The sequence below is a fragment of the Vanellus vanellus genome (genome assembly GCF_965231255.1).
Source record: "Vanellus vanellus genome assembly, chromosome: 1".
Classification (NCBI taxonomy): domain Eukaryota; kingdom Metazoa; phylum Chordata; class Aves; order Charadriiformes; family Charadriidae; genus Vanellus; species Vanellus vanellus.
Window position 1 is genome coordinate 85,436,226 of NC_138905.1, and position 144,179 is coordinate 85,580,404.

At 43.2% G+C, this 144,179-nt stretch overlaps 3 protein-coding genes across 3 annotated transcripts; 2 read left to right on the forward strand and 1 right to left on the reverse strand.

The window, feature by feature from the left end:
* The first annotated feature begins 33,635 nt into the window (after nucleotides 1-33,635).
* YBX3 (Y-box binding protein 3) lies at nucleotides 33,636-58,647 on the forward strand. The gene is made up of 9 exons (XM_082481181.1): nucleotides 33,636-34,008; nucleotides 37,741-37,804; nucleotides 39,525-39,558; nucleotides 44,573-44,662; nucleotides 45,334-45,456; nucleotides 53,211-53,302; nucleotides 56,762-56,933; nucleotides 57,577-57,677; nucleotides 58,103-58,647. Exons 1-8 carry the CDS (start codon nucleotides 33,741-33,743, stop codon nucleotides 57,640-57,642), a joined length of 909 nt encoding a protein of 302 aa, XP_082337307.1. The 5' UTR covers nucleotides 33,636-33,740; the 3' UTR covers nucleotides 57,643-57,677; nucleotides 58,103-58,647.
* A 7,846-nt stretch (nucleotides 58,648-66,493) lies between these two features.
* SYCE3 (synaptonemal complex central element protein 3) lies at nucleotides 66,494-67,847 on the reverse strand (the record flags this gene model as incomplete). Its single annotated transcript, XM_082497943.1, has 2 exons — nucleotides 66,494-66,663; nucleotides 67,739-67,847. 2 exons carry the CDS (start codon nucleotides 67,845-67,847, stop codon nucleotides 66,494-66,496), a joined length of 279 nt encoding a protein of 92 aa, XP_082354069.1.
* Nucleotides 67,848-81,730: 13,883 nt separating this feature from the next.
* STYK1 (serine/threonine/tyrosine kinase 1) lies at nucleotides 81,731-89,380 on the forward strand. The gene is made up of 9 exons (XM_082492334.1): nucleotides 81,731-81,833; nucleotides 82,740-82,886; nucleotides 83,832-84,080; nucleotides 84,489-84,670; nucleotides 86,047-86,130; nucleotides 86,381-86,589; nucleotides 86,837-86,877; nucleotides 87,161-87,257; nucleotides 87,950-89,380. The coding sequence occupies exons 1-9, from the start codon at nucleotides 81,767-81,769 to the stop codon at nucleotides 88,152-88,154; spliced, it is 1,281 nt and encodes a 426-aa protein (XP_082348460.1). The 5' UTR covers nucleotides 81,731-81,766; the 3' UTR covers nucleotides 88,155-89,380.
* The last annotated feature ends 54,799 nt before the right edge of the window (nucleotides 89,381-144,179 follow it).

The following is a 144,179-nucleotide window of genomic DNA, read 5'->3' on the forward strand; positions in this document are numbered from 1 at the left end:
GCCATTTGGGTAGGCAGCAGGCTGCTGTGTGCCCAGCAGCCTCACCGGTGTGGGTGCCAGCGGCGAAGCAAGGGCATGCTGGGCGTCCAGCGCGATGGGTTTTGTTTGGGTAGAGCATATTTCCTCAGACATTCACATATTGGGGGGGGGGTGGAGTGGGGGTGTCTCACAGCCTTAGACCATGTTTTTGCTGTGGACCCTTCCCTGGCATCCTCATCCTCGCAGGTTTGCTTGCAGGTTGTGGCCTGCTGTGCTCCATCCCCATCAACCCCCACCCCCCCACCCAGGTTGAGATAAATGTTGCAAAAGCTGAGTCCTGTGTTCTTTGTAAGATGAAATCTGCACAGGATTTTTTTTTTTTTTTTTTTCCTAGCGCACATACTGGGTGCTTGAAAGCAGCTCTGAGCAAGGTCAGGTTGGACGGGGGTCTGAGCAACCTGGTCTAGTTGAAGGTGTCGCTGCTCATTGCAGGGGGGTTGGACTAGGTGGTATTTAAAGATCCTTTTCAACCCAAACCATTCTATGGTTCTATGACAACGCAAGTGCAGTGCGGAGACCCAAGATGCTGTTGGGAAGCAATGATGGAAGATTCAGGTGATCTCATCACTGTGTATGCCTGTGACTTCTAAGAGATCGAAACAGCTTTTAGGGACCCGCAGCTGAAGGTCTTTAAAGATGGTGGAGAGTGCCGAGAGTTACTCAGATACGTGCTGTTTGCTGTGGAGACTAAAACTTCCAGAAAGTATCTCATGTCCTCTGAGTGTACAGGAGATATTTAATTATTTCTCATAATTATTGTCCCCAGATATCACAGCTTCTTACCTGGAGGGCACAACCACAGAAGCTACTGGTGAGTTTTATTTTCCCCGTAATCTCTAACAAGCTACAGAAGGAATGGACACCCAAACCAGGAGCCCCTAAGGAGCCATGCAGAGGGGTAGTTTATGTATGGCATTGCATGCTGGCTCACATGACACTGCTTAAACCCCCCCTCACATGACACTGCTTAACCCCCCTGCTTAAGCAGTGTAAACTTCCTACTATGGAAATCAACCCCCAAAATAGGGGAAACTGATAACTAGAATGCTTTCTGGAATATGTCAGCCCCTAGGGTGTATTTTAAATGAGTTTGAATGGATATTATTGACAGAACAGATTCTTAACAGAAGGAAAACGTTCTTCAAAAAAATGGGATGCAGCTCCCTCTCTGAGCCCTGCTTGCTTGTAATCCAGGCTATTCATATGCCCTCCATTACTGTCATACAGTTTTTAATATTTTTATCAACACTCATTTTGCACATGGATACTGGCACACGCAAAGGCTGTATATCCTGCCAAAAATCAGATGGGAATTCAGTAACAAAACAGGCACTGGAACACTGCTCCCAGATTCTACACCAATGGCCATCTGCTCTGTAAAGCCAATAGGAGTTGAAACAAATACTAATTACTGAAATCAGCAGATAAAACTTTCACTGCAGAGAAAGAACCGGCTTGCTAAGGAAAATGAGAATAATGCTGTGTAGTCACATGTAAATTCATAAAATACAGTTTTACGTTTTTAGTATATGGAACTTTTCTTATGGAAATATTCCAAGTACATTACAGTCTGTATGTTAAATGTGGCAAGTGAAAAGTGGTCTCCTGTTTTAATTATCCCAGTCTGAGCTCCAAACAGGGTATCTGAAGCCAACAACGATTTATCTTTTAAATGTAGGTCTTGACATTTTCACAGTACTATGTGAACATTCATGAATGACTTCTAACAGGATGTGGCTGGGTAGGATGGGCACCGATGCACAGAAATCTTGGTTCTGCAGCAACACTTGTTCATTATGCCTAGACCCATCCAAGGAGTTTCTTGTCTTCTTTTCCTTTCTAGATCTTGGTTGGGCTTCACTACCTTTTGTTTGACATTGAAATTGGCTCCAGGTCTCAACTGCATCTCAAGAGTGTTGTAGGCAGCTGTCTGGATTTCTTCTTACATGGTGGAAGTAACATCCTAGATGTGTGCTGAGTCTTGTTTTACTTTGGATTAAGTGTTAAATTAAATCAGATTAGTATCCAGTGTAGTTAAAAGTCTTTAAAAATGCCCAAGAAAAGCAACACAATATTCCAGAAATTGGATATGTAAGAGATTTGATTATGCATGGTTTGATCCTGCTATGGTCCTTGCAGGATTGAGTCATACAATGTATACTGTCATTTAGTATATAGATCAAGAGATTAATGTAAATCACACCCCTTCCCAGAGGAATACTGTCACTAGAAACTCACTCTTTAGAAATGTGTTCATAGGCAAAATTTCCCTTCGTTTAATCTCATTTAGTACTTGCCACACATGACGAGTATGAAACCTCTGATAGATGTAATTAAGATAAATTTAGGAATAATTTTTTTTTAATGTTTCCATTTGGTTTTGAGTCTTACTCTGTTTCACCAGGTTTCACCCAGTCTTTTACTGAGGAAGGAATAACAAAGACATTTGGTGAGTTTCCGCTTAAATTACAACATTATTTAATTTCCTAGAAACGTGGGATCCCATGGAAGTGTGCTAATGCCGCTAAAATATACCAGTGTTAGTGATACTAAAGGAAAAAAAAGACTTCTGAATAACAGACTTTTTTTTTCCGGTTTTCCATCATGTATTATAGGTTTCTAATGAAAGCTACTTTTGTTTATCCCACATTTCAGCTCTTCTGTAGAAATAAGTACAGAGAAAAAGGAGTAGATCTGTATCTGAGCAGTCCTAATTCTTCTCTAAAAAATGCAGTAGTTCTATTCCTAACCTGTTGCATATTCATTAATAGCAATATGCATTTCTCTGGTAATACTGCTTCTAATGTTTTTTCTAAGAAAATTTTCCATTACCCTCTGGTGGTTTGGTAATTATATTACTTTTTCCTTTGGTTTAATCTAGCTGTACTCTGCATCTTCCATACTGTCAGAAAATTTGTTCTTATAAAGATGACATTGCTATGGTTCAGCTGTCCACCTGGACATTGCTAATTTTTTGGAAATGAGCAATTTTTATCAAAGATTTTCTCTAAATCTACACAGGAAAAGAAAGAGGAGCTTCCTATAGCTGTGTCTCTATTAGCTTCGTTGTTAATGGTGACATTAGAGAAATTGTTAGGGAAAAATGAAGTATAAGGAAATATAAAAAAATAATTGCAAGCATTTAAAAATAATCTTTAGAACAATACAGAGAAGTCTTTTTGTGAAGTCTGGGTCTCTTTTCTTTCATACTTTGCTCTTTGACTAACATTGGTGAGTGCACAAGACTAGAAAGAATGTGACTGATTTGGCTGCTTTTATTAGCTTTCCTAAATATCACCTTTGACAACGAAGACTCAGCCAGACAGGCAACAGGTGATTTAGTGTCATCCTTCTTTTCTTCAAAACCCTTCTTAACCTTGATATCTGTTTTCTCTACCTGATAAATAGTAAGAAATAAAAAAACAATTGACTGAGTTTTTTCAAGAAGTGTAAGCCTATTTTTCTGTTTGCTGATGGTCTAAGCAAAATTACGCTAAAGCTTTAACTGACTTTATTAGTGCAGTTTTAAAGTGTAGTATTAATGATGCATATATTCTTCACTCTTTTAAGTCCTGTAGTCCTAAAATAAGATATAATTTCTATTTTAATTTAGTTTCCACATAGCTCTGCCAGGCCTTTGCATGCCTGCTCTGAAGCCTTCCTGCTAGCCCAGCCCAGGGCTCCCCCCCTAGCTTTATTTATACATTTCAGTATGTCCCAGGGCAATCTTGGGTTTGTTTTTTTTTGTTTTGTTTTTTTTTTAAATACTTCACGTTTCTGTGCTGACACACTTCAGTTCCACCCTGCAGTAGTTGTTCCCTTCTGGCTTTTGGTGTGATTGCAGGTTAGTCTGAGAAGTCTGAAATGCCTCCTTAGCAGATAGTTTTAAAGCATTTGTTAAGTAAAAAAGTATCCAATGTAAAAGAACAGCAGTAATCAACAGTTATTCCTAGCAATATGTATTTGTAATGTTTTCTTTTTGTCTAGCTGAACTCAACTTTGACCCAAATGGAGATAAGCTCACTGAATATCCTGCAACTCAAATATTTCTTTCATGTTATATTTTGTCTTTTGGTGTGCTGCACGAGACCCTTCAGATTTCAGAAAGGGGCTACCTATTAGCCGTGGTCTGTGAGTGATTCTTTAGAGATCTTGATTGATTATTGGAGCATCAGCTGCAACCCCAGCTTTCCTTTTTGTTTCCCCCCACATTTGGATCAGTTCTGTGGCCTGAGCTCACAGCGTAGCGTCTCAGATAATTCAGTCATCACAACTGAAAGCTGAACGTTTTCTGGTATAGAACAAGGAGCCAAAGCTTATTTGAGAGGTAACAACTTGCACAAACTAGCATTGCTGCTGCAATACCAGCAATGCAGCAGAGCATCTCTTAGATGGAGCATCTCTTAGATGTCATATTTTACCAGTAGCCCAGGTGTTTTGACCTTGCTCCATGGGCACGTAGCCACAGTAACTGTCCACATGTACCTAAGGGTTTGTAGGTATTGGAGAGCAGCTAGTCGAGCATGGCTGGCCTAAATTGTGTCTGTTGTATTCATTGCTGCAGGTGAAGTGACCACCAGTGGAAGCAGAGGCAGGAGGAGTGAATACAGTAAGTTAGTCTTGTACTTTCTGCTATTTTTAAAGTACCTACCACTTGTTACTGTGATTGAAAGGCTGTAGCTCCCACTGGGAAGTTGCAGGGGCCACAGAGAGACTAAGACCCAGCCTGTTAAAGGTGTGTGGATTTTGCTTTGGGACTCCAAGCCATGTTTTCATACCAGAAAACTGTGGGAAGGACAGCTTCAGCCCAAGTCACCGATTAATGCTCTTCAGATTGTTTTCTGTCTTCACCACCAGAGTCCTCTGTGCTTAATTTTGAAGACCTCATTCTTGTTAAATAGCCTTCCTTTAATAATACTGCCACTCTTGATTTACACTCCCTTTGTCATGCCAGCTATGTCTTCCCTCCACACCTCCCTACTGCGGCATCCTCTGCCACTGGTTATCTTCTTTCTTTTCAACATTTGATTAAAAAAAAACACCCCAAGAAGACATGATATTCCACACGAAATAGGTCAGACTTATTATTAAGCAAGTTGCCACACCAACAAAAATAGCTCTGAATTCAGTTTTTCCATGACCTTGATGCTTCAATGGTTGCTCTTCTGCTTTGTAGAATTCATGTTTATCTGCGTTTTCATGCAGTCTGCACTAATCTTGCTCATCTGGCCCTTGACTATGGCTCTCCTGCTCTTTCTCTTGCATTTGTCCTTGGGTAACACAAACCCTAAATTCTTTTGTGTCCTGGATCTCCAAGTCTAGGGGTAATCCAAAACATTCACAGTTGTTCAGTGTGCTCACAGCTTCTTTATCGTGCTGTGGGAAGTGAATGCCTTCTGGTGAGATGTATGCCTGGAGGAGACTGGCTGGAGCAGAGCTTCACTGTCTCATCATGCAACACTTGTGCACTGGACCAAATGTGTTGAGAAATCTGAGGGTTTTATCTCCCATCAGCAATATTACTTTTCAGTCTGCTCGGTAGCAAGTAAAATATTTAATACTCTTTCCTTGGTAGTATGGATTTCAAGAGGGGTTGAGGTGATGGGCAGAAGAGGTGAGTGGATCAGGATCCTGTTGTCTTCCTCTTTCTCTCTATATCTGGCTTGAGTGGTTCTTCCACAGAATGAAACTTGAACCTTGGTGCATTTCTCATGGGCTGAGGTTTCTTCTAAAGCCTTTAGAAAACTTTGCCTTTTACAATATGCCAATATTATTTTTAATATATTTTTTAAATAGTTGAATATGACTCCATCACAGAGGAAGACTACATGACTGGTATGTCCAGAGATCTCCATTTCTTCTACCCTGCAAAATGTCTCCAGCCAACAGCCTCACAGTTACTCTCTCTCACACACACCTTGGATTTCTGCAGTGTGTGATGGCCTGTAGAGAGAAGAAAAATTTTATGGTTGTTGACTGGATATTGGCTTCTTAGCCTATTCTTTTGTGAAGTATAACGAGAGGCAGAAGGACCGAGGGTTTTTATTGTTTCTGGCATTTTTCATCATCCTAAATGTATTACAAATTTTATATCTGATCTCCTAGTTTAGTCAGAAAATTTCCTGGAGGCCTCAGAGAGGAGGTAGGTATTTTTAATATGCTATATTATGCTGGAAATAGGAGAAATAGCTATGGTTTTATCCATTTCTTTTCTCCAGCTGTAAATATACTATGGAAGTTGAATACATGTAAGCAGAACCCCAAACCTGTGTTTAACAGTATCCAAGTAGCCTTCTCATTTGTCACATTTTTCATCTTTTGTCTGTTGTATTGCCAGTAGTTTACTAATTTTTATTCTTGTTGTAAATTCTTCAAGCCTGCAGCAGGTACAAGTTATGTATATGAAACATAAACAAAGGGGAAAAGTATCTGTGGGCACTTAAGAAGGCAAAAATAGCACCATCCATTTTATGTATGTGATAAACAGCAAGCTTTACATGAAAAACTTACCAGTTACTGATATGGCTGTGAGGGGGTGCAGGAAATTCAGCTAGGTTGCTACTTCTGCTTTCTCAGCTTAGCACAGCCAGCCCGCCCTACAGTACCCTGCAGTGGCAATTTACAAAGAGTTTTGCTGAAAAGGATGTGAAACATAAATTTCCATAGAGTACTGATATTTTCTTTTTCTGTAGGTGAGCCCAGCATCATCTCCACTAAGCATCATGTGCAGAAGAGAATATGTAAGAAGTTTCCTCTTTTTTTTTTATTTAGCTTATAAATGTCTTTTGCGTCTTTTGTGACAAGTGTCATTTGTGTCTTCATTACACTATGTGAAAAATGTATTTTTCAGGCACACTCTAAAGAACCATAAGCATGAAAATGATGAAGAGGGGGGCTTGTGATTGTGGGGACTTTTTTAAATGCAGAGAAATTTCTTTACACTGAGGGAGCATCAAACAGTAGATTTTGCCTCAATAACTTAATAAAGATATTCATGAGGCCTGTAACTCTTTTCTAAGGAAAACATGGCAAGGATAGGTATTTTTACTGTGATATTATACAATAGTGCCTAATAAAATAGGCCCATGGCTCATAATGAGCATACCCAGGTATTCTGGTAATATAAATAATAAGCAGTTGTCTTAATATTGCATGTGGAGGCCTCCTGGCTGTGCTAGGATTCTGACCTAAATTCAGGACAAGGGAAACCGTAGCAAGTGACACACCCAATGCACAGCAATCTCAGCATTCCTGATTTTACCAGTATAGGACATTGTAGCTGCATCTTCCTTCTTTCCTACAAAAAGAGTGTATTTTGAGAGGTTGTGCATGCCAATGCCAGGTGGTCCATGCTGTGTGCCAGTTACCAATGCTACCTGGCTTCTGGATAACCTTCTTTTGGGTATTTCAAGTATGGGAAGGAAAAAGACCAAACAGATTGTAGAGCACTTTGTTATAAAGATAAAATATAAAAGGCTTTACTGATATAAAAGGCTTTACTGGTTTGGGTTCTTTGCTTGTCTATTTGTTTTTTTTTAATATCTTTTTCTTATGTCAGCAGTTGAGCACAGCATCAGTTTGAATGAAGGACTTATAATTGGGGGCCCACGTGAGTTTTCCTTTCTGTTCCATTTTTTTATTCCTGCTCCTTTACAGTAGAAATCTTGTTCTTGTTATACAGATGTTACCTAATCTGTATGCTTCAGGGTCTTGATCAACTTGCAGATCCCAGATCTTCATGATCTAGACACAGTGCTCTGTTGCCTGATTGAAAAAAAAAAAAGGCAGCCTGGGCTCTTCCAGAGCATCCTATTTTTGTCCTTCCCCTTTAGTGTTCTTTTGTGACTGCCCTGATCTGTACCAACCCCTTTAGGCATCACTGTGTCCTGCTTGGCAGATGAAGACATGGGGCTGTATTGTTATCTTCAGTGGGCATGCATAGGAGGGTAACGTCCAGCATTGTGACCCTTCTGATGTCTTGTTACAGAGGGATCCATCTATGGCGAGGAAAACGCCGGAGGAAAAGATCAGCCTTGTAAGTGAACACTTTGTAGGCATCCAAACTAAGGTATCTATGCATTTTATCTGCACTTTTTTTTAAAGAACATTTGTTATGAGATAGTAAGGCAAAGGGAATTAGCAGATACCCATAGTGTCTCCCAACAGATGGATCAGTCTCTTAGTGTTACAACACGCTGGGACAGTTGAGAGCTACCTCAGGACTGCGTGATTTGATGCCTAACTCTTTTCTTCTCTTCCCATATAGAAAGAGATGCACAGAGTGAAGAAACCTGGTCATCAGCTGGCAATTTCAGCTTCATTACAAGAACATTTGATTCCTAAAGTACAGAATTTGTTTTGTAGGGTAGAAATCCTTCTGTAAAATTTGCTTTGAATCCTCTATGTTATTGTTAGAATCTGGATTGCAATAAATCAGCATCAATGTTTGCCCTGCCATACTATAGTGGCTTAATTTTATTCTTTAGTAAGAGGACCAAGAGATAGAGAACCCTGACTGCTTGGATGGGCTTAGAGGTCAAGTTACCTGAAATCAGAAAAAGATGCTCTGTTCCCATCCTTGCTAGGTGTGATAACAATATGTTGTGGGCTGGAAAGATTTCTGCTGATTCTTGAAAAGCAACAAAATGGACCATACAAAGCTCCAAATTTGAAATAAAACGAAGTAGCAAAACGAAAACAAAAAACACTTTTGAAAGCTCTGTGTAAAGTCTTCAGAAAACCGCTTCTTTTTTTTACTCTATCTCATCATTCTTTTCTTGGCCAGCTTGGCAAGTCAAAGATGAATGAGGATGGAAAGCTACAGCTCTGGTTCATGCCGCACAATTGGTTTCTTGTATACCACTAAAACGGTGATAAAGTCAGCTCCCCAGACACAGATTAAATGTGTTGGGACCCTGAAGATCATTGCCTGACATGTCTTCTTCAGTGCCCCATCAGACTTGGTTTTCTAGTATGGTGTGCGTTTCTTTGCCACCAATTCCTAGCTGCCATCCCAAGCCGAAAGCTATGTGAGGAGGAACTGACATACCAAAAGAGATTATGCACAAGAGAAAGCCTTTGGGGCTATAGGCTGCAAAAGTAGGTGTTTCGAGCTGCAGGAGAATTTCATCCTCTAAGAATAGCAACAGAAGAGGAATGGGTAGGCAGACAGAGTATGGAAGAAGATAGTAAAATCTTTTAAAATGCCAAGATGCTGCTGTACTGCATGGTGGTCTGGTGGCTGTGAGTAAAGGCTGTCACAGGTCTGTTGGCTTTGTTTTCGGATGTGCAAATGCCAAAAATGCCTTCTGAATCTGTGATGTAAGCATTTCTAAAACTCTGGTTTTCACATGCTCCAAGCCTCACCATTCCTCTGTAAAATGGTGGGCAAACTACTTCACAAATTCACTGTCATCGACTTGGATAGGATTAAACTAAAAGTTAGGAAAAAGGTCTCTTTTGGACAGAGCTCTTTTCTGGTCTGAGCTGGTGATATTCCTCATTTAGGGCTGCATTGTCAGTCCACTGGTCAATATCTGTCAGTGGTAATGTACTTTTGCTATACATCAGGCTGTATGCAAGGGCAAATAGTACGTTTGCCTACACTGTTGGCATGCTCTCTCACCTGGTGGCCAAAACCAGATATAAAGGAAAGAAAATAAGGATGGGGCAATTATACACTGATACTACCTCTGGTTTTACGTCCCAGCTTTCAGCAACCAGTTAATTAGTGATTTTCCATATCAAGATTTGCATATTAGTATCTACTAATCCCCCAAGGAGTTTCAGGAATTTATCTGATTCTCCTGTGTGGATTTAAGTTTTGGGGTTGTACAACATCCTGTAACTGTGTTCGACAATTTTATTTAATAACATGTGAAGAGTTCCTGCTCTTGTTTATTTTGGCCCTGCCACCTGATGAATTGATACAGGCTACAATTACTAACCAGAAATGTCCTATACTGTCCCTACAATACAAGTGTTTTTACACCTCTGTGTTTTTTCCAGCTGGCCACAGCTACTTCAGAGTTGATCAGTGTATGATTGTTTTTCTTGATGTAGTGTATGATTGTTTTTCTTGATATGCATCTCTGCATTTTTCAGTAAAGAATGAATGAATATCTGCTGTGTTATTGCCTAGTCACTTAGCATTTCTCAACTCTTCACAGTCTGCTTTTGTTTTTATGGTCCTAAAGAATTCAGTATCAGTAGATTTTGCACTGTCCCCTGTACCCATTTTTAAAGATCGTTCATAAGTATGTAAAACACAACAGGCCATAGCAAAGTTCCTTTTGGGACATAAATGGTCACCTTTGTCTTTTGTGAAAGTGAACAATTTATTTCTCTTCTTTATTTCTTATTCTTAACTAGACAGTAATACAGAAAAGGACCTCTTAGCATTTTTCTTATCTTTGGGGCATTCTGAGAGAGTTTCTTGTAAACATTTTAAAACATAAAAAAATATTATGTAAATCAGATCAGTCTTGCCTATAAACAGAGTTCCAGCACATTAATAAGCTGTGATTTCCCTTGTTAGTCCATGTTAGCTCTTCTCCCTACATCATATTAAAATCTCATCAACTAATGCTTGAATTTGAGACAGGTCTCCTACTGCCTCCCTCATTAAGGAAAGTTCTGCTGTAGGAGCCTCCTTAAACTTCTCCACAATACAGGCCAAGAGTTTCTTTGGTTGTTTTTTTTTTTTTTGCCACATTTTTTACTTCTTTTGTACATTTCCTTTAAAAAATCGTATTCAATTGGCCCTGCAGTACCTAAGGCAGGATTCCTGACTCTTAAGCTTGAAAAAAAATCATCAGGTAATTTCTGTGCCATGGGGAAGGTTTTCCTGAATTTTTCTCCCTCCAGATTTTAATTGTGCTTTTGTAACCTATTTACCGAAGTACATGTTCTTTCCTGCTTTGTTTGCTTGGACAGGTTTTAAACTTTTCACAGGGTTGCTTATTACTATTATTATTATTGCTTATTGTTCATTTCTACTTTACTGGGGTGCTTGGCCTTCCAGACTTTGGGAAGGAAAAAATTAGCATGTATTCTTTTTGAAATATTTTCCTTGAGCCTTTCCCTGATTGCTTTTTAAAAATGTCCATGCTGCTTTTGAAGTATTTAATAACTTCAGTTGATGGCAATAATTTCCTTTTACCTGCTCTGTGCAGTTCTTCCTGATAGTTAACTGCATTTTACTGAAGTTACATCAAAGACTGCTCACATTGTGTATGTTTTTGTCTCTGACAAGACCTTGCATCGCTTCTCCCAAGGCTGATGGCATTATTGACATTTGTTATTATAATTGCAAATCTCACTTTCTGACAGATACTTTCTCTGTACTTGAAATCTGCTGGTACCATCTTTGTTAATAAATTAGAAACACAAACAGATTTTTAAACAATCATTCACTGTACTAATCTATTTCTCAGTGTCCTGAGGCTGAACTGCAAATTCTAAAGATTTTTCAGTCAATTTTCAAACAACTATTGTTGTGTTAAGGCAGCTGCTGCCGCCCTCCACTGGCTGAAAGCTCTGTGTACTTAGGCTCCTTACTGTAGTTGCAAAGAAACTGAAGGCATCAGTTGCGGTGCAAGAACAGAAGTGGAAGTGTTTTTCAGAGTCTGTCCTTAGCTATTCTTCTGGTCTCTTTTTCAGCTGAATGTTTGAAACCATATCCTGGAAAGCAGTGCTTTTAGGTATGGCAAACCCTTTTCCTTATGGGTGACGTGTCTTGAGAAGTATAGTTAATGTAAATAAAGATGTATTTGAGCTGTAAGACCACTAAAGGCTACAGGGCAGTAATGTTTTGTTGTTTTTTTTTTTTTAAAAAGAAATTTAGCAGGTTTTCAGCTCTTGGTTTTCAATTCCTATGTGGCTACGGTATGGTAGTGCTAAGTTGTTCCCTTCGCTGTGCAGCAGTAAGCCTCACTTTGCTCACGATTAAATAGCTATCTAAATTACAGAAGAAAACCACTATATGCTACATCTTTGCCTGTCAAAAAGAGAGCAATGAAAAATAGGTCAAACTCCCTTCAGTCCCTGGGAAGAAGTGGCTGAGTAGCAAATGGTTATATAATCATTTGGGGCAAAAGAGAGTTTCTAGTGACTATAAAGGTGGCACCTTGTTGCCAGCATTGTATGAGTTCATTTACAACATCACGTAAACACAACAACTTGGAAAATGTTCTTTAAATGTGGGGGATTTTAATAGTTTGGGGTTTTTTTTCTATCTACAGCTTTATTTTAAATAACCATCTTATTAATCCCCTGTGAAGCTCAGGAGGACGAACTGGTCTCCAGAGCGTTCTCATATAGCTCCTTCTGAACTATGTACCTATGCGTTAAGAGTAAGGTTTCACACATTGCGCAGCAGGCATTTGCACAGCACTTGTGGTCTCCTTCCCGGTCTCCATCATCTCCAGAGGACATGGTTGAACATTTAAGAAAGGAAGGAGGAGGACTGTGGAAGAAGCAGAGATGGCAAGGTGGGTGCTCGACCTCCCTGGTGTTGAAGACAGACTCCTGAGATGAGAAGCCTTTCAGATGCCACATGTGGTTTTGTTGCCTGGAGGACTTCGTTTGGGAGACTCGTAAGGAAGGCCACGTGGGTGTCCTCTGTGGAGCCAGAAAGAAGAGCAAAACACAGGCTTTGCTGTTGCAGCCAGGAGACCTGTTGTTTAAGTGATCACAAGGTGAAGAACATCATGAAATGCTGGTAATTCATGTTTCTGCTTCCAAAAGATGATCATTTCAGAGCTTTCAGATGATCATTTCAGAGCTTTCAGAATAATGGTAAACAAAGGGAAACAGATGCTTGCTGGTTGGTTTTGCATCCATTCTTTTATGCTGTTGTTATCTCAGGAAAGCAAGCAGACGTGATGCAGAAAACAAGTTTGATTATTTGGAATTTTAAGTAGACTATTTCTAGCTGGCCTTAACAGTGAAATATCTGGGTGGCTTCTCAGTGATAAGAGGTATGGCTGCATTCACTGAGTCTCTTCATTTCCAGGGAAAAAAATATGTTAAAACTGAAAATAATATGGGGAATCATTCCCAAGGAGATGATTTCTAATATGACCTTGTAAGATCAACTCTTCTCATTTAAATTCATGGCTCTTAATTTGGACTAGCAGGTGGAACTGACACTTGGCAATCTTCTGTCTGAGAAGCAGCATTTTACAAGGCAGGTCTGATCCTTCTTAAGCCAGTGACACTTTTGTGTATGTCAGGACTGTAGCATGTGAAGTGAAAAGGATGGGAAGCAGTATGTTTGACCAATCCTGACTCTAGGTTCTATGTTTCTCATGAGTCCTAAGAGGCAGGAGTCAGTGAAGACAAAAGAAAGAAGATGAACAATAACAGATTAGGGAAAAAATGGAAGTAAAAAAGACCAATTACGCTTGGCACAGTGGTGTAGTCAGCGATGACCTCTAAACACAACATGAATCATAAGAAAAAGTGATGATACACCTGGGAGTAGGGTTTTACTGAGCCCATAATTAAATTTATTAGTTTTCTCTCAAGCCCTACAGGAATCTAGTACCAATCTCATTGGATTGTCTCTGAAGTATTCCCAGGCAAAGAATTTATGAACTGAGGCTGAAGGATATATGTAAGAGAAAATTCTGAGACTCACAGGACTCATCTAAGTCCAGAGGCTTGGATGGACTAGATTGTAGTGTTTGAGCAGCTGAGAAGGTTTGATCTAGGACATGGAAGGTTTGGTAGCTAGGAAAGTGGATCAGTAGAACAACAAGTGAGAGCAGTAATTCCTTTTCTTCTGGGTCCATCACTTAGCGCATTCCAGACTCCCAAGTTCTTCATTTCACCTCTTACTGTCACCTGCCTGTTGCAGAAGGGTCTAGCTGCATTTGCTTGTTTCTTCCTTTACCCGAGAGGAAAAAAAAAATTGCGTCATCCAATATCCTAGCATATAAGTGCCACCAAACCAGAAAGTTAGTAGAAGTATGGGTCAGGACAGAGAGATTCTAGCTGCTAGAGAGTGTGTGAAATGGGCTTTAGTGAAAGGCAAAGATAGGAAGTGGAGGACGCAGAGGATATCTCTTGGGATCACTTCAGGGTCCACTGGATATGTTGTATCACACAGAAGATGACCAGGGAGAGAACTACTCAATTATTTCATGTCTATACCTGGAGGCTGTAGTTGCAGGAAGAGAATAGTTCTGGTGACAACATAAAACAAGCTATATAACAGTGACAGCAGGTACTAGCAGGAAACAGTGATAGAAAGAAATCAGTCAAAAGGATTTATCAGTGGAAGCGATTCTGTAGCAGTTTCTTTGGTGATAGAAAGGATGCTGTCATCCAAAGAAACCAAATAGAACTAACAAGGAAAATAATATCTCAGGGAACATGATTCCGTTGAACTAACTCTGACCAAGCAGTTCTGACACTCAGGAACATCAGGCTGGGCAGTTTACAGTGTATAAACTGTGGTAGGATGCCTACCACCATTGGTGGCCTTTTTAAGTGTGAGTGAATCAGGCCCAGGAGGGAGGAACTCTGCACTGACAGATCTGGTAGAGAGAAGACAGTTTGAGTATGATTTTACTGAATGTGAGATAATAATTTTGCCAAATCACTTTCAGGCTCTGTGAGGTATTTTCTATTTATTCTCAGCCCAACTGCCGTTCCTAACACTAAGGTGCAGCCAGGGCAGACTTTCAGTACCTGAACCTGAATTTACTGCTGGGATCTGTTGTTTCTGAGCTCTGGTTAAAGGCCTTATTTGTTGTGCTACAGAAGTCCACCTCTTCCAGATAACAACAGTATCATTCACATTGACTGTAATTTTAAGAACGTTTGAGCACGTTCTAATTATTTAAGGAGCTGGTGGATAATACCACTGTGCTGTGATGACAGGGCACGTGCATGTATGTCATTGGGTCTTGTTGAAAAGAAAGGTTGTTATGCTCCTTTCATGCTTTGAAGCACTGTTGCAGTACAGGCAGGAGAACAGTGGGTTTGGACATTAAGCATGAAGATGGGTGCGTGTTTTGCCTGGTGGTTCATAGGCGTGTGTCAGAAGCTGAGTACTGGGATGAGTCAGCACAGAAGTGTCATTAGATATAAATAGCTTTAGGACATACCAGGGTGTGGTAGTTACCAAACAGATCATTGCACGGCACTCACATGGAGGAAAGTTCTTCTGCCATTCCTACTCTCCCCTTCCCCTCCCCTGTTTCCAGCCGTTTCATTTTCCCACTAGCTCCTACCTGCCAGGGTCACTGAGAGCTTACCTGCTTCAGCTCAGCTACAAAGGTCTGGGTCATGGCAAAGGGCCAGACAGCCCACAGCAGCTAGTGGGGTTCCTATAGATACCTCAAGTACAGAGCAATAAAAGCCCAGGCTCACAGCCCAGCTCTCACTCTTCTAGGTGGCCATCTGAACTTGACCACTCCGTGGTGGCCAGAGAGACAGTGCAATGGTCTGATGGCTGGCTGCGATGTACTGCCTGGCTGAAGCCAGACAGAGGCTAGAAGCAGCAATAGGACCTGTCACAAAGCCTTCTGGGGATTGAATTACTGCCAAACTATTCATTTCTGAAATAAGCTGATTGATTCCTGAAGACCTTCTGACGGAATGGAAAAGCTATTCAGTACAGAGTTTACTGGTGGGATGTTTAGCGACCACCTAGAGCCACCTTATATCACCCTTCTAGCCTCCAGCTGCCCCCACCCCAGAAGGGAGAAGGTCTCCTGTAGATCCTGTGTAATGTCTCCCAATCCCTTGGAGTTGTGTCAGAAATAGTAGGTCATTCCCAAATGAAAGTACGTGCCTCTGTTCAAGCAACTGAACCCATCCACACTGCTTTTTTCAGAGGTCAACAATACAGTTCTTCATGGGATCCCTATGTCTTATTTTCAAAGAGGACATTTAGAAACCACTTTTTCTAGATAACTTTTTCTAACTGAAAGCCTAAATCTTGATGAAAATGTCATGACTTAATAAATTCATATGAGAGTTGCACTCTTGGGGGAGCAACAACCTTTCTAGAGGTCACTGGGATTTGTACTCTCTGAAGGCTGAAGGACAGCCAAGGAGCATCTGGCTAAAGCTGGTCATCAAAGGCTCACAACATCCTATTTCACCAGCTCTCACCCTGCCTGCTGGAGCTCACTGGAGAAACAGCCTCCCTACCCATGAATCTTGTACTGGAAAGGCTGGATGTTGGGGAGATGGTCCTGTACCCCTGTGCAGAGATTTCCCTCACCCATAGGAATGCGATGCCATGCTGCTTACCAGCCACTCTGAAATCATCCTTTACAGCAGACAAGCACTAAAGTAAAAATACGGAAATGAAGCATTTACTACATTCAGATGCTAACAACGCATTTACTGTGTGCACAGGAGCAGCAATAACCAAGGCCTTTTCCCCTGCTGCAGCATGCTAAGACCAGGTTTGTTGCTGCAGTTCTTGAGAGGGGGGCTTGGGAGCTGCTTCCCAGAGGATTGTGCCAGCGGGAGGAGATGCCATCCTCCCCAGAGAACAGCAGGATGAGGAAGTACAGCCCTGCTGGGCTCTGTCCCCCACCTTTCCTTTCCAGCTGTGCTTCTTGCCCTCCACATTCCACTTCCCAAGTCAGGAACAGTCTGGCTCTTGCACTAAGGTTGTCGGACCACAAAACCAACTTTGCCTGTAGATCTCAGAAGACTTGAATGTCTCTGTGTGTACAGAAATTGAAGCAGCATGTTTACTCAGCTTACGTATAAATTATATCGAAACCAGAAGGTTTCGAAATCCGTTTCCTGCAGCTGTCCAGCCACTTATACAACCTTAAGGCTAGGATTTGCTATTCCATCAAAATCCTTGTCCCAGCACTGTCAAGTTATCCCCAGGCAGATCCAATTCAAATGCAAACCTTGTAGCCCAACCCCAGAGGGGTTTCCTGTGATTCATACCTTAATCTGGTATTCACTTGTAGCACTCCTCCAGAGGTCTGCTAATGCCCAAAGTTAACTTCAGAAAGCACCTGGCAGGGTAAAGCCACCTCCCCACCAGAAAGCGAACAGAACCTGGTAACAGCATTAAACAGTAGACAAGTCACTACTGGCATTAAATACCTGTCAGGGTATCTCAGGGCATTAGTGCTTTATACACTGCAACTTATGTTTGACATAAGCACGATGCAAAGCGGTACTGATACTTTATACATATCACATGTGCAGTTGATACGAGCTCTTTACAGAATCTGTAACAGGAGCCACGTAACTCTGTTTCAATAACGATGTGTCAGTGAATGCCTTCGGCTCTGGCTTAAAGAGATGCCATGACAAAGAGTTTCCTTGCCATTCAATGAGCTTTTCAGTTGTCCCAGTTACAGGATTTTATTAGATTTCTCAGCTCTACACGAAAATCTGAGCAACTTTATCAGACTTTGAAGTTAGACCTCCTCCAAGCAGGGAGCAGGACTAGATGACCTTCTTTCCACATAAATTTTTCTGTGATTCTAAAATGGTGATGGTTGCGAAAAGGAGAGGAAAAGGAACAATACTACATTTCAAGGATAAATTCAAACAAATTGGAACTTACCAAAGGGTCTTGTTGAAGTGTCTTCAGAGAACACATGTCCCTCCAGGGTATCAGGCAGAAGCCATTAAATTAAGTTCATCCTCGCACAACGTGTGTGAGGTTGCTTTAATTTAAACCCTCCTAGGGCCATGACATGAGGGTTCTCTCACTCTCAGCAGGGACAGGCCCAGAATATAAAATCCATGAGTCTTTGTGGTTGCTGGTGACTCAGCTAAGGATGCTATTTCCTCTGGGTGTTACATATATCTTGTGTTAAGCGGCTTTCCCCTGAGAAAACTTTTCAGTGGAATTAATATTTCTATTTTCATTGAAAAAGTTTCTTTGAAAAGTTTTACCTGCTGAAAAAGTTTTAGATTTTGAAGAGCTTTGAAATAATTTTTCACTTGTCAGAAGCCATTTTCTGTGAAAAATGTCAACCTGCTTCCAATGTGAACTGGGCATTTTATTATTTATATTTAGACTTTTTCAGGTATTTTAACTGCACTAGTTATATTAATTCTATATTTTATATATTATATAATAATAATAGTGTTTATGCTCATTGCTGTCTATAGAATGATGGTGTATGTCATAGCTGGAGCAGAGTGCAGCCTATGGAATACTACAGGTGATAATCAGAGGGCATTTAATGGGCGGGAAGAGGAGGAGAACAAAGTGGTTTGGGTATAGAGCTTAACACATTTCCTAAGGATATAAAGCGATGATGATGCATGCAAAGCCAGGGTCCCAGGACTCTCTGCAGACTTGTGCTCCCATGTTTCATCCCTCTCAGCGTGACAGATGAGAGTCGTGTCCCGTAGTGCCCAGGTGGGAAGCACTCAGTTATTGCAGGGCGGCATCACAACGAACACAGACCGCAACGCCGAGCGTGTCATTCAGCTCACATGATGCCGGGCTACACAGTATTCTGCTGCACAAGGTTTTGCTTTGTACGAAAGTGCATGGCCTGGGCTTTGACCACTACACCCGCTCAAGGTCCCGGGGTGGTTTTTCTTTGCCGTATCCAATTTGCTAATCCGAACCCTGACCAGACATTACTGTGGACAAACGGGGTCTGGGTTACTTCAGCTGGCAACCTGCATGCCAGCTGGCCGTAGTCGTCCCTTCCTTCACGAGGTGGTGTTCAGTTGCGGGATCATACCCACCAGCTACGGGGCCTTCAGTGAGGGGGAGCTGACTTTCGGCAGCTTGTGCGCGATCCTAACGATGAATCGGGCGCTGTGCTTGCAGCTCTTCTTTAGGGAAGCTTACTTGTGGGGTTAAATCGTGAAAATAGAAATTTACCGTACAGATATGTTGGTGTTTCCTGCACGTCCAAAGAATGTAAGGAGAAAGGCATGAGGCATAAGAAAAAAAATGGCTCTCCAAGAAACAATGCCTTTCTAATCTAACTGCAAACAGAGCGTGGCACCAGGTTGCCGAGAAGTCTCTGCATCGAAATGCGAACTCGCCTGCTGTTTCTCTGTTACAGGTTTAATCTTCCTTATTCCCCATCTTTTACTGCCACCTACCGGCTCTGACTGAATGGACTCATCGTTGGACCTTTAATAAATATCTCTGGTTTACTCTATTTATTTAAGAGCTACAAGTTTTGATAAAACCATCTTTTCTGCTGGCCTTGGAAGCTTTGTCTTCCCTTGCGTTTTAAATCTTTTTTATTCCCTGTTATCTTTTCAGCATATTGAGTTACTGGTGGCAAAAAAAAAAAAAAAAAAGAAGCCTTTTGGCTCAGAAGGGAAAAGGAGGTGCAGGCAGCGTAGCAGAATTTCTGCGTGTGATGACTCTGCTCACGGGATTCCTGCATGAGTACAGAAATTCCTGGGAAGAAGTAAGGAAAAGGACCAGCTATGTGGAGCAGGGGAATGGGATTTGCTTGAATAGGAACTGGCTCACTTTTTGTTACCTCAGACAATGCTGATTATGTCATGTTTTCAGAGAAAGGTAAATTCCATCACCACCTCGCATCTTCTTGCAGTGGTGGGGTGGAATGAAGAGAATGTCCCTCATGTTCATGAGGATGGCTGGCATTCACCCCTAAAATTTTATAATCACAAACCATCAGAGCCTGGGGCAGGAGAGCTGAATTGCTTCTGTCAGCAGAGTCCCTTGTGCGACATGCAGCGCTTTAGCACTTCCTATTGCGTGGAACAGCAGCACACCGACCAGGCAACCACAGAGAGGGCTTTAGGAATGTATTAACTGAGAAACACAGCGCATGTGTGATGGCAAGCTCAGGCTGTATTGGGGGAGAAGTCTTGGCTAAGAAAGGAAAAGACAATCCAGAAGAGCCAAGTATTGCATTTCACTGATTTGAAAACAAAGAATTTTGATTTTTTATTTGAAGCAAGGCTTTTGTTTGAAAAAAGAAAACACCAACCCACAACCCTCCCAAAATTTAATCTAAAACAGAACTTTATAAGAGGGGCCAAAAAGCATCTGTTGAATGATTGCTGGAGGTAACTTAGATATTAAACTTATATTCACATTTTAAAGAAAGGTACAGCATAGACGAAACTTTCAGAGCAGAATGTAGCTGGTGTGCAAGGGATATGTTTCACAGAGGTTCCCGAGGCAACCTTAGATGTTGGTGACTTCAGGGTAGTCTGGTGTGCTAACTCCAAGAAAAATGGCGCAGGGGAGGGAGTGAAGTGGAAACACCACAGCCAAACTCTGCGATAAAATGGGAAATTGAAGGTCTTGTGGAACCCTTGAAGGTCTTACGGAACCGATAAGCTGCCTAATTGCTACCCTGAGCCAACAATCTGTCATTTTTTGACAAAATGCTATCCTCTGGGTGAACTTTGCTCATTATAATACCGAAACACACTGCCACCTCAAAAGCCACCCTCCTCAAAGATGTGATCACTCCCCACAGAGCCTGTGCTCTGAATTTTTCATAGTCTATACCTTTAAAAGTGAAGTGAGAGAATTTTACGCCAATCATAACAAAAGCATGTATGACTAGAGTCCCTCAAGCTCCACCTGAAAGGTAAAAAATAGTATAAAAAGAGCTTAAGTGAGGAGGGATGTCAGGAAGGATACCAACACAGTCAGGGAAATACCATCGCTGACCATCCCTGACTTCTGGGATCAGTCGATGGCTGAGCCACTCTTCCCCCCATAAGGACACTTGCGGGTAAGATTCGAATCCTTGGCTATACCAAGTGCTTCCCCAGGAAACTTAGAAATCTCTACAGAGTTACTTTATAACTTAATGCATTTGTAGCCAGGCCGTATTACTAACATACTTAGTATTCGCATGTGCTTTGCAGACAGTAACTTTATCACCAGAAATCCAAAAGAACTCGTGCATCTGTGGCTTCAATAAACTACACTTTTCATTAATCTAGCCATGAGAGTTCATAGTGAATGCGACCCAAATCCTTAAGTGTGGCCGTGCTAGTTCATGGAACGCCGCTAGATCAAATTGTGTATGGTGTTATTAGTGTATCCGTAATCATGATAGTTCAACTCACATATTGAACGCGACTGGACTTCTAACGCTGAATTGGGCATCACTCAGAATCTAAGCCCAGCCACCCCCAGCCCCGCTGATATACAGGCTGGAACGCAAGGCAGTTTATTTTCTGCCAAATTACTTTGCCCTTTAACGCAACAGCATCTTTAGAGTCAATCTCAGAGCATTACAGTTTTGTGGGCTAACCTGCAGCCAGGACTAGCAAAACGGCTCCAAGAAACACCGTGAAGCTCTCTCAAGTGAACAAAAGCAACTGCCTCCTTGGACAACAACATCCTGCCGTGTGCCACTCTTTTATGTGTGCCGTCAGGCAATAACATCATTTGGGTATCAGCTGGTTTGATCGCTTCAGGAAACTGGCCCTGCTCTACCGCTGCAGGTAATGTGGTAACTCTTTAGTGTCTTGTAAATGATCAGATAGGCATTAAGTCAAGTAGAAATCATTCAGAAAAAGGTCAATGCTTTGATTTTTGCTGTTGATACAGGGAAGCAAGATTGGATGGATTTTTATTATGGTTGGGCTTTGATGGATTTCTTCTTTTATCCTCTTACATGCAACCACTAGGCAAGCCCACTTGAACACACGGTAGCTCTTGGTGTCAGAACAAAACAGGAGAGCAGGCTCCAAATCCAGCCTCTTCCATGTTGGTGTGACACAACCTCCCAGAAAAGCACTCTTGATATCTTGGGCTGTCAGTCCTCTGGGAGCTGTTGTGAGTCCAACAGCATTTAGCTCATATTGCAGCTCAGAGAGGAGGTATTCCCGGAGCAAACACATTTCACAGAGTCCTATAAATGCCTACTGAAAAGGCACTGTGTTAGATCCCACCTTATACACTTTTCTTCTTACTTGGCAGAGCACGATGCCTCTCTACAATGAGTTCTTTGGAGCTCTGTTTTGCCTCAATGCAACTTAGCTTTAAATTGAATGGGGTTTTTGCCACGCCCCCAGAGTCTGACACTTGCTTTTGTGAACAAAGTATTGAACCACTTAGCTATCAGTGTGTCTCCTTCTGCCAGGCACAGAGTTGCCACCTGCCTGCAGATACCTGCCCCATGAGCCAGGAAAATTTTTCTTTATTCCACTGCTTTCTTTCCTGATTATAAACCTTTTGCATGGGCTCAGACAATTCCCCTCTTCACTTGCCACTCTTAACTTTTAAAAAAATCTTTAATGACTTGCTGTAAAACCTTGAATTGACTATGTTTAATGTATCTCCCAACCCATTTTCCCTGAAGGCATGTGCAGTCATACGGTACACTACAGCTCCGGGAGCAGGCTCAGAGAGAAAGGAGAAAGCTTGTTTCAGAAGAGCAGGCCACAGACTTATGAATGGAATCACAGTGTCCAAGTCTGCTTTGACACATACTTCCTCCACGAAAAGCTCTGAGGACAAAAAAGAAAAAAAAATAAAAATGGGTGGCATACTCAGGAGCAGAGAAGGAATTTATTAACTCTGCAGTTTTCTATCACCACGAGAGGCAAAAGGAGAATTCAGTGCCATAGCGGATGTCACGGCATTTTTCATCTTGGTATAGCACTTACATATAACGCACTTTTCTACAAAGTGCTTGGGTAGAGGATACTCCTGGGTATACACACTCCTCTGAATCTGTTATTTGCTTGATGTCAGAGGTCATTTTACATTTCTTTTACATTTTTCCACTCATACCCCCCAATCCTTACCACCATTGTACTTTCCACAGTCATACAAAGACTGTCACTGTACAAAGGCAATCAATGCCCATAACTTCAGAAATAATCATGAAATACAAGACAAAGACTGTTTCCAAGACAGGTGCTGGAGGACACAAAAAGATTGTTCTCGTGTCCAAGTGTAGTGTCTTCTGCACCTCTCCATTACTTTCTCACCTTGACCCTTCTCACTGAGCTGAGCTGCTGCCTGGGGTTTGACCTGCAGCTCCCCACCTTCCCGCGACCAAGGCTCCCCATAGATCTCTGGTGGTTACTCTCAGTTCACTCCCGTCTTCCGTGACCAAGCAGGGAGGGTCACGAGCAGTTCTGCCAATCTGAGGGGTTTTTTTTGTAGTGCAGGCAAACGCACGCTCACCGGTGACGTAGAAAGGATGTGCTGGGTGTCTGTGTGTGGTCTCTGTGTTATATGGGCAGTCGGATTTGTGAATGTGTGGTTTGTGGTACGTGTATGCGGCTGAGGAATGGTTTTCTGAGTGGAAATTTAGCTACCGTGTTCTATACTCGTTTGTGACTACAACACAAATTACAACTTGCAAAGTCCGTCGCAAATGTAGACAGCTTGTTCCTTTGCCTTCTCCCAGAGCCAAGAGCTGGCTGTCGTCCAGTCTTTTTAAAATGGTAAATAAACAAAGATCCGGAAGCAAGCCGATGTGACTGTCACTACACAATTCTGTGCTCTAGTGAGCTAATTCCTTATCTTGATAAGGTCCTTCCAGATATACTTTATACTCCATTAGAATAACACCGGCTATTGTGCATTGGCCTTATGTCACCTTAACCCCTAAGACACCGCAAGAAGCCTTGGCTGGAGCAGCGATACAAGGGAGCATCCAGAGAACAGGAATGGAGAAGGTTGACCCCACTTCTGCAGGATAACGCGTGTCAGGACACTGAGCCAGGGCAGTGCGTCGGCAGAGGCTCCCCAGCCATCAAGTGAGACCAAGAACGGCTCTAGCGAGCACATGATAAACCCTTCCCTCAGTTTCTTCATTAAAAGTCGTATTTGCATAGTAGTACAGTAATATATTTAAGTCTCATCAGCTATACAGTTTTTGACATACTCGGGATCTGATCAAAATTTTGTAGATGTCAGTCCATCAACAGTTTTTTTCCTGAAGAAAAGAAACCACGTGTCAGGTCCTTCATCTCTCAGCAAAGGAACTCTCATTCCTCAGCAGCAGCAGCAGCTTTTTCTCAAGGTCATGTCTTTCAACCCTGGCCTGGAATCGGGTTCTTCATATCTCACAGATAGCCAGATAATCAAAATTATGTTGCTTATAAGTTTCTCTGTATTTTACAACACACAAATCCTCATGGAAACCATCAACAGTCCTTTCAAGTCCTTCCATCTGGAATGACCCAAAATTGCTTATAAACAATAGTTCTTGGGTACTTCAACCAAGTTTGAAACACATCCTCTGTGTGGTAGAACACAGAGTGAATTTGATCCAACACTTCCCAGGTTAGTGCCAAGCTACAGGTTATTTTGGGATGGATTGTTTTTCATTTGCTGTGCTGAAGCAGGTGTACTGTATGTAGACTACCTATGTACTCATTTAACATATTCAAATGGATTCTTTGACAATTTATGAAGCATCTTGTTAATTTTATTTTGCCTAAAATCATTAACGAATGTGATCTCAATTCACAGCATTCTCTCGTAAATTGTCCACTGGAAACAATTTTTCCCAGGTCCAACATCGTATTTCTCAGAGTGGGCTGGCAGTTGTTTGCAGGACAACATGAAGATCAAGGGACAATGACTTCTGGAGACTTTGTTTCTTTCCTACCACAGTAACTTTGTTACATTTTCCAAGATCACCTTCCACAGCTTTAATGGGAAAGATGTTCTTCACTTCCCTCTTATGTCATTAAAGTATTCTGGACGCAGGTTGGTGGAGTAGCATTTTGCATTTGACTGCTGTACCCTGCAGATATTTGATCTATAAACCATTTTGATTCCTTCTAGATTAAAGGATTTACGAGACTATCAATACTTTCTATTAAAGTCAGCGTAAGCTGTTTGTTCTTAACAAAAGCCTTCCAAACCAAACCAAACCAACAAACAAACAACTTTCTGGATTTTGTAAAACTGCCTTCAATCCAATATTAAAGATGTTATTTAAGAAGCAGCTGTTGACAATATAAAATGCAATGTAAAAGTAATTAAGATCAATCAATCCTCTCCATTTTAGAATGATCCATACACTTAGGGCTTAATTCCAAGCGCATTTTTCCACTGACTCGGTGGATCAAGTGCTACATTTTTTAGTTTATGATTTTCTGACTTTTTAAACGTGTTTTTGTAAATAAATGTTATAACTTTATTTTGTCAGTAGGGAAGGTAAGTAGACAGTTTAAATGATCTGCCTGTGGTAGACCATTGTATTATCAATTTTATGACAATGGCAACACAGGCACAGGCTGCAGTGAAGATAAGGTCCCAATTCCACTAGCGTGTGTATAAGAGGACACTAAAGAACCATTTATAATTTGAAGAACTTGTGGTTTAAATTAAAAAGCCCAGTAAGTCTCTTACTTGTCCAGCTAGACCTGGAAAGACCAGGGTTTTCCGTTTTAAAGGAAATTCTGCAGCTTTCAATGTCTCTCCTTTCCAAAATTGGAAGAAAAAGGAGTATTTCCAGATGTATTTTATAATATATGGCCCCAGAAAAATACTGTTTACTGTAAAGAAAAAAAAAATCAACATTATTTCTGTATTACATAAAATAATTTCAGTACATGAAATTATTTGGAAATGTTCTGTTGAAATGTTAGTTTCTGCAGTTGCTGAAACAGAATCTTTCCACTTTATTGAAAGGTGTTATCTCATTTTTTTCCAAGAAATACAGTTAGAGAAATTGATTCGTATCTGCAAAATTTTTCCACTTCAGTGAACACCACATTTTCTAATTACAAAACCTGTTAGTTCAATCTGCTCTTTGAACTAGTCTATCGGATCAGTGTGTCCTGTTACAGACAGGTGAATGCAGCTACCTTGCACATCATCCACCCTGTAAAATCTTCAGAACTCCTGTTTTTCCATCAGATTTCTCAGTAGAGTCTGAGAGCTACTTTATAAGCAGAAAATATTATTAATATCCACAATTCATCAAATAGACTCTATTTATCTGATCTCGAACTATTATAGCATGCTGTTGCCAGTTCCCTTCAAATTTGCTGGAATTGACTTAAAATAATGAATTTTTTTAGAACAATAATTAATTTAGCTCTTCTGATCTGTCTTTTGGTATCTAAGCCTTAAACACTACATTTCAAGATCTTTTCCACAGCCAGCATGGAGTAAGCAGGTTCTGCACAAAGAAAGGAAAGCACAGATTTTCAGGTTATCACAGGACTCCAGAGGCTAGGATTATAAAAGACAGCCCGGCGAATAAATGTGATACTTGTTATGAAATTCACAAAGTATTTCATTTTTAGGAGCTGCGCAACCTCATGCAGATACCTGGCAGATTCAGAAGATGGAACTGGGTGCCTGGGCTGCCCACACAGAGCGTGGGAGGAATTAGTCACCAAAGGAGAGAAATTCACAGGACGTGATGAGCGACAACCTACGCTTACTGGTGGGAATCAGCGAAAAAAGATGGGGTTCAAACCCCATCCCTCCGAGGAGGCCGGGCTGCTGACCCAGCACTGCAGCAAGACATCTCCTCTCACTCGGGATCTGCAGGAGCAACCTCCCCTGAAGCGAGGGGCGTAGAACAGCTCCCATGCTCCTATGCCACGTGTCCCAGCCTCACGCGGGTGTCTTAAGTCCCTCCCAACTTGTAAAAACAGTACGTTCCCTGGAAAAGAAACACAAGTATGTTCAAGGTAGCTACCCAGAATCAGCAGATACTGAAAACAGTAGCATTGAGCTCTTTTTGCCTCTGTTCCCCATCCCCAGAATGAAGATGATAATCCCAGATGTTTGCACGTGATGCTAGATAAAATACGTTCATTGATGCTTGTGATCCATGAGTACATAATGGTGAAAGCCCCACAGGATCCCGAAGAAAGAAGGGGATGAATAATTCTGCATCTAGTCTGGGGGTTATATAATATGCATTAAATAATAGCTTGAGCTGCGCATTGAGTGAGAAGGATGAAAGAGACTATTGAAAAACAGCTCATTTGCGGAAAAAAAGGCAGGATCCTGTGGGAAGAGGAATATGTGATCATCTAATTAAGAAATGTATAATTATCCCTAGACTTAAGGGGGCTGAACTTCAAGCTTCCAAGTAACCTCATTCCTAGTATTTCTTAACTTTTTTCCTTGCTTAACTTTGCAGCTTTACTGACTTTTATCGAGTGGGTTTCAGTTCCCTTCCAAAAGTAAAATAGTAATAAGCCCTGGGCTGGGGAATAGCATTTTTGTCACACAGAACCATTCTGACTAACCCAAGCGAGAAGCAGGTCTGGGTCTCCAGGCCATCGGCTCAGACACCTTCCACACGGGGAGCTGGAGCAGCAGCAGGCAAAGCATATGGAGTACGAATCAGAGGGGTATGAAACACCCATCACCGCTCCTTTCTGCCCTCTCTCAGCCGCCATTTTCTTTTGGCTTCTGCTCCCAGTATTTCACCCCCTTCTGACAAGTGTTTGCACCCTGGGCGTTTCAGTCCCTGCTCTTGCATTTGGTGAAGCCCACGCTCCCCAGCCATCCTCTGCTTCCTGCCTTTGTTTAGAACTTGGGCAGCAGGGAGGCACAGGGAAAAGCCCTGACAGGATAGTCTTCTCTCTCCAAACGCCAGTGACTGGTGACCCAGAAGAACTGCAGTTGCAAGGGCGACCTGCTCAACTGCCCCTGGATGGACTGTCCCGTGGTGCTCGCGCAGGAATGACAGACATGGGATTCAAACAGGAGGCAAGAGCTGGAGCACGCTCAGCTAACCTCCAGACGGCACCTGCAGATCATTTCTCTACTGACCACGTGCTGAAGATATTTTTTCAGAATTTCATTACTTGGTGAAATTTGATTGCTAGTTGTTTTGGGGAGTCATTTTCGTTCTCTCCCCAAATAGGAACTGTAAAATATGTACCTCTATCACAGCTGTATTTCAACCTTCCATTCAAAAGCATGGAGTCACTGTATCTTATAAAGCCAAGTCCTAAAACAAATTCAAATGAGGGAAAACAAAGTATTTTTCCCCCATCTCATTGTCAGGACTGAGTATCTTTTGCTCAACTTTTTGATTTGAACAAGAACCACACATTTCAGTCCAAGCTATCCCAGTTCGGCCAAGTTATGAGCAACTTAAACAGTGTGTTAGGATGATATTTCCACCACCTGCAATGTCAGAAGGCTGTTGTTGATGTGTGATGGATCTATTAATTAGGAAAGAGGTATGAAAATAGTTTTTAGAAGTTTCTAGAAAATTTTAGATACTTTAAAAAGAAATGCATCTTCTGCAAACAGCATTCCTCCCAAGGGTGATAGTCAGGGCAGGGGGGTCCAAGTGGTGTTCTCCTTAACCCTGCCGGTGAGGAGAAAGGATGTGAGGAGGAAGAGGAGACGACTGTGCGTCAACTGGTTGAGGAGCTGATGTCAGTGACAGGGTTTTGGTTTCTATGGCCATGGAACCTTGTTCGAGAATCAGTGCCTGCCCGGGAGAGATGGAATCCACCTCACTAAGCAGGACAAAGGAATCTTGGTCAGCAGGATGGCTGACCTAGGCAGAAGGGGTTTAAACTAGGAATGGTGCCAGAAGCAGAGTCACCAGCAGCCGTGCGAGGGAGTGAAACACAGCGATGATGAGCAAAGGGCCTGGGGAGATATGAACCAAAGGGAACACAAAATCAACAAATCAAGGCTTAAGCAAGGTCAGCCCAAGCATTTTCATGACAAGGCACCATTATGGAATAAAGACCCAGACCCTTTTCAGAGAAATCAGCATGCCGGCGTGTCTCACTGAAGTGCCCGTACGCCAATGCATGCGGTACCAGGAATAAACATGATGAGCTAGAAATGTGTGTGCAGTTGCAGGGCTACAATCTCACAGGGATCGTGGAGGTGTGGAGATGTGGTGGGATGGTTCCCATGACTGGTGTGTTGCAATGGAGGAATACAGGCTCTTTAGGCTGCGAAGACCTGGAGTTGCCCTTTATGTGAGAGGGAAGCTGGAGAGCCTGGAGCTCTTCCTGCAGATGGACGATGAGCAAACACAAGGATGCGAGCAACACAAGGATAAAAGAGCAGACCAGTATGGGTGACAGTGTTATGGGTGTCTGCTATAGGCCACTTGACCAGAAGGAACAAGCGGATGAGGCCCTGTACAGACATATAGGAGCAGCCTCACATTCCCAGGCCCTGTCCTCATGGAGGACTTTAATCACCCTGATACCTGCTGAAGAGACTACACAGCATGGCATAAGCAATCCAGGAGGTTCCTGGAGAGCACAGATGACAACTGCCTCACCCAAGTGGTAGTAGAGCCAATGAGGACCACATACTTATGGACAAGGAAGGGCTCACTGGGGATGTGAAGGTCAAAGGCAGCCTTTGCTGCAGTGACCATGAGATGGTGGAGATCCTGAGAGAAGGGAGCAGGACAAAAAGCAAGCTTACAATCCTGGAGAGAGACCAGACTTAGGCCTCTTCAAAGATCTGCTCAGAAGAGTCCCACGGGATAAGGCTCTGGAGGGAAGATGGGCCCAAGAAAACTGGTTGATAATGAGCAATCATCTCCTCCAAGCTCAAGAGTTGTCCATCCTGATGGGCGTGAAGTCAGGCAAAACTGGGAGGAGGCCTGTGTGGACGAACTAGGGGCTCCTGGCCCACACAAAGGAAAGCCCAGTCAAATTTAGAAACGACGCATACAGAGGGTGGAAGCAAGGATGCATAACCTGGAAGGAATACAAAGACACTGTCCAAACATGCAGGGATAAGCTTAGGAAAGCCAAAGCCCAAAAGGAATTTAATCTGGTGAGGGATATCAAAGGCAACAAGGAGTACCTGGGTGACAAAAGGAGGAGTAGGGAACACTGCTGAAGGAGAAGGTGGACCTGATGACACAGGACATAGAAAAGGACACCTTTTCCTTGGCAAGACTGGCCTTCAGGAATCCCAGAGACCAGAGACCAGAGAGAAAGGTTGGAGCAAGGAGGATGCTTGGTGGAAGATTGGTTCCCTTGGTGGAAGACGATCAGGTCAGGGAATACTTAAGCAAACTGGATATGCATAAGTCCATGGGCCCTGATGGGATGCATCCACAAGTGCTGAGGGAGCTGGCAGATGTCATTGCAAGGCAACTGTCCATACTATTTGATTTATCGTGACGACTGGGAGAAGTGCCTGAGGACTTGGAGGAAAGCAAATGTCACTTCTGTCTTCAACAAGGGCAGGAAGGAGGACCCAGGGAACTACGGAGCCTCACCTTGATCCCTGGGAAACTGATGGAGCAACTAATTCTGGAAACCATTTTCAGACACACAAAGGGCAAGAAGGTGATTGGGAGTAGCCAGCATGGATTCACCAAGGGGAAGTCATGCTTGACCAACCTGATAAACTTCTATGATGAAATGACTAGCTTGGTAGACATGGGGAAAGCGGTGGATTTTGTCTACCTGGCCTTCAGTAAGGCTTCCAACGCTGTCTCCCATGTGATCCTTACAATGAAGCTGTTGAAGTGTGGGCTGGATGAGCAAAGACTGAGGTGGATTGAAAACTGGCTGAACAGCTGGACCCAGAAGGTGGTGATCAGTGGCACAAAGTCTAGTTGGAGGCCAGTAACTAGTGCTGTACCTCAGGGGTTAATGCTGGATCCAATCCTGTTCATAATCTTCATTATATGATCTGAGTGATAGGGCAGAGAGTACCCTCAGCAAGTTTGCTGATGACACAAAACTGGGAGGAATGACTGATATGCCAGAGGAATGTGCTGCCATCCACAGGGACATCGACAGGATGGTGAAATGGGATGGCTGGAACTCCATGCAGTTCAATAAGGAGAAGTGCGAAGCCCTGCAACTGGGGTGGAACAACCTCAGGCACTAGTACATTGGAAAGCAGCTTTGCAGAAAAGGACCGAAGTCTTCTGGTGGACACCAAGTTGAACATGAGCTAAGCGTGCCCTTGCCACAAAGAAGATTAACGGTATCTTGGGCTGCGTTAGGAGGAATGTTGCTGGCAGGTAACTCCTCCACATTGGTGAGGCCATACCTGGAGTACTCTGTGCAGTGCTGGGCTCCCCCAGTACAAGAGAGACACAGGCATACTGGATAGGGTCCAAAAAAGGGTCACAAAGATGATAAAGGGACTGAAGCATCTCTTCTACAAGGAAAGGCTGAGAGGGCTGGGACTGTTGAGAAGGCTCAGGAGGATCTTATAAATGTGTATAAAAACCTGAAGGGAGAGGATGGAGCCAGGCTTTTTTCAGTGGTGACCAGTGACAGGACCAGAGGCAATGGGCACAAACTGAAACACAGGAAGTTCCCTCTGAACATCAGGAAACACTTCTTTATGGTGAGGCTGACTCACAGTAAAGAGAGAGAGGTTGCGGAGTCTCCATCCCCGGAGATATTCAAAAGCTGTCTGGACATGGTCCTGGGCAACTAGCTCTAGGTGGCCCGGCCTAAGCAGGGAGGTTGGATCAGATGACTTCCAGATGTCCCTTCCAACCTCAACCAACCTGTGATTCTGTACAGCTCTAAATTTTATAAAGTAGTTATTTACAACTAGTTGGTAGGAAGTGTTCAGAAAATGCAGAGAGATGCAGAAATTAGTCTCCACGTGTAACAGTTACAATTTTTTTATTAGCCAGGTTTGTGGATTCATTTCCTCGAAGGTAATTTTTGAAAAGAGACTGAATACTGAAGCAAAGGAAATGTATTACCAGTTGTCAGCAAGAAAAGGAAAAATGAGACTACTCTAAATTCTTACATTCTGACATTATTAAAATCACTGAAAAAAGAGAAAAAACATTGCCAATTTTCTACAAAGGAATGGAATAAATCACAGTACATTTCCACAGCTTGTATACCGTAGTTTTTTGTTGAATGAGCTTTTCAATAAAACTCTCCAATTAACTTGAGGAAGAATTAGCAACTTGGTTGAAAATAAATTTTGTAACTCAAGTGTACGTCAGTGTCTGAATTTTGATAACACATTTGACTTAGTGTAATAAGCCTTCCTCTCAAAATTTATTCAAATCAGCATCCTCATAGAAATTTTCACGTACTCTGAACATGTAAAAGGACAAAAAGTGACATAATCTTAAAATAATGAAATTAACATAGAGGGGAGGATTAAAAACTGTGGGACAAAAGACATCTTTTTGTTTCATATGCATGCAGTGGGATGCAATGAGGAGAACTGCAATAATAATTTCCATCCAGGATTTAGAAAATGGCGTAAATAATTGAATTGGCAGCAGTGATGCCTGTGTGGGTGGAAATACCTCCGAACGCTCCGAAAGCAGTTTGAATTTCAAAACAGCTCACTGGGTCGCCATCCATCTCTGGAGTAGCTAAGCCTTAGCCTGCCTGCAGCGATAGGGTCCGCGTCACACCGTTGTAGCATCTTTCGGCTCTGACATCTGTCAAATGCTGGTTCGAGGTTCCTGAGGAATTTCGGTAGGTGAGGCCGCGTGCAGCTTAAAGCATCCCCCAAGGCGTGCCTTCCCAGGGAACACTTAATCTAAGACTGCTTCGCAGCTGATGCTGAACGTCCTTCAGGTAGCGATGCCAACAAGGGATGCCCTCCAAAGACATTCATTTTTGTTGTGAGAACTATCATGGAATTGTCAAGCAGCGGAGACCACCGGAGGGGGGTACAAAGCCAAAACCAAGCAGGGACCACGCTCTTTGGGTGTTCAGGGAAGCACAGCGAAACTTCAGAAAGCGGAGGGGGCCAGGTGCGTGAAGCTTCAGTTCAAGCATCCATCTCGTCGGGGAGGATGGAACCCAGGCAGAGGCAATTAAGAAAAGCGATGCGGTGGGAGTAAGGATGGGGTGCTATAGGGGTGCGAACTGCAAGGGGTGGGGGTGGGGGGGTTGGGGGTGGGCTGTACAAAAACTGGGGGGAAGGACAGGGAAAAAGCAGCAGGGGCAGGAAGGCGGGGAGGGAGACGCCAGGGAAGCGGCACGGAAATGCGGCGGCAGCAGCAGCGGCGGGACCGCAGCGGGGAAACGGGACGTCGCGGGGGGTGCGAGCGGGAGGACACCACGGGAGAAAAGGCGCCGACGTGGAAAAGGCGACAAAGGAAAGAAGCACGGAGCGACAACGCCAGCGCGGACCCCTCCGCGCTCGCCCACGCGCTTACAAGACGCGCGTGCCCCCACGCACTCATTCATACACCCACCCACCCACCGGCCGCACCACCCCGCGCAAGACACGCTCCCCCCCCTCCCCCCCGCCCGGTCACCCACGCACGAGTGGGAGCAGCCGCCCGCACACGCGGGCACCGACGGGCCGCTCCGCCCCTCCGCGCTGCCGCGCGCCGCTTGCGTCTGCGCCTACGTATGTATCTATACGTACCGGCGGCTACGCGCCGCTGCGCGGGGGTACGCCTGTGTGCACCCACAGAGGCGGCCGCGCGCACGCCCCACGGACGTACACACACTCCTGTACACATACGCGGCCATGTATATATCCGCACAGACGCGCCCACCCGCGCGTCCACCCACGGGCCTCCCACGCCAGGCCAGGCCAGGCCAGGCCGGGCCGGGCCGGGCCGGGCCGGGCCCACGCGGCCCCGCCGCTGCCCCACGCGGCCCGGGACACAGTTGGGAATCGCTCCCCGCCCCGCGCTCCAGGCCGGCGCGGCCCCTTTAAATGCTAATGAGGCGGCGCGAGTGCCGGCGCCGGCCCCCGCTGACTGTGTTAAAACTTCGGCGGGGCCATTTTGGGGGCAGTAAGACCCAGCGCGGGCCCCAGGGACACCCCGCCGCCCAGCGCCGCGCACCCGCCACCCACCCACCGCCATCCATCCATCCCGCCAGGCAGCATGAGCGAGGCGGCGGAGACCAGCACCGCCAGCCCGGCGCCCGCCACGGCCGCCGCCACCACCACCACCGCAACGACGACGACGACCGCCGCCCCGGCCGGAGCCCCCGCGCCGCCGTCGCCCGCCGCCCCGGACGCTAAGCCCAAGAGCCCCGTCAGCGCCGCCGCGCCGGGCGCGGCGGCTGTTGGTGAGGCGGTTCCCGGTGCTGCCGCCGCCGCCGCCACCACCACCACAACCGCCGCGGCCGAGACGGAGAAGAAAGTGCTGGGTGAGTGCCGGCCCCCCACCCCCGCTCCCAACTTCGCCGGGACCGGGGCACCTGCGGCGGGAGCGGAGCAGGGCGGGGGGGGGGGGGGGGGGGCAAGCACATGGCCGCCGCCCGCGGCCCAGCCCGGCTCTTCCCCCCCCCCCCGCCCCCCCCCGCGGCTGTGAGTCAGGCTGCGCTCGGGGGAGGCGCGGAGCTCGGCCGCGGGGGGTTGGGGGGGGCGAGCGGGCACCGGGCCGGGACGTTAACTCGGGAGTTGGGCCGCAGCACCTGTGTGCGGCGGCAGCGGCGGGGACCGCTGCCCCGCCCGGCCCCGGAGAAGCGCCCGGGGCCGCGGTTCGCGGCCCCGGGCGCTTCTCCGGGGTCGGGCGGGGAATAGTTGAGTGAAGCGCAGCCATGTTGACGGGCTTCCCGGCACCTGCCGCCGGCCCCCTGCCCCGCGGGGACATCTCCCCTCGGAGAGACTTTGGTGGTGCCTCTAGCATTAGTGGTGTGAGTCTTCTGTTTTTTCTTTTTTTTTTTTTTTTTTGTTGGTACTTTCTACTTTATTAATAAAGATGCGAGCAAAATGCCAAGCTGCCACCTCGGCGCTGGAGCCCGGCGCCTAGCTGGCGTTCCTCGATCGCGATTAAGCAGGACCGACCTGTTGAAAAGGTGGCAATAAGTGTCTGCCGTTTATAACTGCTTAACTTCGAAGAGATCAGCAAGGCAGGGAAAGCTGAGGCTGACCGCTAGCGCGGAGTCCCGAACTTCACTAGGGAAAGACAGCGCCTTCTCTTTGGAAGGGAAGGACTCGGGTTGTACCGCAGCAAATAGCGGAGCCAGGTAGAGGGTTTCTCTGGAGCTCAGGTAGGAAGGGTTCTAGCAAAACACAACTTGGAGTGTGATTCTCCCCCTCCCTCTACCCCCCCACCCCCCGTTCTGTTATCTGATTTGCCAGCAATCAGTCAGGACACATCTGTATCTGTTGCTCTGTCTGTCCGCTTCTTGCCTTAACATGGCTTGTTTCATTCTTGGTAATGTTTTTATCTTGTTCAACTATTGCTTGGAGTGGTGGTGAAGGGGGGGAGTGAAGGCACAAGTGCCTTTCCTGGTCTAGCAGGAAAAAGAAAACCATGGTGATGGTTTTTCACACTGGCTGTATTGCTAGGCAAGCTTTTTCGCAGGAGTTTTGAGGAAAATGATCATTGATAATGCTAATTGAAAATGAACTTCTGTTAAAGTCTACCTCAAATGTCCCTGTTAATGGTCTTGTAATTATGTTCACTTAAGTCTTCTCTTACAAAGATCCCATTAGGAGCAAGGTCTGATGCTTGCCCCGGGCATCCAAATGTCTGACTTCTAGGAATAAGGATAAAGGTTAGTCAGCTTTCTCTTCTCTCTTGGTCACCAGAAGCTTTGGCTTTCCTTGTTAAAAGTAATAAAAGCTATTTTGGCATGGGTAGGAGTGGCTGATGATTGTTTCCTCTGATAGCATCAGAAGATGGCATCTTGCTGGTGGGATAGGTGTGATCGTACCAACTGCCTTCTCTGACTCTTCAGTAAAACTGGTTATGGCTTTCTCTGGGCTTGTTCTCCTCCTTGTTTCATCTCCCTGCTATGACAGCTCAGGCTTAACAATAGCTACATCATGGCCACGTGGATGTTCAGTGTCATGCTATTGTGTCTGATAATCTTCCCCGCACGGTATTACTTAGGGGAGACTGTAATGTGGGTGGGGAATGGTATTTCCCCAGTACACTGTTTTAGGGAATATACTGGAGACTCACCACTGGTCTCTGGCAGCCTGTGCAAAAGGAGCAATGTTGCTCTTAAGCTGTGTGTGTGGACTTCCATTTATCAGCAGCCAGTTGGCCGTGTAGAGTGAGTCCTGACAACCTCTCCTTCTGCCAGCTTTCTGACTCCTCTGAGGGTTTTCCTCAGGCTTCCCTAGGTTTCTCACCCTCTTCCTAATCTGATTGAAATAGGCCAACAGATTCAATAGCTGTTTTGTGGGGGAGGGAAAGGATGATGGTGGAGGAATCAGTGGTATTAGCCTTGTTTTTTAAGCAGGCTAAAGCCTGCATGTGCCATTAGCACCTGTTTTGTGCTTTCACGCATCCCCCCCCAGCTTCTTCCCCTCTTGACTTATCTTACTTAGTGCAGTGAGCTCTTGCATGTAGCTGGTGCCTTTGTGGTAGGGGATAAGTGTCGGTGTCCCAATGAAACTAAACCTAAAAGCAGTACTATTAATGTTGATGCTGAAGACTGTTGTTGTTACTGAATCAGCGCTTGGTGGTGAAACTTAGGGTCTTTAACTCTGTAAACAAGAAGTCTTGGGTATGGATGCTGTAATAAGTAGAGCCCTTTAATCACCGTCTCAGTCTTAACGTGGTTTTGCGTCTTCTAAATATGGATATTTTCTGCTCAAATTGTATTAAAGAAGACCAAAACCTTCCACTTCTGCAGGTGCAATGAGAAATGGCCTGTTATTACTTTTAGTAACAGCAACAGTACTACAATGGACTGCTATCAGCAAACATTCTTACTTTAGCTGTCTATTCAGGGGAGGCGGGAGTGGTTGCTCTTTCTGTCTGTCAGAGGGACATATAAGAATGGCAAGACTGTGTGAGACCAAAGGTCTGTCTAGCTCTGTCATCTAGTGGATATTTAAGGAAGAATGCAGGTGTAGAGCAGATGAAGGTAATGATTTGCCGTGTGTTCTTGCCTCTAGCAGACTGGCTTGGACTTCTGGAGATTCTCTCTAGGCTATTTTCCTTTTAATTGCCTCTCGGTTTCCTCCCACCCCCCTCACATATGTAAGGTCTTTAACAAGCAGTCATCTGTAGGTGACTAGGCCCTTTCCAAATAAGTACTACGTAGATTGCTTAGGTAGTTGTGATCATGCTGCATAATAAGTAACATCTATAAACATCTAGAGCCCCAAATTCTCCCTTTTCTACAGGTTTGAAAAGTACAAGTTTGTGGCCTCCACCCAGTTGCTGAGACGGAAGGAGAGGTTGAACTACCTCCATTGCTGCTGAGTTCCTCCCACACGTACCTATATGTTGGAGGAACAGGTTTTGCCAGATCCTATAAGACGCTGCAGTATGGCTTCTAAATAAGATGCTGTTTTGGTGTTGTGAGAGGAGCTTGTCTTGATTCTAGAAGCCTTGGAACATAAAGTTGGTCTGTTTGTAACTGGTAAATTTGACCTCTAGAAGTAAGAATATATAAAAATACTCCCCATCTTTTAGGGTCTTGTTTGGTTAGAGACAATGCAAGAAAGCTTGTCCAAAATAAGGATGTGCTGCCTCTCCACTTGAGAGAGTTGTGTGGTGCTTGATACTTGGCCAGTTCTCCTTTCCAAGGAAGAAAGGAAGGGTAACTCCGAGAGGAGTTTTAAACAGCTTTCTTCAGCTATGTTTCATATCTAGCTACTCAGCTAAAGAGAACTGATGAATGGTAGTGAGATTTTCAGCTTCACTACCCTGTTCTGGGATAAGAAGTAAAAAAGAGAAGGGATGGATGGCCAATTCTGAAAATAGAGCTGGTCTTTGTGCTAGATGCTGTGTGGTAAACTCCTGGCTGAAGAACAGCAAGTGCTGTTCTGCTTCCTGCTACTTCATTAGTGTAAACTGAAGTGGGAGGTGAAGGTACACTTTGAGCATTAAGGGAGCAGAACGGGTCTGGTTGTGACTTCATGTGGAGGTATAAAGTATTTTTTTGTAACATTCTGGTACTTTTTCTTTCCAGCCACCAAAGTTCTTGGCACAGTCAAGTGGTTCAATGTCAGAAATGGATATGGCTTTATCAACAGGTATGTTTAAATTATGATAGTCGTATTTACTGTACTAAGACTCGTAGTACAGGTAATATGTCATGCGTTAGTAATTGCAGCAGAGACCCGAGGACCTCGCTACAAGTTCGTTCAGTTGATAGCTGGATTTGGCCAGGCATTCAGAAAACTGGGGTATCATCTCGGGGGGACTCTCCCTCCCTTCCCCGCTTCCACTGAAGGTTATGTGTATGGGGAGAAAACAGAAAGGGTCAAACTCATTACAAATTTGTTACTTGTTTCTCATGTTTGCTGGTACTACACCTTTAATAAGCTGCATGTTCTTTTGTGACTGCCTGGCTTTTTTTAAAGGTGCAAGTAAGGTTGGAGGGTTAGGGGAAATACTTTTGGATAAAAATTCAAGAGTTAACTGATTGGTCAAAATACCTAGTCTAAATGCACATTTTGATTCTCTGATACCATCTAACTGAAGATATCCCAGGCCTGGCTTCACAGAAATTCTTTATTTGTATCTTTTTTTTTTTTTTTTTTCTTCTCCTCTGAACATGAACAAACTTCTGAATGGCACTGATAATCCAAATAGCTGTAAGTGATATGGATCACACTTCAGCCCTAAGTGCACAAGACCCACACTTGGAAGCTACTGGAGAAAACTCTGGCTTTTAAGGCTGGAATGTTGGTGGGGTTGAGGAGCTTAAATGTCTTGTGTGCTTTATGAAAAACAAAGCTCCTGCATGGTGAATGCTTGTCTTGCAAGTCCTTGAACTGTCACAAAGCAGGTAGATTTGCATGGGTTGGATACTGTAGATGGGGGGTAGAAGAGCCCCGTTTCATGGATCTGAAGGCAGGCCTGTACAGTACTAATCCCAGTCTCTGGAGGCTACTATCCAGTGTTATGTAAGCTTAGGAGAAAAGCTTGAATTAGCAAGTACTCTTATAGTCTCTCACAGCAGTTGATGTAAGAGCCTGCAGCTGGATATGGTGTAATAACTTGTTAGCTTTCTTCCTAAACTGAAGTATACTGTTACTGCCGTCCAAGTGCAACAAATTTTGGATTATGCATTATCTTCACAGACTCTTTGATCCACCTGTTCCATCTGCAGAGAAGGAGTTGAGTGCACAGACGGCAGGGTCTAGGCTCTGTCTGTTGGATGGGAACACAGAATCAAGGTCTCAGACCTGTCTCCATGTTTTGCATGCAGAAGCCTGATATGGCTGGCCTAATCCAGGCATCCTCATGTTCATGTCTGGGTCCCCCTCCAATGGACTTTCCTAACACCTTGTGCGTGGTTGCTTTGAGTTTCACTGAAAGGAGAGCTCTGTTAACAGCTGTGGCCAGTCCCGTTGATGGTCTTGCTTGACCTCTGGGATAACAGCTCAAGTTGCAACCCCCGTGGAAGTTTTTTAGGGGGGGTGGAATAGTGAAAGGCAAACAGTCTAGTCATTAACTCTGCTCTGTGTCAAAACAAAATATTGAATGTTTGCCAGAAGATTATGGAGCACCTCCCCCTACCCCTCCATCCCCTCACCCTTCTGAAGAGTGGGGAGTCCTTTCTGCTGTCAAGCATATGACCCTGGAAATTTCAGAGCCAGGTCTTCGTACCGTAGACTTACACAGAATGTATGGAATCCAGGGGATGTACTGCAGGCTGGGGGAAGGAGGGCTTCACTTGTGAAGTCAGGGATTTCTATTTAAGTCTCTTAGTCTAAACTCTTACAACTTCTCACTTTCTTTTTGCAGAAATGATACCAAAGAAGACGTGTTTGTTCATCAGGTAAGACAGCAGTAATTGTACTTAGAGTTGGCCACTATGATAGGTTTCTAATGGAACTTCCTGAAAAAGCCACCCAGCCTTGTCCTGGCTTTTTAGAATGATTATCATAAATACCTTGAATGGACAGGTATATTGAAATTTTCAGGGAGGAGTATTAGGGTATATTTTCCTTCTCTCTGGAGTTATAACTGCAGAAATAGTATTACAACTCTTCGTGCTTTCTGTTGCCTGCTCTGATAGGAACACTAAAGGTTTTTGGGGGTGTCTTTGGTGTGGTTTTGCATGGTTGTCCCTTCCCTGAGGAGATGATTCCTGTTTTGTAAATACCTTGCTACTTGTCTGTCCTTTCCCTGACACTTTCTCATGCTCCTCATGTCTTCTGTTTCTTCCTCCCCTCTTCGTTTGCAGGTCTGTTTTATCTGCCCTCCCTGGTATTGGTGAGAAAGTGATCTAGTCTGGCTCTTGACCAGCCTGGGTTGCCATCAGCTGTTGCTGCATGAGGCAGCTGCTCTTAGGAAGAAGAGGAGGAAGGCTGTGTGCCAACTGTGCCCAAGCAGAGAGAGGTTGCCCAGCGGCTTGTTATTGACAGTTTCCTTGAACTGTCAGTAGGCTGTTCTAAGTTTATACTGTGACTCTCAGGTCACAGGCAACTAATGGGAAGACAGAGGATGCTGTGTCCGTGCTGATATAAACTGGTTAGTTGGCTTAGATCTGGTTTTGCATCATCTGAGACTCTTGCTTCACCAGAAGATGGAATATTGCCCCTGGAGCCTGTCCCATATGAAGCATTTTCAGGCCCACGTGATTCTTAAAAGCATGATCTTTCTCTGTGGCATATGTGGCAGTATTTCCATCAAATGTAGCCAGGAACCTTGCACTTGGAGTTGGTCACAGAGGATGAAGATATGTGTGTATGTAGTTGTGTTAAACATGCTGGTCAACATCGAGAGTTAGTTTTAGTTTAGTTTTTGTAGCTTCATGACTAAATAGCCTGTGATAACTGTTTCTCTGCGTCAGGGGTTATAGACCCATTATCCCTATAGTGGATGAAGCTGGGAGGGGAGTAAGCCTGTAATGAGTGAAGATGTCGGGAAGTGTGTGCGGTACCTATTCCCGGTTCAGTTAGTGGACTGGGAGCAAGAGCTCTCAATGCATGTACCAATTTCTAATGGTCACCCTCCTTTCTTAAGGACTGTGTGTTGTATGCACGCTGATAGAGATGCTGCATCTGTGGCCTGATGGGAACGTGTCTGGGCAAGGTGAAAAGAGTTCTAGTAGCAGAAATGTGTTCTGGATAGGTGGCACTGTAAAACTGCGAGGTCTCCCTGAGACCTGTAAGAAGATGTCCTGGAAAACGGTTGTTGTGCTGATGACAGAGATAAGATGGATCGGTTGTTATTCTGCTTGTGAAGGTTGCCTGTGGAGACCCAAACAGTGAAGGCCTGCAGCAAGCTAGTATTATCTGCGGTGTTTTGTCTCCTTCATCTGTGGAGATTATTCACCTAAATGTAAGCTGGTGTGTGTGTGTGTAACTTATTTCTTATCTCCTGTGGCTGAAATCCTCTCGTAGTGAGCACTGAGCAAAACTGGCTTGATGTTTCAGAAACACCACATCATGTGCAAGGTTGCATCTGATTAACCCTGTTGGTGTGCTGTGCGTGACAGAGTAGATGCTTCCAGCTCTGGCCTGGGTTGGCTACAGTCAGGTGTTCCTCAGCTCTTCCATCTCGAGCTCTTCCTGTAGGTGAATGTGCTCACTCCCAGAGCCTGGGGCTTTCTGGCCGGAGCTCCTGCCTGCGCGCTTGGCTCGGCAGGGCCAGCGGATGGGGCCCGCCCGGCGAGGGAGGCAAATCCATGGCGTAAGCAAACATCCTGCTGCGAGCTGCCTCTCCACAGTTCCTGCCAGTTCTGCCCCTCCTCCCCGCACCCGTCCCGGGAGGGGCTGGATTACATGCCTAATCCCTTCAGAATAAGGCTGACCTAGTTGAATAGATACAGCCTCCTCCCTGCCTCCCCAGCATGCATCCGCAGCAGGGAGGGAACAGGCCGATCTCATGATTGGAATGGGGGTTAACGCTGCGTGTCTGGCTATTGGATGCTATTTATAAACCTAGTACAGATTAAAATGCTTTTCTCTTTAGGGCATGCATGGCTTGCTTTGAATTAACCCTTTGTCTTGCAGGGGACCCAAGTGGTGTTTTGGGGAAGGGCAGTGTCTCGTGTTGTTTCGTCCTGCTTGCATCCATCCTGGTTGGTTCATGCAAGGTGGTATCTAGGGCACTGGGTCAGTCAGAGGCGATGTGAGCAATAGGGATAGGTCCGCCTGCTGGCATGGAGTGGAGTGTGTCTGGGGGAAAGGAGGGTCTTGTGATTTAACTCCATTAAAAATGTCAGTAGCCTGAGCAGTCCAGTTAAATTAGGCATAATTTAAATCAACAACCAGTGAGGAGGAGTTAAGCTCTTCTGCTGCACAGGTCTTTCTTTGTCTTCACTGGACTGTATTCATTGGGCACAGCCTCATCTATGTTACACCAGTACCAGTAACTGGTGTAACAAATTTTGGCTATTGCTGTGACAACGCTGGATGTGCATGTGATGTGGTGATATCATGAGGATACGGAAAGAGGTCTTCCAAACAAAATACTGAACTAGCTCTGAAGACTCTTATAGCTGTCTGTTCATTAGTGTCCCCTTGGGAAAGGAAAGGCTCTGTCTTAATTGTTGAGTGCTGTCTGTGCTAACACAAAACATCTGTCTTTTGAATCAAAGAAGCTGGAGCCTGCAGGATGCTGGAAAACAGTTAACAGGGAGAATAGTGCTCTCTCTCCTCTGGATATACAGAGTAAAAGTACTTTCATCAAGCTTAAAGCTTAGGCTTGTTAGAGGCTTATTTCAGCATTTTTTTACCTGCAGCTGAAGTAGTAAGTAGTGAAGCTGTATAGTTTCTGCTCTGAATTCTAGGACTTACTCAAAATTGTTCCTGGTTGTCTTCATAAAACAAACTCCAGCCTACTATGTGTGGCAGCCTCTGTCTCCTATTGGCAGGTTATTCAATTGCAAATCTGAATTTGGAGATTTCTGTCCCTAAAGCTAGAACAGAACATGTGGAATCTCACTGAATTTATCTTCCATTACCCTTCTTGGAGGATGTTTGAGAAGCTTGATTAATCTTAAGTACATCCTCTGCTGAAAGAAATCTGGGAGTCCGTTCTTCCTCTGCACTTACAGGGAAGGGGAAGGAGTTTGAAATACAGCTTGTTGACATCTCTGTCATATGCAGAGCACAAGTCGTACAAGTTTGAGTCCGTTGTCTCAGTACAAGTGGTGGTGAAAGAATTAAGCCCTTAATCTGCTGTGAAGATAATGATTTTAGTATTAGTATATGGCATTTATGGAAAAGCTAGCCCTTCCAGCTGATTTTAGAAATAGGGCAATTGCACTAATAGGTGAGCAGAAAGCAAACAGAGCTGTCTCAGTTGATGGTGGAAGTCTCTGCTTTGTAAAGTAATTCCCAAAAGAATTCACTTGAGTAGCTCATTCTCTTCCTGTATCAAAAAAACCTGCTCTTGGGTTGTTTTTGTTTTGATAGCAATAATATGTACACTCTTGCATTCTTCCTTAAGCTGTTCAGGGACACTGCAGGGTACAGGGAAAGGTGTGGCTAGATGTAGGGCTAAAAGAACATGCTGGCCTATTGCCTAAAACACAAAGGGACTGTATTCAGCAACAATGAGAATACTTTTCCTAAACTGGTCAAGCTCAACTTTAAACTGATTAGAACTTTTCCTTCAGTGGGAAATATTTTTTTGGCTATTGTTGACTCAATGACTGTAGTTGCCACACGTGGGCAACAACTCAACTGATCTTCATTCTGCTTGTTTTCCTTGAACTTCAGACAGATAGGACAACTGCATCTTCTGGTTTTGCCCTGCATCCCATTTCTTAAACCAGATTTGTGCCCTGTATTTCCGTGTGTGCTTCTGTCTACTGGATCTGCACCTGCTTCCTTTATGCTAACGAAAGATGCCCCTATGAGAAAACTTTAAGGGGATTGGTCTTAATCTAAGAGAACTTCAGTAAAAACCTGGCTCCTAGATTGGCTTGTACAATGTATGTGGTTTGGTTTTGTTTGGTGGTGGTGGTCTTTTTCTCCCCTGGCCTCTTCTAGTTTGTGAACCCTTACCAAATGAACAGACAGTAGTCTTGTCTTGCTAAATGCCTTTTGTGGAATCCTAGAAATAGTCCACGGAGTGAAAGGTATCTGTAGTTGACAGGCTGAGGAGTGGCTCCAGGAGGTTTGAGTGCTCCTGTGAGTCTGAGGAGGTTTTCAACTAGTTTTGATCCAAAGCCACGTGGTTAACAGTATTTTGGGGTTTCTGTCTAGAAAAGATGACTAAGACTGAGATTGTCTGTTCTAGTATGATTCCTGTGTTCCTTAGGGACTCGGCTAATTTTTGGGGGTCTCCCTTACAGTGCTTAGGTAAAATACTTATTTATGTTACACCAGAGTTCTAGTAATTCTTCTCTAGTTACTTTGAGTTGCCATGATACCTTATAGTTAATGCCATCTTCTACAAAATTGCTCCTGGTCTTAACCTCTCTGTAGATGGCTTACAGGTCTCCTAATGACTGTGAAGGTATGGGTCACAGTTGCTGCTGGAGCTGCCTTTGTACAGCGTGCAGGAGATCAAACACTCAGTGTGAACTCAGATCATACAGAAATGTGTAACGGTCTGGATATTTAGTAGACTTGACAGAGAGGATCCTGGAGCAACAGCTGACTTGTAAGCTCATGAGTACTGAGAAAGGAGTAAAAAACCTGGCTCTATTGGAGGGCCTGTGGAATAGGAGGGACGTCTATGTATTTGAAGTATCTTGGTGTGGTGACTGATCTGGTATGTAGAGTTGGGATTGTAACAGAATACTGTCCTTCCCTCATCTACAGGGCTATGAATGTGTATGATAATGAGCAAGATAAACTAACATATTTTTCTGTATCTCTTTTCTTTTAAAGACGGCGATAAAGAAAAACAACCCACGGAAATATCTGCGCAGTGTTGGTGATGGAGAGACTGTAGAATTTGATGTGGTTGAGGGAGAGAAGGTGAGAGATTATGGAGACTTGGGGTTGTGGCCTAACAGAGTTAACATCACTCCAGTTGGGAGTAACCAGACCCTTGGCTGTGTGTCTGGTGGTTTTGTCTAATGTGTTAATCCTGGCAGTGGGTGGCATTCATACAGCTTTTCTGTGGAAGATCTGCTTTTTAAGGGCTTCATTAAGAGTGTTTCTAGATGTGTTAAAACTCTACTTAACTACATCCTAGTGCTTCTAAAATTTGTAATTTTTACTTGCTAGAGCATTTGAAGCATACAGTCTGCCCAATAAACATTAACTGATGCATATATTGCCCCGAAGAATTTTTCTTAGAGTCTGGTAGCTTAATAACTGTAAGAACTCTCAAGTTCTTTGCAATTCTACTTTCTCAAACATTTCCTGAGTTTTCTGAGCTTTTTTCCTTTTGTTTTTCTATTCTGTCTTTAATCAGTTACTACTTTCTTTTTTACTCTGAACTCAGCCTGGCTGGTATGGTGATGAGTCAATCCCTAACCGTTACAGGGTTGAGAATAACAGACCTGCTTTTGCACTGCTTGGGAGGAAGGAATCTCTGCAACTTGGAACTGATGCAAACAAGCCTCTTTCCTGTTTTATCTTCTCCCTGTACCTGGTTGTTCTTTTCTTGCACCACCTTGGTTTACTTTCCTTTGGCTTTTTAGGGTGCAGAAGCAGCTAATGTCACTGGTCCAGATGGAGTCCCTGTAGAAGGCAGCCGCTATGCTGCAGACCGGCGCCGCTATCGACGTGGCTATTATGGCCGACGCCGTGGACCTCCTCGGAGTGTAAGTTTAATTTCTGTAGTGGTGGTAATCTTGTATCCTCAGCAGTCTTCCGAGCTTTTTCATGAGGGAACTACAGGTTCAGCACTGGCATATAGTAGACTGTCAATGCTTAACTAAGTTGTGAGTGTTCTTCAGTAACATTCTGGCTTCCTCCAGCACATCGTTGATGTTGATACTGATACTTTCTATTATTTGGTGTCCTGTAGGCCCCTCCTTGGCATGTCTTTCTAGAATTGTGTTCAAAGCATCTCTTTGGGTGTTAAGGTATCTATTTATTTGAAGAGCAAACACAAAGGAGTGAGACACCTAAGTGGTTCACAGTGCCCTTTACCTGAAGCAAGGGGAATTATTTATGTTACTCTAAGTAGTGTAACCATAATTTGGAAGGGTTACTTGGAAAACCAGATTTATTTAGAAGGTCATTGTTTTTGCATGGCATGGTAGTAGTTTGACCAACTAGTCGACACCTCCATGTATCATCCATTCATGGGCCTCTGCTACAGCAGTATAGTGTAAAGGTACTGCATTTTTTCTTTAAACTAGCTATGCACAACTCTTTCATAACATCTGCAACCCTTCCTAGGCAGCTCCCTACAAGTTTTTGCAAAGGAAGAAGTGAGGTACATGGCTGTAGTTCTAGCAGTTACTACTCCTGTCCACGTCATGCCTGTACTAAATTGATTTCTGGAACAATCCAACCAACTGGAATATACTCCAGGCTTGACTATCTTTTCTTTCATAGTTCAGTCTGTCATCATCACTTGCAGGAATGTATGAATGATCTATTATGAGAGCCCTGGTGGAAGTCTCTGCCCAAGCAATACAACTCTCTCCTCATCTTACTCTACAGAGTTGACAGCATGGGGCAAACTGAGTGTTGTCAAATCCTTCCTTAAAGCCTAGCTGTTGATACTAGCTATTTTGAGGTCTTTTCTTTAATCCTGCTGGACACCACTGAGCCTTAAATACATGAAAGGTGTTCTTTCTGAGTCCCTTTGAGACTCCTAGAAGTTGGTGCTGGTAACTGATGAATGCTTATTACTGAGTATGCCTTTGTTTTTGTGGCAATAAAGTTTGTAGCTTCAGTTTACGTGCCAAGTGGCAAAGAACTAGGATACTTAGTTGCATTCAGTGTTTTGATGTTTCCAGTCTTATCTGTTAGTTTATCAACCAGCTACATTCCAGTATTGATTCTGTTTCCTTTTGCTGTCCTGAGATTAAAATCTCCCTCAACTGTCTTTATTGGGAGTGAATGCTTTAGTCAGTGGTATTAGTGTTGTGGTGGAGCTGCTTGAGATTTTAAATAAGCAGACATATATCAAGGCTTAGACAACCCTGTGTACTACTGAGTATGGAAAGCTGTTTCTTTCTGCCTGAAGAGTGATAATGTGAGACCCATCTTGGACATGAGGAACATTCAGTTTCAGGGTACTCATGCTGTGCATGTTCTATTCGATGTCTAGTGCAAACACTAAAAATCTGGTTTGCATGTGACACTATGACACATTTGGATCCTGGTACTTAAAGATGTACACAGGGGGAGCAAATTGTGTTATTGCACTGTCTGCCTTTGGCTTGCTTACATCCAAGTCCCCAGATTGTTTTGGTGTGGGTACCAGACCTTAGCTGTTGTGTGACTGGTGCCTGACGTCCAATGAAGTAAGCTGTTTCATAACCAAAACCATACTGCTCTTTCTCTGGGATCATTGACTTGAAGAATTACAGCCTTAGAAACTTGCAAATGATAATTTACAAAAGGAGATTAACCTGGGATTCGTTGTTTCCCATTGCTTATGAGGTTTGTTGGTACTTCTCTTAGCTTTTTGAGTATCCTTTGAATGTCGGGCCTGCCGATCAGTGCATTGACTGCTTCTCTGGATTTGATATCATCTGTTAAAATTAAGAGTAAACTGTTTTATTCAAGGATGCTGAAGACCGTATAGTACCATTCCCTTAGCATGCCACTCTTGACAAGTAACGAGGTAAACTCCATGATTGCTGTTTCCTTTCAAAGATGATGCTGGCCAGGCAGTGATGTCAGCCAGCTCTTGCAGCACTCTCAAATGTATCCTTTGTAATCTCACATATTAGTTGCCTGAACAAGTCAAAGCTCCACTTTAAGGAAGACTTTGCAGTGACTGCAAAGCTGTGTGCGGGGACTGTCCCTGTAGTTGCCCTGGAGTAGGTCAGTGAAACCACTCAAACTTGCCCAGATACTCTTGCCATCTCCTGTGTGCTTGCTTTGATAAATCAATTGAGAGTAGAGTGCGTCCTCATCTGAAGCTATCAGTATTTCCTTTTAGAGACTTTTCACTTGGAGATTTTTCAGTTAACACATTCTTCATGTTGAAACTGCATGTCTACTGCATCTAGAAAGACACTTCTTTCTAATATCCTTTTCCTTTAACAAGGCCACCTCTTTCCCCTTGCATTCCCATGTGTGTAAAGGGGAAGAAAGTAGCAATGTCTGTGAGCCATAGCAGTATGTGTACGCTGTTCTGTATGGTCCCATTAACAGGTGCATTACCCACCGTGCCTCCCTACTTGAGGAATTGTTTCTGGCTAACTGTCCTGAAGGATATTTGAGACAAGTTTGAATTGCTGATGGTATGGCACTCTTGAGCTGTGTCTGCTGAAAAGATATTTACTCAGCTGCAGGCAACTCTTGCTGCACACCTGAAGGAAAAGGTTTCAGTGTACCCAGGCCTGCTATGCTTGAAGATCTGCTAGGCTGCAGAGGTGAAAAGTTTTCCCAGAGCTCAGGTGCCCACATGATCAATCCTGTATTTACTTGGGGGGGGGGGGGATGTTTAGTTTGTTGAGGTGACTTTTGACATGGTGACCTTCTAGGTTTCAAGAACTTTTAATTGATGTTGGTTAGCAACTCCAATCCAACCTTGTGGTGCAGCAAGAGTTGATTTCTCCTTCCTTACTGGTATGGTTTTAGGCAAACCAGAGATGCTATCCTTTGTTTGCCATGCTAGCTCAAATGTGTCTGTACTCTTCATGTAACTTACTGGGTCTGTTTTTAAACACATTGTGTGAATTTGTCAAGAGCAAAGATAACCTTGAGGAATCTGAAGTATTTAATCCAGACGCAGTTCCACTGAAGCTGGTTCCATGGAGAGTTCTGTGGAAAGTAGAAGTACTTGTTAGTATCAAACTACTTAATTGTATCCACTACAGAAAAGAGACTGTGGTCTTCACTAAACTGTCTGTGACAACATAGACGTGGTGTGGAGCTGTAGTCGAAAGTTACAACAGAAAATGAATTATGGAATAACCTAGAGAACCGGTGATGTCCTCATCTAAATACTGTGTGCATTACTAATAGAAGAAGCCTCTATACCAGTGTGTCGGAAAACAAATGAAATAGTTTGAGACCTGTTTTATAGTCTGATGCTATTTCTTGCAGAGGAGACCTGAAAATATGAATAGTATTATACAAAAGCTAGAGATTGATCTCAAGAGATGTAAGAACAAATGAAGAAGAAACCAGGGGAAGCAGATGGGTAAGAAGCTTATTGCAGTTACAGTTAATGCTTACAAGACTTTTTTGGGGGGGCAGCAATAAAATTTTGTACCTTTCTAGGGTTAGAGAAATCTGTGAGAGATCTTAATGGGGAATTGCAGCCTGCATGCCTATTTTGGCCTCCTTTGGAGGAAAATGTAGAGTACAGCATGAAGTGATAGGATGAGGGGTAATGGCTTCAACCTGGAAGAGGATAGATTTAGAATAGATATTAGGAAGAAATTTTTCAGTATGGGGGTGGTGAGACCCTGTAACAAATTGTCTGGGGAAGCTGTGGAGGTCCTATCCCTGGAAGTGTTCGAGGTCAGGTCAGATGGGGCGTTGAGCATCCTGGTCTAGTGGAAGGTGTCCCTGCCTGTGGCAGAGGGGTTGGAACTAGATGATCTTTTAAGGTCCCTTGTAACCTAAACCATTCTGTGATTTGTTCTTTAGGATAAGCTAATGTCTTGTTAGAAGGTGTTGCACTGAGTTGAAAGGTTCCTGTGAAGGAGATTGAGTAATCGGGATCATGCGTGTGCTAGACGTGGTGTGGTGCTTTTAAGAGTACAAATGAAGCTTTCCTAATAAATGAAGCTAATATACTGACTATCAGTGCAGTAAAACAAGACCTCAAAGCTCAGGTTCTGTTTCCTGGTCAAACTGCATCTGTTTCAGTGACTTCTGACAGCATAATTGTTTTATTCTGGAGCCATGCCTCTTCTGGCCAATACACCTAGATCAATTGGCAGTGACACTAATGTAATATGTTGATTGAATTTTTGTGATACTATAGAAGATGCAGGAAATTATCAGGATTTCTGGGCTAAGCAAGTCAGTTGCTTTACTAGTCTATTTTCAACTGACTCGTTAAGCCGAACCCACTTGAAATACTGACACAGCAACATTCAGAGAATCACAGAATGGTCAGGATTGGAAGGGACCTCTGGAGATCATCTAGTCCAACCTCCCTGCCAGAGCAGGGTCACCTACAGCAGGTTGCACAGGAACATGTCCAGGCGGGTTTTTAATGTCTCCAGCGTGGGAGACTCTACCACCTCTCTAGGCAGCCTGTTCCAGTGCTCTGCCACCCTCAAAGTAAAGAAGTTCCTCCTCATGTTTAGACAGAACGTACTATGTTCAAGCTTGTGCCCGTTACCTCTTGTCCTATCACTGGGCACCACTGAAAAAAGACTGTTCCCATCTACTTGGCACCCTCCCTTTAAGTATTTGTAAGCATTGATAAGATTCCCCCCCTCAGTCGTCTTTTCTCCAAACTAAAAAGACCCAAGTCCCTCAGTCTTTCCTCATAATAGAGATGTTCTAATCCCCTAATCATCTTTGTAGCCCTTTGCTGGACCCTCTCCAGCAGTTCCCTGTCCTTCTTGAACCGGGCAGCCCAGAACTGGACACAATACTCCAGATGCAGCTCACCAGGGTGGAGTAGAGGAGGAGGATAACCTCTCTCGACCTGCTGGATGCACCCCAGGATGCCATTGGCTGCCTTGGCCACCAGAGCATGTTGCTGGCTCATGATCATCCTGTTGTCTGCCAGGACTCCCAGGTCCCTTTCCACAGAGCTGCTCTGCAGCAGGTCAGCCCTCAACCTGTGCTGATGGATGAGGTTATTCCTCCCCAGATGCAGTACCCTACACTTGCCCTTGCTGAATTTCGTAAGGTTTCTCTGCCCATTTCTCCACCCTGCCCAGGTCATGCTGTAAGGCAGCACAGCCTTCCAGCATGTTGGCCACCCCTCCCAGTTTTGTATCATCAGCAAACTTGCTGATGGTACACTCTATCCCTTCATCCAGGTCATTGATGAATATACTGAACAGGAATGGACCCAGTATTGACCCCGAGGAACACCACTTGTTACTGACCTCCAACTAGACTCTGCACTATGAACCACAACCCTCTGAGCTCTCTGTCGGCTGCTGCTCAATCCACCCCACTGTCCATTCATCTAACCCACACTTCCTAAGCTTGCCTGTGAGGCAAATTCAAGATGAATAGGAAAATGTTTGCATTGTTTTGGAGTAATGCTTCATCAGGTTTAGTCATTCTTTCCTCTGTCACTACAGGAGATGGAGTCTTTTATCTGAGATTCCAGTGCAGCCCTCTGTAGGGAGGAGTGGACTTAGGCTGTGCCATTAAAAACATGTAGAAATTCAATACTGCCTTTTAGAAAGCTGTGAATGTGATGCTGGTTGTCAAGTGCTGTAGGAGAGCTTTGGCTGGTGAAAAGTACTGTTGTGTGCCCCTCCCTACAACTAGGCTGGCTGATGCTTTGTTAGCTTCTGGCACACTGTCCCTCAGATAAGACTTACTAGGCCTTTGTGGTTCCGTATTTCTGGCGTTGCAGTACTCGAACCGAGTGCTGATTCCATGTGTGCTTGCTTAGAAATCCTGGAGAACATAAATGGTGATTATGCTGGAACACATTTAGATTGTTTTAGTTTTGTGTCCTCTTTTCCCTTCACATCTTGCAGCTCTCTTCTCTGTGGTTTGCTAGTCCTCATGTGAGGGAGAGAGAAAGCAGGAGCAACCTTAGGTCCCTGCTTCACAAAAGGCAAATCCCAAGACCTCTGGATCGCTATTGTCACACACAATACTGGCAGTGCTATTTCTCACCTTGCTGTCTGAGATGCGCCTGACCACACATCACAGGTCTAATAAACTGTAAAGTTATGTGGTACAAAGCATCTTGATAGAAAGAGGACAGATTGATATTGCACAGTAGATAGAAGTAGTGTAATGCTGTCTTAAACTCAGAAGTGTAATTTTTCCTTTTGGGTTCCAAGTCTCTCAAGTACTTCTTAACTGCTATCAGATGCTATCTGTTACTACTATCTATTTAATCAGTGGGAGTTCCTGTGGATATTTAGTTTTCCTGATCAGTTTTATACATGAAAGAACATAACAGATAATGTTATTTATGATTGTGGGTTTTTTATTGAATTCTAATTTCTCTCTACTCATCCCAGCAGCTGACCCTGTCATATTGTTAAGAATAGCTGGTATAGCTATTTCTAGGTATGGCATGTGAAATATTCCAGTTGCCTTTAGGCCATGTCTCTGTGCTTTTTGGAAACTTGGAAAGCTACAAAGAGTGCTTGAAATTATTGATGCATTTGGAGGGTATTTTACTGTGGTGAGAGGAGAAGATTGTCCAGGTCAGCCACTGAGGTTCACATAACTCCCCAAGATTTCTCGTTACAACCTACAGTGCTCCAGCCTTTCTAAATGTTTATCATCATGTTATCTTAGCTAAAGAAAAGTTCACTGCCCACACAGTTGCTAGTTATAATAGAGCAAAATACGATGGTGGTGGTTAAAATAGCTGTGTAGAATTGGAAGGAGACCTGTCAAACCTAGGGTAGACTACTGAAGGCTGTCATAAAGCAATAGCTTTTGTTTCCCACTGGATCAGATGCAAACGACGCACTTCTCTTGTTAAATTCCTTCTTATAAAGGGAGGCAAAGTACAATCGGAACAGTAAATAATATAATGTTTTATAAAACAGACATTGCTGATGGCTGGCATTTAAAAAGGAAAAAAACAAACAGCAATATAGAGGGGAAAAAAAAAAAACCCAAACATTGAAATCAGCTTTATCAGTTAACAACTGAAGGGAAAGATAACCACTGCATCTCTGAAAGGTTGAAAATGTTGAGTGTATAGAAAAACTGAACTACATGATGTCAAATACTCTTCTATCTTTAAATTTCCTGATGTTTTTGTGGGAGTTCTCTGTGGAATGGGTCTTTGTGTAGAATGAAGCCAGAAGTGGTCTCTGGCGAGTTTCAGTTTTTTCAGTTAACTTTCCTAATGCAGAAGTGTCCTGATCAATAGCTGCCTTTCCATAACATGTTTACCCCTTGCAATGGGGGGGGTAATGCACTTTCATATGTATCATGTCAGGTTCATATCATATGTATATATGTCAGGTTCTCTGCCTTTCTTGGCAGACAGGGAGAAAGCATTGTCAGATAGCTTCTTAGTCTGTTACTGTGAAGAACAAGGGCAGCATTATTGGTTCTTGTTCTGTCCTGCTCTTATCTTGGCCCAAATTAAAGCCTTTTGAGTATCTGCTGGTTCTTTTTACCTAGTATGTTGGTGTTTCTGTACTGATACGCTGCTTTTGAACTTGTGTTCAGATCATTGGGCTTTATAGTTAATACACTGCCTGTGAAATAAGATAATCCTTTATCTTTGACTCTGTCTTCTGTTTCCTTTTGGCTGTAGGGTGGTGAGGGAGAAATAAAGGATGGGGCCACAGAAGGAGGACAACTTCAACAAGTCCATAGGAATCCTACTTATCGTCCCCGCTATCGCAGGTTTGTGCTATTTCCTTTGCCCTTTACGAAACCGCATTCCCTGGCATTAATGTGTATGTGAATGGTAGGGACAGTGAGAAGCATTTTAATTACTAGAAGAAAGGTGAACTGGAGGAGTAAGGAAACAACTGTAGAAGCTGTTTAATGTGCTTATTTATTGCTCAGAGCTAGGAATAGGTTGAGAGAGAGAAGAGTTCTTTGTATCCTGTTATTTCTCACAATTGAGCAACATACTTAAGTGAGTTGAAGGGTCCATACCTTCCCAGCTGGTCTTCTACACTTTACTCAACAGGTAATAAATCTAAATCCCACTTCATCTGGGACAGCTAGGCCCATCCTCTGGAGGGGCAAGGTGTGCTTTATAACTTTTCTTGTGGACTGCAGACAACTTGCAGCTTAGCACTGGACTAGTAGCTTGTGCTCCAGCTCAGTCCTATGTGTCACAGGCTTGGTTCTAAGCACTGGTGCTACTTGTAGGTTCAGTAAAAACTGAAGTTGTGTCCTATCTCTGAGTGTCTGAACAGTGGAGGTGACTGAGGGCTCTGAGGCTGGGAGAGGAGACAAATGAAGATAGGTTAGAGGTCCTCAGAATAATGAGTGGCATGGAACAGGTGGATGAAATTGTTCTTGCTTTTTCTTCTAATAAAGAATACACTATGAGGAGACTTTAAGTGAAGGCAGTGGGAGACATGCTGAAAAACAAAGGGAGGTTTGTAGAACCATAGAACAGCCCAGGTTGGGAGGGACCTAAAAAAAACATCTGGCCCAACCTTTTGAGGGAAATGGAGTCTAGATGAGATTTAGCACCCTGTCCAATCGCATTTTGAAAACCTTCAGTGATGGGGACTTTACCACATTCCTGGGGAGGTTTTACAGCAAGAACAATCATGTACTGGAAAATCTTATATCACGACAAAGCCTTTCCTGGTGCAGTTTGTACCTGTTGCTCCTTGTCTTCTTAATGTGGCTCCTTCTGAAGAGAGAGCCTCTGGCCTCTTTGTAGCTGCTCTAAGTACTGGAATACTGTGGTGAGTGTTGTCGCCCCCTCTGCCAAGCCTTCTATTGTCCAGGCAGAGGAGACCCAACACCCTCAGTCTTTCTTCATAGGTCAGTTTCTCCAGCTCTTTCATCATCACGGCACTTCTTTGTATCCAGTCTGTCTGTCTCCTTTTTAAGTGGTGGGGACCAGAACTGGACACAGTACTCTGGGTGTGGCCCGATAAGTGCTGAGTAGAGTGGGATGTTTGCGTCTGCCTCTGTGGATGCAGCCTGGGATCCGATTTGCCTTTGCAGTGGTGCCCTGCTGACTCGTGTTCAGGTTGCTGACTCAGGTTAAGCGTACAGCAGATTGCTGGAGCTTATTGCCACAAGATGTTGGTGATGTTAAAATCTTGCACAAGCTTTGGGGAGACCGGCCAAATAACTAGAAGAGAACACCACTGTGATATCTCTAAATAGATGCAAACTCTATCTGGCTTGGGAAATCTCCAGCATGTAAAACAACTGAAGGCTGGGAGTCTATTTGGGAAATAGGCTTCATAGTCCTTCTTTTTCCCCTAGGGATCCATAGAACTGGGATAAATGGATACTTGAAGATCCAGTAGGCCCTTCTTAGGTTCTTAGTAAAGATCCCTTGGATTTCACATGAACACTGATGCTTTCCAGTGGGATATGCGGAGTAAGTTGCTGAGTCATCTGTTAGTCATCCCTTAAACTGGCCAGTGTAGGATTGTTTTCTTCATTTTCCAGCCTTAGTTCTTACATGACCGCTCTAGCTTCCAGCCTCTACGCTGAGGGGAACAATTCCATCGCTGTGGAATTTGGTGCAGTTAAAAATATCAGTGTGACATAATCAGCCTCTGACTATCATGCCTTTTGAGATGTTGCCTCACTTTTTTTCTATTGAATTCCTTTAAGTGGAAAAGCTCATTCAGATTCTTGGCTTCTTGCAACTTGTTTTATCTTGGAGAATGAGTGACAAGTAAGATAAAATACTGGATTACTTTCACTGGTGTTCTTCGTAAAGCATTGTGGATTGTGCTCTCAAGAAGCTGATTTGTCTTAGTCTGCCATTCACTCACTTTCTCCTCTTCATCTTGTTCTTGTCTTTCTATCAACTAGCTTATTAAGTCAAGTTCCAACATGGAATTTAGAGACATGAATTAATGCATTTCAGATGCATTTTTCTCCCCTGTAAGAGGTATGATAGCTTACTGTATCCAATACGAGTGCAGAATGTTTCTGTTTGAGTTAACAGGTAGGTATTGCTTGCATTTACTTGCACTAAATCCAGTGACACTGATGCTTTTATGTTAGATTCCTTAGGAAAAGCTGATGGCTTTTGGGACTGGATAGCTGTGGATTAGCTAAACCAGCTAGTGGGAGCTAGGTAGTAGGCAGTGACTTCATTGCTTTTGGCTGTGTTTTGACAGTTTATAAACATACTTTCTTTGTACTGGAAGTGAGATGAAATGCTCTTGCATACTTCAGGAACATGGACTTGATAGCTTATAGAATATCTTGAGTTGGAAGAGACCTATAAGAATCATAGAGTCCAACTCCCTGCTCCTTGCAGGACTACCTAAAACTAAAGCATGTGACTAAAACCATTGTCCAGATGCTCCTTGAACTCTGACAGGCTTGCTGTCGTGACCACTTCCCTGGGGATCATGTTACAGCAACCGACCACCCTTTCAGTGAAGAACCTTTTCCTAATGTCCAAGCTGAACTTTGCCTGATACAGCTTTGTTCCACTTCCTCATGCCCTATTGTTGACCACCAGAGAGAGGAGAATAGCTCCTCCCTCTCCACAGCCCCCCTTGGGGAAGATGTAGACCGTAGTTATAGACTGCAGCATGTATCCACACATTTGACATGTGCCCATGCATTGTAGTTCCAAACAAAAAAAAAAGCCTCTCTGTTTTCGGATAACCAATCCTGGAGATGTCACTAACATGCTAGTGTTAATGAGGTCCAACTTGCCTGACTGAGATACATGCTTCGCTTTCTTATATGGTCAAGAGGGGCAACTTAAGGCAAAGAGGAAAGATCCAGGAATGGCTTACAGGTGGACTTGCAGTTCTCGGGCATCACACCATTAACTATGAAGAGGGCTGGACTGGTATATAACTAGTCCAAGGCGAACTTCGCAGAGTCAGCCAGTGTGGTTACCACTGGCTTGTTTCTTCTCCTACCAGCAATTCAAATGGACTAACTACCTCTTTATTGTAGGACAGACAGTAGAATATGCTGATGTAGCTTCAGCAGTGAAGAGACACCCAATGGAACAGCTCTTTCCCTTTCAACTATATGCCAGCCAAACTCCAAAGGGATGGTTTGCTAGCCTTCAAAACTGTTACAGATGGTACTTGGCTAGAGAGGTTTTTGCTGGGCTAAAATCATGGTAGTTTAACCTTCTTAGGTTGCTTTCATACTTGACACGTTTCTCCCCCTATTCAGAGGGCCTCCACGTCCACGCCCTGCCCCTGTGGCTGGAGAGGCTGAAAACAAAGAGAACCATCATGAGGCCAATGCTATGAGTCAGCAGCCGCTTCGCCGTGGGTACAGGCGCCCGTACAACTACCGGCGTCGACCTCGTCCACCCAATGCTCCGGCTCAGGATGGGAAAGAGGTAAGCATGTTCCTGGCAAAATAATGGTAAAGGCCAAGTTTTGGTGGGGTAAATGCTCAAGACCTTTTGTCCTGTGGGGGGTTTTAACAAGTGTATTGTTGGTGCACTGGAGAAGTCTGGCCAATTCCAAAGTGTTGATGGTTGAAGGTAGCTGGTTTCATTGCCTGTTCCTTGTGAACTTTGAGAATGAGCAGCTTATCTTAAATGGAACCAGCAGTGGGATAGGGATTGCTTCTGAATAGTTCTTAATTGGGGTCAGGCTGTAACAAATTCTTTTGAAAGGGAGAGAAAGTTGTGTCTTCCAGCTTCCTCAAACCTTCAAGTCTGTATGTAGTACGAGAGATGGATTTGAAAGCTCCAGATCCATTTCCTGAACTGCTTGAGCTGGGTGATTTCAGGGAACTGTTTGCAAACACAGGTTTTTACCTTAATGAGGAAAGACTTTCTCATTCTGTATCTACTCGAGGTGGTCCCCTGACAGAATCTGCTGTGGAATACTATAGGAATTACACTAAAGTTTGTATTTTCTGAGGATTCATCTTCCTTGATTATTCAAAACCTGCGTTATGCTGGGCCTACCACTGAACAAAGGAAGGGTCTGGAGGTCAGTCTTTGCCTATAATAAAGGTTTACTGTGTCTCAGACAAAGGTGACGGAAACACCTGCTGAAAATCCTGCTCCAGTGACCGAGCAGAGTGGTGCTGAGTAATGTCCGGCTCCCCAGGCACCTTTACTATTCCTCAGGTAAGGAATATAGTTCCTGTTCTCCAACTGAGGCAGCATTATGTATACTTTTAGGACCTGGACTCTGTCCACATCCCTTTATGTATGGCTAGATATTTGTTTTATAACTTCTATGGGTTTGCTGCTTTCTCTTCTTTCTCTCCTCTGCCTCTGTGTCTGTATCTGTCACAAAATAAATCTTGCTTTATCGATCTGATTTTTTTTTTTCAGGAAGATCTATCTGGTCTATGTAATAATAGCATCTGCTGATGAGTTAGTAACACTTTGCTTTAGGAAGATGCTATACTGTCAGCTTACAGATAGGAGAAGCCACTCCTGCTTATCCTGCCTGTTATGATAACTCCCTCTCCACCTGACATCCCACCTCTTCAACAGGAAAATGAAACTTTAGTAAACTGTGTTCCCTTAATTTGGCTTTTTAACAGGTGTCCTAAAATACAACTCAAAAGTAACACCAAAGAAACACTCAAGCAATAAATTGTCAACAGTGGTGATGAAAGCAAAGATTTGAATGTCGGAACTTTAAAAGAAAAAAAAAATTACCAGCAGCTGAGATCCAGGGAACGCCTGCAAGATAGATGCATGAAGACATTAAAAAGAGAGCGAGATTCAGAAAGAGCAACCTCCCCAGTTTCAACAGCAACTGTGGGTTTTTTGGTTTTGGTTTTTTTTTTTTTTTGAATTTCACTGTTTTGCTAGTATTGAATTTTTCAATTTTTCTTTTGGTATCAAACTGAAAAGGGAAAAAACCCAACCAAAGAACTGAAATTGAAATCAAATGCTTTTTTTTATTGGATGCTGGTGCTAAACCTCCCAGGTGTGATGAGTTTTATTTTTTTTCTGTGCCAGTCCTGTTCATTGCAGGACACGGGGAGGAGAAACTTCCGCTTTCCTTGGTAAGATCTATTTGAAACTGTGCAGCATGGGTGACGTTCCTCACAAATAAAAGTGATTTCAACTACCAAAAAAAGTATAATCTGTTTTAATGTGTTTGTCATGTTTATCTTTAAAATAATGAATTATTTCAATCTTGCTACTTCAGCATTTATATGTGAAAATGAGTGTTGTCTCTTTAACATGTGATGTAGCTTGTGTAAAAACCATGCTGGTTGATACATGTGCAAGGTTAGGTGGATGTACATGGCCAGGTTAGGCGGATCTACTTCAATCCGAAACACCTTCTGCAAAGAAATACTGCAACAGAGCTATAACCTACATTATCATCTCTGTTTTTCTGGCTCCAATCGTGTTAACGGTTGGGTTTTTCTGTTACCATCTTGTAGCACGAGTTTGGGGGATTTGGAGTGGATTACTGGCTTGTTATTTTCCCATCTGTTTGCTAGGGTTTTGTGTTCTGTAAACAGTAGAATCCAAGCTTTGAGACTTCTCTGCTCAAAAAGGCACAAATGGACTTAGTAACTGCCACTTTATTCAAGCTTCTATTCCAAATAATGACAGTATATTTTATTTGCCTCTCCACTATTCCTTACTTGAAACCAGTAAAAATCTTTGTACCTGTGCCATTTTGTCTTGATGAGCAAAGTACTTAACTGTCTTACTAATGTGTGCATATTTCTAATGTTCCTCCCTAAAACTTGGATGTCTTGCAAGTGTTATCAGTCTGCCTCCAGCTGTTGAATATGGGTGTGTTTCTTCAGTTATGTGTCCTTCGCTCTCTAGTCCAACATTGCTCATGTTCCTGTCTAGCAGTTGCCATTATCCAAACCTTAGGTAGTAGATTTGTTTCCTTAAAATGCCTTTCTCTGTTCTTAGGTATGCAACTCTTACCCAGCCTTTACTGAGTAACACTTCATGTAAACCCCATTGGTGTGGAGCAATACCGTTAACTATACGCATGTGAGACTAAATGAGAGTTGAGGGATTCTTGGCAGGTACTTTTTGTCCTTGTGACCTCTAGTTTCCCTGTTCTTCTTGCACACTATTAATAATTAAATTATATGAGGCTCTCTGGAGACATGCTTTCTCATGTTACTCCTCAGGAAATGAGAAGTAGGGGGAGTATAGGGGATAACTGTGCTCCAAAGCACTGCTTCCAGTTTCTGGGAAGGTGAGGAATGGCCCTTGTACTCTGTTGCCTTTGCCTTGGGGGGTAGGGAAAGGCTTAGTGATGCATGAATTGCACTGCCTGCAGCTGACTGCATTGGGGATTTCCTGCTTGCTTTTGCAATGGATTGGGAACGCTTAATGAGATGTAAAGTGAAAGGTACAGGCTTGGTTCAGGAAGGAGAATGCTTCTGACTCCCTTGAGTACATACACTCCTGGCAAACTCACGCAGTGTGACCTGCCACTGTGGCACTGGATCACTTACCCAGCAGTTCAGAAAGTACATCGATACAAGGATTGCTGTGGGACTGAGTTTTTGCACTGAATCTGGTAAGCTTTAGACTGGGAAAGATGTTGAGATGGACAAAGTGGTATTCGATGTCTTTGTCTTTCCTTGGAAAATTAAGAATATGGCTGTTTTGACACAGAACAAAATAAGGTGAGGAAAGTATGAGTAATGCACCTTTTACAAATTCTTAAGCAGGATAATCCTTAGTAGACCAGTTTTGTTCAGAACTAAATATTTTGGGCAAATTGGGGCAAGGTTGGCAGTTTCACTGTAGTATAAACAGATGTAAGATATTCATAAACATGTATTGCAGAACTTGTCATAGAAACTACTTGAACTGCCTTCAGTTGTTCAAAAGCAAGTGTTTTCTTCAGGTGAGATTTGACAGGCTAAATAGAATTTTTGTAACCTTTTGAAAATTGTAGGTCAGATTTGAATCAGTTTAACAAAAGTACCTAACTAGTTGTCTTTATTTTATGAAAGGAGAAATTGAAGGAGAGATGCAAATAGTGTCCTAGTGTCTAGTTTTTTCTGTTATTTCAGTTCTACCTTTGTGATAAGAAGAACCTTTACGTAAACAGTAAAGGTTGTGAGTGTGACTGACAACGCCCTTCATCCCTGAACGCCTCCTTACAAAAATATAGGCTCAACTCTAGCAAGTCTAAAGCGCTTACTAAAATTACATTTTTAGATGTCTCAGGCAGGGCATAAATTGTTTCCTTACTAGGCTACTTCTTCTCTTGTTAGCTGAACTTTGAGAACCGGTTTTATATTTCTTCAGCCAATAACGAGGGTCAGTTCTCTTTGGCAACAGTGGTGCTTGTGTGCCTGTAAATAAGGCTATGGGTTATTTGCCTCAAGCAGATGGGTGCTTAGTTTGTGTTGTGTTTTGGGTGTGTGTTTTTTCTTGTTTTTTAAGACTTCTAGCTACAAGGATTTTGAATTTGCCGAGTATTTAACATGCTTTTCTACCTACTTGGAGCTATTGTTTTTGTGCTGTGTTCATTCCCATTTCAGCATTCCTCCCTTTCATGGGCACTTATAATGGCTTACACTTGGAGTGGATTACATTTTTATAGTGTAATCATTTTACAGTGTTTTCATAATACTCTGCCTGCCTGACTGTAACCAGGCTTTTTGCTTGTGAAGTCTGCTGTTACTTAGCTGTGAAAATATTCCCGGTGGCTTGTGGTCTTTTGAGGAGTGTGAAGAAGGGAAGAAGAAACTTCTGCAAGCCTTCATCTGTGCACTGTTTCACTTAAACATAGTAGTCTTGCAATAATGTGAAAGGAAGTATTTGCTCTGAGATGTTCAGACATACTTAGGGGAAAAAACAGCTGCACAAGCGAAGCAGCAGTGGGAGCCTTGGTCAATCGTAAAGGAGATGAGAAAGTTGTGGAGGCAGTGTCAAACAAGTGGCAGCTTGAACTCTTCATTTTGTGCTGTTGACAATAGTGGAGCAATGTAGCTGTGATTTGATTTTGAGTCCTAAAACTAGACAATGATGCACAGTGCAGAAAATTGATTCTGACAACTTAGAATTAATTATTTATCTTATCAGCTGGTAGTACTAACATCTTAAAGTTTTAAAATGTGATAGAAAAGACCTACAGAAAGTTGTCACTGAGTTCAGAGCGTCATCATATTTCCTGACTGTTGTCAAAATGTATCATTCTTCAGTGCTTGGCTATCAGTCTGAAGTTTTGACTTGTAAATTGTAACTTTTGTGGGACCAGGCAGGTCCTTAGAATGAGTCAGGAACAGCTTTTGCAGTGCATTTCTAAGGATGATTGACCATAAATTGTGTGTCTGTAGTACAGAAAGAGATCTGCTCTCACAAAATTTGGAGGGTGGGTTAAATGTGTGAAGATCCACAGTATTAGCTCAGTTAAGCAGCTTGTTTTAGTGTCAGCCTAGAACTCAACTTTAGCTGCACCTCAAGTTAAAGTTCTGCAGTTTTAAAGTATTAAGTAACATCAGTTAAGTGGTAAGAGTCAAAATATGCTTTTTACAGTGTACCTGTAATAGTCTTCTTTCCAGAGCCTTAGAAGGTCTGTGTTCTGTGGTTACTGTTCACTGTGTTGGTATAGCCAATTATTTTCATTTACATTATGCAATACTCACATTTTGGTCCATGATAACTGTTAACAGTTTTTAACAGCCTCTAAATCATGCCGCCCTTCCTTTAAAATACACGTCATATCAAAACTTTGTAATCTTACCACCTATCTTTGTATTCCAGTGATCCAAACCCAGAGCACCTAAAGAAAACCAGGCAAGTAAGGTAGACAATGGATTATCACAAGCAGAAAAATGAGAAAATACCGTAATACGTTTTCTTTGGGATGTGTGTTTCATGGTGGTGCAGAAGCAAGGAGGAGGCAGCGCCACAAAAAAGAAATTAGTATTGATAGAGTGTACACAGAAAAGGTGCTGCCGCTCTCATATTGATAGCACCTAGGTGATATGGTCCTTGCTCTGGAGGAAATGACTCAGAAGGAAAGTTTTTCACCCTCTTTGTTTTCAGTAAGCTCTTTGCTTCTCTGCTAAGAATGCCAGCAAAAAGAACATTATTTTTAATACTAGTATGTGTAAATAGGGCTGTTACAGAGTCAATAATCTCTCTGTACACATTTGGGGAACAATTGCTGCAAGGATCTGGACTGAAATTTTGAAACCATTTATGCCAACAAGTAAAACCAGCTAGTGAGTATGGATTTTCTTCTTGAGCCTTTCTGAGGTAACCTGAATTGGGGCTATAATAATCAAGAACTGGAAAGCACTAGTACTAAATGAAATAAAATAGTCTAAACAAAGCTTTAGGCCACCTTCTGACAAGGATCAATATGCCTAAGTGGACATGTGAAATGTCCACAGCCCCTTCTCAGTAGTTTTACACTGGAGAGAAAGGCAGAGTTTCAACCACCAAAATCTTCTGGGAGGCTGCATATTGGCCTTCTAGCTAACTTCCATGTGTTTCCTGGTAAGAAACTGATAATGGAAACTCTAAACAGTGTTAAGAATCCAAACAGCTTTGATAAGTGCAGTAGCACCTGAGTTGCTAGGCAAAAAGGGGTCACCGGACACCTTGCATACCTCTGTTTTATAGGAAAAATAGATGTTTACATGCAGAAGGGGAATGTGCTTTGAGCTATGCCATTGCAGGCTCTTTGGGCAGACAATGTATGGCTCAGTTTGGCGTTTGGATGGTTTGCTCTTAGGCATCCAACTCTCTCCTTGCAGACAGGATAAGTACATAACTAAGACCAGCAAATTTTGTTGTGACAAGAACAGTGAAAGCATTGTGGTTTTTTTTAACACCAGAGCATCTGCTACCTTTAATAGGTAGGGACTGAGTCCATAACCTCCTTGCTATGCTTTATAGACTTCTTGATTAAAGCTGATAGCCAACTGTGGAAGTAAGACTTGCCTTACCTATGCATGCAAAATGAACCAGGGTGAATACAGATTCCAATACGTATCTAGGTGTCTGCATAAAATGAAACAAAAAACCCCAAACATTTGAACTGATTTGTGACTTGCTTATTTAGTGTTACTTAATAGAGGCTCAGGAATGAATAACTAAGAAAACAGAATTCTTTACGGCTGTGTTTAGCACTGGTGCACTGTAGCTGTGTTGCAGAAGCATGCTTTTTCTTAAGTACAGTACAGGAAGCACCTGCTGTACAGGCTCAGATCACAGAAGTGGAGTTTGAGACTTAACATAAAGCTAAACTGTTGCTGACACTTTTCATTACAGAAATCTCTGGTGATGGGTGATTAAGAGATGTCAACCCAGCAATCCGGATTACTGTTAATGTTTTAAGTTATGTGAGCACTAGATGGGGCTGTTGCTCCTCATCCTTTTGACTGAAAATTTATGACGCACCCCTGTGACAGAAAATCAAGGGGTTTCAGTGTGGGCTAGCTTGTTTCTGCTGCAAGTATAAAGCAGCTAGCTTGGCTGAAATGTAGATGGTGAGATGCTTGAAACAAAAATCATAATCCCTACAAAGTGTTTCTCAATGTAAAAAAAAAAAAAAAAAAAAAAAAAAAAAAAGGAAAGCCAACCTAAAAAACACATTTTTATTAGTAAAGGGAAAGTGTAGTCATCTTGCTCTATTGTTATTCAAGGAATATGCACTGTTCCTACGCTGATCCATATCCCTAACTCCCCTCCAGTTATCATGGCCCAATGGGGAAGAAAACCTTGGAGAAAAAGGGGTAGAACTGGTCTACTCAGCCAGTAAGATTCCCCAGGCAGAGTACGTGCTGTGCTCCCAGCCACATCTGTCGGTTGCCTCTTCCCAACTTCTGTCCTGCTGTGCATGGCTGTTAGGTGTTTGTGGTCATGTGAGAGCTTTCAGGAGTAAGAAAAGGGGTGGCAGAGGTGGCAAATGTTCACAGGTATTCCCAACACTCCTCCAACAAACTCATTCTGTTCCTTCACGGGGGGGTCACCTCGTGCCTCTGTGTAAGCACCTGTCCTTGAGACTAAATCGGTGCCCAATGGTTAATAGCCTATCATTTGACTGCTTTTTGGTGAGGAGAAAATTAAGGTGCTCTTAATGCTTTCTGGTGCTGTAATACCTTCTGTCTCAGTGGTTATATGGGGGGGGGGGGGGGGAATGCGTTTTTCCAAAATTTGGAAAGGAAAAGGAGAGGAGGCATCTGGTAACAGCTACCCTCTCTGATTGTGACCCTTCACTCTGGAGAAACACAGTATTCTGACAGACTCACTTACTGAGTCATAGGAAATAGGATTCAACTTCATGTAAAAGAAACATGTCGCATTCAATTAATTAAATGACTTTTTTTAAAAGTGTTGGTTTTGAGCAGTATTCTCTATTCTTAATGGGTGTCCTAGATTAAAAAAAAATAAAAATAATTAAACACTGGCCACTTGGTTTAAATGTCAAAATGAAAACTGAGCTTTCTGGAAAATATACAGTCAATCTATACTTAGCACTTCATGGCCAGATAGTCACACAACGTCACAAAATTCCATATATTCCTCTACAAGCTGTTAAAGACAGTGCTTCTTCAAAGAATTTAGTTTTTAACACAGACTTAAACCAGGACAGGAATGAAAACAGTGTAGTCATAGGTACCAATGTGACAACATGCCATTAAAAATCTTCTAGAGAAGATTAACTTGCACTTAATCAAAGTGCAAGTTCCTTCATGCTGCTCTACCATTTTGCCCTACCTTGGCTGGAATGAAGACCTACCTGCTGGAAAATCAAGAGTAGAATTCAAAGTTTATGTTCTTAAACATTTGTGCCTCTAGAAACACTTGGTAGCAATGCAAAAATAATAAAAAAAAAAAACCTGAAATTACTTATGTATTTTTCACTTTAGTGGGATAAACATTCTCTGAGTCAAGACCAACTGCTCTCAAGAGAATACTTAGACTAAAGCTTAGCAAACTTTTGACAGATCATTTAGATGTTAATTATATCATCAAATCCCTCTTCAGAGGACATGCTCTTGCTTGCCACACGGTGCTTACTTTCTAGTTAAGAGAGACTGATTTTAATAAAACAGAAGATCCTTCTCAAAATTTGTATTGACTTCCATCTCAGATAAAATACACAACTGCATGCCACAAGGTGGTGCTCTTAATCCACATCTGGATGACAAAAGAAAAGTAATTTTTTTAAATTTTCTTCCCTTTTTAATATTGTACTGTAGGAATATATGGGGAAAAGCACGTTTTACAACATGGTTAGTTTGGTTTCTGCAGCAACCCCACAGACTACACCACACACAGTGCAGTCTATAATGGTAAACAATTTTTTCTTATGAGACATGCTACCTTCAGAGGGTTTGAGAAGAACGATCTTTCTGGGAAAACCAGTCCAAAGAAATGGTTAAAAATCCAAGGAGCAAAATGGAACAACTATGGATGAGCTATCTGAATAATAAAATACGGTAACCGAACACTTAGTTGGTCATCCCACATCAAATTAACCCACTCTATCTGCAAATCTACAATTTCATGTTTTTCATTTAGAAAAAAAAGTAATTCTTCAGTTTTCTCTGAAAGGCATGTGCTAGTGCAATACCACTGTGATGGTCCACTGTACCCCCCTGCTCCCCTCCCCCCCCAATTTGTTCAGGTGTCAAAGAATTCCACATATATTGATGATGAAGTGAGTATCATCTTCCAGGAAGAAAGACACAGAAAGAATATAACCTGTGTATGCACACGTGCTACAAGGATTACTGTTGAGCGTAATAAAAATAGACATATTGTTACCTTTTACCTTCAATAATATAAATATATATATGTGTAATCTCATTAAAATACTTCCATAGATGTATACACATAAGTAGTTCTTAGTAAGATGAAAGCAAATCAATTTCCCACAGTGTCTGTGAAGCCTCCACAGCTGGAATACAGAAAGACTACAGTCGTTTTCCAAGGGATGTTGTCCTGCCAGCGTGGCTGAATTCAATTTACTCCTTTTTTTCCTCTTCACCTTTAGATTCACTCTGCATGTCTTGCCATTTCTTCTCAATTTCTTCTTTGCAACTCAGGAAGGCATCTTCCAAATGCCTCATGCAGTTGGCCAGGTCTGGGTTGGTACGTATGACTACCATGTCATAAGCCATCCAGGTTGCCTGCACTACAGACCCAATAGATACTACTAAGCCAGGAATTTTGGCTAAATAAAAGCAATGGCTGATTCAAAAAAACAAATAAAGGACATAAATTACTATCAGTACAGATCTTATGTCAGAGAAGGCCTGCTGTAAGTGGAAACTGCCTACAGTAATACTCAAGATTAAATAGAAGTATTACTTCTTAATGTCTCAAAATACTTCAGAATGGGAGTATACTGATAAAAATTACAAAAGTGAGATAGACACTTTTACCTAAAAATTAAAACAAAATAGGTAATCAAAAAGAAAGGTTCAACAGGCTGTTTTAAAGTAAATGAACCAAAGAATCCTCTCTCCACACCACTTACAGTCAGAAGGCTTGTGTTAAGTGAGGAAGAGTAAGATCAAGAAGGCTGCAGTATAGAAATGAAAGGTTTTAAGAACAACCTAAATAATGAAATTGATTTTGAAATAATGAGGATCTAATAAAGCACAGCAAATACTTTTAGCACTTATTTCATACTTACCCTTTTATTTTACCATATATTGACTGTAGTTTTTTCAATGGCACTTATAAATTGTGTTTAATTACTAATAGTTTAAATAACAATTTCCATCTATTCTTGTTAGTTGCACACAGTTTCTAACAGAATTGTTGCAGAACTAGGAGAGGAATATGCAATCCTCTCCATACATACAGGACTAAGATTAAATTTGCAGAGGAGCAAATTCTAGCTGAGGAATTAAATGCGTCATGCACTAACCGGAGAGCTACCATGTATCCCACTGTTTTTCAGGATTAAATCTCATTTTATATACTATGTTTTAATAATTGTAAATTAAATACCTGAGTATTATTTCTGTTTTCAAACGTCACTCTGAACTGAGCATCCATCACCGATTTTCAATTCTGAGCCATCTGAAACTTCAAGATTATTTGCATGTTTTCTCCCAATTAATTGGGGCATTAGTTGATGGTAATTGTTTCCACTTACATTTCCATCACACAGAAGTTTACATCAATAAATACAAATAATAAATTTTCAATGTCTTCACTCTAGTAGACAAATCCATATCATTCTTAATAAAGACCTGTACCTGTTAGTTTTTCCATTTCTTCCAGAAGTTTTTCTAAGTCCCTGTTCAGGTCCTCCACCATCTTTACCATGCTATCATAGTTTCCGTCCTGAGGTTCTGATTCTGCCATCTACAAGGAAAACAGGAATTTCATACTTTTTTTTTACTTTTAAGTGAGTTGATTTTCAGTTGAGAGAAAGTTACATTGCAATAAATTACAAAAAGGTATATATGTACTCAATTTACATGCGATTCATGAAGAATCTGACTTTGAAGTTACTGTCATCGCCTGTATGCTGCATACTATTTTCAATCCATTTTGAAATTAGGAAGAATTACACTCAATTTCGCTGTGTTTGTGCCAAATAAAGATTTTGGTATCAGTAATAACAAAGATCACTGTGTCAAACACTTCATTAGAAAATTTTATATGTTATCCTGTTGCAGTTATCTTCAAGCTCCTTTCCCAGATACTCTGATGTAGGGCAATTCCTAATTTTCAAAGTTAGTTGTAAAATCCCCATTTGTACCCAGTGTTCCGCACTTGCATGCTATAGCCAGGTAAGTACATAGACTAAGTTCGGTCACCGTATAAGCAGCTAAGTGCTTGTGATTTACTAACCTCTGCTTTGTAGGTAGTAAAATTTCAAGAAGTAAAATTGCTTGGAGCAAAAATATAGATTTAGAGGCCTAATTTATGCAACTAAAAGTTTCAGAACCTTGCTATTAACTAAAAACGTGACACAGTGCCTTGCCTTTAATGTCCTTCTCTGTAAACCGCGGACAGATGGGATGAAACTAGGGAGGAGGAGATGGAAGAGCTTCACTGTAGTGATGATACACGTCACACAGCAGGCATAGTTTTCTGTCAGCCTTCTTATTTTATATATGATTTCTCAAACTCAATTGGCCGTTAGCCATTTTCCGGGGTTTATGGCCAATAAATGTGGAAGGAAGGCAAGGGTTTATAACGGCTTTACGGCATTTTAAAGCAATGCCAAGCCTTACCAAGAGGCTGGGTGTCCAAGGGCCTCTCTTCGCACAGCCCGTTCCACCCGCTAGCCGTGTGCCGGCAGACCCTCTACCCCGGAGACCTTAAAAATCCCCCACCCCTCGTTGTACCACATAACGGGCGCACTCGAACTTCCCACTGAGGGGCGGGGGGGGGGGGGGGGCGCCACTGGGCCGAAAGGCCGTGTGTGGAACCCTCCTCAGAGGGCGGCCGCTGCCCACCCGCCACGAGCCCTCACCCGGCAGCCTGCTCCCTGCCTCCCTCCCAAGGGGGAAGGCCCCTCTCCCCGTTCCCCCCCCGGCCCCCACCGGCCCGCCCTGCCGCCGGGACGGCCTCGCCAGCGCCTCACCCTCCCCCTTTCCCGCCCACGCCAACCGCTCCGCCCCCGGGCACGAGGGGCCCGCGCGCCAACCCCCCCGCCTGCCAGGCCGGGGTAGGAGCGGGCGGGAACGGGACACCAAAAAAACCCGCCGTTCTGTCCTCCCCGTCCTCTCGTGCCCGCTCTGCCCTCAAGCTCACAAACTCGATTAATTCTGTGTTTCACGAAAACAAGCGGTTGAGTGAGGAGTTTAGGCGGCCCAAGGACAGAAAGGGGACTGGCACGGGTTTGGCCCCCGCCCCGCGGCAGGGAGGCGCTCCGCGGCTGTGGGCCCGGACTGTGGCAGGGCTCCCTGTCCCGCCACCCCACCTCCTTCCAGCGCACCCGCAGCCGGTCCTGGGCCGCGGCACGGCGGGCCCCTCAGCCAGCCTGGCCACCCCCGCCGGCCTCTGGGGCGGGCCGGGCCTGCTGGGCAGCGCCTCGTCCCCTGCCTGCCGCGGTGCCGTAGTTGCCCTTCCCCGGCGGCTGGACAACAGGAGGTAACCCCCTCCCCCTGCTTACGGCCTCTCTGGCTGTCCCCCAGGCCCCCCCGGGCTTAGGTTAGGCCGCTGCGGGGCCTCCCCTCACCCCCTTCTCCGCCCGCCCCGAGTCACGGCCGGCTGCCGGCACCAGATGGGCCGTCCTGTCGGGAATTGTCCTGGAAGTAACCCAAAAATTACGTCCTGAGCCCAAAGTTTCAAAGTTGGGTGGTGTTTCTGCTTCTTTTTTGTGGGGGTTCATCTCCCCCACCTGCACGATGGAGGGAGACTTCAGACCAGGGTCTGTAGTAACAGGACAACGGGCAACGGATTTAAGCTGAAAGAGGATGGGTTTAGCTCAGATATAAGGAAGAAATTATTTACTCTGAGGGAACAGATTGCCCTGAAAAGCTGTGGGTGCCCCATCCCTGGAGGTGTTTAAGGCCAGGTTGGATGGGGCTTTGAGCAGCCTGGTGTCGTGGGAGGTGTCCCTTACCCATGGCAGGGGGGTTGGAACTCAGTAATCTTTGAAGGTCCCTTCCAACCCAAACTGTTCTGTGATTCTATTTGTCTTCATAAAAAAAATAACCTGAGAAGGTGTTTGCAGAACTAGGCAAAGAAGGCTTAGAAATTTCCTGATGACTGAGCAACAAGAATCAAAGTTTGCCAAGAGTTTGCTGATACTAAGAATTATGCGGTATATAGCAGAGTGAGAATCAAGTCCCTTCTCTGAATTGCTCATGCCCCAAATCATGTCCAGTTCCATATCAATATCCAAACCTTAAATGGTTTGGGCTGTCTCTTGTTCTCCTTTTTCATCCACACAAACACAAACTTAGTCCTGTTTTTAAGTGATTGGGTATGTGAGTATTCTCCATCATGCATGAAACTTACTCATCTCTTGCTATCGCCATTCATTTCACTGCCAGCTGAGTAGCTGGTTTGAAGATGGCTATCCATCTTCAAAGGAAACAAAATTAAGTGTTTATTCACCCAAGTTATATGAATGCTGCAGAATTTATCACGGAGCATAGCATTGCTAAAGTTTTACAGGCGTTCAAAAGCAGTTGAGCAAAATCCTTCAAAGCGTATGACAGAAAAAGTTATATTTGGCTAAATAAATCCTTGAACCACAGACTCCTAGAGGCTGGGGAAAGTGTTAAGGGAAGTATCATTTTACGTTGTTATAGTCTTTCATTTCCCTAGGCACTCCCACTGCCAACTGTCTGAGGAATGGTATTAGGCTGATAGACCCTTGGTTTGAGGTGGTAGTCGTTTCTTAGGTAACCCCAGCTCCTAAATTCTGTGCCTTTAAACTGTCTCCCAGATGCTGCCTCCTGCTGTACATGTGCATGTATGTGGTTAGGAGGCTGATTTTTGGTCTAGTCATGTTGCTTTTTAATAGTGCTTCATTACTCTATGAGAACCTGGACAGCAAATACAATGTAGCTTCCAATTCCGTAGCTTGGCAGCCACCTTGCTACTGCATAATAATAAATGTGCTAGAATACATTTCCAGTGACACTGGCAGACAGGAGTATGCTTTGTTTCAACATATCTTGGTTTATTTGTGATTATTCTCTACTATAATTAGGACACAGCAATGTGTTAGACAGTGAATTACAGATGTAAAAGTTATATTTTTAAATGGAATAATTCTTAAGTGCATTTTTGTGTAACAGTGTTACAGCTCTTGGTGATAAATACTTTCTAGTTCTTCTAAGGTCTCTATGTGCATCCTTTCCAGGGGATAGATGGCTTCTCTGCTTCTTCTTGTGTGAAGCCCCACAATTTATTCCGTATTGAGACTGTGTGTTTAGATCACTATAGCTCTGTTCACCACTAAAGGTTTTGCCAAGAGGAGCTGTTGGGTTCTCACTGGAAAATGTGAACAGTGTAAAAATGCAGTGTCAAAGACCAGGAACTTAAAATAAAAATTTATATATTTAACAACAAGAACATAAGAAACTGAAAGAGAAAAGGTATAAGTAACAGGAATATGTGTATGTGCTCAGGATGTTGGTTGCTCAGGACAAAAGCACTTTGGAACTAGGTGGAGTGGAACTGACTGCACGTGATACATGCTGCACCTAACTTGCAGTCTAACAGTTCATCTGTCAGCCCTGGAGTTCTGGGAGAGACTCTGGCCAAACTACTGACTTATGCTGTGGATAAGTACTGATAAATACTGATTTTAGGAGCCCAAAGAGCTCACGCTCAGGGAAGTCACTTCTTTGAAGAAGACAATGGAATTTAGCCCAAATGTATGGCATCTGATTTCTGACACTTGACCAAGACGTGAAAACCAGGAGCTAGGTTACCCTTTATACCTCTGACATCAGTGTAGGGAGAGAGGATTTTAGTACTTGAATTGCTTTACAGAAGTTCTTATGACCTTGCATTAACTATACAGAGAACCTAGGGCATATATACCCTTAACTTAGTTTCTCAGCTCTATTGAATGAATCCCAGCTTCTGGGCCTGGAAAATCTGCCAAAGAAACCAAAGGGGAAAACTGTACTGTAGCCTACTTACAGCATCTAACCAGCCTTCAGTATCTTTCCTGGGAATCGGGTTTGAGAATGGAGGGCTGACCAGGCCAGTGACGGCATGAAACTGTGCAAATGAAATTTCCATTTAGATTTAAGAAAAGAGTTGGGAATGATAAGGTCTAATTTGTCAGGAAAGCAGGAGTAAAAGACTATTATTAGATGTACCTGACCCTGAACAGAGGAAGTGCTAGCAAATTACTGGACCTTCAGCTGGCTGAAGAAGATTGATGCATAATCCTTCAGTCATTTCATTTTTATAAGAAGCTATATTTTTTTTCTTTATTTCATTTCATATAATGCTACCCCCTCCTAGCCTTTGTTCCTTTGGAAATTTTAAATAACAAAAACTGCAGGAATGAACTGAAAATCACACTAGAACTACAATTTTCAAGAAAAATCTGAATATTAAATAGGCAAATGGACTGTTCTCAAGTCAGAAGACCTGCCATCTTGAGAGGCAAAGCTCGTGAGACAGAACAAAGAATTGGGGTAATAATGGGAATTCTAATTTCACTTCTAGATCATCTGTTCTGATTCTTATCCCATTCAGGGATGAATGGCTGGCTTGCAGAAACAAACAAACAAACGGGTACTAAGCCTTTCAACCTCTGTGGGCTTAGGCTGACCAAAAGATCAGTCACAGTCTATCAGCTATAAGCCACGGTTTTAAATCTTACTTTAGATGTGAAAGCAAGTGAGAGACCTTACCGCCTCTATATTTCTGCAGAAAAAGTGAATACCACAACAGCATTTATGAAGGGGATACTTTCATCTGAAGTTTGCTTTTTCTGTTTTCAGTTGCTTGGAGTGCACTTACCTTCTGGAAGTTGAACTGCAAAATTAGCACTCTTGTTAACAGTCTCAGCACATAGACTGAACAGTTTGTGGTTGAAGTGCTGCTTAGTCCCAGAAACACATTTTGAGGCTCCTGAGCAGCTGCTGTGTGGTTTGGATGGTGTGCTATAGCTGTCTTGGAGATAAAGAGGACATTTTTGTTAATAAGACTGCCAGTCTACTGCCTTTCAGTGTACCTATTCATACTTCCTTAAGGAAAAAACGGAAGAACAGAGGCATTTAAACAGGCAGTGCTTTCTTTGTGGATGTGCACACAGTACCAGACTTATAGCAGTAGAAGTTTGTTTTTCACAGGGCAGAACGTGACAATAAATGACTGCTGTCCCTTAACTAAACAGGGGGAGGGGCTTGTGGATCAGCGAGGAAGATTATATAGTCTGAGGCCTGATCTCTGAACCATTAAAATATCTTCTCCAACCAGTCAGACTGGGAGCATGGCAGAGACTGGGGAAACTAAAAGCAGCAGCAGTTGCTGCTTTTGCATGTGCATACCTTGAATATTAACCCTTTGCCTTTCCCACTCTTTCTTCTACAATTGAGGGCTGTGGAAACTGTGAAACAAAGAACAAGAGGAGAAAGATTGTAAATGATCATATTTTAAAACAGGAATCTGAATAGGTACCCCCAGGTGCCCTTGGGGAAAGTGCCTGTGGAAAGTAACACATTTCAGTAAAGAACTCATTTAAATGAGGAACTGTCCTTTGCATTTTAGCCACTCTTTAATGGGGATGAGGTATAGGACAGATCCCCTGCTCCTTCATGGAGAAAATACCACGGAGAGTCAATGCAAGGTAGTACCAGAATAAGAAGAAGGCTGGAGCCAGAGCCTGAGCTTATGCTGTACTGTGTTCTAACTAGAGAAAATTTTCAGTCTAGAAGATGTCTCTCCTGGTTTCTCAGGGGATGAAAGTTCACATCACAGAGCTGTTTCCCTAACACTATTTTGCCCACTTCTGCCAGTCTCTACAGAGAGATCAAGCAATGAAGAAAACCGCTCCTGGTTTTCCCCATTTTGCACACGGAGACAGTAAATGCCAGCTGAAAGAATAGTCCCAGGGAGAAGTTTAGGATGTACTGGTGTATGAATACAGTGATACGCAGTCTCTCTTACGGATAAATTAACTATTGTGTTTCAGTATCTAAAGCTTTTGCCTCTTCTGCAACTCAAGTTTTCCCCCAACAAAATAGTACATCCAGCACCAAAGTGTTAATAAGAATAGGTAAGTTTTGCTCAAACAGTTGACAGAGATCACACCATCTTCTACATCTTCCCAAAGCCACCTTCAGCGGGTTGTTGAGAGATGAACTTTGACTCTCAACGATAGGTCTCATGTTGTTTCCTCTTGTAATACAACTGCCTCTCACTTGCATGAAGTAGGTAAGCAAATAATCTTGTACAGTCATATAACCCGGAGTCAGGAATCTGAAACTCTTAACACAAGGTTTTTCAGTGATGGGGGAGGGCAGGCCAACAGCTGGGACTTGCATATGTGGGTTGGGTGGGAAGAAAGTCCCCAGAACTAAAATGCTGAGCAACTGAGGTGCAATGAAGATTACGTTGCACAGCTGCTGAGGACTGAGGGTACCAGCAGGGCGCAGTGGTGACCCCAAGGGACCCAGCAGGAAAAGGTCACAGAGCAAGTTCAAGAATATTATACGGTCTGATTGGAGAGCTCAGGATGGATTTTGAAGGGGTTTTGTAAGTGAGGAGCTGTGTTCGAGCTCCAGGCAGGAGTGGTGGGAGGAAAGGGCAGGGGAGAGCTGATGGCAGGGCTGGAAGATGCTGGCAGAATGCACGGACAGCCTGAGCAGGAGGGGTACAAACAAGCAAGGCAGAATGTGAAAAAAGCCTGTGTTGCTGCTGTCTGTTGTAGCCTGTTTTGGTATTATTAAACTTTTCTCTCTGTCTTCATTTGCAAATTGTGTTCCTGATAGAAAGCTTTTTCAGCGTGTGGAGTCTTAGGAGTTTTGTACAGATTTTCTCTTCCAAGAACCCTTTTTCTCTAAATGTGAACCTGTAATCTGAAGGGTATGATTTCCGTTTGTTACGTTAGCCTATCCCTCTTGATCTGTGTTTGCCTGCCCTTCAAATTAGGCTCCAGGTCTCCGCCCGAGGACTCTGTGTTGTCTGTCTCTGTCATCAGTGGGTGAGCAGCTGGTGCGTGGAAGCCAGGCAGACTCGTTTTACAAGTGTGTGCCTACCTGTCAGCTCGCGTGTTGAATGTACACTCAAGCAAACTCCCTGGGGAGACAGCTGAGAAGACCTTGAGGAGTAAAGAATTGAAGCTGGGCAGGTCTAGAGTAGGAAAATCAGTGAGGAGGAACTTAGTCACAAGAATTACAACCACACAAAGTAACCATCAGCTTTATCAGGAGTGGCCGCAAACAAACTGGGAACCGGCAGCAGGCGAGCTTCAGGAAAAGACTACCGCAGGGCAAGGGAAGTGGTGTAATTCAGGTAAGTGAGAGAAAACACTGCTGGAAGATTAGCTAATGAATATTTATTTTTAAAAAAAGACTTTTATTGACATAAATGTGACATGAACTAGGATATAGCTGTACCATAAAGTCTACACGTCTGTGCATGTACTTACTGCTTGTATTGAAGTTGCTTATAGTAATAAATTTCTGTGATCATAATGGTATTGGTGTTTGAGAGAAAAAAAGGAGGTATGTCCTCTGTACACAGGTTGATTTAAATGAAATAACTTCTGGGCATATTTTAAACAGGAAGAAAATAACAAAGGAACTAAGTTTTGTATAAAATTTGTCTCAGTTCACCGAAACAATACAGGAAAATGCTATGCTTGTGTGTATAAATATATTCAGTGTTTGGTTAAGTAATACATGCCTAGGGCTGGATTCAGAACTAATTAACATTTGATTTCTATCACTGTTGCTGGATTGTAAGGAAGTGAACTCTAATCCAAAGTGGTGCAGATATCTAGATTTTTCTATGTGTTTACTTGTTTGCACAAATCTGTGTGTGTATGTATGTACATGAGCTACTGATTAAATTATAAACAAAATCTATGTTAAATGCACCAAGAAACATCCAAAAGTTGGGAAATTGTGAAGTTAAAAGTTGTGTACACAGCTTCAGCTCGGTTTCCTTGTGGCTGTACATTTATGAAAGCAAATTCACATTCCATTTCTTAAGCCATTATGCGGCAATGTGATATCATGCAGTATTTTTATCGCAGTGTTTTTTACAAGAGCTACGTGTATGCATGGTTCTTTGAAAAACTCCTTCATTTTTCTTATGTCCTGTCACAGCTTTTGCTGTCACAGATTTTTAGAATATCTGTATTGAGTTTATGCTAGGGTTTGATACAGGCTTAATACTGGCAGTTACCACCAAAATCAGAAGTCAGTCAGTAAGAAAAAGACAGAATGGCTGGCGTTTTCAAAAGTAGTGTGTAATTTTGACTACACAAAAGGAAGTCATAAGTAAGAGTGTGCTGTTGAGAGTTTGGCCTCTAGACTTTTCATATTCCACACAGTCTGGTCACTAAGAGCTTCAGGTTAATGTATTCCTCACTTTTTTTGTTATTTTAACTTCTATTTTGCAGATTACCTGTGAGGAATTACTTTTCATGGCCTTAATTCAGGGGGATTGTGATCAAGGTACATGTTAATTTTTCAGAAACTGTAGTTGGCCATGTCTGTATTAGAAAAAATATTTTCGTCTTAATCACCATTCAGTTTCTGTACTGTTTCACACTTCTGTACTTCACAGACTTCCTCTCGCTGCACAAATAAATTAATTTTTGTGAAATGATCTGAGTTTAAGCAAACTTAGCACCATGAGAACTTGCATATCTCCACTGATACGGTGCCAGTTTGGTCTAACCTTGTTAGCATAAACGCACAGCAGTGCAGAGTCCTCCCGACTTGTATTTCTCAATGCAGTAGCAATTGCTGACTTTGCCTATTTTTTCTGCTCCCTTGAAAAGGAGTGTCATGGTTTGCCCTAAGTAATTCACTTGATCAAATAGCAGCATGGACCTCATAATTTGCTGTTCTCTCCATGGTCTAGCTCTTTGGAACTGGTCAGCCTAATTTTCTTTCACTCCTCTAATATGCTTCAGTAGGAGCTAGCCTAGGTTTGATGTTCAAGTACTGCTTCTAATTTTGGACCAAGAGACAATCTTGAGTCACTGTATGTGATTTTTTGAAACACTTTGTTTTCTTACAGGGTGTTACAGCTACCAGCTGTTGCAAAAGTGAGTTAGAGCACCAAATCTTTGTAGCCGAGACATTATTACAGCCAGCGCAGCAAGCTGCAGATATTATCAGTAATCCTTGTTCAGGACAGAAGTGAGGTGGCTCTGGTATGTTGGTAAAAATGGGTTGACCAGTCAGAATTTCCCATTCTACACAGTAGGAGCTGCTGCTTAGTAACCCACAGGTGCCTTGCAGTGAGAGATAAGATGATTCAATGGGCCAGGGAAACCTTGCAAAGATGTTGTGATCCGCCGGGCATTTGGAAATAGTCAGTAAGGTCTTCTGGAGGCAGAAGTGACTGTATATGTAATCTAACAAATACATAGCTTTTTGCAGAAGTATGTTCTTATTGCATCAAGTTGTTAGGCTTGAGACCTGTGGGACTTTTTGTTTGTTTGTTTTGGGTGCTGATTTTAGTAAAACGGTGGACATTACAGGGGAAGAAACCTCTGTTTCGCTGTTTGCTTTTCCATGGCACTCTTTTTCATCCTCTTCTCTCACATTCAGTGTCCACTACTGCTCGGCTGTGCTGAGCCCGCAAATCACGGTTTCACTGCCATTTCGCTTCCTGCAATTCCCTGGTAGCTCCCCTCCCTTTCAGCTGCACAGCCAGGCCAGTGCGCTTGTGCATAATGGTTGCCTAAACCTTGACTGGTGGCCATGTTCAAAGGTCATATAAAAGAGGAGGAAAATAATAAAAGCAGTACAGAAATGGTGACTGAAAAAGCTTGAGAGTATAGTTCTGCCACTGTAAGAAATTAAATAGAAGGCATCATGGTTAAAGAATTTATTTTGTCTTCTATCAGTCAAGCAGTATGCTGGACTGAAGTGAGTAATTACTCAGCTGTTCTTTACATATCTGTAGTCATATTACAGTTGGTCCTCACAGTTAGTCCATGAAAAAACACCTGTAAGAATATTTTTATAATACAGTGGTGTACAGTTAATGCAGGCCACAAAGTTTGGAGAAATAACTACATTAATTCCATATCAGCTCAGAGCACATTTCAAAAGGTCTAATGAAGATCCAAATGAATCGTAGCCTTTATTTTTATCATACTTAATTAATTTAATCAGCTGCTCTAGTCAGCGGAACAAATACCTGTTCAAAACTAATTTACAAAGGACTTCACCGCCCCTTGTTGCTCCCATTCAGTCCATGGTGTTGAGAAGCTTTGTTCTGGAAAAGCTCATTTGCTTTCTGCTCACTATTATCAAAGTCTTTCAGGAAGGCTTTGTAGTCTGAAACTGAGTGGGAACATACCACCCTTACCTTGAGCCTTGGCGTTCTGAAGGAAGAGTGGCCTAGTACAGTGGTCATTACCTATCGTGTTTGATGTTTGTATTGCACTGCTGACTATGTTTCTTGAAAAAGGTATTAAGTCACATTGATGTGCTGCACAATAGAGGACCTGATGAAAAAAGATGCATGTCAAAGAGAAAAAGGAAAGATCCAGGTTTTGTGTAAACAACAAAAATAATGAGTCTCAACTGAAGGAGGAGTTGAGTTATATAATCAGAATAATTTGAAAGATTAGATACGCCCAGGCAAGGAGAGCAGACTGTTGAAGCAACTATGGTTTTGAAAGTAAATAGAAATTCCCTTTATTAGGGAAATTAATTCCAGTGAGCATATTTCAGTGTATGTAAAAGAGTAATAAAAAAACAGTAGAATAACTAAGCTGACATTTACTTGCGATTGCACAAATTGTCCACTGCAAATTCTAAATTGAAGTAATACAGGCTACGTTCTCCTGTGCTCATATCTAGACAGCACTGGTCTTGGTAAAATATAACACACAGACAAGGAAGATCAGAATGCCAGAGAGGTACAGGTTTTGAACCTCTTAAGGTATTTTTGTCCCCCTTATCCTGACTTGGTACTAGAATACTGTCTTCATATAATAAAATAAGTAGTTGATCACTGCCAATGCGCTTTCTGCTATGTGGTGAGTATGCACCTGTATATTGAAGATGTTAGTTCCACAGAACCTCCATGTGTCCCCTACTGGTACACTGAAAAAAATACTTACTAAATATATAATGTGAGATCTGTGGATTTCTGAGTTACCACTCTTGTTGTGAGGATGGAAATGTAGGAACTGCAGTAATGTTATTGTTAGACAAGTATGATGCAGAAAGAGCTAAATATGAGAATTCATTTGGTCTTGGCCTGGAAACTAGCACTGAAAGGCACTTCAGAATTATCTTATTAAGTGCAATTTCTTTTCCTGCTTTCTGAGTTTTGCAAGAGGGCAGACGCAGACAGTGTAAATGGACTTGTCTAATCAAACATTTCCAGTGGTAACACCTGTGTGGCTCCATAAGCAACAGCAACAAATGGGAGTGCCAGTGCAAATAAAGCGCCAGTGGCTGTCAATGTTTTTATTTCTGGATCCCATAGTTCTGCCCTGAGTGTGGTTAGAAAACATGGGTGCCACCCACTGGCATTACTGGTGGGAGGTGCATAAGGGAGTAGGTAGGAATATTTTTTACAGACAGGGGACCAGTGTAGGCATGATTGCTGCGTCAAAGCTTTTTTCAATGGATGAGCATGTTTCTATGTAAGTACAAGTTGGTATGCCCATGCCTATATGTGCCTGTGCACGCACATCATTTAAATGGAAGTGTGCATTTCTAGTGAGCATCTGTACAAAGCAAAGCCATTAGCTAGTGTTAAGATGGAGCTTGGACTGTTTATGACTCAGATTATACATATATGATTGCTGGCTAATGGTCCTAAAGTCTATTTTCCTGTGATGCCGTCATGTCTGTTCAAATGTGTCTTTCTTATCTGTGTGTATCTGTGAGTTAAAGAAGCTAGGACTGTTCTTCATATGGTGATACCTGTGTATTTGTGTGTGTGTGTATGTGTAAGCCAAGGTAGGTTAACTTAGTGTGCTTGCTTTCAGAGTGTACCTGAAAAGCTTGATGTTATTGCTGTATTATTGCTCCTTTGACTGGATTTGTGTTGTAGCCACACCCTGAAACCAGGTGAATTTGCTAGCATATTAAGAATCAAAGGAAATAAAAAATGAAACAGAGTTTTTGTAATAGCGTAAAGTGCAGATGTATTGCATTTTCCTCTTTCTTCTGCTTCTGTTGTGCAACTGATATAGCATAATTTCACCGGTTAATTTTAAGCAGGAGAGAAACCTCTGGTTAATGTTTCATCCGTCACCAACTTCCATAAAACCATATTAATATCAGTAAGAATGCCATATATTATTGTTAACATTTGCCATTGAGGTTAATTGACTTGAACTTACAGCTGAAAATAAAGTAAAAGTACAGGATAAAAGTCCCAGGGCCTGTAAAATGTTCTAAATGATACTGTTTGTGAAGTTGTCAAGTCCTAAATTTTTGGCAATTTTTAAAAGAAACAGTGGCTAAATATGCATGCCTTCCTTGCCTTTCTGTCAGTCATCACTATTCACCACATTGCTTTCTGCAATTTAGAAATAGTAGTCCAGGTCCTCTGCTGATGTAAATCAATGCAGCACCACAGAGCCTATTCCTATCTTATGATTTCAGTCCTCGGTAAAGATAGTATACTTAGTGTAAAAGTGGGGCATCTTCTAAAATGCTTATGTATTCTCCAGAGAATAAACAAAACCACATACATCAATTTGAACTGAAATACAATTTTCTACAGGCGTAATATCCCCCTGTAATGCAGAACAGCTGAAATTCTACATCAGGGGTGTGTTTTGGGAGGCCTGCAGCTGATCTGCAGTCCTGGCGCAACTCAAAGACACTGGCATACACTGGTGAATATAGCCCTGTCTAAGCAGGATGGTACACATGGCAAATGCACTTACACAATCAGAAGGTTTTGTAGGTGTATGATTGCACATGCTAAGTAAGGGTGTAGTGATAGCTGAAATTACAGCTGGAAAGGTGCACGCTTGCACAGGCTCTGGATTTTCAACTACAAATGCAGAAGAGTTCCAGATGTTGTGGTTCAGACTAGTTATAGACCTGACAGTGTTAAGAAGTCAGTACCAGACAACCCTAATGACAAGACTTTTTTTCTCCTTGTCTTTGTGGAGCAATAGTATGAGTTGTGGCAGGGGCCGTAGTCAAGAGTGACAGACATTTTGTATGCATGCTGCTAATCTGTTCATTTGTTACGGACCAGAAGATAAAAGGCTGAGCCATTCTGGCCTCTAACAAGTGTGTTAGCTAGAAGTATATTAGCTGTATTAGCTATTCTTTAAATATAATTAAGTTAATGACTATGATTTTTTGTGCATATGCCAGCCTTTAGGCCTAGGGATACCCAATTGCTGGTGAAGCACTGTAGAAAAAGCTTAATCTTAAATTCTCTTTGGTCATGCAGTCTGCCATTCATAGGACTTGATAATGGATGTCCTGTATCGTTCTCTAAGCCTTCAAGTCCCAATACTGCTTCTTCACAAAACCACTCATCATAAGGGGTAGAATGCTCCATATTCAGCTCACTTGTTGCTTCATAAATCATCCTTTCCCCTAATAAATTTCATTAATATTCTTTGTGTCTATGCAGAAGACGGAGGTTGGAGACCCACTTGCTTGTAATTGAACATGGCAGGGGATGTAAAAAGATTCACACGCATGCTACTGGAATGCAACAGCAATGACAAGCTATGTGGTAAGATTCACATATTCCTCTAAGTAATAAGCTTTCCCATACTGAGCAGGAAGTCCAGCGTTACTAAAAAGTGGGCCAAGCCCTTTCCCCTCCTCCCCTTCCATCCCAGACCACACAGAAGGATTTGACCGACCTTTCCCTGCATTGTGTCTCAGGGGAGAAACTTCTAAGGGCATGCAGCCTTTGTGGTGGGACTCATCTCACATAATTTAGCCATTGTAGAGTATTTCTACTTAGAATGAGACATAATATAGTCATTAATGATTCCTAAGGACCAGTCTTGTGAGATTTTGATTTTATGACTTTCTGTCATCTTTGGAAACTGAAATGTGGTCTTGGCCTATGCAAAAATAACACCACCTCCAAATATGGGCATAAGAGAGTTAGTTACCTGCAACATCCTTGTTACTGCAATGTCTTCAGGTCAAATTCCAAACCAGGTGACCACGCCCTGTTTTCTTTAAAATACTCCCTATAACTCTAATGGAAGGAGCTGAAGCTGTAATTGCACATGTATTTGTGATGGCCTATTAATATCCAGCTGTTCCCATCTCACTGCTTATCCGTCTCCCAGGGCTGGTTCTGTTTCACTGGAGGATGATACTTACCTATGGCTACAATTCCTAGCCTCTGTTTTAAGGCATCTAAATAACTGACCTTAGGTGTGGGAGTCACAGTGGTTTCATGCAGTTTAGATACTCGGCACCTTTGAAAAACAGGGTGGCAGCACCAACAGTGTTCAGTTGCTATTCCAAGGAGCAGAGGGTTTGGGGTTGAAAGTTACTGAAATGCCTTTGGGGTTGAAAGTTACTGAAATGGGTTATTACTGCTTTGTTACACAGAACCAATGTACATCAGGCTGTGCTGCTTATTCCTTGGTTTCCCATTTTCTTTTCCTGCTGATAGTTGTGCGTGAATATCAGACTGAAGTGATTGTTGTCCCAGTTCTCCTTGTGGGTCTTTTTGTCATCGTGCTAACTGTGATCCTTTGGCTCCACTGTCGAGGCTTGCGAGCAAAGCAGCAGCAGTCATCATCATCATCTGGACACCAAGGTAAAAAAATGTCTTTCAAACAGAGGACAGAGTGTTGGTTTCAGTGGCCAGAAGTCAGTCCCATTTCCACGTTGCTTGGTCTATTAAGGAATAGCATTTACGAATAGCCTGAGAGGTATTCAGCAATCCAGTAAACATTAGAAAAATTGGGAACCCTGATTTACCCCACTTGCAGTACTAGTAGTGGAACCTGTAGTACAGATGGATCTGAGAAAACCTAAAGCAACATTCCATATAGGCTGTTTAAAATACTGTGGTAATATCACTTGAAAGCTGCAAAGAGCATTTACGTAACAGCCTTCTAGAGGCTACTGGGGTAATTATGAATGACAGTTGTTTTGATGTAGATCACACCTAGCTAATCCCTTTTCTATACTGTCATTTAAGAAATTTAATTTCAAACTGCTGTCTCCCACTTCCTGTTGAGACAACGGGAAATAGAACTGGGACAGGTGAGGGGGTAGGGAAAGGTTTGTTGGTACCACAAACACGTGTTGCTGTGTGGAAATGAAAATCCAGTTCTGAACTGATTTTGGTTTTGTAGATGAAAAAGCCTCTTCAGCCTATATTAAGGGAAACAATTGAGAACAAAGATAAGCCGTTTGTGGAAACACCCTGTGTATGTCACTTTCATAACAACTGGTAGCTGGTAATAAAAAAAAGGGTCATTGCTTCAGGACATGGGAATCTTATCTAGGAAAATTTACATAGTTAAATATAGTAGAGAACTGCAGACTCATTCTACCTTTTAATCGAATAGAGTGGGAGATGAATTCCTCCTCCTCTTGAAGGGCCAGGATAAGTAAGATACAATAACAGTTCCTTACTTTGTCCTGATTTCCAAAACAGCATGGAGCAAAAATTAAAGGGAAGGACATGCATTGCCACCTACTACAAGAGTTCATCTGTCTGGTTTTATGCATCTTGTGTATTTGCTTTTGTCAGTGAGTGACAAGAATCAGCAGGAATCGAGCTCAACAGAGAAACGCTATATCCAGCTGAGTGAGACATCTATGGAGAACCTGCTAAATTCTGCATCCTTAAGTCTGAAAGAACTGGAGATACCGCGAGAGAAACTCTTACCAGGCAGCTTGCAGCTGATAAAACATGGCCGCTATGGGAGCATCTACAAAGCACAACTGGAAACTGGGAATCCTGGGAAGACTAAGGCTGTAGTATTGAAAGCCTTACAAGGTAAGGCACACGACTGGGATACACTTTGGTACAGATCTCTGTATGAAAGACATGATGCTGGGCAGAACTTTGCAGTCATTACTGGGCAAGAACAAGCTGTGTTTAGTATCACGTTAGCTATTCAGAGTGGTCTTTTGGTAGTAGTATCTTGGTAGGACTAAAGGAGATTGCTGTTCATGTTGATTTTAAGCTTTTGCCTCCATTTGGGGTTTTTTGTTTTTGTTTTTTTTTTTTTTAGGGGGTGGGAGGCTTTTTTGTGGTTTTGTTGTTTGGGTTTTCTTTTGTGTGTTTGTGGTGTTTTGTTGGGTTTTTTGTTTGTTTGTTGGTTTGGTTTCAGTTGGTTTTTCTGTTTCTTTGTTGGTTTGGTTTCGGTTGGTTTTTCTGTTTCTTTGTTTGTTTGTTTTTCAGATCTGGCTAGTCCTCAGCAAGTAAAGGATTTCCTGGGAAGGATTAAATTCCATCAAAAGCTTGGCCATCATGAGAACCTGGTTGAATTGCTTGGATGCTGTGTAGACCAGCTCCCGCTTTATATGATCATGGAACATGTGTCTTTTGGTGACCTGTTGACATTTCTATGGACGTGTCGGAAGGTGAGTCAAAAGAAGCCATGACAGAGTATCTTCTTAAATTCCTTAGGTACATATCTATCCATAAGTCATAGTCCATAAGTCATACATGATTCTTTTCATCTCTCCATGCATCCCTCTATATCAGTCTAAACTATTTCCATCCACCAAAGAAGTTCTACACAAGTCTAAACTGGAATAGAATTCGATCTCAATTGAGGTGATATAGTTTGGAAGAAGTCGACATACTTTTGTAAAGCTAAGTCCTACTTTGCAGACCACTGGAGTTCCTTGAAGGGTATAGCAGGCACTGGAATAATTGATTTTGATGAGTTGATACAGCTACCCGGGTTTCTAAAAAGTTTTCAGTGTCTCACTCCAAATGATTTTAAGAAAGCAGAGCAGTTACAACACCAGGGAGAAGGTCATTGAATGGTGACTAATCAATTAAAAGACAGGAAACAGAGCATAAGAGTGAAAGGCTGGTACTTGCACTGGAGGGAGGTCACCCATCTGGGACCTAGTGCTGTTCGTTGCATGTATCAATAACCTAGAAAATGGGACGACAGCGAGCTGATGATGGTTGCTGGTGATTCCAGCTAGTAGAGGCGAGGGCTGACTCTGAGGAAGATTGAGAGACAAAAAAATGGAGGTGGTTCTTCATGAAGTGGGCAGTTGACTAATGGAATTCCATGCCACTGGCTGCTGTGGATGCTGAAACTTTACATGGGTTCAAGACAAGACTGAAGATAAACTTTCAAAGGTTACTGATCAAGTTGAAACCATAACCCTGTCAGGAAGTTCCTTAAATAGAAAATAGTTGGGGGCTGGAAAACAACACAGGAAAAGCACTGTGTGCTTACCTTACTCTTTTTCTCTTATCTGGGCATCCAACTAGGATCACTGTTACAGGCAGGGTAGTAAAAGATATGGGCTGATAGTCTCATAGCAGATAACCATTCATTTGTTATAAATGTGCTTTTCTACTCATCATTCCAATTTATATCTTTCATCTGTATGAATTGTCAGTCTCCACTGTTATTCTGCCCATTTCTGTCTAGCCTATTAATCTTTTTTCCACCCTTCAATTTACCCACCAGTTGTCTCTAGTGCACTTGTCTTACCCAGCACACCATCCATTCATCATCAGCCATCCATGTGCCCTTATATTTCAGTCAATTTATGACCAATTGCTTTGGCAGGGGGGTTGGACTAGATGATCTCTGAAGGTCCCTTCTAACCCCTACCATTCTGTGATTCTGTGATTCTGTGAATTGTGAAATTAGCTGGGGGAACATAAGATTACATAGTACTCATTTTATTAGATTAGAAGGAAACATTCCCCAGTACCCTACAGCTATGGCATTTGTTTGAACTAAGGTCTGCTCTTTTGTCTGTAGGATGTAATGACAATGGATGGTATCCCCTATGACCTCACTGAGAGGCAAGTGTATGAAGTTGGACTGCAGGTTGCAGCAGCTCTGGTAAGTCTGCTGACATTCACTGTACTTTTTTCTTCTTGCTTGATTGCAACACAAGTCTGCCTGGTGGCCTAAGGCTTCTTGGCCTAAGCACTGAGGACGTGCTTTGTTAAAACTGAATGAAATATACTTGCATTGTTTGAGTGAGCATACACCTCTATTCCACAGCATGGAAGACAAGCATAAACTAGGTGAAAATTTATATCAATTAAAATTCCTTTTAAAATGATCATGATCTCTTCCAACTTTCCAGGCTTACCTTGAACGGAAGAAGTTGTTCCATGGTGACATTGCTGCCAGGAATGTCCTCCTCCATCACAACTTCACTGCTAAGCTCTGTGGTTTGGGTCTGGCCTATGAAACTCACACATATGGTGCCAACTCAGTCACGCAGATTGTGCCAGTCAAGTGGCAGGCACCAGAGCGGCTCCTGAAGAAACCTCCCAGCATCAAGGCAGATATGTATGATTTAATTTTTGGGCTTGGAAGTTCATCTGTCTGTCAGAACTATCTCTTTCACTCCTTTATGTGTCATTTCTTGTTCTGAAGTTTACAGTAAGGCATATCTAGTCCCAGCATAATGCTCCACCTAATAGCTCATACCTTCTCTTCTTATTTCTGCAGGTCATGCCTAGTTGTTTTTGTGTATTGAAGCTAGCTAGCTAGCTAGGATGGAAACTTCACATTGCTATGTTTTCTTTTCTTGCAGATGGTCTTTTGGCATTCTACTGTATGAAATGATTACATTAGGTAAGAAGATTTAATGATAATAAAAATGTATGTAAGGAAGCAGCAAATTAACAAGACTCAAAATCTCAAATTTTAGAATGTAAAGTCAGGTGATTTAAATAAGCATCCTGTTTTCTCCAACTTGCAAAGGCTTGACAATGCTTTTTAGACTATCTGTCAGTGTGAATTGTGGAAGGAAAAAAAAAAGGATTTTGGTAGGGAAGGAAGGCATTCTTACACAGAAGCTGCTATCTGCAACCATTACCTTATCATTTTTCTACTGTTATTCCTTTTGCCCTTCCAGGTGCTCCACCGTATCCTGAGGTGCCACCTTCTGACATCTTGTCATACCTGCAGAGACAGAACATTATGAAGCAGCCCTCAAGCTGCCAGCAAGCCATGTAAGCCACTTGCTTTATGGGCAATTGAACTTGAGATCTGCAGAGCTAAATGGAAGTGAGACATACAATGCTAGATCTTACAGAAGATCTCTAAGTGTAGACTATATAAAACAATAACCTGTTTGCTGAGGAGGCTTGTTCTCACATGTCTGCCACATCTCCTTACTGGATTCTACTGCACGAAACCTTGATTGCCAAAACCTTTCTTTCCTGCTTTTGAAAATTGCTCTTACTTCTGTTTCCTTGTCTGCCCTTGCATTTTGTTGCTCCACTGCTTCCCTGCAAGGTGCAGGGCTATTCTGGAACAATCTTTTTCCTCTAAGTTGCAGGATTATCCCTGAAATGAACAAAGCATCCACAGGGAAGATCTAAGGCATTATATTTCCTTTTGTGAAGACATAATTTCTTTTAATATTCAGAGCATTTTTCTTCCATAAAGCTGTGCCAAAAGGAAATACCAATCTTATTCCCTTTTCCCATACTCACAGTTGACTTCCTGGCAAACAACTATATGTCTTTGTCCCCACACATTATTATGTGGTTGCAAATGTCAGAGGGTCTCTGAAAGAACTTTATATGAAGCAGAAAAAAGAGGAGGTCTCTAGACATTTTAAATATGAGATGACTTGACTGCAGTAAAACTGTGTTGGTGTTTCTTCTTCCCAGTGCTTCCCTACTTCTCCATCTTACAGGTATGGCATCATGAAGTCCTGCTGGCAGTGGAATGCAACTGACCGGCCTTGTCCAGCAGACCTGATCCGGTCCCTACAAACAGCTATAAAGACAAGCAATGACCATGCAGTGCTGCAGGTGCCTGAGCTAGTAGTGCCTGAACTCTATGCTAATGTTGCTGGTGTTGATGTGCACAGTCTGGTGCGTGAATACACTATACTCTGAAGGACTCTTTCACATGCTGGTAAAGGAGAAGTCTCTGAGTTTGACCTTTCTAGATACTTTGCACACTCAGAATGAGGTGTGTATGCTAGGAGGGATCCCTTTGTTTTTCAAACACGTTATATATATTGGATCTCTCCTCCATGCCAGAAACAACGTACTATTATCATTATTATTATTAAATCAATCTGTTGATGTCATTCTGCCAGTGGTCATTTGGGAGCAAAGTGGGTGTAGGAAGCTGTAGAAAAAGTAATGAGAAACTTGAGTTAAGGGAGTGTATTGGGTTTGCATGGCAAGGTTTTGGCAGTGAGGGGGCTACAGGGGTATCTTCTGTGAGAAGGTACCAGAAGCTTCCCGCCTGTCTGATACAGCCAGTTCCAGCGGGCTCCAAGACACACCCTCCGCTGGCCAAAGCTGAGCCCATCAGTGACATTGGTAGCACCTCTGTAATAACATATTTAAGAACTGGTAAAAAATACTGCATAACAGCAGCTGGAAGAGAGGAGTGACAATATGTGAGATAAAAAGCCCTGCCCTTCACCAAGGTCAGTGAAGAAAGAAGGGGAGGAGGTGCTCCATGTGCTGGAGCAGAGATTCCCCCACAGCCTGTGGTGAAGACCATGGTGAGCAAGGCTGTCCCCCTGCAGCCAATGGAGGTTAACGGTGGAGGTGATATCCACCTGCGGCCTGTGGAGGACACCATGTTGGAGCAGGTGAATGCACCTGAAGGAGGCTGTGACCCTGTGTGAAGCCCCACGCCAGACCAGGCTTCTGTCAGGACCTGTGGCTGTGTGGAGAGGAGCCCACATTGGAGCAGGTTTGCTGGCGGGACTTGTAATCCCATGGGGAACCCATGAGCAGTCTGTTCCTGAAGGCATGCACCCCATGGAAAGGTCCCACGCTGGAGTGTTTCGTGAAGAACTGCAGCCTATGTGAAGGACACACTTTGGAAAAGCTCACCAAGTGCTCTCTCCCATGGGAGGGACTCCACGCTGGAGCAAGGGAAGAGTGTGAGGAGGAAGGAGCAGAAGAGAAAACGTGATGAACTGACCGCAACCCCCATTCCCCATCTCCCCACACTGCAGGAGGGGAGGAGGTAGAGAAAATTGGGAGTTAAGCTGAGCTGGTGAAGAAGGGATGGGGGGGGGAGTTTTTTTAAGATTGGGTTTTATTTCTCATTATCCTACTCTGATTTTGATTGGCAATAAATTAATTAATTTCCCAAAGTCGAATCTGTTTTGCCTGTGATGGTAATTGGTGAGTGATCTCCTTGTCCTTATCTCAATCCATGAGCCTTTCGTTACATTTTCTCTACCCTGTCCAGCTAAGGAGGGGGAGTCATAGAGTGGCTTTGGTGGGTACCTGGCAGCCACCACAAGGAGGTTTCTGGAAATCTGTCACCATCCTTTGTGTCCCAGGAAACTGCATCAGTTGAGTATTCCAAAGAGGAGATGTCCTGGGGAATATGCTATGCGGCACAGCCCTATAGGAACAAGTGTACATAGTAGGTAATACATGGATAGTTTCCTGTCCATTCACTAAGGACCTATTCAAGACAGTTGTGTTCTTGCCTTTTAAGTGTTCAATAAATGTCTGAGATTTCTCCAGTGCTTTATACTCTAGCTTTCCATGGGAGAATGTATACTGTATTTAAAACACAAAAACCTGTATATCTATGGATGCAGAAGTTGTTACATTAATGTAATACATGTTCATGTAGAGTGTAGCTGTGGAGTCAAGTGAGTACTCCAAGACAAAAGGTGTATTATCCCATGCTTATCAGGAAAAAGTCCTTACAGACCTGAATTTCTCAGGGATGGTCCTTAACCAATCATTCCTTTGAGCAGAGCAGGTTGTTTGTTCATGTGCTTCTCTTTTGAGTTGCTAATTGCTGGGTTATTTATTTTGGTTTTTTTGGGAGCATCTGTCCATGGTTACTATAGCTACTATGAAAACAGTGTGGAAATGTTAAGAGTACACCGAATAAGAAATGTTGATCTACAGTAAAAACAACATATCATGAGAATAAGCAGGCATAATGACGTTGTGTGATTATGGTGAGAATATACTGTAGACTGTGTTTATCTCTGTGGTGGCTATATAGCTTCTGCAGTGAGGATCTGGATATTGGACATTACCTTCTTAGCTACCCTATGACAAGTGTGATAGTATGCAGAATTTTGTGAATACTGTGATGATAACAGCACTACTTCAAGGTCTCACACATAAACAACACAGATAACTCTGGTAATCATATGGAGCATATGAAATTGTGCCCAGTGAGCTGTTGAATATGAACTCAAGATTCAGCTTAAAATAGTAGTGTGAGAAATGTTATGTATGTAGTTTTCTTGTAAGCCATTTACGTGCCATGCATTGATCAGTGGATGCATTTTAATGTGAGTTGCAGACTTGTTTCCACTAAAGATTTCAACGACTATGGTTGTTGCACTGGTGATTTGTGTGAGTGCACATGATTTGACTAATCAGGTTATGAGTAGGCTCTGGCTGTGCTGTTGCAGAAAAGTTAGTGGTGCCTATGCTAAGACTTGCTCTAGGATAGCTGAGGGGTTGAAGTCCCAGTGGAAATACGCTTGTGTGTCTTCAGTGTCTGTCTGGAACAGAGTCATGTTTCTTTTATAAAAAAAGTGGGGGGTTTGCTTGCTCAGTATTTGTATTTTATAATATAAGCTGCACAAAGCTTATCTGAAAATATTTGGTCATTTTTAATGAACATGCAAACTTTGTAAAAAATCAGAGGCACTTGAAGTCGTGCACATTTTTCCTGTACTTCAAAAGAAGCAGAATCAGTCTGTGAAACAAATTTTCTCATCTGACTTCTACTGTTTGTGGTTTCTAAGTTTTCTCTCAATTATTTTGGCACTTTGAGCAATAAAGGTTCTCCTAAAAAAAAAAAAAGAATAAATGCACATTAAAGGAATAGTTTTACTGTTCTGTGTGAAGAGTGGATTTAATATTCGCTCAGTATCCCTCCAAGTAGCACAACCCTGGTATGTATTTGAAGTTGAAGGGCACAGCGACCCACAAAAGGCTTGTTGCAGTCAGCTGTATTCATTAGGTTTCAGTCTTTCATGTAGTTGAATTCCTGATAATTTCAGAACAAGTTGCACACCTGCAGTATCCTACAACGCCAAAATCAGGTGTCTTAGCCATGTAGGATGCAAGACTGAAAATCGGTGTTGTGAAAAAAGCTAAACGATGGCTCTTCTAAAGGGGAATATTTATCCCAAAGGAAGTCTTCAACCATCACTTTAAATATTAAACATAAGTAGCTGAAAAAAGGAGCTTAAATTCTGGTTTCCATCAAAATTTATTGGTCTTCTTCCAAAGACAACATTAAGAAGTTTTCTCATTTAAATGCAAAATAACAGGAATGGAATGGTTGTTTTGTCTGTATCACTTTGTATGAAACTATATTTCCATCCAGAAATGAAAGTAACGTTAATTCATACAGCACATATATCACCACTATATACCAGAACATTGCAAACTCCATTCAAGAGTGGTCAGTTAGCTTTCTGACTTTTCTTAAGGTGTTGGCTAATCCCCACCTTAATGTCCATAGCCACTGTTGGTGTAAACCTGGCTTGAAGTATTGAAACGTCTTCCTTTCAAAATGCTAAAACAATAACATCCTCTTGTTTCTCCCTCACTTGAAAACAGGTTCAAAGCTACCTGGTAAATTTAGGTCAAATTCACAGTCACCGGTCAGCCGATATTTTTTTGGTGAATAAACTATTCATTAAAAAAAAAAACCCAACATTTGCTTCGTTCAAACCTCCCACCCAAGAACGGGATATTCTCAAAGGTCTTGCCAGTGAAAGGTGGGTGTGTTCCAGATATGTAATACAATCTCAGCACCGTGAACGGCATCCATAGTGCTGCTGCAGAGCTGATGAATAATGTACAGTGGTTCATTGGGAGCTTTGTTAAACGGAGAGATAAATGTGACAAATGCATCACTGTTCTCAAAGCTCCCTATCTTGTTACATCGCAGAAAGCAATGTTCTGGTTTACACGAATCCTCATATTTTGTTTCTGTTATCAAAGCTCTGATCGAGGGAATCCGTGGGAATTCAGGACGCTGAGCACCTCACAGACTCTAAGAAAAGATCTGCTTTAGTTTCCCTTGAGAGCAAATCTGCGCTGAGACCCTGCTTATGAATTTGTCCACAGAAAGACATTTTCCTACTATATAAGGTCTAAGTTTAATTTCATTTCATTGAAGTGGCTTGATTCTCAATGTGAACATTCTTATTCTGGTTTGGCTGCCTTTTTGCCAGGTTAGCTTATGTATATTTGGAAGTGGCTGAATCTAAATCAGTCTAAGTTTTACAGTGGCACAAAAGGAATTATACATGTGGAGTTACCCTAGTTTAACTATACTTCATGCTAATTAAAGTAGTCAATGTAGAAATCCTTTCCACAGAGCAGTGTCCCTAAATTTTTAGGATCAGTGTAGACTCATGTGTGAATTCCTCCTTCGTGAAAACACTGAGGGCCTGTGAAAATTTTTCGCAGTTGTATTGTGAAGTCAGGGGTTTTTGTGAAAGACTTTGTTATATTTTTTTAATTGGAGTACCTTGTTCCCATGAAAAATGTTGACTTTTTATTATTATGTTAAAATTTTCTCCATGATGGTAGGGCCGTCTGCATAATTCAGTCAGTCCCCTCTGACGTAGAGTAAAGCAGAGGAGCCACAGAGCTGCAGAAGTGGCAGAATGGACTTAGCACCTGGACTTTACCTCTCTGATTTGCAATACTTCTGTCTGATAATTTGCCGTCACTGAACACATGAGTTTACTATTTCTTTGAAACAAGCTTTTTACTTCCCGCATGGTGATGCCCTAGGCTTGGGGTGTAAGGCTGGAAGCTTTTTTTCCCAAGCATGAGAGAAGAATTCATCCATCAGGAACAGAGAACCAACAAAGCTGTTGCACTGCTGTCTCCCGTACGTTTGAAGCCACGACAGTGAGACCCCCATGCCTGAGCAGATTAGGTCTGCTGAGAGGCAGCAAGTTTTAGGGTCAGCAACAGCTGTCTCGCCTCACTCTATGCTCATTTGGGTGTGAGTTTGCCCGGCCTCGCTTCTGACAGGACAAGGAAGGTGCAGTTTAGCACCACAGCATCGAAGTTGTGTGCATCTGGGTCTGTATTTGACTAGCATTCAGTGCACCTACTTATACAGGATTGGAGACTGGAAAAGAGTTGATTGTTTCACTGTCCTTCTCAAATGTAGATGTAGCATGTCTTTTGTTACAGATAAAGGTTTATCTCTGATACCTGCCTTCTTAGGCCATTTGATCGGCTTTTCAGTGAGAGAGTGTATTAGCATCAACAGCTCCCCTAAGGATGAGGAAGTTCTGTCCAGTGCAGGCAGAGGGAAAAAAAAATGTTATGGTCCAAAAAGACACAGGATGCACGGATGCTAAATATTCGTGTTGTGGCTTGGCTTCACCATGCTTCAAATTTCCTGAAACCACAGATGAACCATTAGCTTTTTAAGAGTCTTTTTGGACTCTCCAGGCCTCCATAAATCTTCTTCCTGCTACAGTGGGCATGTAGAAAAGGATTCCTATTTAAACACACAGAAGAGAGATACTGCAGTGCTCTTATGTGCTCTTCTGTGGACACAAAATTACTTTTTGGTGAGGGCTGTGGTTTTATCATGAGGATGTGAGAGTGCACTCATTTATGCTACCTCCTACAGCTTGTGGTTTTATTTATAGCAGGTACTGCACTATCAAGAAATAGTGATAATTCAAAAAAAAACCCCAACCCACACCACCACCCCCCAAACTGTCAAAGACACATAAAAGTGCTAATTTTTTCACATTAATCTCATATTTATAGAATGCTTCGAAGTGTCTTTCTACCTATGACAAAAAGCCTGTGGTTTTCCTCTTGCCTTGTTTTTAAAGAGCCCTCACTGTCATCCACTTCTGCGAGGGGCATTTTACTGCTGTAGCTTTGTGTTTTACATGAGAGGTGCTGCTCTTCTGTTCACATGTCAGCATAGCTTCGCGCAAAGCATTGTTATAGCCATAGCTCGGAAGTTGCAAGCTCATTCACCTTGCAAGCTTATTTCCATTTTTTTTTTTGCCGGTACTTTACATTCGTTTTACATTCCCCTGCTTCTGTCACCCAGCATGTTTTGCTCTTTATTTGTCTCTGCTGGAGCAGCCCTTGCTGTCAGAGCTGCTCTGAGGCGGAATCCTAATAACAAGGATCAGTCATGCTTCGCTGCAGCAGTCACTCTCACTAAGGCAGGGGAAGTTTCTCAGATGTCAGACCAAATGCATGTCAAAAAAAAAAATCCTTGTACAGGGTCATGGGTGCTTTTACTTCACACAGGTTCATAAAAGATGCCAGTGTGGTTTCTGGTATAAGAAACAGGCAGCAATGTGACAAACCCCAGCCCTGTCCCACAGGCTGCAGTGTTTACCCTCTTTTCCTTATAAGCACTGCAGTCTGGCAGGACTGACTGGTCTTACCACATCTGCTCTCCGGTAGACTACCTTAAAATGAAGAATTAATGCTGCGATGCTAGAAGAGGACCTGACTGTTCATCTTATTTTGTTTCAGTGCGACTGTGAATCTGAATATAGTTGATTCATACGTTTCAGGTAACGGTAGTATCTGTGCGGTCTTATAATAGGCTTTGGGCTTTCAGATGAAGCCTGCCGCTTCTGAACTTCTGGAAGAATTGAGATATTTCTGTTTCTGCGTTATCCCACATTCATACTGATTCGGTGGAGCCCTTTTCTAACCAACATTTTGGGCCACTGGTAGGTTTCTGTTCAATGTGTGAAACTAGTAATTCAGATGTAAAACCATGCTAGTTTGGTGATGGTCATGAAAATTTTTGAGTCTTTTGTGGCTTAGAGCTTGCTATGCAGTAATTTTTTTTCCAAATGCTAATGAATGCTGTCTTGGTTTCTTATTGTAAATTGTTTAGGATTATAATAATTTTATCTCAAATTCCATCTCCTGTGGAAATTATTTCTGTACAGGATGTTCTATTTCCCTGTGGGCATTTTATTTTGTTTTTTTTTTTCCCTGATTTTGCCCTTGGAATTTTATTTTCATTCCTCTTTTTCTTGCAGTTCTCTTCTGCAGAACTCATGCGTATGTAGCAAGCTAGCCTGAGCTGCCACCACTGACTTTTAGCAGCAAAACTGTATAACAAAGCCATTCTTGATTTAATATCAAAACCAAAAATGCTACAACTCTTTCTTATTTTGCATGACATAGGCAAGCCTGTGGAATGTAAAGGAATTATGCAACACCCAGTGAAATGGCTGGATTTCATATAGCCTGTTGGTAATCCAAGGACTTTTGAATATGGGTCATGTGCAAAACATACCGGGAAAGCAAAAACGACCAGGAAACACGTCTAGTATAGTCCATGACTGGACTTATGCATGGTGACATTAAATCATTTGGGACTGACAGCAAATACGCATTTTTTATTGTCCAAGTGATACACTGGAGTCAGAGAATGCTGTCATGCCTTATCCACCATGGCTTTGCTGCTCCTCTTAGAAATGTTGATAATCTGGTATGATCCCCTATTGCAAATTACTGTCCGTTCTTGATGGTCCAAAAGTTGGAATGGCATCTGACCCAGCCTTTGTTGCTGTGACGGGATACACCTCGGTTGTGAGTAATTGCTCAGAAAATCATTACTGATATCTTGCTGTGCTGTGTATCTGATTTAGACCCTTTTTAACATTGAGCTCAGTGGTTGTTGGTTTGTGAGTTGTAAGGTCCCTGCCCTGTGGTTGAGCTATAGGTGAGCAGCCAGTAAGCAGCAGACGAAGAAACGCAGCGTGGAAAGCACAACCACAGTATTTTCTTCTGCATGCTTCTGTATGTCTAGTGTGAACCTGACACAGATGCAACTGGCATGTGAAATACCATATCATATCACATACAGCGACAAGGTCTTGAAGCGTTGGACCTTAGTAAGGAGGACATGTATCTGTATGCCCTGCATCCCATATAATTTCCTTTGAAGCTGAAGCAAAAATTTCTGGACTCCAGCTGTCCCAAGAGTCTCTCACAGATCTTCCTTCTTACTTCCCTCTTGGGCTTGATAAAAGTTTCTTACCCAGCACCACTTTTTTTCCTATTCCTGTTGGAGGTGCAGATTTATAGTTCATCCTGGACTTGTTTCTGAGATCTTAAGCCTGTGTGAGCTTGCAGATCGTGAAATGTGAGTGGGGAGCTTTAGCCTTCCCTGGCAAGTGAGTGGCTGGGTGTTATTTAATCTGAAAGCTCTTCTCCCCTGCTGCTGTTTCACATAGCAATGCTGGATGCTTTTGAGACGTCCTGTGTTGGAGATTTTTTTTCTGTGTATGGTAAATGCCCGTACCATGGTATTTATAGCTGCTATCTCATCAGATGTGGAAGTGTGCATGGGGAGTGCCGTAGCCTGTGCACAGATATACAGCACCTTCTCTCTCTGTGTTCTTGGCAGCTGGCCAGCTTCTGGAAAGCTGCCTCTAAGCACGGCCTCCTTTATCAGCGGGTACACTGCATTCACAGAAATCACTCCTTTCAAATATCTCTGTTCAACCTTGAGTGTGAATTTCCATCTCAAAGTACAAATTAAAAAAAAAAAAGGGGGGGGGGGGTAAATGGGAAACTTGTCTTTTTGTCATGTATGGATTAACTTGGTCAATACAAAAATCTCTTACAACCAAACCGACTCACTTCACCCTGTCCTTCCCTTCTTCACTCTCTGCTTGACTTACAGTAACTACTTCTGACTTTGGGAAACCTATAGCAGACCTATGGTGTGAGGAAGCAGTGCTTAATAGTGCTAGGCTCGAGCCACAACACTACCAACACAGCATGTTATGAAATATTCATAATCCTGTTCAGATTAGAATTTAAATGGATGCAGATTAGTCAAGGAATGTTTTCTGTCCAGACTCTAAATTTGAAGTTTTTCTTCTTGGAGGAGCTTTTGGTAGAAGCAAAGATGTCAGCATCCAGGGTTTAAGAGCAAAAGAACTGCTAAGGAGGAATTGAAGAGCACAGGCAGGATTAAAAAAGTTCATGGCAGAGGAAGAAGCTACTGTGTCTTCTTGCTGCTATAGGATGACCCTTGCCTACATCGAGTACCTTCAAACGGTGCTGGATGTGCTTATCAGGAAGTTTGTTGGTCACACGCTAGGTGGTATTAAGGTGATAGCAGAAGACCAAGGCCTTTCACGAAACTCCGGCTGTGCCTTTCTACCTGCTTTCTGCCAGTGACTGCAGACTTATTCTTTCCCTATTTCTTCATTAATAACAAAATGCTTGTTTGCTCTGTGAGACATATTCTGTCCTGGAATGACATCTGAAGACTTTCAGTGCAGTGCCCAGGGAGAAATTAATATGTCAGAATAGGACCTGGAGGAGCCCACCAGCATAGTAGAATAACATCAAGATAGTCAAGCTAAGACTGTGTTGAATTTGTTCAAAAACCAGTGATTTTGAGCAGGGTTGTCTGGTTTGAGACTGTAGAACAGTACCTGCATTGGAATTTTCTTCATGCTAATCTTAAACCAGGTGGTTGTATGGAAAATGCTCTCTCTTGGTTCTTAGTTGTTAACATCTGGCTGCTTCATCTGTTTGTGCTAGCACGTGTTAGGATATTTTGTCTTCAGGGCAACATTTGCTATGATATGACTAACTACTCCAGGAGTATTCAGACTAGGAAGAGGTGCTAGTGTGAGTCATATTAATTAAACGAACTTCTGTTTGCAGGAGCTGCTGAATGCAAACATGACAGCTACCTCTTCAGTGAGAGGAGCTTTATGTTTCTTCTGACTCAGGGCACAGTACAGAAATATGATTACTCAGTGAGCTGCTTTACATGGTAAGCACAAAAGCCTTTGAAAGAGCTCTGTTCCTTGGAAGCCCGTGAACTAAGTCAGAAGAAATTAAATTAGAAAAATAATTCCCCAGCTGATAGTTTATTTTTTGCCAGGCAACGCACCGTAGTTCCAAGGTAGGTTATCTTGTTGCCTGTAACAGAGCCTGCGTTCACTCCAGAGGTAAAGCTGCCAAGTTACCTCGCATTGGCCAAAGCACTTGCCTGCACTGGGATCCTGCCCTGTAACTGGGTCTCCTGGTGATGGTGCCAGGGAGGATTGCTGGAGGACCAGCGCACTGGAAGCAGGTCGGGATTGTGGTTATGGATGATGTAACCAGCACCAGATTTATCTTTTCAGCCGTGGTTGGCATCACTTTGGCAGAAGCTGCAACCTGAAATGAAGCAGCGTGTATCAAAACAAGGGGGTTGCGAGGCCTGGTGATTGCTTCCTGTCCAGGCTTGTCGTTCGGCCTGGCGCAGCGTCAGCATGCATGCGGAGATACTCCATATGGTCTCTTTGTGGCCTGTAGGCATCTGTTGTTTTGGGTTTGGTTGAAGTGGGATTACTCGGTGTTTGGCTCGTACCTGACAGCAGTAAGAGGTGTGGCTGATAGTCCTACCGTTATGTCCTACCTGCAGTGTAATTGTGGTACATGTCCCCAGGTATGCTGACCAGGGCTGTAGTCTTCTTGCAGCACCAGTTGCCCATCTGTCACCTTCAATCGTATCGTCTTTTTTCTTCTCCAGAGAACAGGCCTAGGAAAATATAAGGGGTTAAATAGCGAGAGGGTTTCTTTGCTTCACTTAAGACTTGGAGTTTTGCGGCATGCTATCAAAGGTATGTTTTACAACCAGATGAGAGTATATAATATAGGGAATATATAAAATATATAATAATATGGGAATATGTATAATATATGATAATAAAAGAATATATATAATATATAATATTTGTGTCATTCTGTGGACATATATACTCAAAATCCTAATGTTCACATTAACGATAGGCAGACTGCTTCTGGTTACTGCATTTCGTCACCAAAACCAAAATGAGAGAAAGGAAAATCCTAAAATGAGAAACAGAAAATCATGGGAAGACAGACACAGAACTTCACATCAAGATCAATATTCACATGGCTTCTGCTAGCAGCTGTGTTGTGAGCACATTTTGAAAATTCATGATTACCAGCTGTTTTTCCATCACATATATGTGCATGCAGCCTTAAAAAATCTTGCAATTACTTGCAGATCATGATGATTTATGCAATGTGCAATATGCAGATGCTAAAAACTTGAGTAGTTATAGTTATACAGAAGCTTGTCTGCAAGATTTTGGAATTAGTAACAATATCTCAAAGTAAGTTGAGGCTTAAAGGCAATAGGCATCATAACTCGGGAGAACAATCATGGTCAGGACAATGTTTATTCACTGTGTTACACTTCAGTGTTTTCGTAAGTTGCTGAATGCCGAGGGAAGTTCCCATGTGATGCTAGCTTAACGCTCCTGTTGTTTTCTGCCCAGCCTGAAGTACACACTGCATGCAAGACAGGAAATTCATACCAAGCACTCACCATTTTTTTTTCACTCATACATATATAAAATCATATTACGATGGTGAGGGCAGCTGCATCTGGGTTCAGGTCTTTAATCCAAAACCAATGTTTAAGAAACAATAAAGAAAATCTAGGTGTTGGATATCCTAGCATAGGAGCCAGGCTACCAGAATACAACTCTGGGAACTGGTCTTTCTCCCCCTCTCACTGTCCCAGCTCAGCTCTGAACCTGGGAAACTTTGGTTTTCAAGTTCTATTCTAACAGAGACAATCCTGCAAAAATTTCTTAGGGAAGTTTCACAACCAGCTTCAAGGTTGAGAGCTGGTCACATCAAATTACACTGCAAGTCTCAGACTTCTCTCAGAAATGCAAGTTTCTTCCTTGATGTGAATAGCCATAAAGGCAACCTGTTTATAAGAGCAAAATAACTAAACAGAAGATGTCTGCTGAAATACCAACAGCGACAATGCCTGCCAGCCTGGGAACAAGGGCTGGGAACCAGCAGCATCCTTGAGAAGCACAGCTGGCATCTTTAAAGTGCATCTGGGTTCCTCGAAACCCGAGGCCGCCTGAAGTACCATCAGCAAGCACAACAACAAGGACTGTAATAGCAAGTTATTATCTGGAAAGTGGAAAATAGTCTGGCAAAAGGGGAAAACACCCTGAGAACATAAGAATCGATAACTGCCATTGGCTGTTTTAGCTGCAAGAACAGGAAAACTGTCTGGAAAAACAAAAATTGGTCTTAGAGAACAGAAAACATCATTATCTATTGGCTGTCCCAGGTGAAAATAAGAATTTAGCTGCTTATATTGGCTGCTCCAGGTAGTGGTGTCCTACACCCATTTATGTTTCTGTGATATAAAAATGACTTATTTTTACAAAAAAATGGACCCTCCGTCTCTGCAAACTTCCCTTGCTGCACATACTTTTCTTTTTCCTAAGCAGGTTGAACTCCCTACACAAACTTTTCTATGACATCTCCTAGACAAGTTATTGGGCCATCGCTGGGGACACCTGTCTGACTTTCATTTCCATGACATGGAACATCCTTCAAGTCAGCCTCTGTCTGTTGTTTTGTTGGTCCCACTTCTGAGGTTGGTTTGATTTGGTCCCACTTGTGGGATTGGTCTGATGCGCTTGGTACCGGTAATATTATGAATATACCATTATACGCATATAAGTAATCTACCATAAGTTTATTTGCTGTTGTATTATTGATAACTTTGCTTTACTATGATAAGTTTGTAGTAACCTGAAATATTACGTATATACTTCATTGCTGCTATTCTTGTTTGCTGCTCTGCTATTGATTGCTGATAATAATTTGTGATAACTTGATATATATATTCGCTTTATTAATCATCAGTATACTTGCTAATGGTGATTTGTGGTGATCTGTAATAAAGTAGAGAAATTTAGAGGATAAAGCCTCTGTGTGCTTGTGTATTACAGACCCCTGCATACCCATGTTTGTGACTCTCTATATACCCACAGGCCAGGTAACTCTTTAGGTTGTGACATTAATTGGTGTCAAAAGTGGGATTCTGTGAAATACACAGGTCATGGATGCTTGGGAGGAGGCAGCAGAACGATGGCCAAGATGGCAAGAAAAGAAGGGATGTAAAACACGCAGCTGGAATAAGAATTAAGTAGCTAAGAAGTGTTTTAGTTGGGAAACACTCTGAGCAGAATTTCAGAGATGACAGGAGAGTCATAAATGCAAAGCAAAGGCAGGCAAGGGTCCTCCATTGGGCTTCTCATGGAGGTGTTAGCAGCAGCAGGCACAAGGCAGCAAGCTCAAAATACTTTATAGCAAGCTAGAGCAGCTGCTCTTGAATCTCGTAGTCCTGAAAGGAACCAATTACTCTGACAATTAGAAACTAACCTCAGACCTCTGGCTTTACAACAGCCAGAGCAAAAGCACACACACCTGGTCTCAGGGAGTGGGATGGCTGAAAGAACACATGCGCTGGAAACTGATAATGAAAAGGATGATTTTGATTCTGAGAGCAGGTCTTCCACCCCCACTTCATTACCTGAGCGTCATACGGGTAAGACAGCCTCCCTGTACCCTGTCATTAAAACCTCCGTGGTACAATTCCCAGCTCCTGTCAGAGACAGAGGCACTCCCCCACCGCAGGTCACGACAACCACTACAAATTTTAACACAGATCAGCTAAGGCAGATGTCCTTAGAATATGGCAAAAAGCTGAATGAGGACTGGATAGGAATATTCCTGGGAGGAGGAATAAGAAAATCTTCCACCTGCTTTCCTGATCCTACTATTGGGAAACAAACAGAGAAAATCTCAATTTCCAGCCCAGGGAATTCTGCTCATCTGTCCCAAGTGGTCAAAATATTTTGAATTAATACTAGTGAAAGCCCTTGTATACCATTAATGGTAATCGATTTATATTCTACCTCTTTTCTTATGGATGTGGGAGCCTCAATATCAATGATTAAAGCTGAGGACGCCACTGGATTAATTCAGAAAGCTCCAGAAAGTGTTTCTATAACGGGGGTTGCAGAAAAAAGACAGGAGCTCCCTGTGGCCAGGATGAAACTGATTTTGCCCCATGAAAGAATACTGAGACCTCCAGTGGCAGTAGGACCCACTAGTAGTTATATTAGGTATGGATGTATTAAAATCTCAGGTTATTAGGACTTCTTTAGGCACTTGGGTACCAAATCATCAAACTCAGATTTCTGTAATTTCTGTGGATGAAATACCATCTGAAGAGTCTACCATTTTTCTATTACAGGCTGCACCTAAATTGCCTAAAAGTACCTAAAACCATATATGGCAATATTGTATTCACCCTGAAGCCTCACAAGGCATAACTGCTCTCATTCAGGATTTAGAGCGATGGGTATTTTTCAGAAAACTCATTCCCTGTATAACTCCCCCACATGGCCTGTCCGTACACCTAACGACACCTGGCATTTGTTAGTAGATTATTGTAAATTAAATGAAAATATTAAATGAATTGAATGAAAAATAGCCTTCACATGCTGCTGTCTCTTCTATTACAAATCTTACTTTTGCTAAAGAACAACTGACTTATCCTTGGATAACTTCAACTTCAGGCATAAATTATTATCATCAGTTATCTATTGGACAAACTGTCCAGGTGAATCATCTACAAAAATGAAGTTTTCCATGTGTACTACAAACACCCTTCAAAGGATCGTGTTGTCCTGGTTCGGCTGGAATAGAGTTAATTTTCTTCCCGGTAGATTGTATAGTGCTGTGTTTTGGATTTGGGATGAGAATAATGTTGATAACACACTGATGTTTTAGTTGTTGCTGAGCAGTGCTTACATGAAGTCAAGGACTTTCCAGCTTCTCACACTGCCTTGACAGTGAGGAGACTGGGGGTGCACAAGAAGCTGGGAGGGGGCACAGCCAGGACAGCTGACCCAAACTGGCCAAAGGGATATTCCATGCCATATGTCATCATGCTGAACAATGAAACTCGGGGGGGGGGAATTGGCCAGGGGGTGGCAGCCGCTGCTCAGGGACTGGCTGGGCATTGGTCAGCAGGTGGTAAGCAATTGCATTGTGCATCACTTGTTTTTTACGTTCTTTTATCATTATTATTATTATTATTACTTTCCCTTCCTTTTCTGTCCTACTAAACTGTTTTTATCTCAACCCATGAGTTTTACCTTTTTTCCAATTCTCTCCCCCATCCCACAAGGGGGGAGTGAGTGAACAGCTATGTGGTCTTTAGCTACCTGCTGGGTTAAACCCCAACACATGCAGAAGGTGCTCAATCACCAGGGTAATAAGCACCTCATTTCTGAGTGCAGGAGATCCAAATTACATAATACCCAAAAGAAATGAAGCAGTCTTGCTTTTTTTTTTCTTTCAGGTTGCCTTGCCTGCAACAGCAGCAAACAGGAACTCAGATTAATTCTTTGGATTTTGGTTTAACTTATTCATCCTACTGATTGGCAATTTGACCTGAAGTGAAATGATGTCATAAGCAATCGTCTTTCAATTTGCCTTCTTTCTTATGATTGTTATTTGATATACACAACGATTGTGTCATATCTCGTAGTTACAGTAGTGCTTGTTTCCTATTCCCAGGGATGGGACAGCAATTTCATTGTTCAGTTTATAAACACAATCTCTCAAGTGGGCAATGAATTGGATTGTTGGTATTGTTTACACCACCCTTGAGCACTGGATGCTAGATTTTGGCGATTAGCAGAACCTGTCCCTGAAGCTTATTTCCCAATACTCCAAATCATCAACAACAACCTTTCAAGGCACATTCATATGACAAAGCCCCATGGTGCATTATGATGCCACAGGGTGTAAGTTCAATTTGGGTAGGGAAGATGAGCAATCATAATTACATCTTATGTTACAATTGCACGCAAGCACAATTTCAATTTAAGTGTGACAGAACACAAGCTTGTATTGATTCTGACCTGAAAGCCTTGTGGAGCTGTAATAATGAATCAGCAATTACCAAGAAAGGTGTTTTTAATGGCTTGGAACTCTGGAATCTTACACTGAATGTTAATAAGACAAAACATTGAAGGTACACTCATTTCACCAGTCCTAATTCCACATGCTATAGTCTACGGAGGAAGGATTGGCCGAGTACTAATGGTAATTGGGATGCATGCAGCCCAAACAATGTTTCTGGTTGTAACCAGACAGAGTAACCCCTTTTGGACAATCTGATTAAGTCAAATGTGCTTAATGAAACTCATGGCGTTCATTCCGGAAACATCGCAGTGACTCTGGACAGGGCTGGTGGCTTACCATTTTAACACCTGGATGGGTCTAACTTTGCGGCACTAATGCCTTATAAAAGTCTGCCCCTGCAGTGGGAAGGCAAGTGTACCGTACCTAAAAATTTAACCTTTAACCTTTCAACACAACCATTACCCTGTATGTAATAAGCATGGAGTGCCTAACCCCTTAGTGACAGGACCAACCGCATTTCATGAATTTGTACATGCACTATTTCCACACTTGGGTGTTGCTGAACTAGAACAGGCTATTGACATCGTTTCCACTACACTTGAAATGACACAAAATGCTACCGTAGACGCTTTAATGAATCTACAGATGGAGATTGTTTGCTCTCGCAATTGGTTGTCCAAACTCATTGGTCCTTGGACTATATTTTAGCCTCACCAGGAGGCATTTGTGTGTTAATAAATACTACCTGTTGCTTCTATGCTAACAAATCCAAATAAATCAAATACGGTGTGAACAAGATTCAGCAATGTGTCCATTCCTTTCACCAAATAGCCCAAGAACAACCCCTGTTTGGAGACCTGGCAGCTGACTGGTCATGGCTGTGTTCCTGGCTTCCAGACCTTGGAGCATGGGCATGGGCATGGGGCATTTTAATGATATTAGCTCTCATTGTGGTTGTGGAATTTGTGCTTTTCCATACTGTATCTTGTACCAAATCACCGTGTGTATCACTTTTCACGGCGTGTATTACTTTTCTCCAAAGCAGTACCATATACTTGTGTCCCAGCAGACAAACCCGTGCAGAAGTCAGAACAACATTAGACCTAAACACATAGGAGTCTTCTCTGTCTCACAGATTAGGAGGCAAGAGACATGCACCAGTGTCATCTCACTCCTGGTGTTCCATAGGTGGTCATAGCTCAAGGAGTGGTGTGATTTGAACAGCCAAAAGTGCAACGTGTTCATAAGAGGAAAAATTACTAAACAGAAGAAGATGTCTGCTGAAATACCAACTAAGACAGTGCCTGCTGAAGAAGCATCCTTGAGAAGCACAGCTGGCATCTTTGAAGTGCAGCTGGGTACCTAGAAACCCAAGACAGCCTGAGATACCATCAACAAGTAAAATAAGGGACTGTAACAGCAACTTATCATCTGGAAAGGTGAAAAATAGTCTGGCAAAAGGGGAAAACACCCTGAGAACGTAAGAATTGGTAACTGCCATTGGCTTTTCTAGCTGCAAGAACAGGAAACCAGTCTGTCTTCTCGTCAGCTTTCCAGCCATTCCTCCCCAAGCCTGTAGTGCTGCATGGGGTTGTTGTAACCCAAGTGCAGGACCCGGCACTTGGCCTTCTTGAATCTCATACCATTGGCCTTGGCTCTTTGATCCAGACTGTCCAGAACCCTCTGTAGAGCTTTCCTACCCTCAAGCAGATCAACACTCCTGCCCAACTTGGGGTCATCTGCAAACTTGCTGAGGGTGCACTTGATCCCCTTGTGCAGGTCATAGATAAAGATATTAAACAGAACTGGCCCCAATGCTGAGACCTGGGGAACACCACTTATTGCTGGCTGCCAACTGGATTTAACTCCATTCGGCACCACTTTTTGGGCCTGGCTATCCAGCCAGTTTTTTACCCAGCAAAGAGCATGCCCATCCAAGCCATGAGCAGCCAGTTTCTCCAGGAGAATGCCGTGGGAAATGGTGTTAAAAGCTTTACTAAAGTCTAGGTAGACAATATCCACAGCCTTTCTCTTGTCTACTGAGTGGGTCACCTTGTCATAGAAGGAGATCAGGTCAGTCAAGCAGGACCTGCCTTTCATAAACCCATGCTAACTAGGCCTGATCACCTGCTTGTCCTGTATGTGCCAGGTGATGTCACTCAGATGACCTGCTCTATAACCTTCTGTGATACTGAGGTCAGACTGACAGGCCTGTAGTTCCCCAGATCCTTCTTCTGGCCCTTCTTGTGGGTGGGCGTCACATTTGCTAACCTCCAGTCAACTGGGACCTCCCCGGTTACCCAGGACTGCTGTCAACTTATTGAAAGTGGCTTGGGGAGCACATCCACCAGCTCCCTGAGTACCCTTGGGTGGATCTCATCTGAATCCATAGACTTGTGTGTGTCTAAGTGGTGTAGCAGGTTGCTAACTATTTTCCCTTGGATTATGGGGATTTCATTCTGCTCCGCATCCCTGTCTTCCAGCTCAGGGGGCTGGGTACCCGGAGAACAACTGGTCTTTCTGTTAAAGACTGAGGCAAAGAAGGCATTAAGTACCTCAGCCTTTTCCTCAGCCTTTGACACTACATTTCCCCCTGCATCCAATAAAGGATGGAGATTCTCTGTAGTCCTCCTTCTGTTGTTAATGTATTTATAGAAAGATTTTTTATTGCCTTTTACCACAGTAGTCAGATTAAGTTCTAGTTGGCCTTTGGCCCTTCTAATTTTTCCCCTGCATAACTTCTTTGTAGTCCTTCTGACTTCCCTGTCCCTTCTTCCAAAGGTCATAAACTCTTTTTTTACCTTTAGCTTCAGCCAAATTTTTCTGTTCAGCAAGCCAGACTTCTTCCTTGCCGGCTTGTCTTTCAGCACATGGGGACAGTCTGCTCCTGCACCTTTAAGAGTTCCTTCTTGAAGAATGTCCAGCCTTCCCTTCAGGACTGCCTCCCAAGGGGCTCTGCCAACCAGACTCCTCAACAGGCCAAAGTCTGCCCTCCAGAAGTTCAAGGTAGCTGTTCTGCTGACCCCCCTCCTGACTTATGTGAGAATTGAAAACTCTATCATTTTGTGATCCCTGTGCCCAAGGCAGCCTCCAACCATCACATCACCCACAAGCCCTTCTCTGTTCACAAACAACAGGTCCAGTGGTGCACCTTCCGTAGTTGGCTCACTCACCAGCTGTGTCAGGCAGTTATCTTCCACACTCTCCAGGAAATCCTGAGACTGTTTCCTCTCTGCTGTATTGTATTTCCAGCAGACATCTGGTAAGTTGAAGTCCCCCACGAGAACAAGTGGTAGTGATTGTGAGAATTCTCCCAGCTGCTTATAGAATATTTCATCTGTGTCTTCATCCTGGTTGGGTGGTCTATAACAGACTCCAACCATGATATCTGCCTTGTTGGCCTTTCCCCTGATTCTTACCCAGAAACACTTGACCCTTTCATCACCATCATCAAGCTCTAGACAATCAAAACACTCTAACATACAGAGCTACCTGCTGCCTCTCCTTCCTTGCCTGTCGCTTCTGAAGTTTATAGCCATCCATTGCAGCACTCCAGTTGTGTGAGTCATCCCACCATGTTTCCGTGATTGCAACTATATCATATATGCAACTATATCCAGCTGCACAATGGCTTCTAGCTCCTCCTGTTTGTTGCCCATGCTGTGTGCACTGGTGCAGATGCACTTCAGTTGGGCTATTGTTCCTGCCACCTTTTCTGGGGGGAGAAGCCCTAATTCCTATGTGACTGTTCTCAGGCACTTTTGTGGTTTCTAATGGCATTAACAACCCTTGTGTCTTTGCTGCTGTATGGATCTCTGTCCCCTACCTCCACTGAGATGGCAAAGGTGCCACACACATTAGTACAGGGACATTTCAAATGTGCTCCAGTGTACACAGCACATCGTGGAGCATACTGAAGGACCTCACTAGCACACTGTCCCTCAAATATCGACTTGCTGCCCACAGGCTTATCTCTTCTAGTTTTATTCCTTTCCCCCTTCAAACCTAGTTTAAAGCTCTTTCAATGAACACCGTTAACTTCTGCGCAAAGACCCTTTTCACCTTTGTGAAAGGCGTACCTCGTCTGTTGCCCGGAGTCCTTGTGCCACGTAGACTGACCCATGATCAAAATACCCCAAAATTTTGTCCGTGACAACAGTCCCAGATCTGGGTATTCATCTGCTGGGTCTTCCTGTTTCTTCCCTCATCATTTCCTGCAACTCTAAGGATAGAGGAGAACACCACTTGTGCTTCTGATCCCTTAACCAGTCATCCCAAAACCCTGAAGTCTCTTTTGATTGCCCTTGGACTTATTGCAGCTGCATTGCTGCCTATATGAAAAAGCAATAATGGATAATAATCTGAGGGCCAGACCAGGGTAAGAAGCTTTCTTGTCACATCTTTAACCTGGGCCCCAGGGGCTGCAAATGTTGCCGCTGTTCTTGGTTGCTGCTATTCTTGATTGCTTCTAGGCTGATAATAAGTTGTAATACCTTGATATATATGTATATTCACTTTACTAATCATTTGTATACTTGCTAGTGGTGTTTTGTGGTAAGTTGTAGTAAAGTAGAGAAATTACGAGGATAAAGCCTCTGTGTCCCTGTGTATTACAGCATCTTGCGAACCCATGTTTGCAATCTCTACACACCCACAAGCTGGGTAACACTTTAGATTGTGACATTCTTGGACCCTGATTTTGCTTTGGCTCACGTGAATGAATTCTTTCTGCATGCAGAAATAGCATAAGAATCACGAAAATACGTTATTGCTAAAAAAAAAAAAACCCAAACACTTTTCTTTTTTAATCAAGAAAACAGGGAAACAAAGATGGGGCAGGCCCATTATTTTACTGAGATAAATGTCTTATGATCTTTATTTTAACAAGTGTTATTTTAACAAGTAAGGAGAACAAAAATTAGGCCAATGCTGCCAAAATAATCGTACTTTACTTGGTATAGGGAATACCGGCAACTCATACATTGACATGCATATTACAAAGTTATTATGCTCCTTAACTGTCTTTGAAAGCAGGGTTTTCAACAAAAGAAGGGGGGAGTGTTTGCAGGGGTGCGTGTGGGTGGGGACGTTACACAACCTTAGCTGGCTGACCTTTTCATACATTTAGTCTTTTAATATATCCACACAATACCTTCCAACATAAGAAGAGACCTGTGTTGCCGCCTCCTGGATGTAGGAATGATACTGCTGACTCTGAGATCCAAATTCAGTGGTTGAAATATAAACAATAGAAGGATGGGAAGATGTATTGCCTGTCTTGATGTTTCCATTCCTTCTTGCTTACCTCTTAATGTCTGACAGTTTCAGAAGAAAACCCAACACAGCATTTCACATTCCTAAAAGTCTCTGTTCCCGTCTATAGCAGTTTAGATGAAAACCTCACTACCAGACAGGGGTCTTTTATTTTTTTTTTTTAATATTATTTATTACAGTCCTCACAATTGTACTTCTCACTGTTTTTTCGTGTCGTCTTCTGTTTTTTGCCCCAATGTACATGGGTGCACAGCCTCAGGGGTAACACAGATGCAGTTCTGAACAGGAAGAAAGACCACAACAAGAAAACAACCAGCCAATGCCATATGTCTTTAAAAGAAGTGAACCACAGAATGTGGTTACAGATGACACCGTATTTAAAATGTTGAAGGTTTAAGTGTGACACTTTAAAATGTGTGTGTGCTAAGCAGGCAAGTAAAGGAAGTGACAAGAGGTAAAGAGAGAGACTTAGAAAGTAGAAGTCATTATAAAATAGCACCAGGACCAGAAAAAAAAAAAAAAAACAAAATCAAAAAACCCTTCTGGCAGAATGCATATAGAACATAAATAATGTCACCTTTCCAAACTGAGCTCCTAAAAGTAGGAAGCTGTGATGTGACCATGCAGAGGGCAGGGCAGGCAGTGCCTGTGTCGCAAGGCCAGCTCCACCTGCCCCGATGGAAGGCTGGTGCCTTCCGCTGTACTTGCTCCCTAAGTATGTGCCCCTTCTCCACTCCCCATGAATGCGTCAGGTACAGTGTGTAACTGTGCTGGGTGTCTGTGGCAAGGTGTGGGCAGTGGGGGGACTGCGGGGGTGGTCTCCGTGGGAAGAGACCAGTGGCTGCTGACCCACCACAGGACACAACTGAGACCCTCATCAAGGCTGGTGACACCTCTGGGGAAATGTATTAAAGAAAGGGCAGGGATAAAAAAAAGCGAGAAACGACAGACGGAACACCAAGGTCAGGGCAAGGAGGAGTGTCGTGGTTTAGGCCAAACCGGCTACTGGGGACCTGGGGGACCCCAGGTGAGACCAACAGATGCTCCCCTCTACCCCTCTTCAAAGAGAGAGGCAGAGGAGGGAAAAAGAGACTTTTGAGTTTAGAAGGAAATAAACTACTTTAATGAAATATTAATAATAAAATAAAAAGAAATAATGAAATATATACAAAACTGTATCAAGCTCCCGAGATGACAATCACGACACCGGCTGGCACTGGGGCAGTCCCAGGCTGGACTCAGTGACGGACGGGAACTGGATTCCGGATCTGGATTCCGGATCGGGATCACAGGCAGACGAACAGAGTCCTCCTCAGACGTTGGCCATTGAAGGAAGAGAGCTGACCCTTTGATCCCTCAGCTTTTATACTGAGCATGAGGCAGATGGGATGGAATACCCTGTTGGTCAGTTTTGGGTCACCTGTCCTGTCCGCTCCTCCCCGCAGGTGGGACCCCTCTATGCTTTTCTGCTTCCGACCCTCACACGTGGCAAATAACAGAGTTGGTTGGCCCTGGGGGTTGTAGCAATAAGTATAAGCAGGAGCCTCTCTGCATACCGTGCCTGGGCATCAACTATAAACACAGGTCTTATCACTCTGAGAGAGTGAACACTGTCTGCACAATATTTAGTTAATTTCAGTAGTTAGAAGAGGCCCAGCTAAGAAGTAAAGTTACTGAACAAAATTGGTTCTGTTTTACCTCAAACCAGGACAAGGAGGAAGAAGGGACTTTCGTGGCTATGGCATTTGTTTTGCCAAGCAAGTGCTGAGCCCATCTTTCCTGGTATCAGCTGGACATGTGCCAGCTGGTGGGAAGTAGTGAAAAAACTTTTTGCTTCGCTTTCCAGTGAAGCAAAAGGTCAGCTTTTGCTTTCTCAATTGAACTGTCACCATCTCAGTGTACAAGTCCTCACACCTTACTTCTAGTTTCCCCCTGTCCCATCAGAGGGGTGAGTGAGTGAGTGGATGGATAGGTGTTCGGCTGTTGGCCAGGGTCAACCTACCACAGTAACTTGAATGTAACCCAACACAAAAGAAACATAAGGCAAATGTGACACCACTTTTTAAGGGTCTTACCACTACAGACCAGAGGCTTGACTGTCACATTACACATGCTGGTAGAAACCACTACAAACATAGAATAGAAAAGGCATTAAGTACAGCAGACTGGGGAAGAAGATGACTTTGCTTCTGTGCAAGGAACTCAGCAAATAAACTGAAATAATCTGATAATGAGCAGGTATATTAATACAATTCTGATAGTCTTGCTGATAAGGAATGTTTTAAGTGGGTGCCACCTCCAGCAGCTCTGGGGTTCAGGGATTCCTCCTGCCTGGCCACTAGAGCCCAGACTGGTGCATCTGAGGCCCAGAGAGATCCCAGGCTGATGGACATCTCTGCTTCTGTCCCATTTGCATGTTCAACCAATAGTGAAGCTGAGCATGTATCCCAGACACACACGCCTACACAAAAATACACAACACTAGCACTGCTAGATACACAGACGGCCACAGGCACAGAATCACAGAATCACAGAATGGTCAGGGCTGGAAAGGACCTCTGGAGATCATCTAGTCCAACCCCCCTGACAGAGCAGGGTCACCTACAGCAGGTTGCACAGGACGGCGTCCAGGGGGGGTTTGAATGTCTCCAGAGTAGGAGACCCCATCACCTCCCTGGGCAGCCTGTTCCAGTGCTCTGCCACCCTCAAGGTAAAGTAGTTCCTCCTCATGTTTAGATGGAACTTCCTATGTTGAAGTTTGTGCCTGTTACCTCTTGTCCTATCACTGGGCACCACTGAAAAAAGACTGTTCCCATCCCCCTGGCACTTTCCCTTTAAGTATTTATACTTTATACTTTCCTCATAAGAAAGATGCTCCAACTACCTAATCATCTTTGTAGTCCTTTGCTGGACCCTCTCCAGCAGTTCGCTATCCTTCTTGAACTGGGGAGCCCAGAACTGGACACAGTACTCCAGATGCAGCCTCACCTGGATAACACTACCAGGACTCCCACAAACATTAGTTACAGACAGCACAGGCCCCTTCCTCCACTCTGCCTGCTCAGGATTGAAGTTCACTAGTGAAGGCACACACACAATGCTCTCTAGGTTCACAAGCACGTGCACACTTTCATGGTCCCATGAGTACCAGCACAGCAGCTCTCCATATGACACCCTTGCCCAGATCCCAGCATCTTTTACCCACCCCGCAGGTGCCCTACTCGTCAGCGGGTCCAGCTCAGTGCTCACTAGAAAGCAGACCCATACACTCACACACTTATTGCACAGGCACCCCACACTCACAGGAAACCCCGAATATCACCACAGACCCTTTGCCCACCTGATACCCCTGCCTGGACTCAAGTGTGGCAGGTGTACCAGTCCCTTCCCCAACTGTTAAGGACAAGAACTTCTTGAAGCTACATGGTAACTACTGTCATGTACACACTTCGATCGAAAGATGAGAAATTTAAGACTTTCAGCCAATGAGGACTAACATGACCATATATGACCACAAATCAGATTCAACTAGGGTATAAATGGTGCCCCACCGGAGGGCAAATTGAGTTAGTTCTCCTCAGAGCAGCGGGTCTGCAGCTGGGGACTCTTCCCGTGGTTTGGAATCCCACCTATGGTAAATTCCTTCACGTTGAGAGCCTTTGCTTTATTTGGTGAGTGATTGTGCATTTTGGATCCTCGTTTCTAAAACTTAAGAATTCTTAAGTCAGCTGTGTAGTATTAGTTCTGTTTTACATCTTGAACCTCTGGTTTACTAATGTTGTCAGTCTTGAACAGCTTGGTTAAAAGTTGTTTGGTTAGAATAAAGTTTATTTTGAGTTTATCACCTGGCTAATTTAATTTTCTTACAAGTCTCCACAACACCAGGGCCTCCTACTCACTGGCTGGTGCAGCTCGGAGCTTGCAAGGGAATTGCACAGGCACTGCCCACGCACCCCAGGCTGGGGGAAGACTCAAGCACTCTCCCCCCAGCACCCGGCACATGGATTTTAGTGTAAACATGAGCAGAAGTGGTTTGATCAGTTTCCTATGATTAGCACTTCAAAATTCAGTACATGGAGGACATGCATGGGGCTTGGGCAGGTAAGAAGAAAATACTTTGATGTGGAAAGGTTATAGCGGAGCTGTTGCCACTGGCAAAAACTTTCTTTACTTTTCACCGGAATCACTGTAACAGGAATGAAAGCAATTAAATATTTGTCAGGTCATGGTCGGCTGTTCCTTTCTTTGTTGTGCCAATGGCCTGTATGTGATCTTCTATGTACACAGCTGAGCTGCAGGTCTCAGCTCTTCACCACAACCTGTCTTCCAGATGAGGTGAAGAGGTAGGAGCAGTAATGTACATTGTGCAAACTTACACTATAAAAAAATGTATGCTGTTCTGTTTACATGAGTTTATTTTTATTAATTTTATTTCTGTATTTTCATGAGAAGTCTTGAGGCTGACATAACCAAAAACTAGGGCAGCAAAAACCACCCACAAACAAGCAAACAAACAAAACAGAAACAGGTGTTTGGCTTAAGGTCTTAACCTATGGACACTTTGCAATACAGGCCTATCTGCTGAAACACTCAAAGAAGTGGCATTATGACATATGTATGGCATTATACAGATCTTCCTCGTTGTCTTTCTTCTTATTCATTCATTCCTTATATTCATTCCCTCCTATGAGCAATATATCAGCCAACAATGCTTTCTGTGAAGCTACCGCTTCCTGTCTGGTTGAAGCTAATGCCTTCAGAAGAAACATTTCCTGTGAGCTGGTGTTATCTTTTCGAAGCGTGGATTTGCTGTGGTTTATTGTTCATGACAAGAAAGAGGATCCAGATGCAAGCTGTAACCTAAGTTTTTTTGAATGTGTACTTCCTGCATAGGTATATGCCAGCTCCAAGTTGAAGACTACTTTAGTTTGATTAGTTATGTTTTAATAATATTAATAACTTATTATAAAATTATAAAAACGAAGCCTTTTATTAAATTTAATCCTGCATTCAGCATTTAAATTTTTAGATACATTCGTGTTTTAAATGAAGATCATCCTCCCCTAGAATACGTGGTCAGCTGCAGCAGCACAATGAAGAACTCAGGGGCATGGGGGCAGGATTCAGATCCAGTTTGCTGGGGAGCGTGATAGGTCTGATGTTTATTTCAAAAACCTGCCCAAAAGGAGCCACAGCTTTGTAAAGCAGTGCTAAAGTTCTTCGCCCAGTTGGTGTTCATCCCTTATGTGATCTCTGCCGTATGCAAAATTGATTCCGATCTTGTGAGTTAAAGTGCATGGTATAATTTCTAGGAAGAACTGTACTAGCTTGTTTTGCCCCCAGAAAGATGTTTTTACATTATAGTTGCTCATGCTCTGTCTGGTTGAGTTTGAAATATCAAAAGCCACAAACTCTGAATTTTTTCTATGGAAACGGGTCAGCAGCATCCTGCAGCTCAGTGCTGTAGAACTGTCCCTGAAGCTGGCATGGATCCACCAGCCCTTTGAACCACAGGTGGCACAAAGTGGAGTGAGGGAGGAGGAGTAGATCTTTGGGGTGTGGAGGCTGGGACACATCTCTTTTAGACCTCATAAATAGCACAAGACAGAGCACACTAACATCTATTTTAACTTACTAAGTCCAAGGAGTCCCTTCCAGTAGCCAAAGATTTATTGTATTGGAAGGTGGGGTAGAGCTTACTTGCCTCTCCAAAGTTGCTGTAGAGGAACAGCTGTCTGTTCCATTCAGCCCTCATCTTGTCTTTCATACTGAAATTTCACTACTTGTCACAGAATCCCATAATAGTTGAGATTGGAAGGCAGCTCTGGTGATCATCAACACCCTGCTCAAAGCAGGGTAAACTACAGCAAGTTGCTAAGGACACTGTCCGGTTGGCTTTTGAATATCTTAAAAAATGGAGGCTGGACCACCTCTCAGTGAAACCCGTTTCAGTTTTCGACCACACTCACTGTAAATGAAAATAAAAAAAAGAAAAAAGAAAAAGCTATTCCCCAGAGTCTTGTCTTCTGCAGGCTGAACAGTCCCAGCTATCACCGTCTCTTCTTATACAAAAGAAGCTTCAGACCCTAAATCATCTTAGTGGCCCTTTGCTACTTGCTTCAGTAAGTCCATATCCTTGTTGTGCAGGGAAGCTCAGAACTGGACACAGTACTCAATACATGGCCTGACCAGTGCTGAGTAGAGGGGAAGGATCACTACCCTTGACCTGCTGGCAGCGTTCGGCCTAACACAACCTAGGAGTCTGTTGGCCTTCTCTGCCACGAGGCCCATGTTCAACTTGGTATCTGCCAGGAATCCCCAGGTCCTTTTCTGCAAAGATGCTTTCCACACAGCTGGCCCCCTCTGTGTACTGGTTCTGGTTCCTCACCATGTGCAGGACTTCACATTTACCTTTATTGAACTTCATGAAGCCTCTCTCCAGCCATTTCTCCAGCCTGTCTAGGTCTTTCTGAATGTTGGGACAACCACCTAGTGTATCAGCCACTCCTTTCAGTTTGGTATCACCTGAGAACTTATTGAGGGTGCACTCTGCCCCATTGTCAAGATCATCAGTGAAGATGGTTACGACATCCAGTATTGACCTCTGAGGCATGCTTCTAGAAACTGACCTGCAGCTGGACAGGGATATTGCAGAAGACAGTGTCAAAAGCCAGGGTAAATATCAACCACAGCTCTCCTCTCATCCATGGAACAAGTCACCTAATCACAGAAGGCTATCAGGTAGGTCAGGCATGTTTTCCCTTTTGTAAATCCACGCTGACTACTCCCCAATCACCTTCTTGTCCTACATGTGTCTGGAAACTGTTTCTAGGATTAGTTGGTCCATCCAGCTTCCCTGGGGCTGATGTCAGGCTGACTGGCCTGTAGTTTCCTGGATACTCCTTCTTGAAGACAGGAGTCACATTTCCCATCTTCCAGTTTTCAGGGACCTCTCCTGATCACCGTGACCTTTCAAAGATTATTGAGAGTGACCTTGCAATGACATCAGCCAGCTCCTGCAGCACTTGTGGTGTGTGCCATCAGGGCTCATGGACTTGTCTATGTACATTTTGTTTAAATGCTCCCTAATGTGATCCTCCTCCACCAAGGATAAGTCTACCTTGCACTGGACCTTCTCGTGGTTTTCATAGACCTGAGATTGCTGAAGGCAAGTCACATCAGCAAAGACGGAAACAAAGAAGGCACTGAGTCATGGAGTGTATCACCCCTTTGCTATGTCTTTGTGGCCAGCTCCACTGCATATTCAGCAGCAGGCACACATTTTTTTGTAGGTTTTGTCTTGCTGATGTACCTGTAGAAACTTTTCTCATTACCCTTCAAATCCCTCATCAGATTCAAATCCAGACAGGCTTTGGCTTTCCTAACCCCATCCCTGCAAGTCAGGGGATTTCTCTTGGGTCACCTGACCCTGCTTTAATCTATTATATACTTCCTTTTTATGCTTGAGTTTAGAGACAAGCTCCTTGCTCATCCATACAAGCCCACTGCCAGCTTTGCTTTGTAGCCTGCTCATTGGGATGGACAATTCTTGAGTTCAGAGGAGATGACAAACAACCAGCTATACTGGACGCTGCTTCTCTCCAGGACTGATGGCCATGAGATTCTTGAAAGCAGATACCTGAGCAGGCTGAAGTCTCCTTTCCTAAAAGTCCAGGGTTGTGAGCCTGCTTTTCACTTTTTGCCCCTTATTTTCAGGATCCTGAACTCCACCATCTCATGGTTACTGTAGCCAAGCCTAACATCAACCTTTACATCCTCAGCTAGTTCTTGTCCAGGTCCTTAAAAAGAAATGGAGTAAGAAGAAAAAGAAGGGGAAAGAAACAAAAAAAGGGGTGGAAATTATTTTTATCTTTTGAAATTAAAGTTATATGTTCCTGGTAATTTATAAATTGAAAAGAATTATGCAAATGTTCATAGAATTATGTTTCCAGATGTTGATTAATTCTCAGAATTAACAAAATGAGTGATTTGCGAAGTTCTCTTCTGTTCTGAAGGTACTACAATTTCTCTTTTCCATCTGAAGCCAAGTCCCAACCTATCTGTAAAGCAGGCACGAACAACTTTTTTCTACACAGATCAAAGAGTTGTGTGGAAAGACTGATACTGTTGGGCAGATCTGAGAAGTTGTCCTTGTAGGAAAAGAACTGGCAGTACAAGCCTATGATTTGAGTAATGGATTCTACATGTTCAACTTGTTCAATGTATTCTCCTGCTCAGTGAATGTGACATTACAATTAGCTCAAACAGAGTTTGGCGTGACCATGGCAGGCACAGGATTTGTCACTGTAAGTCTGAAAGGGTAAAGCTTTTTGCTGGGGTAAAAGAATGCAAGTTTCCTGTGTGGGTCACCACAATACTTTTTTCTCAGCTCTCAGTTGCCCTGTTTCAGTTTGAGGTTAATGATCACTTTGTCATCTTGCAGTCAATATGGAAGCCAAGACAGATGCATCGCTTGTTCTGCTATTACATTTCAGCTTCCTCCTGTGGAATTAAGGTAACCTCCCACCAATTTTCTTGTCTTAATGCTCAAAACCCTTTTGTTTTTAAATCAGTATGTCATTGATATAGATCAAATGCATCTGTATTGTTTTTATTGATGGTGCTTGCAGTGAAAGAGAAACACGTTCTGTAAATTGTCCCACTAGAATTACCTAGAATTTGCTGCATACGGAAATTCCTTACCTCACCTTTTTCATCTCAGTCAAGCCTAAGTTTCTTACTTACATTAGTTGATGTGGAGAATGCTAGATATCTTCATTTCCCTGTGAAAGCAAGATCCCCTGTCTAACATTGACCTACCTAGCATCTGTCATAGCAGCGGTTTAATCAAAAAAGAGCTCTTAATGAGGTACTGTCATTTCTTAAACTATTTTGTATTCCAGAAAGCTGATTTAGGACATCATTCCTTCTATGTATTGCTCTTTTGCTAATGATATGCTCTGTTGTTAGAAATGACTCCAAATTACTGGGAGGAAAGCTCTATTGACCTTCAGGGAAATTCAGATCCAGATCTAGACTTTGTAACTAACCGGACTTTTAAATTCCAAGTAAAGAAAAGTGAAAAAAAGCAATGTTTAAAAGCATGTGATGGGAATGAAGATAAGCACATTTATCTGAACGTGAAACGTAATACTTCCAAGAAAAAGACGATGAGAAGACAAAGAACAGAGGACAACCAGAACATCAGGAATAAAGGTAAAGTCTGTTCATAATGAGAAAGGTGTATCTATTACTGAATAAACAGTCTACCAGATTTCATGTCTGAATTAGAGATTTGCATTTGTATGATGAAAATTTTTCTTCTCTATCCTGCTGTTTAAAGTTGGGAAGGATGGGCAGTTCGAGGCAGGTTAAAGCTGGAGACTTGCAGCTCCAACAGAGTAAGTAACGTGTGGTCAATTTCTGTTAATGCCACATCAAAACAGTCATTATATTTGGACTTCTCTTCAGGTGTAATCCTGAGTTGTGATGGGTCAATAAGCCCCTACAATGGGAGAAGGCTTAAAGGAGATAGGCAAGTGCAATGTGCTCATGAAGTATGCAGTGATCGAACATGGCTGTCAAAAGAAAGTTGAACTTAATGTTAAGGGGACCAGAGAGGTAGCTTTTTTTTTTAGATTAACAGTTGCATCATGTGGATGGATCAACTGGCTGCACCAGCTGACCGATCAGTCGGTTGTGTAAATTTTTGTCCATGAGTTAATCAAAAGAGTGTGAAAAAGAGTCTTCCTGAGTTAGCCAGACCAGCATGGGGGGAGTGTATATGTGGCTCAGCCTAACACAGAGTACAACCACCGAACAACTGACAAAAAATTTTGAAGAGAGCAACAGGCTTAAGCTGCTTAAACCCACATATTCCTTCCTGGTGCCACCCAGGGTTACGATGGTGAGCATATATAGAGCCTGGCAATGAGAATCACATTTGTATTGTTATTCAGCTGTGTATTGAAATTCCTATATTCTGCTAATTGTAATTTGCATGTGTTGTGCTTTCAACACATAGCTGTATCATTCTGCTAAATCAGAATCTCGTGTAACATCATATATCTTCAAATAAGTGAATTGCGTATTAAACATTAGATTAGCCATGTGTGGAATATCAAAAAGATCCTGATCAGAAAGTATTGGACTCTGACGTGAGTGCAGGCTGAAGTAAACAGTCAGTGCAGTTTAATATAAATTGTATTTTTAGAGCTGATCCCATTGAGAAAGCCTCGCCTTTCTCACATTTCTGTTCTTTTTCTTCTTGCTAGATTCTCCTGTGTCACACACTACCCGCTGGATTATTGCAGTGGTTCTAGGGATCCTCTTCTTGGCATTGCTGGGAACAGTGGGTTTTATTATCAAGGGTAAATAAATCTCCTCCATTGAAAACATTTGATTTGAATTTAGAACTTTGTCAGGGAGCAAAACAGAGCTCTTGAAATCTGCTCAGGGGTCCAAGAAAAACATGGAAGTAGGTTTTCTCTCTTAAAAAAGACTTGCTTCTTTTTTTCTGAGATTTTTAAGTGTTAAGTTGGTCTAGTTAGACCTGCCCTCAGCAGGAACAAGAGAGTAAGGGGTAGAGGGTATCAAAGATGCCTTTGAAAGGGTGACTAGGTAGACTTCAGTGCATAGCAAGCACACTGTGTTGGGTGCTCAGCCACTCAGGAACATTTACATCCCAATGAATACAGCTCGAGGCTAGAGGACATAACCTGAAAGCCCATGTCTTTTCTGTGGATTTGGTGATCAGTTCTGTACAGTGAGAGAATGAATCCTTACATATTCCATAGCCATCCATGGGCTAGTAGCATCAGCTGTTCTCCTGTTAGAAGGAAAAGGAGGGTGCTTCAAACTGCAAGACCTCGATGACTGGCAGCTGTTATAAAATGATTCCTGTTCCTAGGAAGTTTAAGCCTTTTGACCAGCTTGCCGTGAAATGCTACAAAGCAGCAGCACTTCAGAAATGTGCTACAGGATGTGCCCTAGCAGCAGCCAGAGCTAGTGGTGGAGGCTGTATGGAAATGGGTCACTTGCCTCAAACTTGTCAGGGTGCCAGGGCTTTGCCCATCTCATCGAACAGAAGGAAATATGGGTCAAAGACAAAGTTTATATGGAGAAGACAGAACACAAAAGCGAAGGAAAAACAAAAAGGCAAAAACACTGGGAAGGAAAAGGAAGGTCCCAAGACACCCCTACACATTATCCTACTTATTCCCATCTGGAAAACGGATGCCCTTCACATAGCCCTTCAGAGACTCTGATGCAGGTAATTACATTATCTACCAGTCTCAGAAGAGCTCCAGGGATCGCATTACAGTAACTGTGGATAATCATTTTCTGGAAAGGCTGTATTTGTGAAATGTGTTTGTGATGGCTATGACTATGAATGGGAAGAGAGATGTGTGATTGTTTTGCAGGCTGTCCATGTCCACGCTGCCCTGAGCAGTGGGTGGCCTACAGAGAGAGCTGCTACTCCTTCTCCAAGGAGAAGAAGGACTGGCATTCCAGCCAGGAATCCTGCCGGAAACAGGAAGCTCATCTCTTGGTGGTCAGCGATACCAGTGAAATGGTAATGGGTTTCTTATTCTTTGAGGATCTTCCATTTCCTTGCAGATACCTCAGTGACTGACATCCAAGCAGTGCTGTCACTCTGGCAATACTTGAGGAGAGGAAGGATTTATGACTGCGACATTATAGTGCACTTCCATTTTCAGTATACACCTTAGAAGTTCCCAGCAGGCAAAGAAACAAAGGGGAGAAGGGAGTGGCGAGGGTCCCTGTCAGCTACTCAGAACGGTCCTATGAAGGATGTTAGGAGGCAGCCTTCTCCACTGCCCCTATCCACATCCCCTCCTAGCCCCAGCAAAGCTGATATGAATGATCCCAGGAAAAGTCTGTGGCACTGTGCATTCTCTGTATTCATTGCCTACAAACCAATATGTCCCCACTCTCCAGAAATGCTTCCTTTGCAAAAGCGGTGACTCTCCTCCCTGCAACTGCTCCAGCTCCTCCTGCTCAGTGACCCTTGCCACTCCCTGTGTTCATGCACAGACATTTCTTTTTTCAGTCTGTTTTCAATACTTACTTCCCCTCTCTGCCGAAAATCCTTAGTTGTGCTGGTGAAATCAGGAACCCTCTGTTCCACTGCTCATTTTCTGGCGGGTGCTCACTGGGGGCAGGGGCACATATATATGACCACTAAGGGAATGGGTAGAGCTGATCACTAGGGAGGTGAGGCACGTCTGCCTAATTAGAGCAGAAGGACTTGATCTGGTTTTGCACAAGCCAGGGCTTATTAGCTGAGGTCCAATGAACGTGGACAGCTTCCAGTCCCTGGACAGAAGTTGCATTGTATGATGTTCTGTGGGGGCTTACAAAGCCGGGTCTCTGCTCGACTGGGAGTGTCTACCAGGCTGTCACACTTCCTTAGGCAAATCCTGATGCCTTGGGAAATACTCATCTTCCCCAGATTACCCATTTCTCTGCATGAAGAAAGCCTCCCTAGTCCGGCTCCTTTCTTACTACTGTCTCTGCTACTAGAGTGTCACCCATTATCCCTGCTCAGACTTCCCCACATAAGCAAGACTTTCCCAGCTATCCAGTTATACGTGCCCTGTGCTGCAAAGGCTGTGATGGTTCGACCACCCTTTGCCTACCAGGGGAGCATGATCACCTCCAAACCACCAGCAACACTCAAGTGTTCCTCAAGCTACTCCTATTCCCACCACTTTACCAAGCCAGCTTTGTTAATGCCTCTGTGTGAAGACACTGCTCTGAAGCTTTGTTTATGGCAGCGGGAGATAAGGATGGGGCCCAGCCATACCACTGAAATGTTGCTTTTGTTGGGTTTCATTACAAACACCCCTCTCTTGTCTTTTTTGGGGGGGATTTACTTCAGGGCTGAGTTTCTGTTGCAGGCTTCACCTTTTAAGAGTAAACAGGAGTTAAAGGTTAGGCAAAAGGAAATGAGCATTGAAAACACGTAGGAGGGAAGTTTGTACAAAATTTATTGTGCTTTGGTCCTGGGCTCTTTACACAGATCTGTCAGTGCCCACACTTCCTGCCCTGCCCTGATTTTACCTTTAATTGTTAATACTTTGTATTATTAGCTTGCTAGCTAGCTGTATGGTAGAGCATTAATATTCATCCTCATAGCATCCGTACCTACATAAAGCTTTGCGTAGGAAACTCCAGGAGGCCGGGGTGCAGTTGGTTCGCATATATTTCCCTGAGAAATGTCCTTTGAAGAATCTGCCCAGGACCCTTGAAAGCAGGCTTACTTCCTGGTGAGTGTACACACACATAGTCGTTATTCCAGGCATGATCTTCAGGGCTGATCTTCCTGATTAGAAGGTGTGGAGAAGCAGTATTATCAGCCACTTAAGGAACAGTCAGGCGAGGGGATGTATCTTGCTCCCTGTTCTCGTTACTTACCCTTACCTCTGTTTTCATTAGTCACTTTGTAATTCATCACCATTTCTAGGACCTGTTCAAGAGTATTCAAGCAGAATGTTTCTGGATTGGACTGAGGAACAGCACGAACTCGAGCTGGATTTGGGAAGATGGCTCTATATTCAATGGCACCAAGTGAGTTTAATTCTGTTTTAAAAACAACAGCGCTAATTCAGGTTGCCTGGTGTTCCACAACACGCAGAGTTCCTGCACCAGATCTCAGCAGCTTTCTTCCTGGGCAGATTTTCTTCTTGCTATCACGTGTATGGCACTGAACTCAAAAAAGCCTACTTTTTGCTGCTCTGCACCTTGCAAAGGCATCTACCAGTGAAAAGACGGGCTAACGTTAGTATCTCACTCTCTGCTTCCTTCCAGCTGTGCAGACCAAGGATTATTCACCAGCACTGCCCACACAGTTGCTCAGTCAGAGAAGCATATGGTCCATCTTGGCTTTACTGGGTTTAGCCACCTTGCACGCACTCTGCCAAGTGCTGGTGTCACTGAGTGTGAGGACATAAGCCATTGGTGCTTTGCTGGTGCCAACCCAAGTCAGAACCTTAATTTTGACTGAATCATTACTTGGACAAAGTGCAGCATTCTTCATGAGGGAAAACGTGATTTGGTCCAGTGCCTTTGCCTGGCCCTTTCCTTTTTATGGCAGTTAATCCAATGAGTTGGTCTCTAACGCTTCTCCAGCAAGTAAACGTGCTCAAGATCTCACTGTCAGTAGGTCAGCACTCTAAGCACTTGGCTTAGTTACTGTCTTAAATCCAGCTTTCTGTTCTTACAACGTCCTTAGAGGCAATCATCTTTCCATGGAACTCTCAGCACTGTTGTTCCCATGCCGGTGGATATCACTGTTGCTGCAGGGCATTGTGTCTGTGCGTGGTTCTGATTTGGGTTCCTCAATTACTTCGATGCAAACTTAGGGCAAAATTACTTAGATGTTTAATCTGACAGGTCGATAGTTCTTTGGTGTACATTTTCTTTTCTAACAGCTGCCTGCGGAGGTTGGGTTCTTTCACTTCCTCTGGGCTCCACCCTTCAAAATCAGATGTTCTTTCTTTCTTGCCTCCAGGAGACAATCTCAGCATTTTCTCTCAGTCTCACTTTTATTCTGTGTCTCTTGCAGGATCCCCTCTAACAGTCCTGTGCAACACTGTGCTGTCCTGATGAAAGGTCAGTTTCTGGCCTCCAGCTGTGAATTTTCTGCTCCGTGGATCTGTGAGAAATCTCTTAGATAAATACCATTTACCATTTATGAGATTTTCATCTCATAACCATCTCATCAGTGGTACAAGTGGATCGTTGTCCTGCAAACCAAAGCTCTGCACAAGACCAAGGACTTGCCCTTTCCACACCCTCACAAAGGGACAGGGTTGTTGGCCATAAGGGTGGGTTATCCTCAGTGATAGATCATTCCCCACAAAAGTTTTGTCACAACAGATGCTGGGTCTTCAAATCTCTGAGCGTGAGCTGGCCATTTCCCTCCATTCCTGAGCATCAGATGTCATTTCCATTCCCTGCATCTCCATTGTCTGGTGCCAGCAGGACCAGGAAAACGAAGCCTGCTGTTTACTGCCAGAAACATAGAAACAGGCTTCTCCCAGTGGCAGCCTCTCTTTTTGCATCCCAGTGCTACGAGTGGGAGAGAAGAGGGTGAAATGAGACTACGGCTTCTGTAAATCTCACAGTGAAAATAAACCTCCAGTACTGCACTGGATCAAAAGTGTGTACCCATGTCATTACTTCTCTCTGTTGGAAGGAACCAGCTGCACACCATATTTTATAGGCCAACATCAACCAAACTAGTCAAGAGGTTGGACTTCTGGAGTCAAAGGTGTACAGTGGATTGTGTGTTATTATTGAATCAACCAAGAACATGTTTCCTTCTCCACCTCTGCAGTTTCATACTGCAGAGAGAGGAAGTGGTGGAGAAGTCCTTACTACAAGGAGCTTTCAGTTCAAATAGAGCCGAGACAGGCTAAGAGTGTGAACAGCATAAAGCCACAGTGAACATTAAGGATGGGACAGTAGGTTGCATTTACACACACCTGGAAAACTCTTTTTTCCACCCAGGCATTTTGTTCCAACAAAGGAAGAGAAATTTTATTATTTTCCAGTTTATCCAATTTATCCTAATATATTTATATTATGTTCCAATTTACTATTATCAATTTATCCTTGGTCTGGAATTGCAGTTTATAGTCCGATGTAGTCAGAGCAGTAACACTGACAGGACTGTCTGATGGTGGGCCGTTCTGATGCAAAGTGTCTGCCGCTATGGTCTGAGAGTTTGACTGTACACATGTCCAGCACATCGGTGCATAGCAGTGGGCGTACGCTGCTGGGCCTATAGGAATGGTCTCTGAACCACACAGCAGCTGTGGCCTGCTCTGAACATCCACCTCACTATGCGTGTATGACACGGTGCACAGGAGTGTTTCCGTGGGGATTTCCCAAATAGCAAGTTGCAAGCCTTGGCAAGCAGCAAGTTGGTGGTAGATGTTCTGAGGCGTGTGTTTGTTCTGGGAGAAATGGGCTGACAGGAACCTTGTGAAGTTCAACAAGGAGAAGGTCAAAGTCCTGCAGGTGGGGAGGAAGAGCCCCATGCACCAGTACATGCTGGGGGTGACCCAGCTGGACAGAAGCTTTGCAGAAAAAGCACCTGGGGATCCTGGTGAACACCAAGTTCCACATGAGCCAGCAATGTGCCCTCACTGCGTACCAGATGAATGGTATTGGGCTGCATCAGACAGAGTAGTGCCAGTAGGTCGAGGGAGGTGATCCTTCCCCTCTACTCAGCACAGGGGAGGCCACACCTGAAATATTGTGTGCAGTTCTGGGCTCCTCAGTGCAGAAGAGACATGGACTTACTGGAGAGAGTCCAAAGAAGGGCCACAAAGATGATGAAAGGACTGGAGCACCTCTCCTATGAGCAGAGACTAAGACAGCTGGGATGATTTATTTTAGAGAAGAGAAGGCTGAGGGGAGATCTTATTAATGTATATATAATATGTATTAATATACATAATGGAGCTGAAGGGAGGGTACAAAAAGGACAGAGCCTGGCTCTGTTCTGGGCTCAGTGGTGCCCAGTGACAGGACAAGAGGCAATGGGCACAAACTGAAACACGAGTTCTCTCTGAACATCAGGAAAGACATTTTTACTGTGAGGGTGACTGAGCACTGGAGCAGGTTGCCCAGAGAGCTTGTGGACATCTCTATCCTTGGAGATATTCAAAAGCCATCTGGACATGGTCCTGGGCAACTGGTTGTAGGTGGCCCTGCTTGAGCAGAAGGGTTTCACCAGATGACCTCGAGAGGTCCCTTCCAAACTCAACCATTCTGTGATTCTTTGAGAGATCTGCTAAAGAAGGAAGCACTTTAGGTAGGGGGAGGTGGGTGAGTAAGAAGGACAGGTCTGGGGAGATGAGGTTGAGGAGGCAAGTGTGGAGGAGAGACAGAAATTAAGAGATAATGAAAGTAAAGAACTAGGCAGGATGGTGCATGGCAGGGAAAGGCTAGGGAGAAACTAACTGACTCAAGCACTGGAGGTTTTGTCTGAAAATGCTAGATCAGGGGTTCATGAAGAGGATTACAAAGAAGTTGGAAGTGATTGTTATTGGGATTGATGCTGCTGTGCCACATGTAAATAAGCACTACAAACAACTGTGAAACCACAGAGAAAACAGAAACAAGATCTTGTTTCCAAAAAGAAAATTGCTGTTTCCCCCCAGCAATTTTCTTTTCAAATAGTTGAGATTGTCCTTGCATCACCTGGTTGAAAGAAGCAGCCTAGTGCAATTTTGAGCAATCCAGTTGCAAGGCAACAGCAGATTCCTCACACTGCCATTGACTGAATGCCTTCATTGCATATCCCCGGTATGTGAGGCTTCACGTTCATAGAGGATGTGACCCATGAAGGAATCAGGGCAGATGAAGACAAAACTACTGACCCTAGCATACCCAGCTAAGTGGATGTCTGCTGAGCCTCATATAGAGTTCACTGAGCTGAGGGACTTAAGGTGGGAATGTTCCCAGCAAGGGTAGGTCTGCTTTTCAATAACCATGCCCGCAACAGTCGGACCTGGGGAAACTGCGAGAAAACTGCAGTATTTTAAGTTGTGCATTAGGAGATAAAAACTTTGAGTCTTCATCTCAGACTGTCTGGGTTACTTTGGGTGAGTTGTTTTGCCTGTACCAGAATCCGTTCAGCTATCAAAAGAAGATGCTGTCCCTGGCTCCTAGAGAGTTGCCAGGCCCTATGAAATGATGCTGGAGACTTTGCCTGCTTTGTCAAAATGGCGGCAGCATGTACAGAAGGGAACGTAGCAGTAACTTTACCAGAGAACCCCAGCGAAGAAACAGCTTCTCATGTTATCGTGGTGTGTGTGAGGTGAGCATGTCTCTGAGCTTGCCTAGTTTACCTTGTGAATAGCGCAACAGCTTTGCCTCCCCTAGGATTTCACAGTGCAGTGCATGCTAGACTATTTTACTGATCAGCCCTTAACGTGGCCTCTCAATCTCATCCCAAAGAGATGCTCAGGGAATGTAAAATAAATCAATATATTAGGTTGCCTCCAAAGGTGACCATTCTTTGAAGGGAAGGGAAGGGATTTTCAGCTGCGGATTTTGCTTTCAATGATGCACATGGCTCTTCTCCAGTTCGAATTTTCGCAGTACTAAAGAGATTTGAAGCAAGTATATTCATTGCCGTGAAAAGCACTTGAACAAATATCTTTGGCAGAGCTTTTCATCTTCTGCCTACAGCATGTTGATATAACTGATTGATATATACTAATTTTTTTGGAAGTAAGTTCTTCTTGGATGAACTCTGTAAGCAGCGATGAAGGAATGCTGGAGGAGCATGGCTAGCAGATCGAGGTAAGCTACAGTCCTTCTTCTCCATGTCATTTCTGAGGCTGCACTTGGACTGTGTCTGGTCTGCTGACCCCGAGTTCAAGAGGAATGTGGCGAAACTGGAGAGGGTCCAATGGAGACTACCAAACCAGTCAGAGTATGGAGAATATGACCCACAGGGAGTGACAGAGGGAGCTGGGCTTGTTTAGTCTGATCAAGAGGTGGTTGGAGTGATTAAGCAGCTACCTACAAATACTTGAAAGGCAGTTACAAGGATGTTGGAACATGGCCTTTCCTGGTAGGGGCAGAAGATATAACATAACATATTATAGGGAACATATTACATATTATAGTTCCCTATATCTAGGGAACTACAGACCGGTTAGTCTCACCTCTGTCCCTGGGAAGGTAATGGAGCGACTCATTCTGGATGTCATCTCCAAACACGTTGAGGAACAGGAAGTTATGGGAAGTGGTCAACATGGATTTACCAAGGGTAAATCATGCTTGACCAATCTGATAGCTTTCTGTGATGTTATAACTGGTTGGCTGGATGAGGGGAGGGTCATAGATGTCATCTACCTTGCCACTCTAGCAAGGCTTTTGACACTGTCTCCCATAACATCCTTGTTAGGAAGCTGAGGAAGTATGGGCTAGATGAGGTGACAGTGAGGTGGATTGAGAGTCGGCTGCGGGACAGAACTCAGAGGGTTGTGATCAGCGGCACAGAGTCTAGTTGGAGGCCTGTAACCAGTGGTGTCCCCCAGGGGTCAATACTCGGTCCAATTTTGTTTAATATATTCATTAATGACCTGGATGAGGGGACAGAGTGTATCCTCAGCAAGTTTGCTGATGATACCAAACTGGGTGGGGTGGCTGACACCCCAGAGGGCTGTGTTGCCATCCAGCGTGACCTGGACAGGCTGGAAAGCTGGGCAGAGAAGAACCTAATGAGGTTCAACAAAAGCAAGTGCAAGGTCCTGCACCTGGGGAGGAAGAACGTAAAGCACCAGTATAGGTTAGGGGCGGACCTGCTGGAAAGTAGCTCTGAGGAGAAGGATCTGGGGGTCCTAGTAGACAGTAGATTATCCATGACCCAGCAATGTGCCCTTGTTGCCAAAAAGGCCAATGGAATCCTGGGCTGCATAGGGAAGAGCGTGGCCAGTAGGTCGAAGGACGTCATTCTCCCCCTCTACTCTGCACTGGTGAGGCCACAACTGGAATACTGTGTCCAGTTTTGGGCTCCCCAGTTCAAGAGGGACAGGGAACTGCTGGAGCGAGTCCAGCAAAGGGCAACTGAGATGATTAAGGGATTGGAGCATCTGCCTTATGAGGAAAGGCTGAGAGAGCTGGGACTCTTTAGCCTGGAGAAGAGAAGGCTGAGGGGAGACCTTATTATGGCGTACAAGTATCTAAAGGGTGGGTTGAAGGAGGATGGAGCCAGGCTCTTTTCAATGGTTCCCAGTGACAGGACGAGGGGCAATGGGCACAAGTTAGAACACAGGAAGTTCCATTCAAATACACGGAAAAACTTCTTTAAGGTGAGGGTGACAGAGCACTGGAACAGTCTGCCCAGGGAGGTTGTGGAGTCCTCTTCTCTGGAGATTTTCAAGATGCACCTGGATGCAGTCCTGAGTAATGTGCTCTAGGCAATCCTGTTTTAGCAGGGGAGTTGGACTAGATGATCTCTAGAGGTCCCTTCCAACTCTGAAAACTCCGTGATTCCGTGATTCCGTGATATAGTTGCAGCCTGAGGAGTTCAGATTGAACATGGGATGGGGAAAGACACCTTCACCAGAGTTCAATGCAATACTGGAACAGGTCACCAGAGAAATGGCAGGTTCTCCATACTTGGAAGTTTTGCAGATTTGACTTGACGAAGTCATGGCTGACGGCATTGGCAGTAGTCCTGCTTTAAGCGAAAGGATGTACTAGATAACTTCCAGAGCTCCCTTCCAAGCAGCGCTTCTGTGATGCCATCCATGAATGCAGAGCAGGATTCTTGGTTTGGAGACAGGATACTTAATGCTGGTTTTGCAAAATTGGGGCACGTGTCTCTTTCAGCTATGCCAAATGACAGAACTTCAGATTCACTGAGGGAAATCCAGGAACTAATACTAAACCACACTCTCCTCATAGATAGGCCAACACTTTTCAGGAGCTTTCTTGAGGAGCTTAGAGTTAACCACTTAAGATCTAGCCAAAAAGCTCTAGAAAGCCTGTTGGCCTTCTCATTTGCACTCATAGCAGATGGAAATGGCTGGAGAGAGAGGGAAAATGCATTGCCACTGCCTTGTCTGTGTCACCACCTACAAGCTGACTCACATGGCCCACGCAGAGACACTTGAAATTAGGCTGCTGGGGCCTGAGTTGCTATTGGGAATGGGATGGAGGCCAAGCAGCTTAAGGGCAGATTTAAAAAGTCAGTTCAGTACCTGCGCATGTTCATTGGTACCTACTGGGATACTCAAGCCTTTAAAATCTTGCCCCCCTCAACTGAATGAAAACATTTCTCTTCAGTTGTTGCTGCACAGCACATTTTTGACCAAGGTCCTAATGATTGGGAGCTGGCTTGTGAGCGGTGTGAGCTGTTTGGCTATTGGCCAAAAGGGCAGCCCTAGCTTCCTCTGCTGTGCGCAGTTCTGCACCTCTTTTCTCTAAGGTTTGTGTTCAATCAGTCCGGCTCCCAACCTGTTTGAACCAATGTCAAGTGTCATCTTCAAAAAGGCTTTGACCACAAATCCTCTTCTCTGTGGGTGAAGCAGATCTTCCTGGGTTACATTTCTTTTGGGCAGGCAGAGCAACCTTTAGGCGTCAGATGGAGAAGGCAGGACACAAGCCTGGGCTGTGTTTCTTTTGTGCAGTCCCCAAGGAAATTGGACGTGCGCTCCTTTCCCATGCAGGTCACTTCAGGGCAGAATGAGGTCTGTCATGAAAGTTTGTTATCTTGTTACTCTTGGATTTCTTAACTCCAAAGTTCCTGAGCTGACTAAGCTGCTGCTGATGATAGTAAGAGAGGGAAGGACAGACAGATAATCATTTTATCCCACACCCTTTTTAATCCAAAGATTTTGCTTTGCACCCTCCAACACAGATCTCCATTCTTTGGAGTCTGGGTTAGGACTATATGAAAGACAGATGTTCTACTGCCACTTGCAAGGGTAATCATTACCAGAGCTATTGATCCTCCTGCTGCAGACGAAGGTAACTACACTAAAGACAATGATCAAAAAGAAATTGCCCTCTGTGATACAACATCGCCCATCACAGTGCATTATGTGGATTTTCACCTAATGAAACCATCAAACAGCAATAATTTGAGATGTTCCAATAACTTGATGTGGAACAAGAACCAGTAGAGGAGAAGCAAGACCCAGGCCACATCTCTTCTGCTGTGTGAGGGCAACTGCTGCTCTGGGGAACTGGTTAATGTGTTACACACTGTTAATTGGTTGAACTTTTGGCAGCTTGCCATCATGTCACTGTCCCTGTTTCTGTGGGGGTGAAGGTCAGATTATCTTAGACGACTTGATTGTCCAGGCACTCTCTGGCCCCTTTTCCCGGCATTAGCCCTGGTGGGACCAGGAATGGACAGCATGAGAGAGGAGGGTGCGTGGAGGGGGAAGGTTTTCAGAGTTTGCATTCCTTGTTTTCAGATCCTGCCTTGGTAAGTGGTGGTTAGGCACACCCACTCTTGTTTACCAAAACCCAGCTCAGCTCCCAGTGTGAAGGAAATCAAACTGCTCCCGCTCCTCTGTGACCAGCACTGTGGCCATGTCCAGAGAGGGAGTCCTGCCAGAAACAGAGGCCTTCCCCTTGTCCTCTGCTGTCAGCCCTTCTTTTCTTTAGCTACCACCTTTCCTCCTGCATTGCCTGCTCCCCTGCCCCAAAACAGACAGCTCCGTCCAGGCTGCTGGGCACCCTCCCCTCCCTCTCCTCAAACAAAAGCTGGGGTTGTGGATTGAACCCTTGGAAGTAGTACCGAAGTAATGGGTTCACAGATGTCAGCTTCTGCGTGGGACATATCGCATTTGCTGGGTTGCAAAGGTCTACAGACTAGCTTTGATAACTCCACGTTAGAAGACAGCAGAACCGGGTGGTTTTCAAAGATTCTGACACAGGATAATTCTCTGCTGCTTAATTGTCTGTTCACTAGGCTTTTGCACTAGACGTCTTTTCCTAGATATCACTTAAGGGGTCTCCGATACCATCTTCAGTCTGCCCTCATTGACTCACCCACTTTTACATATGGTCAAAACCAGATAAAGTGGATGAGAAAATTTTCAGTGACAAGTTGGTAGACTTTGGAGGCCTAGAATGGTAAGATGTGAGTGGCAGAAGTTCATTCTGAAACAGTATCCATTGCCTTAAGTCCCCAAATGCCTTAAATGGAACAGCAGGAAACCCCTTGTGGGAGTGGACTTTTCTCTCTTTGGTGATGGGAAATGGAGAGCCCAGAATGAGACTGACAAACTGCAAGTCTCACAGGAAGCTCCAGTAGTAGCAAGCCCCACTGCCAGACCTCCTGTGTCCCAGGATGGGTCTTCCCTGACACAAGGTCATGAAGTCTAGCTGCAGTGAGTCTCCTGCCTCCAAAGCTGTGAGGTGTTCTTCCCTCTGTCAAAGTGGGGGTCTCTCTCTAACTCTCCCTGCTTGTGTGCTCTGCCTGTGTCTCCCACAGGGTCCTGTCCAACAGCCCGGTGCAGAACTGTGCCGTTCTGCTGGATGGTGCCATACATGCTTCCAGCTCTGAATTCTTTGCCCCATGGATCTGCGAGAAATCTCTTCAGTGACCTCTGTTAGGAAATGTCATTTGAAGAGCTGTGCTAAGACTTGATCCCTGTGGAGGTGACTCAGGAAGCTCCTCTGAGAGAGTGCCTGGCTGTGCTCCTTGCTGCTGTGACACCTGCCGTAGTCCAAGGAATGACTGCAGCTGCAGGCAAAGCCCTGTCACGAGTAGCTGCAACAGGAGGTCTGAGCGCTGCTTCTGGCCCCATTCAGGATCACAGGTGGTGATGTTCATATTCATAGCCATTAGCTAGTCACAGACGGTCTTCAAAGTGGTAGAGAAGGGTAAGGAGAGATTTCTCTGTCTCTCTCAGTTGTTTTCAGAGATACTCAAGCACTGTCACTGGAATGTTGTCCTGACATCGGACATCCTAGGGAGAGATGGGATTGTAATCTGTGAGCTCATGCAAGCTGCGGGTTAATTTCTCTCTCTTGTGAACATTGGTGACATGTACCAAGGCTGAAAGCTAGCCTGAAATTTGAAGTTGGCCTGCTTTTGCAAGTGGTTCAATCAGATGATATCCAGCGGTCCCTTCTACCCCAAATTCTTCTGTGGTTTATGTTTGTACCTGGAGATAACTGGAGCATGGCTTCTGGTGTTACCTTTCTATGTAACTAGCTGTGAAGGAGTAAAACTGTTACCCTGCTGAGATGAAAATAAACATGGGTTGCTTCTAAAAATTTATTCAGTAGTGACTTCTTATTATTTTCCTCCCCAACATTGTTGTTTAGTGCATTGGGTGATTGATAAATGGGCAGAACGGAAGATGATGGAAGGAACAGAGTCAGAAGGGCAGGAGTGAAATACTTTCTTTGCAATAGCACGGCAGAAGAGCATCTCCTGTTGCAGAGGAGAAGATACAGCTACAACTATTAAATAGGTTCCTACCCCAGCTGTGCCCGAGGGATTACTTTTGTCAGTAGCCAAATAAGTGCAGCCCCTCATCTTCTAGCCCCTTTGTCCTGAGGCCAACCTGTGAAGGTGCACCACCCCTTGACTGAGTGGTCTGTTTGCCCCATGCTCCAAGTTTCCTCCAGAGCAGCTCTCCCCCTAAAGAAGTCCTGCCATACCCCTCACCCAGGGCTTCTTCCCATGGGATTCAGTGGACAGATAGATATAAATTACATTTTTGTGACAAGTAGGCTATAGTCACCCAAAGTCCTACGCTGTGCAATACCACCTTGGCTACCTGACAGGACGACCGTGATGACATTTTAGTGACACTCTGGTGGTAGTTCATGACAGTATTTCTTAGAATACTAATAATGATATTACTAGGTTCATGCCCCTAAGCAGTCACAAGACAAGTTATTAGAATTATCTGAGAAGTATGTTTGTTACAGTGAGACAGCTGTTCTTTACCATCACCCAGGATGCTTGAGATGACAAAACAGTCACTGCTGCCAAGTTTGCCTGAACAATATTTCCAAAAGTCTCATCTTTAGCACCCATTTGATGTTAAAAAAAATGTAAGTTTCATTTAAATTTATGCAAGAGTAGTAAATGATTCTTTTCCTGTATTCTTCACAAGTATTTTAAAGAATGTTAAATTCTTATCGTGGTTTAGCTTGTATTGATACTGATTTTCTCTCTTTTTCCTATTTATGCAAAAAACACTCCAGTCCTGATTAGCTGGCTCACCATAGGCAGTCCACTCCTAACATCTCTGTACTCCACAAGCCCCACTGCCTTTTTCTCAGGTGTCATGTCCAAATACTATCCATATCAAAGGCAATCCCCTTTTCTGTGCATCTTTACCATCAGAGCTTTAATTTACTACTCTCTGCCCTGCATGCTTTTCTTTCTCATTTTTTAATGCCATGCATGTGCAACAGCTTGCAAGGTTATGGATTGCCAGTTGTCCATGCCAGTCTGCTGTTCTTGAAGCCTTCTGCTGATCTGCTCTGGAAACTCCCTTATTGCTCTCCTTTCCCTGACTATGAGGTTGTGATGTGTTGGCAAATAAAGAGGAAGATATCGATGGACCCTATGGAGAATTAACTGTTCAAATGGGAGCTGTATCAGTGCTGCTGATTTTATTGTCCTGTTGAGACATGAGCAGTCAGTACTGCTGGTGGTAGCGCTGGACCTTCTAGACTGGAATGTTGTCATATAATCACCAGAGACAGAAAAGAAAACTAAAAAATCCTCACATGCTCAAGTCTGTTCCCTTGGGATCAGTGTTGTGCTGTAGCTATTGTGCTCTGTGCATTTCCCGGTGCCATATGTGGTTATGGTTTTAAATTCCCTATCTCTGGCTCTTGAGGTATTTCAGATACTGGACTCAGGATTTGTGTAGACCTATCTAGCCCATATGCCCATTAGCAGTGGGAATTGTTTCTATGCAGCACTTCTGTGATTTTTTGACCAGTTGTCCTTTGAAATGTGCTATCAGGAGACATTAAGGATGCTATTCTAAGGTTATTTGCACTGAATAATAAACACAGAAATCAAGAAGGTGCTTTCATAAAGTTCTTTCATTGAATTCTTGAATTTGAAAGCCCAATGGGGCACTTAAAGTTTTGATATTGTCCATCCAACGTATCCGATTTATACTTCGAAAAGCATATCTTGTGATATCATTTACTTTTGGAGAAATCAGTGGTCATTTTTAATGTTCAGGACAGCATCTGGATGTTCAGCGTCACACAAGACGTGGAGATGGTGAGTACATGCACAGAGAAGCAAAGCATGGACATTCTCAAATTTTGCAGAAAATGATTTAGCTACAATTGGCTTTATCTTGCTATAGTTCTGAAACAAGTTTATAGCTGTGAAGTAAAAGAAAAGGTAACTGGTGTGGTACACTTACTTGAAGAAGGATAGGGAGTTAATTCTGGTAATTATTCTGTGTCTTTAGCTAACATTTGAGATATACATGTATGTTAATAATTTCTATGAAAGGAATAAATAATATATTAATATTAAATAGGAAAAGTAGGTATTTGTAAAGACCAGAAAAAGATGCAAAGAATCCTACAGAACATGAACTTGCAAAAATAATTAAATGAGGTGGGAATCATAACAGGGTGTTGTTATGCCTTTCGGGCAAAATAACTAAAAAACCTAAAGGCACTGAATGTATACAAAAACATCTGGAAATCAACAGTGTACCTTTAAACAGAGCTATAAATAAAAGAAGTGCTAATAGAGATTTATTCCATCAAAATTAGCCTCTCAAAACAATAAACTATGTCTAAAACATCATATTTGGGTTGATATTTCTTAATAATGGTCCCAAATTAAGTTTTACATCAGTTAGAAAAATGGAATATCCTTTATTAGTCAACAGGAATAAAGCAACAACTTAAATATAATACAACAAAATTTGCAAATTTCTGCTGTCTTCACATTTTTCTACTACTTATTACCTGATCCTTCTACCACTTAAGCTGATGTGAAGTTTCAGGGCCACATGTTAAAAAGCAATGACTGGAAAATGACTGGAAGGCAAGAACTCATTTTTGCAGATTCCTCAGTGCATCAAGAAAAGAAATTATATATCTGAACATCAGCAAATCATCTGATATGTCTTCCTAAGAAATTTGGGTTTAATTTGCAGATCACAGAATCATTTAGGTTGGGTGGGACTCTTGAGATCATCCAGTCCCACTGCTTCCTGATGAAGCAGGGTCAGCTACAGCAGGTTGTCCAGGACTGTGTCCAGTCTGGTTTTGAATATCCCCACAAACGGAGACTCCACAAGCCCTCTGGGCAACCTGTTCCAGTGTTTCACCACCCTCACAGTAATTTTTTTTTCTTTCATTCAGATTGTAATTCAAGTTTTTTAATTTATGCCCATTGCCTCTTGTTCTGTCAGTTGTCAATAGGAAGGGCCTGGCTCCCTCTTCTTCATTCCCTCTAGTCGGGTTTTTATATGCGTTGATGAGATCCTCTTTCAGCCTTCTCTTCTCCAGGCTGAACATTCCCAGATGTCTCAGGTGTCACAGTCTTTCCTTATATGAGAGATGATCCTGTCTCCTCATCATCTCTGTGGCCCTTTGCTGGCCTCACTCCAGAAAGTCCTATATCCTTCTTGTACAGGGGATCCCACAACCAAACAAAGTAATTGACACGTGGCCTGACCAGTGCTGAGTAGAGGGGAAGGATCACCTCCCTTGATGTGCTGACAATAAGCTTCTAAATGCGAGTAAGTACTCGGTATTTACCCCTGGGGTACATCACTGATCACTGGCCTCCAACTGGACTTTGTGCTACTGACCACCACCCTCAGGAACTGTCTGTTCAGCCAGTTTTCAATCCACCTCACTGTCCAGTTATCTAACCCCATACTTCATCAACTTTTCTATGCAGATTTCATGGGAGACAACGTCAAAGCTCTTAGTAAAGTCAAGACAAATAAAATCCACAGCTCTCCCTTCATCCATCAAACCAGTCACCTCTTTGCAGAAGGCTCTCAGGTTGGTTAAGAATGATTTCCCCTTCATAAATCCATGCTAACTACTCCTGAACACCTTCTTGTCCTTCCATGTTACTCCATCAGCTTTCCAGGGGCTGCTGTGAGGCTGAGTGGCCCTGTAGTCGTCTGCATCCTCCTCCTTGCTCTTCTGGAAGACGGGAGTGACATTTGCTTTCTTCCAGTCCTCAGGAACACATCCCAGTTGCCATTACCTTTCAAAAATAACCAGGAGCGTCCTTGCAATGACATCAGCAGAAATGGTTATAATACAAGCACTTTAACACAAGATGGAGTCCATGGCAGCCAGTACGTTTTGAACAAACTGTAAGAAGAAACCAGCTCCAGTATTCTGAGTCAGAAACCCAGTGACCTAATAGAGGTTTATGAGGTGCCTCCCATAACAAGAGATTTCAAACAATTATTTCAATGTAAAGGATGGAAGTTACTTATATGTAGTGACTAATTAGCATTTGTTATAGTGTAAATGCTTGTGCAGAAATAATGTGTAGAATACACATTAAATTCGGGTTCAGTAAATACTTATCATTAGGGAGATCCTGGGTATCGAATAGCACAGAATGAAACTTAGCATGACAAGACAAATAAAATACAAACTTGCAGTAGGATTTTTGACAACACATACCCAAGTATCCTATTACAAGGTGGAGAAATACACCTCTTTTTCAGGTTCTCCAGACACAAACTTGTCAAACAGTCTATGCCAATTAAAGATAAGATATCTTTAAAGCTTGCTAGGACAGAGCTCTGTCTTCTGAACACTGATGACTGGATGAATAGCCAGACACTCTAAAATAAGTCAATTTTCTATTATACTCTTTCATGTATGTTCATATTATAGAACATATCAGGAAAAAAAACCACACCCCAAACCAACAATTTCCTTAGAATCATCTACTGGATTAGCAAATATAGGTGTTTTGATCAAATATTTTTTAATGACTGACAAACAACCATCAGTTATTCATTCTGCTGCACTTTGTTTATACTAGGAACAAAAGCAGGATTAGAAATCAAAGCAGGCTTTCAGCCATTGTTCTGTGAAGCTTTTAAAGAAAACTTCATACCTCTGAAAGTATTTATGAATGATATCAAAGCATTTAGCACTTTGCCTGCAGGAATTTGTGTAATCAGCCTTCTCCTACTATGTTTACTGGCTGTGTAGTGGAATGGTGAGTGCCAGTTTGGGGAATCTTATTCCATAAACACACACACACAAAAAAGTGTAGCTCCAGCATGGTAGCAGGCAAAGGAAAATCCCATGAAAATTTGCAATATATAACCCATACATATGAGTCTTTTCTCTACTAATTTGAAAGCCTGAAGGGTGCCCTGTGCTATTCAAAATTAATACAGCAATATCAGATGTTTCCATGTAAAGAGAACGTAATCCCTATATTTACATTACAGTGGTAATGAAATGATAACTTTGTTAACTGTACTCAGAAATTAATGAGCTAAAAAACTTAGTTTTGCAAAACTGCAGCTTTGGTTTAGGTTACTCATTTTGCTGCAACGCCAATCTAAAAGACTTTTTTTTCGCTCCAGTGAGACTAAATGCAGGTAGACACCACCGAGCGCCTCAAACTGTGGGAGGTTTCGATCAGTTTGACTAAACCTGCGAGAAGTTTGCAAGAAAACAGGCGGGGGTTCTCTGAGTCTTGCAGGTGAGTCCCTCAGAAGCTGTGCAGAGGAAAGGCAGGGGTTGGATAGCTGCCTTCTCCCTGGCCACCCTGCGGGCCGTGATGCTCTCTCAGCTCTCCGCTGTTTAACCCGGGGGAAGGGAAGGCTGCCCCCGACCCGATGGGGACGGGGCTGTTCCCGGCCGAAAGCCTGTCTTCGGCTGCCTCCCGCTGGAGCTGTGCCACCATTGCAGCCGAGGTGCCTCCCTGTTACCGAAAACCCCGGTTTTCTCTCCTAAACTCCGACTTTATTTGAACACTATTTCATCTTCCAATAATCTTAACTCAGGGTTACCGTCGGACCATATAATTTACTCTAAGCTAATTTCCATAATTTACTCTACAATCTTTTTCTGCAACCAGCTGCCATCCACAGTCTAGTAAGAAAGCAAATAATTTTCCGAGAAAGTCTGGCAAAATCCGTTTAGGTATATACTCAATTTATTTTCTCCAGGATTCAGATATTTCTTGGCACTTTCAAAGATCATAAGGCCCTTACACTGGTACAGTGTAGCATTAGTACTATTACTAGATAAATTATTTCATAAATAAAATTCATATTTCTTTTTTCCACACCTTCAGGCTGTGACGGGACCTTTGTCTAAAATAAGTAAATTTTCTATTATACTCTTTCATGTATGTTCATATTATAGAACATATCAGGAAAAAAAACCACACCCCAAAATTTTCACAAATTTCACAAAATTGGCTTTATAAGGATGTGTTTTTTTATAAGGGAGTTTTTCCATTTATTTCAATGAGGCCATATTGCCCCCAGAATCTCCTGAAAATGTTGCTGTCTAGGAGGCCTTGACCGGCTTCAGGTGCTGGTGCTGGTAAAAGCAGCAGTAGGTTCGGTTTCAGGTTTTGAAGCATGGTGCTCTGCGTGGTTCTTCCAGGGAGCTGGGTCCAGGTCAGCGTTTGTGTCCAGTTCTAGGCTCCCCAGCTCAAGAAGGACAGGGAACTGCTGGAGAGGGTGCAGCATAGGGCTACCAAGATGATTAGGGGACTGGAACACCTCTCTATGAAGAAAGACTGAGGGAATTGGTTCTCTTTAGTCTGGAAAAAAGATGGTTGCGGGGGGACCTGATCCATGCTTATAAATACTTAAAGGGTGGGTGCCAGGAGGATGGGGCCAGGCTCTTTTCGGTGGTGCCCAGTGACAGAACAAGAGGTAACGGGCACAAACTTGAGTATAGGAAGTTCCACTTAAACATGAGGAGGAACTTCTTTACCTTGAGGGTGGCAGAGCACTGGAACAGGCTGTCCAGGGAGGTGGTGGAGTCTCCCACTCTGGAGACATTCAAAACCCGCCTGGACGCGTTCTTGTGCAACCTGCTGTAGGTGACCCTGCTCTGTCAGGGGGGTTGGACTAGATGATCTCCAGAGGTCCCTTCCAACCCTATGATTCTATGATTCTATGATTCTATGATTCTATGATTCTATGATTCTGTGATCATTTAGCAGATGTGTAAGGAGAATGAGTCCTCTCTGTTCAGAGTTCTCCCGCTGCTACAAAATGACAATACTGCAGGTCTGATACCTTTATAGGACTTACTGTTTTGCTTGAGACGAGATTTTTCTGAAAAGTTCTAAGGCAGATTTTTATATACTGAGGGTTGCTTTTAGTTAAGAATTATTAGTTTAATCAGAGGATCTGGTCTCTGGCCTGGACTCACTATTCATGCTCCCTGGGATCTAGTCACCAAAACCAAGTCCTGAGATGCATTGTGTTTCCCCACAGGACTTCAGAAAGCTGCTAACATTTCCTTTTCCCTGTAAAGAAATCAGTGTTTCCAAGAACTGGGAAAGTGTCAAGCATGACAACACATTTTTGTTGAGAGAACAGTCCGTGAGGTGTGAGAAGAGAGAAATGGTGAAATCTCTGCAGAGAGTGCCATAGGGATCATCACATCATAGATGATGGCATGTGGGACAGTTACCAAGTAGCTATCCCATCACCCAAAGCAGCAACCCAAGGAGGTGAGAATGGCACGCAACACCACTGATCCTGGTGTCCACTGACTTTACATGGAAGATGAGTACACACAGGCTGTTGGAAGGTGCAACATATCATGTAGGACTGGGAGCTTAGGTAGTCCTAGAGGGTTATGTGAACACATAAGGGCAACCATAACTAGATTTCTGTTATGACAAAGAGGTATTTGTTTGAAAGAGAAATTCTTGTTTCAGGATGCTTGGAGCTCTCCTTAGGCAGGTTTTTATTATCTTTGAGTGACAAGGAGTCTAGAAATCTCTCCAATGTCTTTCTCTGTCCCAAACCTACATACACCAATGCTGTGGGATGTGCGGTCTCCGCTGGTGTTATGCTGAAGGGCCATAGATCGCAAGAGACGAAGGTAAGACATAGAGCCAGATGGCAGAGATGGGAGGACAAGAAATTCTGCTCGGTCACCCCATCCCCGCTATAGCATGCTCAGTCAAGGGGATCCCACTGAGGAGAGGGGAGGTAGCACTTTCCCTGCAGCTAGTTGGACATGGTCAGCTTCTGGAAGGTGGGATGGGGCAGGCAGGGGTCACACAGCAAGGAGGAGCCCTGAAACCAGAGCAGAGCAAGGTGGTCTGCTCTGGGTGCAGACCTCTAGCACAGCCTCATACCTTCTGAGGGCTGAGGGTGCTTATTGCTTATTTAATGCAGGAAATCGCTGAAAAAACTGCAGAACTGGACCTGGGTCCTTGTTTGTTATTTTGTGCTTTTACAAAGCCTGCTTTGGGAGGTAGAGGCCTTTGGGCATGTTCTCTTCCAGAAGGAAGGAGGAGTGCTCTGTCTCAAGGCTTGGGCAGACAAAGGCTTTTATAACAGCGTTTTGAGTAGTTAGGACAGTGTTACTGAGACGGCCCTTGACCTTATCTCTGTCCCTTGTCTCCCCTCTGCTGTCCCAAGTTCCCAGTACATTGGCCATGTGTTCTTCCTTGTGCCAAGCCTTTGCCCTCTTTGTCTACTACCCCCATTTCCAGGGCTGTGAAGCAATACTGGGATGTATCCATGTCTGACAATGCAAACTACAGTAGCAACTACGGCTCATGGGCTTTCTCTTCAGAGAACATTAAGTGTACCTGCCTTACATTTTGTCTGTTGTATACAGACTTCTGTGATGGTGGTATGGCTCACCCATCTGCCCCTTGCATGCTGAATCCCTATAAACTCCAAGACAACTAAGGATACTCAGAGAAGCAAACAAGGGACTATTTCTTTATGTGCTTTTTATAGTAAGATGAGAAAAGTTAACAATAGAAGATGTCTTCCGATTTCAGATTTCAAATAAAAGAGAATAGCATAGGACACCAGGATTCTTTCGGAACAGAAGACCTTTATTGCTTTAGCTATATATAAGGACTAGCTCGTATTTGTCAACAAAGGGTTTTCTAAGGCAAACCCCTCATCAACAAGGGAGAGAAAATCATGCTAATAAGAATAACACTGAGGGATGTGACATCCTGGAGAAAAACTCCTAAAGTAGTTGTAGCCCCTCTGCTTTGTAAAATACTCATCTTGATTACCTTGGAAGGATTGAAAAGTTTTCAGCAGCCATCACAGTAATCTTCCAGGATTTTTTTTTGTGCCTTACGGTAAAGAATAAACAGCAATTTCAGCCCTACATGGCACGCTGCAAGTCACTCTCAACCAGAAGTCTCTTCCGTGACTGTGCTTATTGTATGGATGCAAAAGGAGTTTATTTTAAAAGTGTAATCAGCTCAGAAGCAATTAATAAACCCATTGCAAATGTTACGCCTTTGCGTTCATTAGTTTGCTTTAATAGCTATTCACTTTGAGTTACAAAAACTAACACAGCATGTGAGAAAAAATAGCAGAGGTGTTTCAAATACCTTTTGATAAATACTGTTGTTTTCTGTATTTCTTCCTAGCAGAATGTAAAGCAAACCAGGCAGGATTCTTGGCATGTGAATTCTTCTCATCTGGGTGTTGTTTCAGCCTCTGAGGAATGCTTTTCTGTTTAATATGTACGATAACACCTCATGAATATACAAGTCTTTTCTCAGCACATGAAATTTGTGCCCCATTCTCCCTGTAGGAACTGACAAATAAAAGGAATGGGTTTGCAGATTGTATCACTTGTGAATTTTTCCATAATCAGCTGTTAGATCCATAAACTCTACTCACAGCACTGGAGGGGTGGGAAATTGTTAGTCTCTGGAATGAAAACCAGTGTTTACATGTTCTAAACCAAAAATAAATATTTTAGCACAGCTTTCTCTCAAAGGCACTGTGCATTGCTGAGATGCTCCACTGGTTGTCGGAGGGATGGAAAGAGGGAAAAAGCATGGCTGCACTGTGAAACAGTGTATTACCCGCAGTCCCCAGTGCTTCAGGGAGCACGGAGATCAAAATGCATTTTAAGAAGGTAGTGGTGTGGGAAAGACAGTGCTATATTGAGAAAAGGAGCTCCTAACCCAGGGGAGGGTGGGCCTCAAAAGGGGATTTACATGTTTACTTCATCTCTTTCTAAAACAGTTACCTGGGTGCTATTGTTACAAGAATCGTGCCGCCACACACCCCTAGGAGATGGGACATTTATCTATCATCTACTTGCTTGTTATTTTGTAATTTTGCAAGACTGATGTCTAAACCCTGATATTTTTCGAGAATACTCATTCAAGCATTATGTCATCTGACAATCTCTCCTAACAACAGGCTTGGTGGAAACCTTGTTAACTTTCTGTTCTATACCACCTGTGGTGTGTTAAATGCCTAAAAGGGGTAAATTTTTGTTACGGTATTTGATTCAATTTGAAGCAGTCCTGCTGTGTACATAGTGTCAGGAAAAAAACGGGGGGGGGGGGGGATGTTTAGATAATCCAATTCTTTTTTAAGAATTTGTACCTGTTGTCTATTTTGTTTAATAATATTAATCACAAAAGCAGAAGAGAATTTTTCACTGACTCCTTTGGACCACCTGTGATAGTTAATGCTGTACAGACATGTCCACTGAAGGGGTAGTTGCTTGGAAATGTAAGGGAGGATGCTCTCAGGAGCGCTTAACAGCCATCTGTTAATAATTTGATATATTTTTCAGCGGTTTTCAATGGATGAGGTTTTGAGGGCTGTGAACACCCTGACATGGTGACATCTGTCAGACCCAGCCAAGTGTCTCATATCTGCTGCTTTGCTGGCCAGTAAGATCTGTCAGGAAATATCAGTTCAATCAGAACATGTTTTTTCTATCTGGTTCCCAGCTTCCTTTCTAAATCTTGCATCATTTCCCAGCTGGGTCCACTGAGAGCACAAAAGCAAAGAAACAGCAACTTTGCTTTATATTCTTTCAAGATGGCTGTCACCAGGTAGGATCTACCCAGTCTAAAATCCAGTATTAATCCCCTCTCAACAGCATTTTCCAGCCTGACATATATGAAGATGATGGAAATGGGAAGCGAAGGAGGGTGGCACCAGCCATAGGCTGAAGTATTCATAATATGGACCTGCATACAACCAGTGTAAGGCTTTCTTGGGTTCATTTCAACTCCCACCAAGAAAGAAAGGAATTTTTTCACTGAACTTTGAAGAGGAAAAGATTTTCTGCTTGGAAACAAAGAACTTCAATTTTGTCAGCATTTTGGGTATCGGAAAAGGTGAAATATTCATTTATTAC

Excerpts from the sequence above, each read along its gene's own strand:
- YBX3 (XM_082481181.1), top strand. The coding sequence starts at position 33,741 with ATGAGCGAGGCGGCGGAGACCAGCACCGCCAGCCCGGCGCCCGCCACG. Across the intron at positions 53,303-56,761 it reads TATCGTCCCCGCTATCGCAG|AGGGCCTCCACGTCCACGCC; the intron begins GTTTGTGCTATT and ends CCCCCTATTCAG. Across the intron at positions 56,934-57,576 it reads CGGCTCAGGATGGGAAAGAG|ACAAAGGTGACGGAAACACC; the intron begins GTAAGCATGTTC and ends ACTGTGTCTCAG.
- STYK1 (XM_082492334.1), top strand. The coding sequence starts at position 81,767 with ATGGCAGGGGATGTAAAAAGATTCACACGCATGCTACTGGAATGCAAC. Across the intron at positions 82,887-83,831 it reads ATCATCATCTGGACACCAAG|TGAGTGACAAGAATCAGCAG; the intron begins GTAAAAAAATGT and ends TGCTTTTGTCAG. Across the intron at positions 87,258-87,949 it reads TCAAGCTGCCAGCAAGCCAT|GTATGGCATCATGAAGTCCT; the intron begins GTAAGCCACTTG and ends TCCATCTTACAG.